Source organism: Vicugna pacos, chromosome 14 (assembly GCF_048564905.1).
Source record: "Vicugna pacos chromosome 14, VicPac4, whole genome shotgun sequence".
NCBI lineage: Eukaryota > Metazoa > Chordata > Mammalia > Artiodactyla > Camelidae > Vicugna > Vicugna pacos.
In genome coordinates, this window is record NC_133000.1 from 37,716,060 (window position 1) to 37,860,238 (window position 144,179).

A 144,179-nucleotide genomic window follows, 5' to 3' on the forward strand; every position below is an offset into this window, starting at 1 on the left:
TCATTTTTTATGAAATCCCAGTTTTTAATTTTTTCTTTATTTTTCATGTTTTAAATCTTATTTTAAAATTATTTGTGAAAGCCAAGGTTATCACAATTTTCTACCAAATCTTTGCCTAGATATTTCAAATTTTTATTCTTACATTTTTATCTATGATACTTTTATAGCTTAATTCTGAATATAGTGTAAAGTAAATGCAAAAGTCTTTTTTAAAAATATTGAATATGGCTATCCAGTTGTTCCAGGACAATTTGTTGAAAAAATTATTTCAAAATGAACTGTCATGGCATGTTTGTCCAAATTCAATTTGCTATATATATGCAAAACTATTATGTTCTGCTGACTTATGTGTCCATTTTTAGCGCAATATCAGATTTTATTACTGTAGCTGTATTATGAAGTGATGAGGTCAAAATTTAAGTTCTAAAACTTTATTGCTCTTCTCAACATTATTTTAACTATTCTTGGTACATAACATCAATATTTCTCTGATTTATCTCAGCAATGTTTTGTAGCAGTCAGTGTAAAAGTTTTCCATGACATTTGCCAAATACATAACATATTTGCTAAATATATGACTAAGAATTTCATATTTTTATACTATTGTATATAGTATCTTCTATTTCAAATTCCAATGCTTCATTCTCTGAGACACTTCATTTTTTTAGGATAAGAATATAGCTATTCCAACTTGCTTTTGATAAAAACATGATAGATTTTTTTTCCACTTATAAAATTATAACCTATCAGTATCTTTACATTTAAAGTGATTTTTTTGTTTGTTTGTTGTTACTTTGGTAGGTATCATATAATTGAGTCTTAAATTTTTATTGAATCTGACAATCTCTGCCTTTTACCTGGGGATTTGAGACCATTAACACTTGATTTAATTATTCATACAGATAGATTTAAATCTAATGTCTCATCATTTACTTTTTATTTGTCCCATCTGATCCTTTTTCTTTTTTCCAATTTCTTTTGGAGTAATTATGTACTTTTTCAAACCACCATTTTCTCTTCTCTGTTTACCATTTAGTTAAAATGGACCTTTTTAGTGACTCCTTAAATTTTAAAATATACTTATTTAAATTAATACATTCTAACACAGTAAATATGATACCATTTTACAAATAGTGTTGAAAACTTACAACAGAATATTTCCATCTTCTCATGGCCTTTGTACCACTTGTTCTCATTGTATTTTTTTAATTAGTCCCTCAATTTTTTTTCTGTGAGCAGTCAATTATATTTTAAAGAGATTTAAAAAATAATATTTTGTATGTATCCACAGAATTCCACTTCAGATGTTCTTTATTCCTTTCTGTAGACCCAGATTTCCATTTGTCTTAATTTGTCTTTTATCTGTGGCAATTTAACACTCTAACTTTGTAATAGAAAAGAACAAATCTGATTCCATATTGGATCTGTTCCTTTAACTTTAACCCTATGTTCTGTTTCTTATGCTTAGTCTTGGTGGTTCTGCATCTTTTGTAAAAGAATGTTGCCTATAGGCTGAAATATACCAAACAGTCTACTGTCAAGGCTCTAACTTTTAAGGATATTAACACTTTTCCATTCATATAAAGTTAACAAGTTGAAGAATAGAAAATAACATTTGTTTTGTTTGAGGTTTACAGGGACACCATGATCTTACGCATGTGGACAACTGCAAGAACAAAGGATTCAAAGAACAATGGATTCTTTTACCAAGAATTTTGCAACAACCAGCATACCCCATCTCCTTTTAAGTATAAAAGGAGACTGAATTCTGACCTGGGTAAGATGGTTCTCCAGGACATTTGTCTGCCATCTTTTTGATCTGCTGGCTTTCCAAATAAAGTCACTTTCCCTTACCCCAACACCTGGTCTCCTAATTTATTGGCCTGTCATGCAGCAAGTGGAATGAGTTTGGACTTGGTAACAAGTTCAGGTATGCAATAAATTATTTAAGCCTTTGTATTTCTCAAATTATATTGATTTCACCTTTGATTTTGAAAGATATTTTTTCTGAGTATAGAATTTTCAATTCAAATTTTTTACATTTTAATAACAGTAAAGATTTTGTTCCACTGTCTTTTGGGTTGTGACTTTTCCAAGAAGTCTCTTGTCAATTTTGCATTGGTCTGTGTTTTTAATTCTTCTCTTGATGCTTTTAATTTTTTTTCTTTGCCACTGGTTTTAACAGTTGTATTATAATATATTTTGATATAGTTTTACCCTATTTTTTCTTAATTATGTTTTATTACATTTCTTCAATATACAGATTTTTAATTTTCAATAAAATTTTAAAAGGCAATTATAAATTTAAATATTTACTCTTCTTTTCATATTTTTCTCCTCCCAAATATATGGTAGGCTTCTTTAAATTTTCCCCAAACTCACAGAATGCATTTCTTTAATTTTTAGTTATTTTATTCTGTATGTTTCATTTTGGATATCATTGACATGCATTGAAATTTACTAATCTTTTTTCTTTACTGTCTAATATAGCAATAACTCTACTAGTTTTTGTTTGCTTATTTTAGGCATTGTATTTCTATTCTGAAAATTTTTGTATTCTTCTAAACATGCATATTCTTTTTCCTCCACTTTCTTGGCCATACAGAATAGAGTTATAAATGCTATTTTAATGTCCTTAACTATTAATTCTACTTTTATATCATTTCTGATTTTGTTTCTAGTAATTGACTTTCTCATTATTATGACTGAAATGTACCTGCTTTATTGCATATTTATTAATTTTCGATTGGTTATCATACATTTTTTAAAATGTTTACCTTGTTGCCTATTGGATATTCTATTGCTATAAATCATCTTGAGTTTGTTTTAGAATATAGTTAAGTTTATTATAAATAATTTGATTATTTCGAGGCTTGCTTTTGAATTTTAGGTGAAACCTGAGGTTTTTCTACTCTAGAGCTATTTTTTTTCTTTGGCAATGCACGTTTGAGGTTACTACCTCATGCTTTATGAATTATGAATTTTTCTATTCAGGTTGAAATAAGTATAACCTATATTGATCACTTTTAAGCTCCTTTTAGGCAGTTCTTTATTTGACTTGGGGTAACTTCCTTGCATGCATGAACTGATCAAGACTCAGTTGGAGATTGAAAAGTGTCCACCAAAGTTGACAAAGGTCTTATTCTTTTTGTTGCTCTTTTCCAATTGGTACTCTGCCATCTGGGAATATTGGACTCCACAGACTCATATTTTCATCTCCTTAATTCAAGAATACTTCCAGGCTATATCTGAGTTCCTCTTTCTTGTGTCATAGCCTGGAAACTCTTAGTAAGACAGCAAAATTAAAGGACTCATCTTTTTTATTTCTTCTTTCTAAAGAATCAGTGTTTCATGATGTCTAATGTTCAATGTCTGAAAATCATTTATTCATATATTTAGTCCACAATCTAGCTGTGGAAAGGTAAATCTGTTTTCTGTTACCCCATCTTGTTCAGAAATACATGTAAGATTATTATTCTCTACATTTAATTTTATGATTTCTCTTTCAGAGATATATAGTCTGTTTAAAATAAATATTATCTATTATTCAGGTAAATAATAAGGAAAAGTAAAGATTAAAATTTTAAGCTTTATCTTTTTTTTTATTTTTCCATCCAAATATCAGAGTATTTATGAATTCAGCAACAGTACATGTTTAACTTTAAGAATCATTCTGGATATTGACTGGATAAAGGAGATGTGGTATATTTATACAATGTAATACTATTCAGCCACAAAAACTGACAACATAATGCCATTTGCAACAACATGGATGTTACTGGAGAATGTCATTTCTAAGTGAAGCAAGCCAGAAAGAGAAAGGAAAATACCATATGAGATCGCTTATATGTGGAATTAAAAAAAAAACAAATACAAAACAGAAACAGACTCATAGACATAGAATACAAACTTGTGGTTGCCAAGGGGGCAGGGGATGGGAAGGGACAGACTGTGATTTCAAAATTTGTAGATACTGACAGGCATATATAGAATAGATAAACAAGATTATACTGTATAGCACAGGAAAATATATACAAGATCTTGTGGTAGCTCACAGTGAAAAAAAATGTGGCAATGAATATATGTATGTTCATGTATAACTGAAAAATTGTGCTTTACACTGGAATTTGACACAACGTTGTAAAATGACTATAACTCAATAAAAAAATTAAAAAAGAATCATTCTGGGTATAATAAAGTTGAAATATTTTCTATTTCAAATTTTCAGTTTCAAATATTTTGTGTGTTTTAAGTAAAAAAGCCATGATATCAAATTTCTACAAATTGATAGATCATTACATAGAAGAGCAAACAAAATTCTATTAGGGTATGTGTACGTTTAAGGGGGTCCTGCAGCATATGTGAGATAAATAAATCTTCATCAGAATCCTGAGTTCTGAGTGTCTACGAAGCACCTAGGTAAAAAGCTCAGTAGGAATGTTTATGTATTTGTCTGGAGTTTACAGAATTTTAGTAGCATTAATAAAAAACTAGTTAATTTCTTCAGTATGATGAAACCCTCAAAAAGATATAAGAAGAAATTAAAGATTAAATATGATGATATGATCCTGGAAAGTTCAAGTACACTGGCGTCAATTAAAAACATGAATTATACAAGAAGACACAATAAGACAATGTTCCTAAAGTTTCATTGCATTGTTGAATTACATAAAAATAATAATCTTCCCTAAATAAGAAGAGAGCTTGTAATTTTTTAGTCTAAAACTCAAAGTGGTATATTTTTTATTTTTAGATTTTTACATAGAGAGCAAAGTCAAACTGTTTCAATTATGTTACAGTTATCTACACTATTATTTTGAGGAAGAGAAAGTCATATTCTTAAAATGGGCCTAGGAATGGTGAAGATGCAGAGGAATTAGCACATCATTATGTAGTTTTAACTGAGCTTCAAGTGTACAGTTTTGTTTAACAGATACTTAATGAATACCTACTATAATTTAGCCACTGTTTTAGGGGCCAAGGTATATCAATGAGTAAAGAAAAAAATTCTGAACGGATAATCAGTACAGATTGCATACTTTGCAGATCTCAATGCAAGATAAAAATGTATTGTTTCTTAGTAAAAAAAATCAAGATAATTAAAAACAGAGCACTAAACCAAACACAGCTCCCTGCTTGACATAGGGCTCTGTGTAATTTCACAGGTCACCATAAAGTCAACCCAACATGAAGTTAAATCCTGTGGGAAGAAATATGTGATGTGTAGATTTTTAAATATATTCCCAACTGTTCCTAAAAATATGCTCCCTTATATCTTTTGATGAGAGGAATTAAAGAAACAAAATGTATTTTTCTCTTAATGTACCTGGAAAATATACTCTACTAGGACATTAATTTGAATATTTTAATAAAATTTTAATAACACTAACAAAGAATAAACACATATATCAATATTTAAAATGAACTGCAAAAGGTCCTGTTTAGGACACACAGTAAATAAAAATATAGTTCAAAAGTCTTCAACAACTCGGTATCACTTCATTTATTATATTTGTCATCCCAACACTTAGGTTCATATTTAGTGTATATGTGCATAAAATTTTTTAGAATATATTCTTTGATGATATATTATAATTCCAAGATTTTTAAAGTAAGAAGTCTCTCTCTCTCTTTCACATCCACACCCAGCTTATCTGCACATCCCAGCCTGAAACTTAATTAATGAAGTGTGGCACTGTAAGTACTTAATAAATATCAGCTTTTAAATTTGGGGTGGCGTTTTGTGAATTGGATATCTAATAACTAAAACAATGCTCAATCATTTCTTGAATATGCAGTATCACTTTGTCAAGTATCAGCAAACATTCTAACTATAGATTCTGGAAACCTATCATAGTGTCCTGTCAATTTGATCTATGTACTGCCTGTTATTCATGTAGAATTATTATTAATCATGATTCCAATATTGCCATTATTTTTTCTACGATGGTGACATCAGAATATGTGTATATTTTAGCATTATCTTCCCCATCCGCATGGGAAGATACTCAATTTAGCCTTATCAGATGAAAAACTTGTTCTATATTTATGTATAAATTATTTTCCTATAAAAATTCCAAAATAGTTATATGCAATAGAGATATGTCATTTGTGGATTCAGAATGGTTTTAGACATTTAATTATATTTTTAATTCAATTTTCTTCTTTTAAAGTACTTTCTAAATTCATATATTTAACTTAAATAAAATATTGATTATTCTAAAATTTTTAATGTTGAAATTCTATTTGCTGCCATCTGTGCAGTAAATTGTGTTTATTAAACATAGAACTCTGAAGATGATTTTTTTTAATTTGATAAAGGGCCTATATGTGAGGTGTGTCAGATACTCTCAATCTGTGTTATTTTATAATAAATCATTTGGCTAAATTTTCTAAGTTTAATATCTGTTTCTGAATTACAATGTTCAGTGATGAAAAATCATATGGATATGTTTATTTTGCACAAATAACATTTATCGAATATACCTTATGTGTTCAAATCTTCTCATTTCATCTCTAAAGTTTATTTTAGCAAACAAAAAAAGGAAAACTTGGTGGAATTACTTAGAAAGTGATGTTAGTGAGCTGCTAATAGACATTGAAGTTAATTTTCCTCATGATAAATTTATGAATATCAAAAAGTTAAGAAAGCTTTCATGTTTTGTCTGTATATAATTTGTTGGGGAAATTCATCTCTCTGATTCTCATATTTAAGGTTTTTGCCTTGTACTACTCTGAGAATTAATATATGAATATTCTTGTTACTACTTAAGTTTCAGACTCCAGTTCTTTCATAAGGATGTTGAATGCATGCACAGGCTCTAGCTTCTCAATTTCACAGGGACAAAAAGATTTTCCAGAAATTTTAATTCAGGACTACAAATATCAAGATTCAGCTACTTGAAAGGTCACAAAATATAGATATTTAAGTAGATATTTTCTCCCAAGGGTTTGAACTGAAGCAATGGAAAACCTTGAAACCAACAGATTTCTGAAGAGATTCTAATGCCATCCTAATTTCTGGATCTAGTGTTCTAGAGGTCATGCTTTATTTTTGTTTTGGTCCACTTGAAAAAATTATTTATTTATTCAATTGTTGATTTGTGTTTTTATTCTATATGTTGTGTCTGTGTGTGTGCAACTAGGACCTCACTTGAAGAACAAAATTGAAACAAAAATAAAAGGAGTACACAAATTTGTGCTGGGTATAGAGAAATAGCAATAGGTAGAACAGTATACTTGGGGAGCTAGAAAGATTGGGACGGTTTTATCTACATCTAGATTAAAAAATGATAAGTGTGAGTAATTACCTGAGCCTGAAGAGAGTATATATGTGATAATCAGCTTCCCAGAGAAGCTTTGTCTTTTGGTAAAGATAGGAAACACAGGACAGAGAAAGCTGGAGTAAATACTCCAACTTCATTGTCTTGAAGTTTTCTTGCCAGTTTTTTCTGTTAGCTGAACTCAACTAGAAATTAAAGGACAGGAAGGGTATACAAGATGGCAGAATAGAAAGACATGCAGCAACCCTCTCCCATGAATACATTAAACCACATCTACATGTAGAACAATTCTCACAGACTACATACTGAACTTTGACAAAAGATCTTGTATAACTAGAGCTACAAAGAAAATCTTCAAGAAACTGGATAGGAGAAAAAATGAAATTGGGGCAGGACCTATACCTCAGGGAAGGAACAATGAAGGAGGAAAAGTACATTCTCACCATGGGAAGCCCTCTCTCCAGCAGTAAGGTCAGCTGGGACACAGGGATCTTCAGAGGCTCAGAGGAGAAAGCAGCAGCTGCTTGGCAGACAGAACAGAGAGAAACTGGCAGAGAGGGTCTGTGTGATTCCTAGCCTGAGATATGAGCCAGCTGTTGTAGGGCAGGACTAGGTACTGGAATTCAGTCCATCAGAGGATGGACCCAGGGAGAGCCCTGGGGTTGACTGCACAGAGGCAGCTTCAGGGGATTGGAATGCAGTGAAGGCTAAGGCTGGGAGTGTATGCAAAAGAGCCTGGGTCCACCATAAAAAACCCCACTCCTGGTGCACACAGAAAGGGATGCAATGCAGCCATAGCAGCCTTTTCCACTAGCCCCAGAAGACATTACTTGACACCATTGTTAACCTGCCTCCCTAGAGGGAGAGGGAGAGGGAGAATTCAGATGTAACAGTCTTCTCTGCTTACTCAGAAAAGGCACTATCACTGGTGAGTGGCTTGCAGGTAGAGGCAGGTCTGAAACTGAACCCATTCCCAGGGGTGGTACAACTTTGCAGGCAGGATTGAGATTTGACTTGAGCCCCAAGTGGCTATGTTGGATGTGCTCCACTGGTGCATTTGTGGACTTGGTATTTTTGGGACATCTGATCTGACTTCTGGTGCCCAGCAGAGTCAGGTCTGGTTGTTACCAGTAGGTGAGTGTATGCAGAGGCAGGGCTATAATCCATGATGGATCTGGGTGCAAAAATGCACACACACTATGGTGGGCCCTGGTGCCCAACATTGGTGGATCTGCACTGGAGGCTTTGTGGACATGAAGCCTGGGAGACAACAGGGTGGTTTTCTGGAACTCCTGTGACTGAGACAGGGACAGGTGCAGCACCAACAAAGTATACTTTATAAGCACACATATGAGTGACAGTTGACCCCACTTCCTAGTGGACATTTCCTGCAGAGGAATACTCAGTGGCTCTTTTCTCAGCAGAAGTTCTACAATTCTGCCTACCACAAACTGCAGTTCAGAAGTGAATCCAGGGTCCTCTATTCCAGCAAGGGAGAAGACCCAGCCCCTGATAGGACTGTGAAACAACAGATCAAAGGGGAAGTCCCACTCAAGATCCAGTGCAGTCTCCAGTCACCACAACACCTATCACAACCCCAATTAAGGGAAAACAGAACACATGGAGGAAAGACATTGCATCCATCCATACTAAAACAGCGCTTGAACAAAAATATGAGATGTGCACAGTCTACGTAGTAACACTCTTACATAAAAACAGCCCTTCAAGATAGCAGTAGATAACTGATACGCCTTAATTCAGAATCAGAGAAATGTAAGTAAAATGAAGAAGCTGAGGAACCAATCCCAGTTAGAAGAACAAGAGAAATTCCCTAAAAGAACAACAACAAAAAAAAAAGACCTCTGCAGTCTACCAAAAAGGAGATTATAAAAGCACTGAAGAAAATAAGAGAATCTATTGACAAAAATGCAGAATACTATAAAAAGGAAATAGAAACTATAGAGAGGAGCTAATTAAAATCAGGAAATTAAATTGCCAGGATAAAAGCTAAAGGAAATCAAGGGCAGAATAAATAATACAGAGTAACAAATAAGTGATTTAGAATATGGAATAATGGAAATCACCTAATCAGAACAACAGACAGAAAAACAAAACAAACAAACAGAAAAAGTGAAACCAGTATAAGAGACCTATAGGACAATATAAAGCATGTCAATCTACATATAATAGTGATTCCAGAAAGAGAAGAAAGAGAAAAAGAGGATGAAAATGTATTTGAAGAAATAATGACTGAAAACTTCCCAAACCTAAAGAAGGAAACAGATATCTAAGTAGAGTAAGCACAGAGGGTCCCAAACATGATGAACTTAATAGACCCCCATGAAGACATATTATGGTTAAGATGGCCAAAATTAAAGATAAAGAAAAGACTCTAAAGCCAGAAAGAAAAAAATAATAAAGAATTAGTTACAAGGGAACCCCCCGAAGTCTATCAGTTGATTTCTCTACAGAAATCTTGGTGGCCAAAAGGGAGTGTCAAGATAAATTTTAAAAGTCCTGAAAGAGGAAAACCTGCAACCTAGGACATGCTACCCAACAAGACTATCTTAGAATAGAAAGAGAGACAAAGAATTTTTCAGACAAACAAAACCTATTTAACGAAATCTCTATCAAATTATCCAAGACATTACTCTCAGTACGAGAAAAAACTAATCCTAAAATTTATATGGAACCACAGATTACCCACAATTGCCAATGATGTCCTGAAGAAAAAGAATCAGTAATCAAAACAGTGTAGTGTTGCACAAAAGCAGATATATCGGTCAATAGAACAAGAAAGAGAGCCCAGAAATAAACCCACACACCTATGGTCAATTAATCTTTGACAAAGAAGGCAAGAATATACAATGGAGAAAAGACAGTCTATTCAGCAAGTGGTGTTGTGAAGGTTAGACAGCTGCATTATAAATCAATAAAGTTAAAACACACCCTCACACCAAACACAAAAATTAACTCAAAATGGCTTAAAGACTTAAACATAAGTCAGGGCACCATAAATCAGTTGATGAATTTATTCACTACTCAATTTAAGAGGCCAAAAAGCCAAGAAGCAGAGTCAAGTACTTACCATTTAGACAGTCAATGAAAACTTTAAATTCCATTTTGGTTTAGGAAAAGGAAAATGCTGGATTTGTGTTGTGATTAAGTATTTATTCTTTGAAAATCAGAGCTTATTATCCCAAACATTATTCTAGATCCATATTGTTGCTTTATTTTTATTTTTACTTTTTTGTGGTACATCTGTATATATTGCTTTTTCTTTAGTAATTAATCTATTTTAATTTTTCTTAATTAAAAAAACTCCTAGAAATAACTTAGGTATTTTAGTCATATATCTATCTAGCAGATATACAAGCTATCTTGACATTCAATATTATAACAATATTTTTGTTAGGTGTTTTGTACATGGAAATTGCAAGAAAATTAGCTCAAGAGTTTATGGTAGAAGCTTACCAATAAAAATAGATGACAACTTACAGACATAGTAAGCATAGTAAACAGTTACCTGAGAAAGAGGGTGAGAAGGGATAGATTTTGGAGTTTGAGATTTACAAATGTTAGACACTATATATAAAAATACATTTTAAAAAGTTTCTTCTGTATAGTACAGGGAACCATGCCTAAATGAATGAATACATCAATGAATCAATTAATCAAAAAAATAGATGACAAATGTATTTTGTCATTATGCCTCACTTGGAGACTATTATATTGTCAACAATCAAGAAATGCGGGATTATTAGAGATAAAATAAAACTACTGATAACATATTACACACATTTTCTTTCTTATTTCACAAAGCAGAAATTATATAGTCTGAGTAATAACAAACTACATTTGTTCATTTGCTTAACAGTCTTAGTTTACCAAATAGTAGAGTGTTGTAAAGAATAGTTACTTCACTAAAAAAAAAAGAAAACTCTAATCAAAGTTCAAGAAACATCGACCAAATCTTTCTAAAATCTTTGTTTTTCAAATAAAGTTTATTTTTTCTTTTTTAAACTTACTTGACCTTGCTTGTGAAACTAGAATAATACATATAATTTTGTTATAATTTGTTACAGTAAATGTTATGTTAATACTTCATATTAAATAAAAATGATACTATTTTTAGGATATAAATTAAAATGGAACCTTAATATACCAAGTGTACAAAATTGATCAAATTAATAAATACTGTATGTAATGAATTACAGTTTTTCACAATTCTAGTCATTGAAATACTAATTTTGAGAAAGAAAATTCCCTGTTCATGATTTTATTGCTAGCTATGCTTACACAGGCAGTGTTTTTTTCCCTTTATTGGAGGTGCTGTGAACTGAACCCAGAACCTCGTGCATGCCAAGTATATGGTCTACCACTGAGCTATACACTCCCCTCTATATGCTTGTGAATGTTTATTTTACTCATATCAAAATAATGCCATAGAAGAACCATGGACTCCAAGTCAAGAGACTTATTTCTGTACCCAGCATTGCCATCATAAGCATTTTAATACTACAGAATTAAATGTAATCTTTCTGAATGTACTTATCTGGAAAAGAAGAGTCTGGCCAATTCCAAAACTTCATAATACTCAAAGAATTTGTACTTGTATTTCCCAAGGCCATCATATTCAATTAAGCATAATTATGTTTGCTCAACAATGAAAGTTGATACTCAAATATTAAATTAAATTTAACCTAAAGAAATATCACAAAGATTAAAAATAGACAGACTTGCAAAAGGAATTTGAAACCTAAAGGTGAAAACAAAAACTTTTGATAATTTGAAACTTATTTTAGTTTGTATTCAACCACTAAGAGTGCATTATCTCTTTTAAAATGTTTTAAACATAGTGTATGTCCTTCATATTTTAAATTAAACATAATTATTAATTTGTATGTTGTGAAAATGTGGAGGAAAAATTACAAAATTTCATATTTAGCTTTATTTTTCACTTTAATAGATAATTAAATACATAAAGATGCATAAAATATACATGTCCAATATATACTGTATCACAGATAAACATGCATATATATAATACATAAAATGTACATACTATTCTATTTTCTACACTGAAGTATAGCTTCACTATAAAAAATTAAGAGGAAAATATTATTTTAAGAAATATTTTATTATTTAGTTCTAAAGGAGAAATGAAAATTCAATTTTCTCAAGGAAGTGGAAATTAAAAAAAATTTTAGAAAATTTTGTGTGTGCCAGTTGGGGCATATATTGATGAAAGAGTTATCTATTATCCCACTTTTTCTCTTAATTGAAGTATACATAATTGACAATATTGTGTTAATTTCAGATGTGCAGAAAAGTGACTCAGTTATATATGTACATATATAAGTATATATTGTTTTCTTTTTTATAGTCTTTTCTATTATAGGTTATTATTAGATTCTGAATATAGTTCACTGTGCTTTACAGTAGAACCTTGTTGTTTATCTATTTTTTAAACAGTAGTCTGTATCTCTTATTTCCATGCTCCTAATTTATCACATACTCACTTTCCCCTTTGGTATCCATAAGTTTGTTTTCTATATCTGTGAGCCCATTTCTGTTTTTAAAATAAGTTTATTTCTATTATTTTTTAAATTCACATATATGTAATATCATATATTATTTGTCTTTGACTGACATTCTTCACTTACTGTGATAACCTCTAGGTCCAATCATGTTGCTGCAAATGGCATTATTTCATTTTTTATGGCACATTAATAATCCATTACACACACACACACACAAACACACCACTTTTTCTTTATCCATTCATTCGTTGATGAAAATGAAGAAACAGTATAGGAGGGTTCCCTTTTATCCACAACCTTTACAGCATTTATCGTTTGTGAACTTTTTGATGTTGGCCATTCTGGTTGGTGTGAGGTGATACCTCACTGTAATTTTGACTTACATTTATCTGATAATTTGTGATGTTGAACACCTTTTCATGTGCCTACTGGCCATCTGTGTGTCTTCTTTGTAGAAATGCCTCTTTAAGTTCTTCTGCCTTTTTTTGGATAGGGTTCTTTTTTTTTTAATATTGAGTTTTATGAGTTGTTTGAGGAAATTAACTCCTCATTGATTGCATCATTTGCAAATATTTTCTACCAGTCTGTACATTGTCTTTTTGTTTTGTTATGGTTTCTTTTGCTATGCAAAAGCTCAGAGGTTTGATTAGGTCCCATTTATTTTTTTCTCCTTTTATATCTTTTGCCTTGGAAGAGAGATCTGAGAATTTATGCCAGAAAGTGTTTGCCTATGTTCTTTCCTAGGAGATTTATGATGTCGTGCCTTATATTTAAGTCTTTAAGCCATTTTGAGTTAATTTGTTTGTATAGTGTGATGGTGTGTTCTAACTTTATTGATTTGTATGTGGCTTTCCAGCTTTCCCAATATTACTTGCTGAAAAGACTATCTTTTCTCCATTGTATATTCTTGCCTCCACTGTCAAAGATTAATTGATCATAGGTGTGTAGGTTTATTTCTGGGCTCTCTATTCTGTTCTATTGGTCCATATATCTGTGTTTCGGTATCACACAGTTCTAATCACTGTAGCTTTGTGGTATTAGCTAAAGTCTGGGAGGGTTATGCATCCAGCTTTGTTCTTTTCCCACAGGATAGAATTGGCAATTGTGGGTCATCTGTAGTTCCATATAAATTTTAGATTATTTTTCTAGTTCTGAGAAAAGTGTCTTGGATAATTTGATAGAAATTGCATTAAATTTATAGATTGATTTGGGTAGTATGGCCATTTTAACTATGTTAATATTTCAAATCAAAGAGTATAGGGTATCTTTCCATTTCTTTAAATCATCTTTTATTTACTTTATCAATGTTTTATAGTTCTAAGCATATAAGCCTTTCATCTCCTTGATGAGGTTTAATCCTAATTATTTTATTTTTTGATATGGTTTTAAAAGGAATTAAAATTTTTCCTTTTCTGATATTTCATTGTTAGTGTAAAGACAAGCAACAGATTTCTGTGTATTAATCTTATATTCTGCTACCTTGTTGAATTCACTTGTTAATTCTAATAGTTTTTGTGTGGAGTCTTTAGGGTTTTCTATGCAGAGTGTTACTGAGTTCAAACTCATTCTGCTCACTGAATGACAGGCCAATAAATTGGGAGACGAGGTGTTGGGGCAAGAAATAGTGACTTTATTTGGAAAGCTGGAAGACTGAGAGGATGGCAGACTAATGTCTTGGATAACCATCCTGTTCCAGTCAGAATATAGGCTTCTTTTATACAAAAACAAAAACAAAAAACAGGGGAGGGGGTGTGGTTGGTTATTGCAAACTTCTTGGTGTAGAAATTCTTTGTTCCTGTTGCTGCCCATGTGGGCCAGGTCATGTTGCTCCTGCAAAATCTCCAACAAAACAAATGTTATTCTCTATTCTGCAACTTTCTTATCTTTACATGAGTGCAGAGCTAGCAAGACTAAGCCTAGAAAACAGGGCACAGTGGTTAAAGTTAAGGGAAAAGTTCTAATATAGAGTCAGATTTGTTCTTTTCTATTACAAGAGTATTGTGTTATCCACATATAATGACAGTGTTACCTCTTCCCTTCCAATTTGGTTACTTGTATTTATTTTAATTATCCAATTGCTGTGGCTACGACTTACAATATTGTGTTGAATAGAGGTGGTAGTCGTGGATATCCTTGCCTTTTTCTGGAATTTAGCAAGAAGTCTTTCAGTCTTAACCATTTAGTATTATATTGGCTGAGGGTCTGTCATAAATGGCTTTTAGTATATTGAGATAATCCATTTTGGTAAGAATTTTTATCATCAGTGGATGTTGAATTTTATCAAATGCTTTTTCTGCTTGTATTGAGGTGATCACACTTATTGAGATTTTCACTTTTCTTTTATTGATATGGTGTATTGATTGATTGATTGATGTTGAGATATCCTGGCAACCCTGGAATGAATCCAATTTGATCATAGATTTTTATGTGTTGTTGGGTTCAGTTTGCTAGTATTTTGTTGACAATTTTTGCATCTATATTCATGAAATATATTGCCTTATAGTTTTTTTGATTTGTTTGACTAGTTTAGTATCAGGGTGGTGGTGACTTCAAACAATAAGTTTGGGATTGTTCCATCATCTTCAATCTTTTAGAAGTTTGAGAAGAATAAGTATAAATTCTTCTTTATATGTTTGTTATAATTTCCCAGTGAAGTCATCTAATCCTGGACTTCTGTATGCAGGGATTTTATTATTTTAAATTTTATTTCACTTCTAGTAACTGACTGTTCAAATTATGTATTTCTTCTTGATTCAGCTTTGGAAAGCTGCATATTTCTAGAAACTAGTCCATTTCTTCTGTTACTCATTTTCTTGACATATAATTGTTCACATATTCTTTTATAGTTTTTGATATTTCTGTATTATTGGTTATTATTTCTCCTCTATTTTTTTCTTTTGTTTATTTGGTTCCTCTCCCTTTTTTTCTTGAGAAGCTTGACTAGATTTTTGTGGATTTTGTTTATCCTTTCAAAAAACCAAGGTCTTGTTTTCTTTTTCTATTACTTTTTAATCTCTATTTTGTTTATTTCCTTTTTTGCCTTTACTATTTCCTTCTGCTGACTTTAGATTTTGGTTGTTTTTCTTACTCTAAGTCTTTTAGGAAGTAGTTTAGGTTGTTTATTTGATATTTTTCTTGTTTTTTGAGGAATACCTGTATTGCTATCAAGTTCCCTCTTAGGAATTATTTTACTTCATCTCATAAATTTTGTTGTGTTTTCATTGTCATTTTTTATTTTTCTCTTTGATTTCATCAGTGTCCCACTGTGTGTGTGTGTGTGTGTGTGTGTGTGTGTTAGTTGCATGGTGTTTAGACTCTATATAATTATTTTTGACTTTTTAAAATTTCTGTGGTTGATTTCTAGTTTTATACCATTGTGATCAGAAAGGATGATTGAAATAAAATCCATTCTCTTAAAAGTGTAAGGATTGTTTTGTGTCCTAGTATGTGGTCTATCCTAAAGAATGTTCCATGCACTCTTGAAAATAATGTGTATTATGGGTTTTTGTTTTTGTTTTTTTTTGATGTAATGTCCTGAAAATATCAATTAAGTCTATATGCCTTTTTGTGTTATTTAGGATTTCTGTGGCCTGACTGATTTCCTGTCTGGAAGATCTGATCATTGATGTCAGTAGGGGGTTTATGTCTCCTACTATTATCACATTCCCATGAATTTCTTCCTTTATGTCCATTAGTACTTTTAAATGTATTTACATTCTCCTATATTGGGTAAATATATGTCAATGAGTGTAAAATATGTTTCTTATATTGATTCTTTTATCATCATATAGTGTCCTTTTTGTCTTTCTTTATGACTTTTGTTTTAAAGTGTATTTCATCTGATATGAGTATTTCTACCTCCACTTTCTTGTTGTTTCCATTTGCATGAAATACCTTTTTCCATCCTCTCACTTTTAATCTATATGTCTTTCACCCTAAACTGAGTCTTTTGTAGGCAACATGTTGTATGTTTTTGTTTTACTATCCAAGTTCTCACTCTATGTCTTTTGATTAGAGCATTTTGCCCACTGCCATTAAAGTAATTATTGATTAGTATGTACTTATTGCAATTATATCCTTGTTTTCCAGTATATTTTGCAGATAGATTTGGTCCTTTTCTTCTTCTTCCTCTTCTCCCTTTCCTCCTCCTCCTCTTCCTCCTCCTCCTTTTCTCCTCCTCCTCCTTATTCTTCTCCTTCTTCCTCTTCCTATTCCTATTCTTCTTCTTTGTGTGTGTGTGTGTGTGTGTGTGGTTTCTTAATCTTCTTTTTAAAACTATGATTATGTTTCTTTTTATTTTTTGTGAATCTATTGTATGTTTTTGATTTGTGGTTACCCTGTTTTTTAAGTTTGTTAACCCATAATTCTATCTACTTGCTTTAGATTGAAAGTCATGTAAGTTTAAAGACTTTCTAAAAGATCTACATTCTCTTAATCCCTTGCCCCACATTTTATGATTTTGATTTTATGTTTATCCTTTTATTCTTCATGGTAGCTATAATCACTTTCACAAACATTTTTATTTTTTTAATTTATGAACTAGACGTGTAAGTGATTTTTAATCCTTCTATATGTTTGTCTTTCTTATCATTGTTTTTTCTATAGATTCTTGATTCTTTTCTATTTATAAAAGAACCTTCAATATTTTTTACATTAGGTTTATTAATGCTTTATTCTTTTAGTTTTTGCCTGTCTGAGAAATTCTTTATCTTTCTTTCTATTCTAAATTATAATCTTGCTCTGTATCCTAGGTTTCAGTTTTTTTTTTTTTCTTTCAGGACATTGAATAAATCTTGTCACTCCCTTTTGGCCTGCAAAGCTTCTTTAGAGAAGTCAGCTTTATGGGAGTTCCTTTGTAACTGACACTTTGTTTTTCTTCTTACTGCCTTTAGAATCGTCTCTTAATCTTTCATCTTGCCATTTTAATTATGATATGTCTAGATGTAATTCTGTTTGGTTTCACCTTATTTATCATTATCTGTGCTTCTATACCTGGATATATTTTTCCTTTTTTAGGTTTGAGAAGTTTTCAACCATAGTATCTTCAAATATATCTTTGATCCCTTTTTTTCTTTCTTCTCTTTCTGAGATCCCTATTATTTGTAGGTTAGTAGTTTTTATATTATTCCATAGATCTCCTATGTTGCTTTCTTTCCTTTTTTTTTTGTCTGTTTGTTTTTCTGATTGAGTGAGTTCCATTATTCTATTTTCCAGGTCACTTATTTGTTCTTATAAATTATTTAGTCTCCTATTCTTTGCCTTTATCTTGGTTTTTACCTCAGCAATTGAGTTGTCTAATTTTTATTGGTTCCTTTTTGTAGTTTCTAGTTCATTTTTACAGTGATCTGCATTTCTATCAGTAGTTTTTCTTAATTACTTTATTCAGGATCTGGAAGACTGGGGAGATCCATTCACTGTTCTTTCAGGGAACTTCTCTTGTTCTTTGACTTGGGAGTAGTTGCTCTGTTTTTTTTTCATTTAAATTTCTCTGACTCTATGAGTTTAAGAGAAACAAGTTATCTACGTGATCTTGAAGGGCTTTTTTATATTCAGTTTCAACTTTTATTAGCTTAGTATATTTTTAGATATGTATAGATACATAAACATATTCATGTATAAAATATTTTGTATTGTATCTCAGATCACACAATTGTATCACTTCATTATATAAATGCTAAGATGAAATAGTAATTTATGAAATATTTTATTAATATGCTTTTTAAAGTGGATTAAAAACTCAATTTTCTCAAGAAACTGGAAATATTAAAGGCTTTTTAAAAGAGTTTGTGAGTGCCATATAGAACATATATTTATGGGAGAGTTACTTGTTATCATATTTCTCATTTCTTTTTCCTATAGGATCTGTCCTTAATTGAGATATACAAGTGGTCCAACACAAAGAGTTGAAATGTTTAAATTATGAATTGTTTTTGTTTGTATAATACACATCACCTAATATATTAAGGATTTTGTTATTTACATGCTGTTAATTGTACCATAGAACTATGATTTTTAAAAAAGTTTTATTGATTTATAATCATTTTACAATGTTGTGTCAAATTCCAGTGTAAAGCACACTTCTTCAGTCATACATGAACATATATATATTCATTGTCACATTTTTTCTCTGTGAGCTACCATAAAATCTTGTGTATATTTCCCTGTGCTATACAGTATAATCTTGTGTATCGATTCTACAATTTTGAAATCCCAGTCTATCACTTCACACCCTCCGCCCCCTTGGCAACCACAAGTTTGTATTCTATGTTTATAAGTCTATTTCTGTTTTGTATTTATGCTTTGTTTGCCTGGATAAAGAAGATGTAGTATATTTATACAAGGGAATACTACTCAGCCATAAAAACCAACAATATAACGCCATTTGCAGCAACATGGATGCTCCTGGAGAATGTCATTCTAAGTGAAGTAAGCCAGAAGGAGAAAGAAAAATACCATATGAGAGCACTTATATGTGATATCTAAGAAAAAAAAGCAAAAAACATAAAACTATGATTTTTGACAGGATCACAACCTTGACTTTACATAATATATATCAACTACTTATTCATTAAAAATAAACTGACATATAACATTTTTTAAGTTATAAAAATAAAATCATGATTCAAATGATGTGACAATATCATATCAAGTACTTTTTTATGTATTGAAAGAGAATGGTATCAAAAGATATGATCAATATCAATTTAAAAATATCTTAAGGCTCTTATTGTAAGACGTTGAAAAGCATTCTAGAGTAATCAAAGACAATAGAATAATAATTATAAAATAATTCTGTTTTTAAAATGTTGGAGATAAGAGATAATGCTATGTAGCCATTATATTTTATACTTGAACTTAGAATTAATGTTTATATTTTATTCATAAAAATGAGATCACTTTCATCTATGGATATAAGAAATATCTTGCAAAAAAGCAACATTTATGCTACATTTTGAGGATTAGTTAGACATTTGAGAGGTGAAGAAAAAAGAAGAGCACATTATTTATCACTCTTGTCATGACTGATGATAAATGGTAAAGTTGTTCAGTATACACTGATTCATATCTTTATCTGATTATCTTGATTCTTATCAGTTTCCTTGGAATAAACATATTTTGTAAGAAAATAATGGGTGATAAACCTAGAAAGCAGGATGCAAGTAGATTGTAAATACTTTAAAAATCATGTTTCCTTCATTCTATTGAAAATACCTTCGCTGAGGTCACTTATTAATAAACTGCATAACCTTTTTCAATTCTTTTACTTATCTTCACAGTATCACTTGAGGTGGTTTATTGGTATGATTCTTTTTTGACTTCTGTCTTAATACGTTTGGGCTGATATAACAGAATACCATAGACTGGATCATTTATAAACAACAGAAATTTCTTAGATTTATAAACTATGAAGTCCAAGATCAAGGAACCAGCAGATTGGGTGTATGGAAAGGACACACTTCAAAGTTTGCAGATGGCCATTTTTTCTTCTTCACACAGCCGAAAGCAGAGAGAGCTCCTTAGGGTCTCTTTTATATGGCTCTAATCCCATTCATGAGGACTTCATACTCAGACTAATTACTTTTCAAATGCCCTAACTCCCAGTACCAACACACTGAAAGTCAAGATTGCAACATACGAATAATATGGGGACACAAATATTTAGTCTACAATAGATTCCATGACATTTTTTACCTCGTCTTGTTTTGATTATTTTCTTCCTAAATTTGTGTCTCATCCTTCTAGTTTCCTTTACAGTTACTTTTCTTTCTGAACTCAAATGTTGATGTTGTGTATATTGCTCTATGTCATTTTTCTTCATTTTGCACAATTCCCTAGACTGTATCAGTCTTTTCTGTAAGTTTATTTCTATGTTTGAACTCCCCTGGAGATTCAACAGTGCCTAGACAATTATGTCAATATTGTGAAGAAATGTATAATTCAGAATGTCTTAAACTCAATTAATTTTATTAACGCCAAAGTTAATATCTTTCAATTTGAACTCAGTGACTACCTCATCATCAGTCTGATTACTTAAGTCAGAAACACAAGTCATTATTGATGTCTACCTCATGCCTCACAGTAATATACAATGCATCACTATTATAGATTAAGATTTATACATTCTTTTAAACTATTGGTGATGTGACTTGCTACTCCTTACTGACTTTATTTTTATCATGTTTTGACTGGACAGATTCAGTTGTTAGTTTCTTAGAAATGAATATTCAAGCTTGTCTACATCTTTTTTTTAATTAACTTCCCTAATCCCAGTTTTTGTTTCAAGGGTATTTTTCTCTGTGTTTACAATCTTTTTAGAGTCTTGGAAATGCAGATGGTATACTGGCAAATTTGTTTCATCTATTCAAGATTTATTATTTGTAGAGAAAATATTTTCTGAGCTTTTCCAATGAACTCTAGAAATTTATTTATAAGCCATGACTCCTCCAAAGAATTTCAGTGAAGCTTCTTGGCTGGAACACACATACAGGAAGATGGTTGTATAAGCAATAAGCAGACATGCCTTGAAATCTGTCATAAACCCTATGATACATGGGTTATAATAGCATAGTCAGAGTAGTAAAATATTTTGGAATTTGTAACTATACTAAACAAAATTGGTCATATGTTTGAGAGAGCTGTCACTGTCTCACAGGACTCCCTCTGTGATATCTGTTTTGCTGTGTAATACATTATGAAGGAGAAAAGTAGTTTATATAGACCAGAAAAATTTCTTTTCTCACCCAGGATTTGCAATTCAACTTCCAGATAATTGGCAATTTTCCTTTGATCATTTCTTTGACTGCCTTGAGTTTTCTTTTTTGTTATATTACACTAATAAGATTTTTAACTTAACATCTTAAAATTAGCCCTGAATATGAAAGTCAGCTTGCCCTTGAATTTTTGAGACAAAACATTTCTTGTCTATGAGATAAATACACAGAGTTAATAGTATTTTCAAAATAAATCTATGTGTTCTATCTATCTATCTATCTATCATCTATCATCTATCTATCTATCTATCTAATATTTATTGATATGGTCCTATTTATCAATAAGGTTTTCTCAATAAGACAGTTGTATACAAGTGCATCAATGTGAACTATGTTGCCATTTTAATGTGATGAAGCATAAACCAACTCTTAAATCTGTTGAAGCATGTAAGTCTTGCTTTTAATATCAACTTGTATTCTGACTTACAATTCTTTTTCAACTTCTTTCATCATCTTCTCAAGCAAGGTCATTAATTTTAGCTAGATAACAAGTAAAGAGATGTTGTATTAATGAAAATTGGTGCAGCCACTATGGGGAACAATATGGAGATTCTTAAAACAGAGGTATCATATGATCTAGTAATCCCACTCCTGGGCATATATCTGAAGAAAACTCTAATTTGAAAAGGTACAAGGACCCCAATATGCATAGTGGCACTAAACTATTTACAATAGCCAAGGCCTGGAAGCAACCTTAACATACAGAGACAGATGAAAATCTGAGAGTAACCACTACTTTATTCTCTGTCTCTATATTTTATTGTTAGATCCCATGGGTGAGTGACATCATACAAAGGTTGTTGCCAAGGGCCGGGGTTTGAAGAAAATAAATAGATGCTGATAGAAGGGTATAAGTTTTCATTAATAAGGTGAATAAATTTGTGAGATCTAATGTACAGCATAATGACTGTAGTTAATAGTACTGTACTGAATATTGGAAAATTGCTAAGAGTGTAGGTATTAAGCATTTTTACCACAAATACATACACACACACACAAAGGTAACTATGTGAGGTGATGCACATGTTAACTAATACAACAATGGTAACACTTTCACAGGATATGTTTATCAAATCACCATTGTACATTTTAAATATCTTACAATTTTGTCAATTATACCTCAGTAAAGCTGAAAAAAACAAAGTTATAAAAGTTGTGGCAATAATTTTGCAATGTATATCAAATTATGTGATATGCATTAACAGTTTTATTTTTTAATTATACCTCAATAAACCTGGGGAAATAATAATTTGAAAAAAAGTGAGAAAGAGACTCTTAGGTCATGACTGTGGAACATTTTATAGCAGCAGAACAACATGAAATCCCTGGAGAAAATGTCCCAATAGAGATAGTTTGAATGCAATTTGGTTAATACAGCATAGAGCACATTAAGAAAAACAGTAGATGACATGTCTTAGTAAATTCTTATTAGTACTCAAAAGGTACTTGAAGTGAAAAGGAAGTTCATAATTTGGTGGGTAAAAGCTGAATGACAAAGAATACTAATGTGACTTAATGTGAATTTGTTTTATCCATCCAGGTATTCTGAGTCTGTCACAACTTGGAGAAATTTGGGGTTATCTTAAAACAGAAGATCCTTATAATGTTCTCTTTAGCACCCAGAATGGATACACAAACCCAATCTTATTTCCATATCCATTATGCCTTTTCATGATACTGTGGATATATCCCTAATTAAGACTACAGTCATGAAAAATATAAGTAAGGGAGTTAAAAACTCTCCTTTATTTTTATTATTATTATTATTATTATTGTTGTTGTTGTTATTATTTTATATTCCACATATGAGCGATCTCACATGGTATTTTTCTTTCTCTTTCTGGCTTACTTCACTTAGAATGACATTCTCCAGTAACATCCATGTTGCTGCAAATGACGTTACATTGTCAGTTTTTATGGCTGAATAGTATTCCATTGTATAAATATACCACCTCTTTTTTATCCAGTCATCTGTTGATGGACATTTAGGCTGTTTCCATGTCTTGGCTGTTGTAAATAATTCTGCTATTAACGTTGGGGTGCAGGTGTCTTTTTGAAGTAGGGTTCCTTCTGGATATATGCCCATAAGCAGGATTACTGGGTCTTATGGTAAATCTATTTCTAGTCTTTTGAGGAATCTCCATATTGTTTTCCACAGTGGCTGCACCAAACTGCATTCCCACCAGCAGTGTAGGAGGATACCCTTTTCTCCACAGCCTCTCCAGCATTTGTCATTTGTGGACTTTTAAAAGAACATGAACACAAAACAGAAACAGACCCATAGACATAGAATACAAACTTGTGGTTGACAAGGGGGAGTAGGGTGGGAAGGGATAGACTGGTAGTTCAAAATCTGTAGATACGGACAGGCATATGTAGAATAGATAAACAAGATTATAATGTATAGCACAGGGAAATATATACAAGATCTTGTGGTAGCTCGCAGTTAAAAGTGACAATGAATATATGTATGTTTATGCATAACTGAAAAATTGTGCTTTACACTGGAATTTGACACAACATTGTAAAATGACTATAACTCAATAAAAAGTGTTTAAAAAATAAAAATAAAAACTCTCCTTTATTTACAACAAAGTACTGAATATTTACTTCAGCTGGTAGACTCAAAAATTCTAATAGTTATAAGAAAGATGATGTGACAATATAGAGGTAGAACTGAAAAATCAGCATACTATGAAAAGTGAGTCAGTATTTCATCTTTAAATTTCAAGGACTGCACATCATTTTTGACATGCTCATTTGATGTATCTGTTTCAAACCACAAAGCACTTGATCCTTAAAAGATTACTGACCAGTTGTCCCTTCACTTTGAGAGCTGAATTGAGCCATTATGATGCACATCTAGCATCTAATGGACTCCAAAGAACATAATGACCAATTTATTGGGTTAATGATCTGTGAACAGAAAATTATCTATATAGACTTTGACAACATAGATTCAGTGAATTATTTCTCATTAAAAGTATATTTTTCTTTAAAAGATAAAGAACTGAAAAAAATCTTTTAAAAGTCTTGCTTACACTATAATTACTGGATAAGCAGTCAGAAATAAACAATGACTCACTGTACTAAAAGTCACTAGATGATAATAGTTTAATGATACACAAATTAATTTTAGGTATTGAAGTTCACCAAACTATGAATTTCCTAGGTTTTAAGAGGGGATATGAATATAATACATCTTACTACAAGTATAAAAAAGGATCTTGTACATAACATTGTAAATCAATTATACTTTAATAAAATTCAAAAGAAATCTAACAGAATCTGAAAGGAAAAAATTAGATTAAAAAGAAAAGGACCTTGTTTAAGGATTGATAAAATATCTAGTAAATTAATCATTCTGTTAATTATAGTCTTACTGGGGCTTTGCCTTTTTACTAAAACAGATTTTATATATATATATATATATATATATATATATATATATATATAAAATTCAAGGGCATTCAAGAATATGCTTGACAGTTTTCTTATTTTCCCTCAAAAGTTCATAAATATTAATGATTTGAAAGAAACACAAAAGTAAATTAACTTCTGATTGATAAAAGGTCATTTCTGATATAGATGTGGTGTTTAATCATAAGATTTTGAGGATTTCCAAAAATGGCAGAGTAGGAAAACCCTGAACTCACCTGCTCCTGTAGGCACACAAAAATTACAGCTACTTACAATTACAACTATCTATGAGAATGACATGAAAAGTAGCAGCAAATGTTTTTTATAACCAATTCTGTAAAGCAGACATCACAGTGAGACAGGTAGGAGGTGTGGAGATGTGGTATATTCAAGACTTTCACCCCTAGGTTGGAAATTCACAAACAGGAGAAATATCACAACTGCAGAAGTCTATACCAAGGAGAAAAGTGTCCAGGTCCACTTTGGCTCAGCAGCCTGGGTTTCCAGCAATGTGAAGCCAGACTCACAGAACACTTAACTTCAAAAATTCGCAGGGCTTATGTTCAGGACAGCCAAAGGCTGTAACATGCAGAGACTCTGTGTTAAAGAGTACCTGCAAAATCTCACCATGATGATAATAGCACTAGCAAGTGCCATTTCTGAATACTCCCTCTAGCCTATTAGCACTGGGACATTCCCTGTCCATCATAGGGTCACAAGAAGCTATAAGACACCAGACCACACAGCCAACCATAAGGGGACATAGTCCTACCCTCCAGTGGGCAAGCAGCAGCTGTGCAGAAAGCTGATCCTAAATGCCAGTGGCCCCACATTTACTGAACCACAAAATACTTCTCAGCCAGTGGGTTCAGGGGTCAGTTCTGCCTACCAGTGCACAGCCAATTTTTGGCCCTGCCACACAGAAAGGTAAACATAGCCCACATAGGGGTAACCCCTAGAGTATATAGTTCTGGTGACCAGAGGGGAGCATCCTCCTGGGCCCCACAGGACATCTCCAACATAAGCTTATTTCTCCAAGATCAAGACTTAAACAAGATCATAGACTTAATACACAGAAATCAACATGGAAAAGTAGGCAAATTGATAAGACAAAGAGATATGTTTGAAATGAAGGAAAAAGACATAATTTCAGAAAAAAAATGTTTAAACCAAGTGGAGGTAAGCAATTGGTGGGATAAGTAGTTCAAGGTAATGGTTATAATGATGCTCACTGAAATTGACAGAGTAAATTAACATAGTGAGAAATTCAGCAAGGGTTTGGATATATTAAAAGAATCAAGCAGAGCTGGAGAATACAAAAACTGAAATGAAATTAAAAATACACTAAAATAAATCCAACAATAGATTGGGTGATACAGAAGAATAGATTAGTCATCTGGAAGACAGCATACTATTAATCACTCAAGCAAAACGAAATGAAACAAAATTAATTTTTAAAAATGAGGGTAGCTTAAGAGGTCACTGGGAAAACAGTAAGTATACTAATATTTACATTATAAATGTCCCAGAGCTGAAGAAAGAAAAAGGGTCAGAGAACATATTTGAAAGAATAATACTTGAAAACTTCAATAATCTACAGAAAGAAACATATCCAGACAGAAAGCACAGAGTGTCCCAAACAAGATAAATCTGGAGAGGCCCACACAAAGATACATTATCATAAAGGCAAAACTTAAAAATAAGGACAGATTCTTTAAAACAGCAAGAGAAAACAAATATTTATGTAAAAGGGAACTCTCATAGTATTATCAGCTGACTTTTCAGCAGACACTTTGCAGGTCAGAAGGGAGTGGCATGACAAATTTAAATTGCAGAAAGGAAACTAAGCGAAAAGTAAGAAAACTTGGCAAGATTATCATTAATATTTGATGAAGTGATCAAGAGTTTCACAGATAAGGAAAAGATAAGGATTCAGGACAACTAAACCAGCTTTACAAAGAACATTAAAGAGACTTCTCCAAGAAAAAAAAAGGCAACACTAGAAATATAAAAGTTGTAAAGGAAAAATCTCATTAGTAAAGGCAAAGATATGGTAAAGATAGTGAAACAACAACATATAAAACTAGTATAAAAGTTAAAGAAAAAATAGTATACTCAAAATTACAAAAAAGTAGTTAAGGGATACACAGAATAAAAATATGTAAAATGTACTGTCAAAAACAAAATATGTAGTTATATATAAACTTAATACTAACCTCAAACCAACAACATATAACCCATACACAAAGAAAAATAAATGCAAACACAGGACTAAAGACATTCATCAAATCAAAGGAAGAAAACAAAAGGAACAAAAAGAATGAAAACACAATCAGAAAACAATAAACAAAATGATAATAAGCACATATCCATCAACAATTACTTTAAATGTAAATGAACTAAATACTCCAATAAAAGACATACAGGGGGTGAATGGATAAAAACATAAGACTCATATATATGCTACCTATAAGAGACTCAATTCAGATTTAAAGACAAACACAAACTGATAGTGAGAGGATGTTAAAAAAGATATTCCATGCAAATGGGGGGGGGGAGTTAGATGTAGGGAGGCAAAACTTTTATATCAGACAAAATAGACATTAAAACATAACTTGTAAAAAAATGTTTAAAAAAACCTGAATTATAAAACAAAGAAGTATATTATATGATGATAAAAGGATTAATCCAATAAGAAAATAGGAAAATTATAAATATATATGAACCCAACTAGGAGTACCTATATACATAAAATAAATATTAACAAACATAAAGGGAAAAATTGACAGTAGTACTTTAACAGTAAGGTACTATAACACTCACTTACAATAATAGACAGGTTAATCAGACAAAGCATGAATCAAAGAACACTGGCTTTAAATACCATATTAGAGTTGAACTGAATTAAGAGATAAGCAGAACATTCCATCCCAAAATAATAGAATTCATTCTTTAGGAAAGATAGTATACTAGGCCATTACATTTGAGAAGATTAAGATCATATCAAGTGTCTTTTCTGACCCCAACAATATAACACTAGAAATTAACTGCAAGAAAAAAAAAAGTCTACAAGAAAACAGAAGCAAGTGAAGGCTATATAATGTACTGCTAAATAACAAATGAGTCACTGAAAAAAAAAAAGAGGAAATCAAAAGTACCTGGAGACAAAAGAAAATAAAAACACAATGATCCAAAATATATGGGACTGGGCAAAAGCAGTTTAAAGAGGGAAGTTTATAGTGATCATGCAAACCTCAGGAAACAAAAAAACTCAAATAAACAACCTAATCTTACACCTACAGGAATTAGAAAAAGAACAAGAAAACCCAAAGTTAGTGATAGAAAATAAATACTAAAGAATAAAAAAGATCAGGTGGAAATAAAATAGAAGTAAAATACTCAGAATTAAGGTTACCAAGGAAATAAAAGACTTGTCTTTTGAGAGCTCTGAGAACCAAAGAAACTGAAGAGGACAAAAGCATATAGAAAAATATATCATGTTCACAGAATGGAAGAATTAATATTGCTGAAATGACCACACCACCCCGGCAATCTACAGTGTCAATGAAATTCCTATCAAGATACCAATGATATTTATCACAGAACTAAAGGAGATAATCCTAAAATTTATGTGGAATCACAAAAACCCTTCATAGCCAAATAATCTTGAGAAAGAAAAACAAAGTTAGGGGTATCATCATCTCGATTTTTTTTCAGACTATATTACAAAGCAATAATAATCAAAATAGTATGGTATTCACACAAAAACAGACATATAGATCAATGAAATAGATCAGAGAGCTCAAAAAGAAATCGAAATTTATACAGGCATTTAATATATGGCAAAGGAGTCAAGAATGCACAATGAAGAAAAGAAAGCCTCTTTAATAAATGGTGTTGGGAAACTGGACAGTTACATGCAAGAAAAAAAATCAAAATAGATTACTTTCTCGCAACATACACAACAAGAAACTCAAATATATTAGACTTAAATGTAAAACCTGGAACCATAAAACTTCTAGAAGGAAACATAAGCAGTACATTCTTTGACATCAGTCTTAGTAATATCTTTTAGATGCTTCCTCAGCCAAGAGAAATAAAGCAAAAATAAACAAATGGGACTACATCAATTCAAAAAGATTTTCCACAGTCAAGGAAACTATCAACAAAATTAAATGACCTCTTATTGAATGGGAGGAGACATTTGCAAATAATGTCTGATGGGGGTTTGTATCCAAGATATATATAGAACACATATATCTCAACATTGAAAATAAATAAATAAATAATTGAGCATAGAACCTAAATAGACATTTCCCCAAAGATATACAGATTGCCAACAGATGCATACAAAACATTCAGCATCACTTACCATCAGAGAAATGAAAATCACAACCACAATGAGATACCACCTCACACCTATCAGAATGGCTGTAATCAAAAAGAAAACAAATTACAACTGCTTGTGGGGATGTGGAGAAAAGGAAACCCTCATGCAACACTGGTGGAATTTTAAATTGGTGCAGCCACTATGGAAAAGAGTATGGAAGTTCCTCAAAAAACTAAAAAGTAGAATTAACATATGAACTAGAAATTTCATTTCTGAGTATTTACTCAAAGAAATCAAAAACATTAATTCAAAATGATATATGCACTCCAATGGTCATTTCAGAATTATTTATAATACCCTTGATATGGAAGCAACCTACATGCATGCACATTAATAGGTGAATGATTAAAGAAGGTATGTCATATACATACAATAAGAATATTACTAAGTCATTAAAAAGAATATAATGTTACTCTTGTGACAACATGGATAAACTTAGAGGGTATTATGCTAAGTGAAATAATTCAGACAGAGAAAGAAAAAACATATGATTTCACTTATATGTGAGATCTAAATACAAAACAAACAAATAATACAAAATAAAAACAGACTTACAAGTACATAGATACAGATTAAGTGTTGATAGAGGGGAAAAGGGTAGGTAAGTGAAACAGGCAAAGGGAACTAAAACGTGCAAATACCAGTTTTGAAATAAATAAGCCTTGGTAATATAATACACAGCATAATTGTATGGTTAGAAATATTTCAGTGACTTATAAGTATAAGGATAGATACTAGGTTTATCATTGTGATCATTTTTCAACTTATGTAGATGTCAAATCATTGTTTAGTAAAACTGAAATTACCATAGTATTATAGGTCAACTATATTTAAATTAAAAACGTATATTAAAGAAACACAAAAATATTTAAAATATGTTTTTAATCCAGTCATAAATATTTTAACAGTGAAGATGTGTAATTAAATAAGGTATATGAAAACATTAAATTATACACAAGACCATCATATAAAGACTAAGTGCTCATTATATAAATATATAGAAAAGTGATTTAACAAGAAGAATATTCTAATTGATTACTCAAAAATAATTAATTTTCAAGCAATAATAATACACTATACATTTTACAATAATAATAAATATTATAATATCATAAAGGTGATTTAAAGATAACTAGGCCTAGAAAATACTGAGTGCCTACCATTTGCAAGACACAGTATAGAGAGCTTTAAATATCACTTTTATTACCCCAATAAATGTTTACTATTATTATAATCATCATCTTCATCACTTTATTGTTATTGTGACAGATCGGAGGACAAGTGGCCAAATAAAAAAAACAATAAATACAAAAATAGTATTTAATGTATCTTAAACTCATAAATCCTAATCTCTGAAATAAGAAATATAAGATTTCATTTATCAATATAAGTTTCTTATGTGACAAGTTATATATTGGACAAAAGCAGGAGGAAATTACTGATAGGTCCTTTTCATTCATGTTTTTTCTGTGAATGTGTGTGTAATGCTAAGTTCAGAAACAGTGGGCTGTAACATATAGCAGATTTAGTGGCAAAAAGCAGATTTAGTGGCAAAACTATTGTTTATTTACATATTTAATATTTGATCTACTAAAATGTTTTACTGATCTGTTTTGATGAGTACCATACCCTACCTTACCAAAATGATCAAATTGGCTATTTTGGTAGTGTTTATGAGTGAAATGATTAAGTAGCAATCAATCTATATAATAACACACATAACAACAAAATAACTTTATCATTTGGATTTCACAAATGTCCTATAATTCGGGCTTCATAATTGCCCTATGGTCCATGCATTATTATATAATTTTACTAATGATAAAACTGATGTTAAGTAGCTGAATCCAAAGATGTAGAAAATTAGTGCTTGATGAAAGATAAAAATTGAGATTTGCTATACTACATAGCTCCTTTTTTTCCACTAAGATATTGTAACTCTGTGTTCTCTTAAGCAAACAATAGAAATTTAACTCATGCTTATTTAAGAAGAAAGAGGTTGTAAAATTTAAATTGACTTTCAGGGGCCAGTCTGATTATTTAGAAATGAAGAATATTTAGTAAAGCTCTCATGTGTTTACTCAGTCATTAAAGGCAGGAGAAAAAGATTTTGGTCAAAATTTGGAAGACTTTTCCCCAAACCAAACAATTACAGTGCCTCACCAGTGAATTAGCTACATTTTCCTCAACTAGCAATATTGAATATCAGAAAACGATCAATTTGACTGATAATTTTAAAATGCATTATTAGACTTCTGATACCAAACAAAATGGCATAAGCTGATAACAATCTATCTTTCTCACTGATTACAATTAAAATTCCTAGACCATTGCAAAAACAGAAGACTAAGGACTTTGAAAGGTTAAAAAAAAAGGATACATTTAATATATCCTGGGTATGGATCTAGAAGCTCAACAGATTCTGGAACTGATAGGAATTTATAGTAAAATATGAAAAATACTAGAACATAGTAAAACAAAATAGATCCTCACTATGTGTGAGTTTCTTTTTTGTACCTTTCTTTTAAAAATATGTTAATAATGTTAATATAATGATCATAAATTTGAACTTCTCTTCAATTATGAAAAGGCAGTTAGAGAGCAGCTAAGATAGTGGAGTAGAAAGACACTGAGCTCATTTCCTCTCATGAGCACACCAAAATCACAACTATGTGCAAAACAACCATGGATGAAAAAGACTAGAAACTACCAGAAAAATATTCTACAACTAAAGAAAGAATCACAATGAGACTAGTAGAAGGTACAGATTTGCAGTAAAATCAAATCCATACCCAGAGGTGGGCAACACACAAACTGGAGAATAATTATATTGCATAGTTCCTTTCATAGGAGTGAGAGTTCTGAGCCCCATGTTGGGCTCCCCAGCCCAAGGCTTCTACACAAAGAAGATGATTCCCCAGAGCATCTGACTTGAAGGCCAGCAGGACTTAATTTCAAGCATCCCAAAGGACTGAGGGAAATAGAGACTACACTTCAAGGGTGAACACAAAACCTCATGCACACCTGGACCCAGAACAAAAGCTGTAATATGATAGGAGATTAAGCCAGACTCACCTGCTGGTCTTGTAGAGTCTTTCAGAGAGGTAGGGAGGGGCTGAAGCTCACCCTGGGGATAAAGACATTGGTGGAACACATACTGAGGCACATTCTACTATATGAACACTGCTGCTGGCAACTGACATCTTGGGTCATTAGTGTCAAGACTTGGCCCCACCCAACAGCATGCAGCCTCCAGTGCTGGGATGCCTCAGGCCAACCAACTAACTGGGCAGATCACAGCTCAATCTATCAGAAGACAGACTGCCTAAAGGCTTCCTGAGCCCATAGGCACATGTCTGCCTACCAGAGGGTCAAGACTCAGCTCCACAGACCAATGGGCAGACACAAGCTCTTCCCTCCAGGATACCTGCACTAGCCTCAGACCAACCTCACCCTCCAGGAAGCAGATACCAGATGCAAGGAAACCATGATCTTACAGCCTGCAGACTCAGCACAGCCATAGCAGGCCAGATCCTACTCTGGAACCAGCTGGGCCCTGTCCTTGTCCACTAGTAGGACAATGCAACTTTCTGGAATGCCCATACCCAGCATTGTCAAGAACAAAATCCCCCACCCTCAACAACAATTTAAAATTAGTTCTGGCATCCCCGGACCCTGAAGCCAGAATTCAGGAATCAGCTTTGCTTAGAGTAATCTAAAACTAAACTCAGGACCTAGCCTTACCAACCAGAGGGTCGATAACAGTCCCAGACTCTACCCATCAGTTAGCCAGTACAAGCTCTTGGTCTCCCTAGGATTCCACAGTCAGACAAATCATGACCAGGCCCCACTAAACAGCAGCTACAAGCATATACACAAAGCAGGGCCTGGCAACAAACTGGAATAGCGTCCAACAAAACCTACCAGACCACCCACATAGTTAGCCTGTCAGAACAGAGTGACCCACATAGCCCTCTAAAGGAGAACCTCTATAGTGTACAGCTTGGATGATAAGAGAGTACACTGCTGGTATACACAGGCCATCTTCTACAGAAAGCCACTTTTCCAAGGTTGAGAAACGTAACTAACTTATCACATACATAAAAATACAAATAGGAATTTAGACAAAATGATGCAGCAGGGGAACATGTTTCAGATGAAGGAACAGAATAAAATCCTATAAAAAGAACTAAATAAAGTGGAGATAGACAATCTACCTGAGAAAGAGTTCAGAGTAACGATTGTAAAGATGATCAAAGAACTAGGGAGAAGAATGGATCTACAGAGTGAGAAGGTAGAAGTTTTCAATAAAGAGTTAATAAACAGAAAATATAAGGAACTGCCAAACAGATTTGAAGATCCAAACAGTGTTCAGTGTTGAAGAACTATTGAAATGAAAAATACACTAGAAGGAGTCAACAATAGACTAAATGATACAGAGGAACAGGTAAGCAAGCTAGATGAGAAAGTAGTGGAAATCACTGCTGTTGAACAGAAAAAAGTAAAAAAAAAATTAAGGAAGTTTAAGAGACCTCTGCACAGCATCAAGTGCATATATATATATATATGCACATATAAGGTCCCCAGAAGGGGAGAGAAAAAGAAAGGTCCTGATGGTGCATTTGAAGAGACAACACCTGAAAAATTCCCTAACCTGGAAAAGAAAATAGTCACCCAAGACCAGGAAGTACAGACAGTCCCATACAGTATAAACTCAAAGAGGAACACACCAAAAGACATAATTACAATGATGAAAATCAAAGATAAAGAGACAATATTAAAAGCAGCAAGGAAAAAACAACAAATAACATACAAGGGAACTCCCATATGGCTATCAGTTCATTTTTTTGCAGGTTCAACATTCATTTATGATAAAAACTCTCCAAAAAGCAGGCATAGGGGAACATACCTCAACATAATAAGGGCTATACATGACAAACCCACTGATAACGTCATACTTAACAGTAAAAACCTGAAAGCATATTCTAAGATCAAGAACAAGACAAGAATGCCCACTTTCACCACTTTTATTCAATATATTTTTCTAAGTTCTAGCCATAGAGAAGAAAAAGAAATGAAGTAAATCCAAATTGGAAAGGAAGAAGCAAAACTGTCACTGTTTGCAGATGACATGATACTACACATGGAAAATCCAAAAGATACCACAAGAAAACTGCTAGAGCTCATTAATGAAGTCAGTAAAGTAGCACTGAAAAGACTAAAACACATGGGGATGAATCTACCTATGGAGGAAGAAGACCTGTATTCTGAAAAATATGACAATGATGATAAAATTTGAAGACAGACAAAAAGATATACCATGTCCTTGGACTGGAAGAAACAACATTATTAAAATGACCATACTACCCAAGGCAAACTAAAGATTCAATGCAATCCCTATCAAAATACCAATGGCATTTTACACAGAATCAAAACAAATAATTTTAAAATTTGTATGGAAACACAAAAGACTCCAAATAGCCCAAATGATCCTGAGAAAGAACAGAGCTGGAGAATCACATCTCTGACTTCAGACTATACTACAAAGCTACAGTAATAAAAACAGATGATATTGGTACAAAAAACAGACATGCAGATCAATGGGAGAGGATAGAAAGTCCAGAAATAAACCCACTCACTTATGGTCAAGTAATCTATGACAAAGAAGACAAGAATATAGAATGGAGAAAAGACAGTGTCTTCAATAAGTAGTGCTGGGAAAACTGGAAAGCTACCTGTAAAAGAATATTAGAATATTCTCTAACACTATATGTAAAAATAATCTCAAAGCAAATTAAAGATGTAAATTAAAATCAGAGACTATAAATCACCTAAAGAAAAACAGAAACAGAACACTCTGACATAAATCACAGCAATATTTTTTTTGGATCCATCTCCTAGAGTAACAGAAATAAAAGCAAAAAGAAACAAATGGGACCCAATTAAACTTAAAAGACCTTGTACAAAGAGGGAAACCATAAACATGATGAATTGACAACCTACAGAATGGGAGAAAATATTTGCAAATGACGTGATCAACAAGGGACTAATTCCCAAAATATACAAACAGCCCACACAGCTTAATTTTAAATGAACAAACAATCCCATTAAAAATTGGTAGAGCAACTGAATAGACATTTTTCCAAAGAGGAAATTCAGATGGCCAACAGGAGGCACGTGAAAAGATGCTCAATATCACTAATCATCAGGGAAATGTAAATCAAAACCATGATGAGATATCACCTCACCTGGCAGAAGGGATATCACCTCATCTGGCAGAAGGGTTATCATCAAAAGAACACAAATAACAAATATTGGTAATGATGTGGAGAAAAGGGATCCCTTGTACACTGTTAGTGGGAGTGTAAATTGATGCAGCCATTGTGGAAAACAGTATAGAATCTTCTCAAAAAAATAAAAATAGAGCTACCATATGACCCAGCACTTCCACACTTGAGTATATAGGTGAAAAAAAAAAAAACAAAATCACTTTTTCAAAAAGATATATGCACCCCTACGTTTGTAGCAACATTACTTATAATTGCCAAGGCACGTAAGCAACCTAAGTGTCCATCAACAGATGAGTGGATAAAGAAGAAGTGGTGTCTATATATAGTGGAATACTATTCAGCCATAAAATAAGATAAAATTTTGCCACATGCAGCAACATGGATGGACTAGGAAGGCACTATGCTAAGTGAAATAAGTCAGACAGAGAAAGCCACATACTGTATGATATTGTGTATATGTCGAATCTAAGAAATAACAACAAACTAGTGAATATAACAAAAAGAAGTAGATTCAGATATATAGAAATAAAACTAGTGGTTACTAGTGGAGAGGGTAGGAAACATAGGTGTGGGAGAGTAAGAAGTACAAACTACTGCATGTTAGATAGGCTCAAGTACGTATTGTACAATGTAAGGACTATAGCCAATATTTTGTAATAACTGTAAATGGAAATTAACTTTTAAATTTGTATAAAAATTAAAAAGAAGAAAAATTTAAAGAAGTTTATAGTAATATAAGGCTAGAAAAATATTATGCCTTACATATGAAGTTATATATGTTATATTAATAAAAGGGCAGTAATATAAGTCTGCTAGAGATTCAACTCATCCTGGTACTGAGAAAGATTGGATCATTTGAATGATCCACAATTGTAGATCTGTTTTTTAGTATTTTTGTTGATGATGGATCTAGAATATGTGATTGCATTGCTTAGTTTCTTGTTCTGCATGAAACTTAAGACATTCTTGTCAAAGTAAAGAAGTCTTCATAGATAAACAGGCCTATGGAATCTAGAAAAATGCTGAAGGAGAAGAAAGCTTTATTGAAAAATAGAATTATATAAAGAGGCAAGCTGGGAGTCAGAAAGACTCAGGAGTTGGAAATTTCCTCATAAACAGGTAAGCAAAACTGGTTGAGTGATAATGTTATGTTTTGTGAAAAATTTCACCCTCTCTCATACATTCTTCTATTATATATATATGTACACATATATACCCACTATATGTACCCACTATTTATATCCATTATCTCTTTATCTATTATCTAGTAACATATCTATCGTCTACCTATATCTCTACAGTGATGAGTAGTAATTATTGATGACAAATATGTGTGTGATGATATTGATATTAAGATTAATTTAAACAACTCATCAGCACCATACAAGTTATCCAAATTGTATCAAAGTAGAGAAAATATTGCTCTTTACTTGTTCCAACTTAACTACACTTTTTTAAATGTTGTTAAATATTAGAAAAGCTGAGCTAATAAAATTATCCTATCTTAGAAAAAATAGAGATCTAATCTATTACCATATGGCATATATTTAAGGAGGTTTATTTAATAAGTTAAAGGAGTTAAATATTAATTTACTCATAAATGATTGAGTTTCATTATATAAAGTATATCAATTTTGTTACCATATAAATATTCCAAAAAGTAAGGCTATCTATTTAATCCTGTTCTTGGAAAGAAAAGTTTAAAGTATTTCAATTAGCAATCTCCTAGATAATCACCATTATAGTAAAATAAATACTAATTAACATGATAATTTTGGCAATTAATTGATATCCAATCCATTCCTGTAGTCATTTTGTTAAACACCAGTTAAATATTCAATTTCTTTGCAAGTTTAATGTATTAATTAGGGTGATAAAACACATTTAATGCTTTCCTTGTTGAGATAATTATATGGAAACTAAATTAACTTACTTATGTTCATTTAAGTTTATTACTATATCATGTGTTTAGTATACAATAAATATGTTATCTAATTTAAATACTGAGAATGTGCTAAGGTTTATGTAATTCTAGACTGTTCAAGGAAAATTCCATAAAGCTTTCCTAGGAAAAATGATGTAAACTGGTTTCTGTGAGTCTTTTTGTATATTTTTTTGTATATTTAAATTATAGTTCTTAATATTGTATCTCTCTATATAAATATAGTTATTTACAATAACTAATTTTAATATTCTCTAGCCTTTGAAATTATTTTTTCTTGCTCATGTCTAATTTTTTTAACAGTTCTTACATTCTTTATTTTTTTAACATTTTTTATTGATTTATAATCATTTTACAATGTTGTGTCAAATTCCAGTGTTCAGCACAATTTTTCAATCATTCATGGACATATACACACTCATTGTCACATTTTTTTCTCTGTGAGTTATCATAACATTTTGTGTATATTTCCCTGTGCTATACAGTGTAATCTTGTTTATCTATTCTACAAAATTACTTAAATCCCTTTTATTTATAACAGTAAAAAAATTCTTCTAATATGCCAGTATTTTTAGAAAGCCATCATAAACTACATAGATATCTTCAAATTATTTATGGTGATATTTTATTTATCTTCAATTATTCAGAAAGAAATCTGAGTAAGTGACATATCTTTCTAGGATTGCTAACCATGAAAGGCTTAATGAAAATGCAAACACATACATGTTAAAGTATGTTTTTCTTTTAATTTTAAAACTTTTACAACCTAAATTTAAAATAAGTAATAAAGCATTTTGCTATTATGCTTATTCCTCAAATAGTCATGTAGACATCTGTCTCTTACTCATATTAGAAATATTTTAAAAATAATATTTATTGTACAAAATGCTTATATTGACCATCTATTTTTTTCTGAACACAGTAAAACTGTACAGTAATGCTCACTTTGAAAGTGCAAGTTACTGGCTTCTATCCAGTCCATCCTCTACTTTCCAGTCAGGCCAACCTAATATTCTTCTTTTCCAGGGGCTATTGGGTGAGTATTAAATATTTCCACCTTAGAAGCATTTGGACTTTTTATTTTTATTTTTGGTCAACTGTGTAAAGCATATTTTACTTGTACTTTATGTGTACATGTATGTTTGTATGTGTCTGTGTTTGTGAATAAAACTGTCATTTATTTAGTAATAGTACAGAATTGCATTGATCCCTTTACTGTTACAGCATATGCTCTATTTATATAACATATGTTCACTTGATGTTAGTTTGAACTTTGTAACAAAAGTAACGATAAATTCTTCTCATTCCAATCTCTTACAGTCTGAGAGTTTTCCTGTGAGGAGAGACCATTATCCCTACACTTATTAATGTATTCAATCAGAAATATTTGTTAACTATCTCTACATGTATGAGCTAAGCCAAGCAGATGGGAACACAGAGATTTAGGTACCACTCAATCCTCAGTCTCTGCTTAGTTGCTGGGAATGAGTAGAGGCCCAAAATATATATACACACACACACACACACACATATATATATGTGTGTGTGTGTGTATATATATAGGCAGTTAGATTTGACCCCTGTTTGTTACAAGAAATAATAATAAAATGCAGTCACAGAAGTGCATAAAAAGCTCACATTCTGGAAGTTCAAAGTTAAGCACACTGGATATATATCTATGTATGGAATAATTCCTCCTGAAAAAGATCTGAGGTCCAATGGAACAGCTATTGCACATAGAAAGGCAGCATAGAAATAAATAGAAAAGATGGAGACACAGTATCAAAAAGAATCCCACCCTTGATGCAATATGCAATGATTTGTGTAGGGAGGAATATTGATGAGGGCCAAAGCACAGACTTAACTGCTGTGAGACACAGTGATATAACAGCAGTTTAAAAGACACCTAGACTGTGTGGGAAGGAAATTCATTCACTAACCCTGCAGCTTCTGCCAAACATGCAGGGAACTGCTGGAGCCCTCCCCAGGATCAGAGGTACTTGAAAAAGTTATTGCTTGAGTTCCCCCAAAGACTCTTCCCTGTCCATGCCCCCAAGCCAGCCTTGAATGCAATATGTTCTGGGACTGCTGTAGGCCCAGACCCAATTCAGCTCCAGCCTCCCAGCCAAGGTGACCTTGGGCAAGCACTACCCCAGGGATTGATCCAGCCTGGTCCCACACCAGGTCTAACTGTCCCAACAAGTGACCTCAGTGCAGCATTCTCTAGAAAGTCCCCATATCTTTTAGCTTCAGCAAGTCTGCCAAAGACATCAGGCACACTCCACACAGGGGTTACTCCCACACAAGGCCATGCCTGCAAAACTAAGAGGGTAGTTGCTTTGCTTAACTCATAGAAATCAAAAATGAAAGTAAAACAAAATGAGGAGATAAAGAAATATGTTTCAACTAAAGTAAAAAAAAAAAATCCCAGGGGGAAAACCCTAATTAAACAGAAATAAATAATTCTGAATCACAGAAGAAAGTGTTCAAAGAAATGATCGCAAGGATGCTTACAGAACTGTGGAGAAGAATGGAGGAACTTAGGGAGAACCTTAACAAACAGAAAATATAATAAAGAACTAATCATAGCTAGAATATAACTAAAATAAAATAAAAAAGTGCTAGACGGATTTGACAGTAAATTGGATGATACAGAAGAACAGATTAGTGAACCAGAAGATAGAGTAGTAGAAATCTCTCAAATATCTCTTTAAAGAAAAAAAAAATGTGAGGAGAGTTTAAGAAACTTTGGCACAAGATAAAGCATACCAATGTACACATTAAAGAGATCCCAAGAAGAGACTAATAAAGGAATAGAAAACTTATTTGAAGAAAAAAAATGCTTGAAAATTCCCTAACCTGGGGAAGGAACAGATATCTAGGTTCAGGAAGCATGGAGAAACCCAAACAAGATAAACTCAAAGAAATTCACACCAGGAAAATTATAATTAAAATGGCAAAAGATTCATAGTTTAAAATGAAAAGAGAAAGTTAAAGGCAGCAAGAGAAAAACAGCTAATCAAATACAAGGGAAACTCCATCAGATCATCAGGTGATTTGTTAGCAGAAACTTGGTAGATCAAAAAGGAGTGGCAGGATATATTTAAAGTGCTGAAAGAAAAAACAATATATCTGACAAGATAATCATTTAGATTGTAAGGTGAAATAAAAAGTCTCTCAGATAAGCAAAAACTAAAGGGGTTTATCATCATTAAATCAGCCTTACAAGAAATGCTAAAGTTTCCTCAAAGTGAAAAAGAAGGCCACAACACCCCCCAGAAAAAAAGTAGTAAAATTAACTATAACTACAATAAGCAGTTAAGGGAGAAACAAAATAAAAGTTATAAAAGATGGGATTTCAAAATTGTAGAATAGATAAACAAGATTATACTGTATAGCACAGGGAAATATACACAAAATCTTATGGTAGCTCACAGAGAAAAAAATGTGACAATGAGTGTGTATATGTCCATGTATGACTGAAAAAATTGTGCTGAACACTGGAATTTGACACAACATTGTAAAATAATTATAAATTAATAAAAAATGTTTAAATAAAAAATGCCATCAAAAACATGAATTGTGGGGATGGAATAAAAAAATAGTGTTCCTAAAATGTCTTTGAACTTATGCAATGAACAGCTTAAAAGAAATGGCTATATATAGAGAGATCAATAATATGAACATTATGATAACCAAAAACCTCAAAACCTAAAACGGATACACAAAACAGTAAAAATTAAAGAATCCATCAAACCACCAGGAAACCAAGAGAAGACAAAAACAGAGAATAACTACAAAAACACTCAGAAACCAGTTAACAAAATGGCAAAAAAATAGATACCTATCAATAACTACTTTAAATGTGAAAAGACCAAATCCAAAGACTCCAGTCAATCAAAAGACAAGGGGTTGATGAATGGATAAATTCAACAAGACCCATATACTATACCACTTACAAGAGGCTCACTTTAGATCTAAAGAGACACATAGAGTGAAAGTAAAAGGATAGAAAAAGATATTCCATGAAAATGGAAAGAAAGGAAAGCCAGGTAGCAATACACATAACACAAAAAATAGCATTTAAAGTGAAGATATGAAAGATAAATGAAAGATAAAGGATGTGGCATAATTATAAAGAGGTCAATACAACAAGAGGATATAAAATCTATAAACATTTATGCACCAAACATAGGAGTACTGAAATATCTAAAGCAAATATAAACAGAAATACAGAGAGAAATAGGCAGCAGTGCAATAATAGGAGGAAAATTTAAAATTCCACTTAACAACAGTGGATAGATCACCCAGACAGAAAATCAATAAGAAATCACTCACCTTAAATGACACATTAGCTCAGATGGTTTTATATATACTGAACATTCCATCCCAAAGCAGATTATACATTCTTTTCAAGTGCACATGAAACAGTCGCCAGGAGAAATTACATGCTGGGTCACAAAACAAGTCTCAATACATTTAGGAAGACTGAAATCATTTCAAGCATCATTTCTGACCATAAGGGCATGAAAATATATATTCACTAAAGGAAGAAAACTGGTAAAAACACAAACACATGGATACTGAAAAACATGCTACTAAACAACCAATGAGTCAAAATAGAAATAAAAAAGGAAATTAAAAAAAAAAATGGAGACAAATGAAAATGGAAATGCAACAACCCAAAATCTATAGGACTCAGTAAATGTACTTCTAAGAGGAAGTTGATAGTAATATAGGCCAAGTTTAAGAAAAAAGAAAAATCTCAAGTAAATAATCTAAACATGCACTTAATAGAACTAGGAAAAGAATAATAAGCAAAGCCCAAAAGTCATAGAAGGAAAGAAATAATAAAGATCAGAGAGGAAATAAATGATGTAGAGATTAAAAAGACAATGGAAAATATCAATGAAACTGAATTCATTCTTTGAAAAGATAAACATAATTGATGAATCTATAGCTAGACTTACCAAGAAGAATAGAAAGCCTAAATAAATGAAATCATAAATAAAAGAGAAATTGCAAGTAACAATACAGAAATACAAAGGATCATAAAACAATACTATGAAAAATTATATGCCAAAAAATAGACAACGTACAGGGAATTGACAAATTCCTAAAAACATAAAATCTCTTGAAATTAAATCATGAAGAAATAGAAAATTTGAATGATGAGGAGTAATAAAACTGAAATAGTCATTTAAAAACCCAAAACTAAGTCATCCACATCCTGATGATTTCACAGGTGAATTCTACCAAATATTTAGAGAAGAGCTAACACCTATCCTTCCCAAATTGTTTCAAATAATTGAAAAGATTGGAACATTGTCAAACTCATTTTACAAGGCCAGAATCTCCCCATACCTAGGCCAGAAAAAGACACCACACAATAAGGAAATTTCAGTCCAATATCACTAATGAACATTGATGCAAAAATCCTCAACATAATACTAGCAAATCAAGTTCAACAAACACTAAAAGGACCATACATTATGATCAAGTGGAATACATTCTAAGGATGCAAAGGTGGTTTTAGCATCTGTAAATCAATCAATGTGATAGATCACATGAACAAACTAAAAGAGAAAAATCATAAGATCTCTATAAATGTAGTAAAAGCATTTGACAAATATCAACTTCATTTATGATAAAAGCTCCCGAGAAAGTTAACAAAAAACATACCACAATATAATAAAAATCATATATGACAAACCCACAGCCAACATCATGTTCAGCAGTGAAAAGCTGAAAGCATTTCCTTTAAGATCAGGAACAAGACAAATATGCCCACTCTCAACACTTTTATTCAACATAGTATTGGAAGTCCCAGCCACAGAAACCAGACAAGAAAAATAAATTAAAAGAATTCAAATGGGAAAGGAAGAAATAAAACTGTCACTGTGCACATGACTTGATGGTATATGTAGGAAACCCTAAAGTCTCCACCAAAAAAGATTAGAACTATTATATGAATTCATTAAAATTTCAAGATACAAAATTAATATGTAGTAATATGTTATATTTCTATACACTAATAACAAACTATGAGAAAGAGAAATAAAGGAAATAATCTTATTCACAAATGCATGGAAAAGTTTAAAATATCTAGAAATAAATTTAACCAAGGAGGTAAATGATCTTTACTCTGAAAATTGTAAGATACTGAGGAAAGAAATTGAATATAGCACAAGTAAATGGAAAGTTATACCTTGCTGATGGAGTGAAGAATAAATATTGTTAAATTGACCATATTTCCTATGACAATCTACAGATTCAATTCAAACTCTATCAAAATAACCATGTCATTTTTCAAAGACTTCGGACAAGTAATCTTAAAATTTGTATGAAGCACAAAATAAAACCTTGCATAGCCAGAACAATCTTGAGAAGAAAGAATAAAGCTGGAAGTATAATGCTCCCTGACTTCAAACTATACTACAAAACTACAGTAATCAAAACATCATGGTACTGGCACAAAAACAGACACAGAGATTAATGAAATAGAATTGAGAGCCCAGAAATAAATAATTATGTGGTCAATTAATCTATGACAAATTAGGCAAGAATATACAATGGGGGAAAGGTGGTCTTTTTAATAAATGATGTTGGGAAGACTGAAAAGCAAAAGAATCAAATAGTATCACTCTTTACACCATATACAAAAATAAACTTAGATTAAAGACTTAATGTTAGTTTTGAAAACATAGGTCTCCTAGAAGAAAATGTAAGTGGTAACTTCCTTGACATTGGTCCCAGCAACATTTTTTTAGGGGGGGAGGTATTTCTCCTCAGAAAAAGAAAATAAAAGCAAAAATAAACAAATGGGAATACATCAAACTACAAAGTTTTATCACAGTGAAATGTATCATTAACAAAATAAAGAAGAACCCTACTGAATGGGAGAAGACATTAGCAAATGATATAATTGATAAGGAGTTAATATCCAAAGTATATACAGAACTCATGCAACTTAACATCAAAGAAACAAACAACCTGATTAAAAGCTGGGCAGAGGACCTGAATAAACATTTTTCCAAACAAAATATACAGAAGGCCAACAGACACATGAAAAAGTGTTCAACATCACTAAGCATCAGGGAAATGCAAATCAAAATCACAGTGATGTAAGTAACATCTCACATCTGTTATAACGGTTGTTATCAAAAGACAAGAAACAAGCGTGGTAAGATTGTGGAGAAAAGAGAACCCTTCTACACTGTTGGTGTAGCCACTATGGAAAACAGTATGGAGTTTTCTCAAAATACTAAAAATAGAACTACCTTACTATCCAGCAATTTTGCTTCTGGATATTTATCTGGAGAAAATTAAAATAGTAATTTGAAAAGAGATATATGTATATCCTTATGTTCATTGTAGTGTAATTGTATTTATTGTGGTAGTGATTTCTTAAGGATTAAAAATATCAAATCACGAGAGACGGAGAAGATGGCAGAGTAAAAGGACGCTCGTAAGTCACCCTCTCCCACAAATACACCAAGAACCACATCTACAGACCCACTCAGTCAACCAGAGCACCTGCGGAACTCTGACAGAACATCGCCCTCTTCAAAAGATAAAGACACCAAAAATCTGGTAGCAGAAAAGGAAAAAAGAAAGAACAAAAGGCAAAGCAGGGCAGGACAGATACCGCGGGGATGGAGCCACAAAGGAGGACTGGCGCTTACTCGCTGGGTATCCCCTCTCCAACTGAGAGGCCAGCGGGACAGAGGGGGGGCCTCCGAGGCTCGGATCTGTACAGAGAAGCCCTTGACTGACAGAACTAAGTTAAATGGGCACAGAGTTTGCCCCTGACACCCAGCATGAGACGCGGGCCAGCAGCAGCGGGCAGGGCCAGGTGGAGGACGGGGGCGGCTGCACGGAGGCAGCCCCGGGGGAACGCAAGGGGCTGCTCGCTGTGGCTGTGGGTGCACAGGGCAGAACAACCTGGGTCCTCCATAAAACAGCAAGGTTGATGTGCTCTGTGGGGGAAGGGTGCATACCCCCATATCTGGAAACCCACGGAAACTTTTCGGGGGAAGAGAGGAGGGGCTCAGGCACAGCCGCCATATCCTCCAGCGCTTAGCACCAGGCAGGGGCGGGGGCAGGGGCAAAACCTGCATCTGCACCAAAGGGCTTAACAGCCTCAAAGGCCAGACTGAGACAGGCCTACAGCCCGGGGCAGATAGGATCCTTCCATCCTGGTCCCTCAGAGAGCTTGCTCCACAAAGACAAACAAGGAGCTGGGTTTTGGCTCGGAGTAGGGACAAGGCTGTCCCTCCATCTTCCCTGAGCCCACCTGCGGAGCGCCAACCAGGGCGGAGAGCCGACCAGGGCAGAGAGCGCACCCACACAGAGCAGCGGAGCTACCGGCGGCTCAGGTAGAGGGAGAGCGGCCCCCCGCCTTTCGGGCAGGAACACAGCCCCTGACCGTGGTCCTGGGAGGGGGCACGACCCGCCCTCTTACCTGGCAGGTGCGGGGAGCCGCTCGTGACGGAGGGCTGCCGAGCACAAAACTTGGGCGTAAAACCCCAAAGTGCAGGGCGCCAGGCTCTGAGATTGAGGCTGCCGAGCACAAAGGTTGGGCCTAAACTCCCACAGTGCGGGGCGCCCGGCTCAAAGGTCAATTGACTCAGAACAATCTCTGTCCCGCCACACTTTTTACTAAAGAATGCACCAGGTGCGTCTATGCCTGAGGAAATATCCTTGAGCTACTAAGTCACAAAGGACCTTCAGAGGGAGAGATACAATCGGCACACAAATCAGTAATCTTTTTAGAGAACAATCACCTGAGCTAAATATACACAAGTCACGATGTTAGCCTAGAGGAACAATGTCTTAGCTTATCATCTTGGTTCCAGGAACTCTTAATCTTAGTTTTACAAGAACTGTAAACAATAATGATGTCTGTAACAATATACAAGTTAATGGTGTTAGTACACGCCTTAAAACAATACCTTTGCCTACAGGCAGGAATGTATGAGCTAATGGGTTAAAATCATATAAATTGACTGCAAGAAATAAACTCGTTGTCCACTATTGGCCTAGCGTCTTGCGGGCTACAGTGAGACCCTCTCAACCCCAACTTTTCTTGTCTTGTTGTCTCTTTGTTACGTCTTTCCTTTTCTCAGTCCTGCAGCACAGGTTTCTGGACCTGATCGATTGTCGGCTGGCTCCGACAGGCAGGTCTGCAACATCTGACTGCGGCATCTGGAGGGGCAGTGACCCGCCCGCCCACAGCAGAGGAGAGCTGCACATGACCCAGTGTTAGGAGGAGGCGCGATCGGCTTGCCAACAGGTACTGGGAGCAGCACAGAAGAGGGCGCCAACAGAGGGCCTCTGAAAAGAACAAGCTGAGATTCCAAAACAGGAGGAAGACAGAAAGAATTCACATTTAAAACACACAGACTCCAGAAGAACACCGACAACCCCCCCTTTTTTATTTTAAATCTGTTTTTACCTGTTCTATTTTCTATTACTCTCTTAAATTTTACTTCTTAATTCATTTCTAATTCTCTTGGGTTTGATGTCCTGTTATTGATTAGACACAGGTTTCAAATACATCTATTCATCTCCCCCACTTTTTTTTTAAAGGTTTTAAAAGGAAGTCTCAACTCGATTAATACTCTGCTTCAACTCGCTCTTCTATTATTCATTATACACTGTTTTCAAACCCTCTTTCTTCCCTCCTTTAAAATTCTTTCTCTCTCTCTCTTATTTTTTCTAAGTTCTATTCCTAAGTAGGCATTAGATAGATAAAATCCTTAAGATCCAAAATAGACAACTGATACTCCATAAACCACAGTGCCAGAGAGGTATGAGTAAGATGAAGAAGCAGAGAAACATTTCCCAATTAAAAGAACAAGAGGAATGCTCTGAAAGAAAGATCAATGAAATAGACATTGATAGCCTACCAGATCAAGATTTCAAAAAAGGAGTGATCAAATTGCTGAAGGAGTTAAAAGAGATAGTGTTTAGAGATATAAAATACGTCAAATGAAATTAAAGCTATAAAGAATAGCCAAGTAGAACGGGTGAACACATTGACAGAGAGGAGGAATGATCTAATAGCTGTGCAAAGCAGACTAGATAATGCAAAGGAAAGAATTAGTGACCTAGAAGACAGGACAATAGAAAGCACCCATTCAGAAGAACTATAAGAAAAACAAATAAAAAATAATGAAAATAACATAAGGGACCTATGGGATAATATACAGTGTCCCAATCTTCACATAATAGGGATCCCAGAAGTGGAAGAAGAATAAAAGGGGATTGAAAAGGTTTTTGAAGAAATCATAACTGAAAACTTCCCGAACTTAAAGAAGGAATCAGATATCCAAGTACAGGAAGTTCAGACGGTCCCAAACAGGAAGAATCCAAATAGACCCACACCAAGACATATCATAATCAAGATGGCCAGAGTCAAGGATAAAGAAATGATTCTAAAGGCAGCAAGAGAAAAGTAAAGAGTAAGTTACAAGGGAACCCCCATAAGGCTCTCAGCTGATTTCTCTACAGAAACACTACAGGCTAGAAGGGAGTGGCAAGATATGTTCAAAGCCCTGAATGAAAAAAAGATGCAGCCTAGGATACTTTATACAGCAAGGCTATCCTTTAGGATAGAAGGAGAAATTAAGAGTTTCACAGACAAAAAAAAAAAAAAAACTGCAGGAGTTTAGCAACACTAAACAGAAGCTAAAAGAAATATTGAAAGGGCTATTCTAAATAGAAAAGCAGCAGGATGCTACAGAAATGAGAAACTCAAAACTGGAAAGGTGATAACTCATGAACTACAAATAAAGAAAACACGAAATTATAAAAGAAGACATACAAATCACTGAGAGTGGGAGAGGGAGGCAGGTAAATATAGAAAATTTTTTTCTTTCTTTTTTAAATTTTTTTACCAGTAGGATTGGTTTGAGATCATGTTACTCCCAGTTTAATAAAAACAGTTACATTAATGGGATAATAGGTTTACAAAAAAGGGTTACCACAAGTCAAAAATTTACAAGAGAATCACAAAAATTAAATAAAATCCATGATAATACAAAGGAAAATAACTAAACCACAAAAGGAAGAAGAAAGGAACAAAGAGAATATACCAATTCAACTGCAAAGATAACTTCAAAATGGCAATAAACACACTTCTATCATTAATTACTGTAAATGTTATTGGACTAAATGCTCAAGTCAAAAGACATAGAGTGGCAGACTGGATAATAAAGCAAGTACCTTCAATATGCTGCATACAAGAAACCCACTTTAGGGAGAAGGACACAAATAGATTGAGAGTGAAAGAATGGAAAAGGATATTCTATGCAAATGGAAAAGCCAAAAAAGCAGGTGTTGCAGTACTGATTTCAGACAAAATAGACTTTAAAACAAAGGCCATAAAGAAAGATAAAGAAGGACATTTCATAATGATTAAAGGAGTGATACAAGATGAAGATATTACACTCATTAATATATATGCAACCAATATAGGAGCACCTAAGTACATACAAGAATTACTACAGAGATAAAGGGGGATATTGATGGGAATACAATCATAGTTGGAGATTTTAACACTGCATTAACATCACTAGACAGATCTTTCAGACAGAAAATAAACAAGGCAACAGAGAAATAAATACTACAATAGAAAAAGTAATTTGGTGTATATTTTCAGAGCATTACACCCCCCAAAAATAGGATATACTTTCTTTTCAAGTGCACATGGAACACTTTCCAGGATCAATAATGTACTTGGGCAGAAAAGAAACCTCAACAATTTTAAGAAGATAGAAATTATCTCAAGCAACTTTACTGACCACAATGCCATGAAAATAGAAATCAAGAACAGAGAAACAAGGAGAAAAAAAGGAAAGAATGGAGATTAAACACTATGTTATTGAAAAAACAATGGATCGATGAGGAAATCAAAGCTGAAATTTAAAAATACCTTGAGACAAATAATAATGAAAGCACAACCACTCAAAACCTATGGGACACAGCAAAGGCAGTGCTAAGAGGGAAGTTTATAGCGATACAGGCCTTCCTCAAAAAAGAAGAACAATCTCAGATAAACAAGTTAACCAACCACTTGAATGAATTAGAAAAAGAAGAACAAAAAGACCCAAAAAGCAGCAGAAGGAAGAAAATAATAAAGATCAGAGAGGAATTAAATACAATAGAGATTAACAAGACCATAGAAAAAATCAACCAAACCAAAAGCTGGTTTTTTGAAAAAGTAAATAAAATTGACAAGCCTCTGGTCAAACACACAAAGAAGAAAAAAGAGACCACAAACTAGCAAAATAAGAAAGGAAAATGGAGAAATTACAACAAACAAAATAGAAATACAGAATATCATATGAGAATATTATGAAAATCTATATGGAACCAAACTGGATAACCTAGAGGAGATGGACAAGTTCCTGGAAACAAACTGTCCACCAAAACTGAATAAAGAAGAAACTGAATACTTGAACAATCCGATCATTAGAAAGGAAATAGGTATAGCAATTAAAAACCTCCCTACAAATAAAAGTCCAGGACCAGACCGCTTCACCAGGGAATTCTACCAAACATACAAAGAAGAACTCATACCAGTCCTTCTCAAACTCTTCCAGAAGATTGAAAAGGAGGAGAAGATTGAAAACTCATTCTATGAAGCCACCATCACCCTGATACCAAAACCAGGCAAAGACACTACAAAAAAAATGATAATTATAGGCCAATATCACTGATGAACATAGACGCCAAAATCCTCACCAAAATTCTAGCAAATAGAATCCAACAACACATAAAAAATATTATACATCATGACAAAGTGTGGTTCATCCCAGGGACACAAGGCTGGTTCAACATACGCAAATCAATCAATGTAATACATCACATCAACAAGAGAAAGGACAAAAACCACATGATCATCTCAATCGAAGCAGAAAAAGCATTTGATAAAATTCAACACCCATTTATGATAAAAACTCTCTCCAAAGTGGGTATAGAGGGAACATATCTCAACATCATAAAAGCTATATATGACAAACCTACAGTCAGCATAGTACTCAATGGTGAAAAACTCAAAAGCTTCCCACTAAAATCTGGGAGAAGACAATGATGCCCACTATTACACTCCTATTCAACACAAACATGAAAGTCCTAGCTACAGCAGTCCGGAAAGAGAAGGAATTAAAAGGGACCCGAATTGGAAAAGAAGAGGTAAAACTGTCATTATATGCTGATGACATGTTACTATATATAGAAAACCCTAAAAGATCCACAAAAAAGCTACGAGAGCTGATTGAAGAATTCAGCAAGGTAGCAGGTTACAAAATTAACGTTCAAAAATCAGTTGCATTTCTTTACACTAACGATAAATCAACAGAAAAATAAAGTAAAGGAACAATCCCCTTTAAAATAGCACCCAAAGTAATAAAATATCTGGGAATAAATCTTACAAAGTAGGTGAAAGAATTATACACAGAAAACTATAAACCATTGATGAAGGAAATTAAACAAGACTTTAAAAAATGGAAAGATATTCCATGCTCTTGGATTGGAAGAATCAATATTGTTAAAAAGGTCACACTGCCCAAGGAAATCTACAGATTTGATGCAATCCCTATTCAATTACCCAGGACATATTTTCAGAACTAGAACAAATCATAATAAAATTTATATGGAACCATCAAAGACCTAGAATTGCCAAAGCATTACAGAAGAGAAAGATAGTGGCTGGAGGAATAACTCTCCCAGACTTCAGACAATACTATAGAGCTACAGTCATCAAGACAGCATGGTATTGGTACGAAAACAGACATATAGAGCAATGGAACAGAATGGAGAGCCCAGAAATGAACCCACAAACTTTTGGTCAACTCATCTTCAACAAAGGAGGCAAGAATATACAATGGAATCAACACAGTCTCTTCAGCAAATGGTGTCAGGAAAACAGGACAGCAGCGTGTAAAACAATGAAGCTAGAACACTCCCTTACACCATACACAAAAATCAACTGAAAATTGATCAAAGACTTAATCATAAGAGAAGATACAATAAACCTCCTAGAGGAAAACATAGGCAAAACATTATCTGACATACATTTCAAAAGTTTTCTCCTAGAAGAAATAAAAGCAAGAATAAACAAATGGGACCTAATGAAACTTACAAGCTTCTGCACAGCAAAGGAAACCAGAAATAAAACCTACGGAATAGGAGAAAATTTTTGCAAGTGAAACCGACAAAGGCTTGATCTCCAGAATATATAAGCAGCTCATAAGACTCAATAAGAAAAAGATAAACAACCCAATCCAAAAATGGGCAGAAGACCTAAACAAGCAATTCTCCAAGGATGACATACAAATGATTAATAGGCACATGAAATAATGCTCAATATCAGTAATTATCAGAGAAATGCAAATCAAAACTACAATGAGGTATCACCTCACACCAGTCAGAATGGCCGTCATTCAAAAATCCACAAATGACAAATGCTGGAGAGGCTGTGGAGTAAGGGGAACCCTCCTACACTTCTGGTGGGAATGCAGTTTGGTGCAGGCTCTATGGAAAACAGTGTGGCGATTCCTCAAACGACAAGGAATAGACTTACCTTATGACCCAGGAATCCCACTCCTGGGCTTGTATCCAGAAGGAACCCTACTTCAGGATGACACCTGCACCCTAATGTTCATAGCAGCACTATTTACAATAGCCAAAACATGGAAACAGCCTAAATGTCCATCAACAGGTGACTGGATAAAGAAGTGGTGGTATATTTATACAATGGAATTCTATACCGCCATAAAAACTGACAACATAATGCCATTTGCAGCAACATGGATGCCCCTGGAGAATGTCATTCTAAGTGAAGTAAGCCAGAAAGAGAAAGAAAAATACCATATGAGATTGCTCATATGTATAATCTAAAAAACAAAAACAAAAACAAACAAACAAAAAGAAAGCATAAATACAGGACAGAAATAGACTCACGGACAGAGAATACAGACTTGTGGTTACCAGGGTCGTGGAGGGTGGGAAGGGATAGACTGGGATTTTAAAATTGTAGAATAGATAAACCAGATTACACTGTATAGCACAGGGAAATATACACAAAATTTTATGATAACTCACAGAGAAAAAAATGTGACAATGAGTGTGTATATGTCCATGAATGACTGAAAAATTATGCTTGACACTGGAACTTGACACAACATTGTAAAATGATTATAAATCAATAAAAAATGTTAAAAAAATAAAAAAAATCAAATCACTATGTTTCACATGTGAATCTAATATATGTTAATTATAACTTAATAAAAAGAGTAAAAGTAATTCTGGACATAAAGGGAAGCAGAATCTCTTTTATACTGTGTATATTCAATACGTGTATGTTAAATTGCATTAAGCTTTTTTTATCACTCAGTAGATTTCTTAGCCTCTTCTAGCCTATTTAATTACTGAGGAATTACTTTTTTGTAGTTTGCAATTCATGGGACATCCAGCAAGTCCCCTGACGAAAATATTTTTCCCATGACAATTTATAAGTACTATAGGAATCATAGAACAAAGTACTGAAAATAATAAAGAAATGATAAATCAAAATATTGACAAATACGTATTTCATGAATTGCTAGTTGTATTCCTTCTATAATTTCTTTACACATCATTTTGAGAGAGTCTAATTATGCATTAAGGTAAAGAAGTACATCTTCCTTATATTGAATAATTTTATTTTACATAGAGTTTATGCCAGGGGCTGCCACACTTCCCATATAAGAATATTATGCTCCTGGGCTATGGTCACACATCCAGAGAAAGCTTTGAAAATTACAGACACAGACACACACACAGATACAACTGCACTACTGCACATATATACACAGCTTCTATCGCATCAAGGTGAATTTAATTCTTCCATCAGTCCTAATTTCCATCTCTTTTTCCATGTCTAATTTTTCATTTTTCATACTGGTTATTTGCATTTCCTAGCCTCATAATTTTCTTGGTTTGCTTTGTTAGGACTAGAAATGTGACTGTAGACAGCTTGCAGTGACATATGCACAGGCAGTGTCCAGTCCAAGCCAGTAGAAGGCTCTAGAGTTCTATTTTGTACTATGAATGAGATTAGATTATAATTGACTTAAAAATAGCTATTATTTATATATATATGTATATATTGATTATCCAGCATAAAATAAAGATGAATTCATTCTGAATAATTTTGACCTTTCATTTTATACTTTAATTGTTAAGCTACAGTAATAAGTCTAGAGAATCATGCATTTAAGTTATTCAATCCTTACTATAAGAGTTATAGTTACCTGAATATAAATGTAAAATATATGGTAAAGTAAAATATATGTAAGCGAAAATAACTTTTCCAACTGGATTGTAGGTGTAGCTTTGAAGCAAAAGAGATCATTCATCATATGCTTAACAGCTAACAGTGAAGAAAAACACAAAAATAGAAGTCATTAACTAAATCTCATTTTATATGCCCAAGCTCAAATTAATTAACAATGTGTTACCTTTAATTGGAGACCTTGAAAATGCATTTAGGTAAAAAAATACAACATTATAAAATAGAAATCAAAAGAAATTGATTTATACTTTAATATCCATGAAAACCTATAGTAGTCACATCCAAGCAACTTCCCCACTACCACAGAGAACTGTGCTATTTTAGACCTGGAGAAGATCTGAAGATATTCTTAAAAGAAAAAATCCCATCAACTGAAAAAAGGAAACTGAATTCTAGGAAAATCATGTGATTTATCCTGAAGGTAAACATTTGTTGACATTAGAATCGGGACCAAAACTCAGATCTCCTGACTCAATATATGTTAGATAAATACTTTAAATGGCACATAAAGTTCTGAATATAGATTTTCAGAATTGCATGTCATTTTTAATATAGACTTCAAGATTACATATATTGCTATATTTAACAACTATTCACATTTTCCCAAAAGTTGCACCTATTTTTGATAGTGCAATAAAATCTGGGCAGATATACAGCTTTAACAAAGCAGCATTTCTCCCATGTGACAATAAATACATTGTGTAAGACAATAAACAAGAGTAACCAACTGTTAAACTAAACTTACTAGCTGTTTATCTGAACTAAATGATTTTTTAACTGATATTTTAAATGATTCTACAAGAACTAATAAAATCCCAGGAGAGGGAGTGCAGTGGGGAAAGGATGAAAAAGGAATTATTAAATTATCATTCTAATGAATCTGTGTAAATTGTGCAATGAAAAAAAATTAATAAATAATGAGTCTGTAAACGTCTAAAATTACAAATGTAATATATTTTGATTTACCATTTTTCTTTGCACTGTTGCATTTAAATAGTAAATCTCCTCTCCCTCCAAAAAAAGAAAAGGAAATAAAAGGAAAAGAAAAAATAAAGAAGGAATGTATCTTCTGGTAAACAGACAGAAACAACCTTTTTTTTTCCTTTTCTCTTATTTCTGAAAGTTAAACAAGTAAATAAAACCCCAAATATCGTTGTATTCTCAAAATTACAGCAGGAATACAAGTATGAGTAATGTCAATACAAAGTCACACGTATTTATTCATGTTCAGTTTTGTCTTCTGAGTAATTCTCCTTTTCCTAATTCTTTGAGTAATAGGAAGAAAATCAGATTTTTGACTTTTTCTAATAATTTCTGCTTGGAACTGCAATAAACAAATGAATGTAGAGAAAGTGGACAATGAGTTGAATTAATACTAAAATTCTAAAAGTAAATTTTGATGTGTGAGTCACACATTTAGTTGTCAGTGGCCACTCTGTCAGGTAGTGCAAAATGTAGTGCAAATATAGTGTAAATAAAATACAGTTCCAGACTACAAAAAGATATACACTGGTAGGGAAGACAAGCAAATGGGAAAAATATTACATATTGGTAGCTGTAGTCACAGAGATATGAATCATTTCTCCATGAATATAGAAGAAGGGTACGTTAATCACAGAAAAGGACAAAATTAATGGCTACAATTAGTCATTTTTCAAGGGATGTGATACTTCAATTGAATTTTTAATAATAGTCAATGAAGAGAAGAGAGAATATATCCTTCAAAACAAGCAGAATGTGCAGACTCAAAGTCATTTAGATAGAAATCAAAACAGAAATATAACTTCCTAAATGGGAGAATATATTTGAAAATGATATGATCAATAAGGGATTAATATCCAACATATAAAAATGGCTCATACAACTCAACATCAACAAACAATCCTAGTAAAAAAAAAGGCAGAAAAACTGAAAAGACATTTTTCCAAAAAGGAAATGCAAATGCCCAACAGGCACATGAAAAGATGCTCAGCAGCATTAATCATCAGAAAAATGCAAATCAAAACCACAATGAGATATCACCTCACACCTGTCAGAATGGCTTTTTTCCAAAAGACAACAATGGAATATTACTCAGCCATAAAAAGAAATGTTGCCATTTGAGACAATATAGATGGACCTATAGGGTATTATGCTAAGTGAAATAAGTCAGACAGAGAAAAACACATACTGTATGATATCCCTGTTATCTGGAAACTAAAAATACAACAAAATAGTGAATATAACAAGAAAAAAGCAGACTCAGAGATAAAGAGAACAAACTAGTGGTTGAGAGTGGGAAGTACAGACTATTGCATCTAAGATAAGCTCAAGGATGTATTTTACAACATGAGGAATACAGCCAATATTTGTGAAAACTATAAATGGAAAGTAACTTTTAAAAATTGTAGAAAATATTTAAAAATGAAAAATAACCTGAGTCCAAATTAATTGTATAAATGTTGGACAAAATCTTGTACTACAGAAAATTCTATTCTGTTGTGCATATAAGCCTGGACTTGGATGTCTAATACACTTGGTTTCAAATGCCATTTCATCTTGCATGTTATTGAAAGCATCCATGGTAATGTTATTTAAAGCCTCAACACTCCAACAAAGCAAACATTAATTGTAACCATGATCTATGTATTCCCAAACACAAAGGATGTCATTAATACTATGATCCTTGATTTCTCAACAATATTCTACATATTTGACCCTCCCTCTTCCTGGAGAACAACTTAGAGAACTTCTGAGACTCTACTTTCAGTCCTTCATACTTCTCTGGCATCTTGCACATATCTTTGTTATTTCTTCCTCCTATTTGGTCTTTTTAGTTTTGGAATTTATGTTTGTCTTTCTGTGTTCTCTTCACCTCACTCCACTTGGAACTCTATATTCTCAGTTTTACAAATTTCTTTCTCTTGACTTCAAAAACCATTTATACATCTTAGAAGTATATACTCTGGAGCTCAGGTACCTCGTCTGAGCTCTAGGCCTGTATATCTAAAGGCTTACTGCGTATCTTTAGTTGAATCTTGCTGACATTTCAATTACGGTAAAAAGTATCTTGATTTTGACTGCAAAAATATATTTACCTAAAGAATGTTACTATTCAAGCTCTTAATTTCTCAATACTGAAATATGGAAACCAATATTGACAACTTCATCTTCCTTCATTTTACTCATTGTCAAATCTTGCTCATTATGAACATAGTATGTAAATTAAATTCCTCAGTTTATTACCATCTCTACATATAATCTTTTAGTGTTTAGGTTATTTCAATTATTTTGAACTAATTTCTTTCACTACTCCACAACCTTAGACACAATTCCAAACTATTCTTTCAGAGTATCTAGAATATTTTTTTAAATAGGCATTATCAAGTCCTTCAAATGCTTAATATTCTTTAGTGAATTGTCTTCATCCTTTTGATATGATCCTATTTTTTACCATAATTATAATGCATTGTGACTCTTTCTGAATATACCTTCTGCCCACTCTAGCTAGCTAATTCCTACCATGCTTACAGTTTTCAGTTTCCACAATAGACATTTAATAACCCAATCAAATTTGGCCCATCCTTCTTGTTCTTCACAATGTCTATTGCAGTCTTCAGTGCTCTTTGTATTTGTATAGTATTTTGTTTTATGTTTATCTCCACTACTAGCTTATGAGCTTCAAGATATCACAGATTGTATATGTGACAAAAAATATTACACTTTTGTTCTCTGGCACCTTGTAGGTGCTCAAAAAATAGTTATTGATTAAACATTTATATGAATAAATTAGTCCTCCTTTGTAGATATGAGTCAACATGATCACAAGCATAAAATAGACTAGACATATGAAAAGATACTTTTTTTTCTTCTTTTAGCAAAGCAAATAAATTGTAAACTAAATCTTATACACAGGAAGCAGTTTGGGTTAGATTATTCTATATAAATAATGCTGTACTATATAAATAGTGATTTTTTTAAAACAGGATCCTTTTCTGTTCAGAAGAAGAAAAACTACATTATTAATTTTAGCATTTTGTTTCTTTGTAGAAAAAAATAATAGTATTGAGTCATTTTTTTCAGTTTTCTCACCCTAAATTGCTACTATGGAACACTAAAAAAAAAGCCATTCTTTCCATTTTAGAAATTTAAGAAATCAATGTTGTTCTGCAGTTTACTTTTAATCAGTAGCAGTTTGAGATATTGTTTCATATAATATCAAATTGAAAGTAACAAATTGCTGTTCTTAACATACCTGTTCTTTGCAGTCTTCCTAGCATCAAACCTTCCCTGCATTGGATCAAAGAGAACCAGCTGTCAAAATAATAATAGCAAAAAGATATTTGTAGTGCTGGTTTATAAAGTTTGTTACTGAGATTTTCTCCATAAAAACAAAATATTTCTTTAAAATTAATTTGGCTTAGTTTCAACAGTTTCAATTTGGCTTAGTTTCAATACACACACACACACACACACACACACATACCGTAGTTAAATAAATTACGATAGAATTTCAATTGTTTTTCTCAGCAGATAAAAATAAATCTGAATTTTAATGTGATCTTCATTACATAAACTAGTTTCAAATTTAAATTCTTTGTCTTACTTAGTTTTTTAAATCTATGTTGAAGAAACGAAGAGGCCTAGGAGAGAGATGAAACTTTCTTGAACTTGCAGATAGAGAACTTCCAAAAGGCAGATATCTGATAATCTATGTCTAAATCTATATTTGCATCTAAATATCTAAATCTAGATCTATATATTTTCTCCCCTTTGAATAATCCTCAAACCTGGAGAAATGGAGGAAACTTTAAGTGATGGCAGCCATGGGGAAGTCTTAAGTTCTATACATTTAGGAGCTTCTAAAGAAAAAAGATGTTATTTTTTTAAATGTAGATAGTGGCAATGGAAGGCAGTAAATAAAGCTGGGCTCTTCTTTAATTACAAATGGAGTTAGTCCAAAGAGCTGCAGAAAGTCAAGCACAAGAGAAATAGAAAATCTGTGTATTTTTATGTGCTATCATTGAACTACTTGGCCTTTTTTTTTCCCCTGAGAAAATCAAAGGAAACAACAAAAACATTGAAATATTTATTGTGCTGAAATTATAGTTTTTAAAACATTTCTCCTTTTTTTATTTCAATTTTTCTATATTCTTGATTGTGTGAATACTTTCAATTATTTCAGATTGAAAAAGTATACTGAACTTGCTTACCTCTTTTTCTCTTTCTCTCTTGCCTCTAGGTTTTTCCATCTGAGTGTATCAAGGACTGCACAAATACAAAACACCATTAAACTTCCTATAAATATTAGTTTTGTCCTACAATCACTGTATTTATGAATTATAGCTCTATTTTCTGAGTCACTCAAGCAGAACTCTAGACGAGGTAGTTGACTTCTGTATTTACACTACCATCTTTTTATCCCAATGGTGAAACAATTTCTGCTGAAATGATCATCTTAATACTCCTCTAACCATTCCATCTTCTCTGTTTCTATATCACTACTTTAGTTAAATTATCATTATAAATTCTGACTGTTAAAATAGTCTCAATCTAACTTCCCAAGGTCCATTTTTACCCAGCCTAATCCAGTTATCACAATATAGCTAGAGTTAAATATGATCTATGTGGTTTCAAATTTTGGTGTCCAATCTGTTAACTGACTTAACTTGAATAAATTACTTAGCCTATTTAAGATTTAGATTCCTAATATGCAACATGAGAAAATGTAATAGCTTCCTGTTGACCATTAGGACTAAATGTAACTTATGCTTAAAATCATATACTTATTTTGCATCAGTCATGCAAAATGTGGTACAAATAAAATGGCTAAGAGTCTAAATATGGTTCATGTTTTCATGTGTAATCATTATAACAGAGCAAGGAAATAATAATTTCAATGAAATGTGAGGGATGCTCTAGAAGGAGAATACCCTACAAGAGGACAAAGGAATGCACCTAAGGTGATTTCAGTTGCAGGTTAGATAATGGAAGCAAAGACTTTTTCTAATGATAAGAGAATAAATTGACTGCTGAGAGTTAAAAAGAGAAATAGAAACATTTAGTGTCAGAGGTATAAGAGGGTATTCCCTTATCATGGACCTGAAAGAAGTTTCAAATGTCTGCATCACAAACAGTAAGGGTCACAGAGTGACCACAGACTAAGTCCAGATGCTAGCACAATGGCTAACACATATAGAAGTTCAATAAATTACAGCCTCTGTTTTGGTTTTCTCTCACACAAATCTTTTTCTTGTGCTCCCTTACTTTAATTCCTTTAGTATCTTCTTTTTTTTCAGAGGACTATGTTCCAAGATTTGACTATGTAATGAAAGGTGACATGGAACTTTAACTCAACCCCCATTACCTCATTCACGAATAGATTTCCAGCTTCACTTCTTAATCCATCTACTTCTCTTTTTTCTCTACAACAGTGGTGCTCTAGATCAACACCATACAACAGAAAGTTTTAAAATGTTCCACGTGTGACTACCCAAACTTGTAGTTACTAGCATGTGAAGCTATTGAACCATTGAGCTCTTGTGGCCAGTGCAACAGAGGAACTGAATCTTAGATTTAACTTGATTTAAATTTAAAAAAACCATATGAGGCTAGTTGCTATCATGTTAACAGCAGAGCTCTAGAACTTTTATCTAATAGAGGATTAATAATTGCAAATGGATTGGATATTTTTAAGGATGTTTAAGGTGTTTTAAGGTGTTTAAGTATTTGTAGTTTGCATAGTTAAGTGTTTTTTCTTGTATTTTATGTTTATTTGGTATGTCTCAGAAGGTGAAGATAAATACATTTATATATGAATTTCAGCCTTCCTCCCCTTTATTACTAAAGCTGCCCTAGTTTCTATTCCAAGTATAAAATACTGCTTGCAGCTCCTTGAACTCACTATGCTGTTTCACATCTCAAAGACTTTGCTAACACATATCCTCTAGAATGCCTTTCTATAATTGGCCAGCTATTAAACAATATTTATCTATTCAAAAATAGCTCCTTTATCATATTTTAAACATAGGTCCCCCAGAAACACCTAAAACACTAAAACAGATAAAATTTTCTCTAGAATTCCCTACCGACTTATGGTTTAAAGCACTTCATCCCACTATAACCACCATATATTTCTTTTCTGCTTTCATTATGTGGCTTCCTAGTCTGTCAAGCAGATTTTCTCCTTGACTTTATGTTTTTAGGAAATATATATGACAGTCCAGATGTTACAAATGATGATGCCATGATAGTCACATCAAATGCATACAATATGTACTTCATTTAAGGAAATAACAGATATTTGAACAATATACAACTTTCATGAGCACAGGTTCTTCTTTCAGTAATTTTGTTTAATTTATTTCATCTTTACATGACATCTTAGTCATTTTTAAAACTTACTCAAAAAACTTGAAACATTGTAATATTTTACATTTGAAAGTGTCCTATTACATAAGAAGTTTAATAATAAAAGGCATAAAATTTATCTTTATCCAATAAGTTTTATTTGTTTTATTTTGTTTTGTAAGTGTAGGTCATCTTCTTGTTTGAGAAAGGCTTGTATTAAAGGAGGACACTCTATATTTAAAATTATCTTTCTCCTTTTGCTGGCAAAACCTTTACTCTTTTATCTTCATCTTTTAAATCTGACAGTTTGAATTTAATCCTTTTCAGTTTTGTCATTCCCATTCTTTAAACTGTGTGAGAGCTGAATATATTTCTATGGTGTATTGATTTTTATCCTTATTTAAATATTGTAAAAATTACTATTGATTGTCTCAAGAATGATTCTGATGACTTCCCCACTCTAAGCCTCTTTTGTTACCAGCATCTTCATGCTAATGGTGAAAGGGTGACTTTGACTGGAAAAGATCTAAATTAAACCAGGGTCATGCTTACTGCTATGTCCTTGGAATACGTTTCTTCTGGCAGCAGCACTTCTTTTCTCCCCCCTGCTCTTTCCTGCAGTTTTGTACAACAACTTGTTCAGATATGCAACTATAGTAGTGAGTTCAGCTTTGTATCCATGGCAGCAATTTCTGCCCTAGTTTTATCTGACTTTTCATTGAATTCTTCTAAAAGGGCATTCATTCCTTTGTGGAGGAAGCAAATGAGACGCTGATACCAGAGCCCTGGTTCCTATGTGCCAAAAACAGCATCTTGCAAAGCAGCAAGACACATGACCTTGGGGAGTAAGTCTTATTGAGTAAATTTTGCATTTTAAATATCTTCAAATATTGTCCTAGAATATCAAACTTTTTCAAAAATCAGAAATATAACTGGATCAATAGATTTTCTTTGAAAATATTTTTCAGTATTAGGAGAAAAAAACTCTTTCTTTACCCAAACTGGTTGAGTTTTATCCAGGTTTTGAGAAATATAACATATTCAACTTCCACTGGACATAATTCCCCAATGATAATATGATAATAATGGTCAAGAAAATTTCTTGTGCTATTTTATAGATTATAATAGGATTTCATAGTCCATGATATATTTAAACTCTTCTAACTATAACTTGAAAAAAATAAACTCAAAAGAAAGCCAATATTTGAGAAAAGTATGGTTCAAAATAACAATTCATGTAGTAAAGTTATTAAATTTTTACCAAATGGTACAGAAATAGAAATGATTAAAAAATATCAGTGGTAAGTAATGTCTTTGCCACTGTCCCTCTCTTTTTTGCTAGTCAGCTCACATTTATATAATTGTGGGAAAAGAATAAGGTAACAGTTTAGATTCAATTTTACTTTTTAATTTATATTTTAATGCAAATTAGTAAAGCTAAGCTAAATAAAGTATCTTTTTGTCTCTGGATCAGAAATTCTAGGCACTGTATTTTAAAAGTTGTATTAAGCTAATAGAGTAATAAAAATTTTTGCCAATTATCAAATTTGCTCATCAGAAAAATTACAAATAATTTCATGCACTTCAGATGAGCACAAATTCAATTTTTCATAAAAAATAGAAATAGAGCACAAATCTTGTCTTTGTGATATTTTATTAGCATTTTTTACTATACTTCTAAAAATGCCATTACATTTAAGATGATCTTATTATCATTCTAACATTTAATTTTAAACACTGCAAAATAATACAACTTAAGTATACAAAAATTATTCAATAATATTTTCTTACTAGCGTTCAGTATCATATAAAATATGCATTTTTTTTTAATTTTTAAGAATGTAGTATAATTGTCATAGCAATATAATTATATAGTCTTAACTTTTTAAAAACAGCTCCTTGAAAATGAAAAAAAAGGTGTATAAAATATACATATCTATTTTACAGAAATTTGAGTTAGAATGCATAATACTATGCTTAATAATGTTTGTTCCTTGTTTAACCAATAAAAATAACATTAAAGCCAAGTTTTGTTTTGTTGGATAGTAACTTAAGATAATATGAGATAAGAAAATGTCAATAAAGTAATTTCCTGTTAAAAAAAAAGATTTTAATGAGAATAGAACATATTTTATTCCATTTTGATGTTCCTTTAAGAAACCAGTTACATCTTTTTATCAGATAACATGGAAGAGACAAGATTTGTGTGTTTAATAATAAGATTTGTCTTACATATAATGGATGGGTAATAAGTAGAATAAATTTAAAGAGTATTTTAAACTAATTATGAATTCATGCATTAATTCTAACTAGCACACGAAAAGGAGAAAAAGTAGTGATAAGAGGAGAAAAGTGAACATTCTGACAGAAAATGTATAAAGAATTAGGTTTCAAGGAGGTAATTGTCAGAGTATGAGAGAAAATACACAGAAAACTCTGGACAAGAGAGGTAAAAATTACAACTTTCAAGGTAAAGAATAAAAGTTATAATTGTTACACAAGATAGATTTTTAGAGAATGGATGTGACACATCAGAAATTGTCCTGAGTGATATCTCTGCTTATATTATCAGGTAGTTAAACCAAGGTAACTTTGTAGACACAGTTCACTTAAATTTTTACCCATTAAATTAATTTTCAAATGAAAATGCTTGTTTTAACATCTCATTTTTCAATTACATATATATCATTAAGATTCATTTATCCTCTTAGATTATCAAAGTCTTTCCATAGAAACCTCACTTAACACCACTAACCCAGTTAAGCTGGAGACTGTAATACACCCCTGATGTGAAACAGAACCTCTGTGGTAGTTCTCGAGTCATTCTCAATTTTGTTTTAACTCTGTTCCACCTTTATGTCTCTCATTTTTTGCATGTCAATGTATTCCATTTGTGTACAATTAAATGTTACTTGGTATTCTGATTATAGCAGTTATTTTTAAAAATAGCTGTTATTTTAAAATCAAGAAAAATTTAAAGCACCATATTGTCTCTTTCATTTTCTATAGACGGTTATAGAGAATACGAAAAATATGCTTAGTAAAATAATGTAATTAGATCTCACTATGTCCACACTTACCAAGTTTTTCTGTTGACTAGATATCCCAATTTATATTAAATAAATGTAGTTAAATCCCTGTTCATTTTGTTAAAATAATTTATACCTCGCATTAACTTTCTAATCACTCTTTAATACTCTCAAAGCTTAATTAGCCCTGTATATTCTTCATACATGCCTATACAACTTTTAACATATAGCTAATTTTAACTGCTTCTATTAAACACCATTAAAAGCAACATGCTTTTCTTCTGAAAGTTGTGTCTACATTTTCACTGTTTATATCATTTTATATGTGGAAATAATGTAAGCGGACATTTTTATGACTTTACAATAAATTGTCTTTATTTTCCAGCTCTGATTTTCCTGCTCCTTTTCTTAGATCTCTTCGACAAAATGAAATCACATGCAATTACAGACCAACGATGAAAAAATTCAAGTAAAATATATTAAGGGGAATTCTTAAAAAGAAATTCCAAAATTAGAACTCCTATAGAGAGTTCACTGGAATAACCTTAAGAGTAGCTAACAAAACACAAGATAATATATCAGAAAATTAATGATAAAATAATCTATCTGAAGAACTACACATAAAAATTTCTTGAAGCCAAGAGCAAAGATGTTTATCATGATGTACAATCTAGGATTTTATTGATTTTAAAATATTTCAACAATTCTACTTGTAATTTTGTTGCTTTAACTAAATTAAGTGTTTTCAGAAAATTTTCTATAATGATTAGGGCATTTTTTCTTAATACCTATACTTCAGTTCATCATAATCTCTCTCATTCTCTCATCACTCTCTCGCATTCTAACCTTAAGTTTTTCATAATATGATTTATTTTAGGATTTATCTTCTCTTTGAGTATTCTCTATATGTTTTCCCTACTGTGAATATGTTCTTTATAGAGAATGAGAGAACCATACCCAAGCTGTGGTTTAATCCTGCTTTATGAGGTGCAGGTGTCATCCTGAAGTAGGGTTCCTTCTGGATACAAGCCCAGGAGTGGGAACCCCAACGTACATAGCAGCACTATTTACAATAGCCAAAACATGGAAACAGCCTAAATGTCCATCAATAGGTGACTGGAAAAAGAAGATGTGGTATATTTATACAATGGAATACTACTCAACCATAAAAACCAACAACATAATGCCATTTGCAGCAACATGGATGCTCCTGGAGAATGTCATTCTAAGTGAAGTAAGCCAGAAAGAGAAAGAAAAATACCATATGAGATCGCTCATATGTGGAATCTAAAAAACAAAAACACAAACAAACAAGCAAACAAAAACAAAGCATAAATACAGGACAGAAATAGATTCATACACAGAGAATACAAACTTGTGGTTGCCAGGAGGCCAGAGGGTGGGAAGGGATAGACTGGGATTTCAAAATTGTAGAATAGATAAACAAGATTATACTGTATAGCACAGGGAAATATACACAAAATCTTATGGTAGCTCACAGAGAAAAAAACATGACAATGAGTGTGTATATGTCCATGTATGACTGAAAAATTGTGCTGAACACTGGAATTTGACACAACATTTTAAAATGATTATAGATCAATAAAAAATGTTAAAAACAAAACAAAAAAAAAATCCTGCTTTATGATTTAAGTTCATGCCTCTGGTTGTATGTCCAATTGTTAAATTTTAAATCAATTTATGATAAAATTTGCCTTTTGTGCATAGTTCTGTTTTGGCAACCATTATGGCATTTTATATGTGAATACTTGGTGCCTCTTTTTGGCACTGGTATATGCATGCTATCTTAAATAACAATGCTCAGAATTACATAATTTAATAATGTAAATGTTGAATATTGTTCAGGTAGAACACCTGAATGCAAATTTCTCTAATACAAAAGAGGAAGCTGTTTCAATTTCTAGTTTAAAATGTTTGCTTGTCCCTTTACTAATGTATGTGCTACAACTGATTTAGTACACCTTTGCACATTCTTTTTATCTCTTCAGATCTTATTGAATATTAAATCTTCAAGCACATTATTTGCTTTTCTTCTCCATTTTGAGTCATCTGCTTCTCAGCACTCTATCCAGATTGTTAATAAATATGTTAAATAGCTATGGGCCTCAAAGTAATCCTAGAGGGCCTTACTAGATGTTTTCAAAGCCAATATGGTTCTATTAATAATAATACTTATGCATTTTAATATGGTCCTCCTGTTACTATCCTCCATATTATGTTGTACTGGAATAAATTTTAATAAAATATGTTTGACAATAGTCTTCACAACTCTTCTATTTTGAAATTATTAAGTTGAAATTTAAAAGATAGTATTCTTCATATCCATATCAAATGTAACATGTGTATGTAAGTCTAAGTCCATTTTAAGCAAGTATAACGAAGGAAAACATTAAGGCAATACAGAATCACCCAGGAGAAAGCCTTTGGCCTATATGCAGTTAATTACATAGTTTTCTGAACCTTTCTTGGGGTAACCCAGTAAGAGTAATAAGGGCACTGGGCATTTGAATTGATTATCTTGAGATTTCCTCTTTGGTAACCTAAAAGTGTTGAACTTATATCAGAATGACTTACTTCTTCAAAAGCCATAGGGATTAACAAAAACAGTGCCAGAAAAGGCCCTTTCAGTAAAGACAGTCCCCTTGAAACTAAGCCTGCATATTGCTGCAGATTTTGGAAGTCTTGGAGACCTTAACTATCAGAAGTAATTTTGTACATTTAAGGATCTAGGGCTCACTGGAATTAAAGTCAACTGTAGCTGCAAACATCTGTCTATAAAAGTCTTATCTGGACCTTTACACATTCCTTACTTCTACTTCTTTCTTACAACACTTTTTTCATGCGTATGTTTTTAAAATAAATATACTTCACTTTTGTCTATTTAGCCTTTTATTTTACATTAGACAGAAGTAAAATTTATGGTTATTTCTTAATTATGTATTCTTTTGAGGAAGAAATATAAATAATCTGTAAAAACAAAAAATCTAAGACATTTGTGTTGGACTTTAAAAATCATTTTGTGTTTATATTTACACTAAATGTTTAGGAATATATGTACTTCAAACCAACTACATAGTCATAGCCAAGGTTAAACTTAAGAGGAGCCATAAGATTTCTTATCTATATGCCCTGATATTTAACTCTTTGCCATTGTCTACCACCCAATTAGAGGGAAGAAAGATAATTCAGTCATCACCCAACAACAGAATAAAACACCACTTTTATAATTCATATTTACTTTTAGAGAAAGGCATAGTGAGTTATTTCCACAAAAACCAGTCCACCTCCCCTCTAAGAAAGAATAGATAATAACAGATAAACCCAACTGGATAAGTCAAATTATAAAATAGAAATGTACTAGATGAGTTTATATATGCAAAACGGTCTCAGACATAAAATGTTTCCAGAGCAAGAAGATGGAAAAGAAGAGCTGAGTGTAACCTGAAAGAAAACTGCTAAAGAAACACAATGTCAGATGGGGGTAATGGATATTGCTTATCTTTTCCTGAGACAAGGAAAAACATTGTTAATTCAGGTGGATACGTCAGTCCTGTCACTAGAGAGAGATGCCTTATTATACAGCAGAGAATGCATTAGCTCAGAAAAAATAACTTTCAAGACACCAACTTCCCCTCTTTGCTCCATACAATGTTCTGAATGTTATCTGAGCCTCTTTGATAGTTCAACAGAAAAAGGTGTCCTATATGGGAGACTATATTGATATATCTGGCTTGTGCATATACTGTATTTGTATTCTATTTAATTTTACATTCAAAAAAACACTTTATCCTTGAAATGTACACCATGATTCTGTCCATTTTCAAGTAAGTGGGAAAGGTAAATGAACATCTTGAACAATAATGCTCAAATACTCTGAAAAATTTTCTTAGAGATAAACCACAAGGAATTACATGGTTAATTGTGAAAGTAAGTAGTTTAAAAAGTGCAAAAGTACTTATTCTGTGATCATATCTGTTTTGAGTATTAGAGGTCACACAAAAAGAACAAATGTTACACTTTTATAAGTAAAAAATAGAAATTTAGAGGAAAAGGCAAAAGGCTGAACTACCCAGGACATGTTTTATGGAAGACATGACATTTAAGTTGGACCTTGAAGGATGTTACCGTTTTTACATTATCAGTATAAGAAATGAGTGCAAGATCTGGCATGTTGAGTGTAACCTAACATGGTAAGGTACTACTATTATTCACCATTATAAATTACATTCTTTTATGTTTTCGTTATGGCTGGTTATTATGTAGTTAATGGAAGTTCAGAATGAGTGCTGAATCTAAATTACTAACACTGTAATTTAATAAACTGACATGTCACCCAAGGATATATTATTAAACTTTGTTATGCCAAAATTAATGTTGTCTTAAAAGCACTCCAGTAAAATAACCACATTATTTTTGGTGGTGGGAGAGGTGGGGAGACATGGGAAATATACTCATTTTAGTATAAAAATAAAATAAAATAATGTTGAAATTCCTTTCTCCAAGGGGATTCATGTTAACTATTTTGTGTGATCACATGTATAAAATTTATGTATTAGCAATTTTTCTTTCCTCCTAGAATCGATTGTTGAGAGTTAAAAGTATGCAGATTAACTTATTTAAAATATTTGAGAAGAGCTTACCAAGAAGAGATTTTAAATAATTCATTTATCCAGATAATTGATTTTTACCTTTTCAATGAAATGTTTGTACTTCTTAAAAAATTATGTATATACACATATGCATGTGTATGATATTGTTAAATATCTATTATATTTAGCATTCTAAAAAGATACTTATCTCTACTCCTAACTACTTTATTTAGGAGAAATTCAAAATTTACACATTCTTTAAATTTACACAAACTGTTTAACTTTATTTAAATTTAATGTTCCATTTAATTTTGGCTTTAACTATATCCAATATTTTATTACTGTATTATTAAAATAATAGATTTTAAATGCTATAAACAGATAACTTATCTTTATCTAACTATTACTATTCCTTCTCTTTTATCTTCTATGCCTACTTAGAACTAAGTTTTAGCAGCAGTACAATTTAATTATAAAACACATAGTAAGACAATCTAAGTTTGAAATTCTGCCCTAACATTTCATCTTGTAATTTCTAAGAAATTACTTATATCTCTGTCATTGTTCTTCATCTGTAAAATTGGATACAAAATTCAACTATCACCTGAAGATTTTGTAAGGTTGAATAAGATAATTTATGAAGTAAACTTGGCAGCTAATGAGTACTCAGTGAGTGTTAGTTGCTATTATCATGTCAGTTGCACTTAGACATCTTCCCTTCTTATCACCAAATTTAAATTCAGAATCTCATCATCACTTTGCTAGTATTTTTAATGTGGGTGTAACCCATTTATCAGCTGTGAAATCACTTGTTGGGTTATAATTGCATTATCTATTAAAAATAAAAATAGACTGGAATATAAAAATAGGTAATACCAAATATATCAAGATTAATAATTTTTCCTTGAGACTTTTATCTTACTCATATGTACGTGGGTATATGAAATATTTTTACACTGTAAGTCACATTAAAAGTTTAAAAAAAAAACCCACTATCTTAGAGTACTTATATCTTTCTCTGAGTATTTATGGAGTATTTGACCTATCCCTATAACTAAGAACTTACTACTCCCATTAAATTTTTCTTAAGACTGCCAGACTTAGTTCTCTGAAAGATGAGTCCTCATAATATAGCAATTTATGTTCATTTAAAAATGAAAAGTAAATACAAAAATCAGCAACATTTGGAGCTCTAAATTTAGTAGATCATATTAGACTCCTGGATAAATTAATTCCAACCTGTCTCTCCCAGGAAGTCTGTACCCCTGTCACACTAAGTTTCTCATAGTTTCTGAAACTCGCTGTATTTTCACAAATCTGAAATATCTTCACTTCCAATGTTTCTATTTGTTGTATCTCATGTCTCAGCTCAAATATCTCTGACTCAGGGAAGTCTTGGCTGACTGAAGCAGCACTTGATGTATCCTCCTTGGTTATCTGTCAACAGTCTGCTCTTTATTGTTATTATTTTTATATGCTTTTGTCTACTGAAAACAAATAATAAAATTAATACCAGTGAAATAAATATTACCAGTGTATTTCTTTCCATTTAAAATATTTAGCTTGTCTCAAATTTGGTAGGTGTTAGTAATAACTATAATTTTTGAGCTAGAAAATTTTGTTGTATTTATGACAACATGTTGTATTTTTTCTGTCTTGCAAGTTGAATACCTACACAATTAGACCACTAGGAAACTTGAATTTCTAAAAACCAGTGTCACATTGATCATATAATTTATATACCAATATAATACTATAAAAATATGGTCACTCTGACACATCCATACCACTTGAGAATTCAGTATCCTCAAAAGTCCATTTAACTAATTCATCTGCTTTGACAGTCTGTCAATTTCCTTCTGTAAATTCAACTGAGTAGTATCTATTTGATACTCTGTCCTATTTTATATTTATACAAATTTCATAATTAACATCATTTGAGAACATAGTATTATTTTTAACAGGCTTGTCTTTATGTCTGTACATGTAAGTTTTGGGGGTTTGGTTCATTTTGTATTGTTTTTGGTGTCAGTAACTGCTAAAATATGTTTAATGGGCATTCCTTTAGTTTCTAAGAGAAAATGGAAAAATAAATTTAACACGATAAAAGTAGATTCTCATCCTTGCAGGGACAAGTAAAGCAAATAAAGTAACCCTGAGCTGTAGAACAGCACTACATTCATATCTGACGGGTGGGAAGAAGGCAGAGAGGACTTGAGTGAAAGGGATACCATCTTATGCTTGTCATAAAATATTAAAAAGCCGATATTTTTGTGAGAAGATCTGAAAAGTACCTTCTTCACTGAGTTACGAAAAGCTTCTAAGTTATTCTGTATCTAGGAGCTTGGGGGATGCAGATAATAAAAATCAACATGTCAGAAACATACAGCAAAAAGGTATTATCGGTATGTGTATAAATGACCAAAACTGCAAGATTAATGTGTCTCTTAGCTTCTTATAATATAAACAAGAAAGAAAATTACATTGAAACAATGGGGGGATAATAGTAATAAATGAGATCCATTATTACCAATTAAAAGCTATATATAATCTAAATGCTATCTGATCAGTTTATATATTTATAAGACTTGTAAATTCACTTCTAATCTGAGTTGCAATTATAATTTTCAGAGAGTTTTTTTGCCATTCTTTTTTTTAATTGAAATACAATCAGTTACAATGTGTGTATTTCTGTTGTATAACAGAACGTCCCAGTCATGTATATACATACCTATATTCATTTTTACATTTTTTCATTAAAGGTTATTATAATATATTAAATATATTTCCTAGTGCTACACAAAAGAAACTTTTTTAAAAAATCTGTTTTTTATACAGTGGCTAACATTTGTACATCTCAAACTCCCAAATTTATCCCTTTCCACCCCTTTCCCCTGTAACCATAAGATTCTTTACTATTGTATGCAAGTCTGCTTTTGTTTTATAGATTAGTTTATAGTGTCCTTTATTTCTTTTCTTTTTTTTAAAGATTCCACATATGAGTGATAACATATGGTATTTTCTTTCTTTTTCTGGCTTACTTCACTTAGCATGACAATCTCCAGTTTCATCTATGTTATGGGAAATGGCATTACTTTATTCTTTTTCTGTGGCTGAGTAGTGTTCCATTGTATAAGTACATCAGAGCATTTTTATTTCGTCATCTGTCAATGGACATTTAGCTTGCTTCCATGTCTTAGCTATTGTAAATAGCGCTGCTATGAACATTAGGATGCATGCATCTTTTCAAATTAGAGTTCCCTCCAAGTACATACCCAGGAATGGGATTGCTGGATCATATGATAAGTCTATTTTTAGTTTTTTGAGGAATTTCCATATTGTTTTCCATAATGGCTGCACCAAATTACAGTCCCACCAGCAGTGTAGGAGGGTACCCTTTTTTCCACACCCTCTCCAGCATTTATCTTTCATGGACTTTTGAATGATAGCCATTCTGACTGGCATGAGGTGATACCTCATTTTAGTTTTCATTTGTATTTTTCTGATAATTAGAGATATTGATCATTTTTTCATGTACCTATTGGACCTTTATATGTCTTCATGGGAGAATTGCTTGTTCAGATCCTCTGCCCATTTTTGTTTTATTTTTGTGTGTGTGTGTGTTGTTGTTGTTGTTATTAAATTGTATGAGCTGTATATTTTCTGGAAGTTAAGCCTTTGTCAGTATCATTATTTGCAAATGTTTTCTCCCATTCCATAGGTTGTCATTTTGTTTTGCTTATGGTTTTCTTTGCTGCGCAAAAGCTTATAAGTTTAATTAGGTCCCATTTGTTTAGTTTTGCTCTTATTTATCTTGCCTAGGTAGACTGCCCTAGGAGAATATTGCTTAGATTTATGTTAGAGAATGTTTTGCCAGTGTTTTCCTCTAGGCGATTTATCATGTCTTGAATTATATTTAAGTCTTCAAACCATTTTGAGATTATTTTATTTATGGAGAGAGGGAGTGGTCTAACTTCATTGATTTACATGCTGCCAATCAGTTTTCCCAATATAACTTGCTGAAAAGACTGTGTTTCCTCCCTTGTATATTCTTGCCTTCTTTGTCAAATATTAATTGGCCATAGGCCTGTAGGGTTATTTCTGGGCTCTCTATTCTGTTCCATTGATCCATATTTCTGTTTTTATGCCAATACCACTCTATTTTGATTACTATAGCTCTGTAATATTTTCTGAAGTCTGGAAGGTTATTCTTCCAGTTTCATTCTTTTTGTCCAATATTGCTTTGGCAATTCTGGGTATTTTGTGATTCCATATAAATGTTAAAATTGTTTGTTCTAGTTCTGTGAAAAATGTCCTGGGTAATTTAATAGGGATCACATTAAATTTATAAATTGCCTTGGACATTATGGCCATTTTAATGATATTGATTCTTCTAATCTAAGAGCATGAGATATCTTTCCATTCCTTTAAGCCATCTTTAATTTTCTTAATCAATGTTTTGTAGTTCTCCATGTATAATTTTTTAATCTCCTTGATCAGATTTATTCCTAAGTATGTTATTGTTTTGGATGTGATTTTAAAAGAGATTGTTTCTTTCCTTTCTTTTCCTGCTATTTCATTGTTAGTGTAAAGAATTGCAGCTGAGTTTTGTATGTCAATCTTATGTCCTGATACCTTGCCAAATTTTTTCTCAGCTCTAGTAGTTTTTGTGTCAAGTTTTTAGGATTTTCTATATGTAGTATCATGTCATCCACATATAGCGATAATTTTACCTCTTTTCTTCCAATTTGTTCCAACGGCTTTCATTTATATTTCTTCCCTGATTGCAATGGCTAGGACTTCCAATACTATGTTGAGAGGAAGTGGTGAGAGTGGGTAACCTTGTCTTGCTCCAGATTTTAGTGAGAAGACATTTAGTTTTTCACCATTGAGTATTATGCTGGCTGTAGGTTTGTCATAAATAGCTTTTGTTATGTTGATATGTATTCCTTCTATACCTACTTTGGTAAGAGTTTTTATCATAAATGGATGTTGAATTTTATCAAATAATTTTTCTGCATCTGTTGAGATGATCATGTGGTTTTTGTCCTATCTTTTGTTGATGTGATGTATCACATTGATTGATTTGCATATGTTGAAACATTCTTGTTTCTCTGGGAGTAATCCAACTTGATTGTGGTGTATGATCTTTTTTATGTGCTGTTGGATTCTGTTTGCTAACATTTTGTTGAGGATTTTTGCATCTATGTTCATCAGTGATATTGGATATAATTGTCTTTGTCTAGTTTTGGTATCAGGGTTAGTACTTCCTCATTTTCAATATTTTGAAAGAATTTGAGAAGGATCAGTAAGAGTTATTTTTTGTATTTTTGGTAGAATTCCTCAGTGAAGCCATCTGGTCCTGGACTTTTGTTTGCACGGAAGTTTCTTATTGCTAATTCTATTTTATTTCTAATGATTGGTCTGTTCAAGTGGTCAATTTCTTCTTAATTTAGTCTTGGTGGACTGTATGTTTATAGAAACTTGTCCATTTCTTCTAGGTTTTCCAATTAATTTTCATATTGTTGTTCATAGTAGACTCATTTTATGTTTTTTTCCTGTGGCATTGATTGTAATTTCTCCATTTTCCTTTCTTATTATGTGTATTTATGACTTCTCTCTTGTGTTCTTTATGAGCTTGGCCAGAGGTTTGTCAATTTTGCTTACTCTTTCAAAAAACCATCTCTTGGTTTGATTGATTTTTTCTATTGTTTCTTTTTTACCTCCTTTTTATTCCTCCCTGGTCTTTCTTATTTCCATTCTCCTGCTGACTTTTGGTTTTGTTTGCTCTCTTTTTCTCATTTGTTTAAGTCAAAGTTTAGGTTGCTTACTTGAGATTGTTCTTGTTTTTTGAGGAAGGCCTGTATCACTATGAATTTCTGTCTTAGGACTGCTTTTGCTGCATCTCATAGATTTTCTGTGGTTGCATTTTCATTGTCATTTGCCTGAAAATATTTTTAATTTCTTCTTTGATTTCATCACTGACCCATTGTTTTATTAGTAGCATGTTTTTTAAACTCCATGCTGTCATTTTTTTCTCCCTTGTTTTTCTGAGGTTGATTTCTAGTTTCATAACATTGTGGTCAGAAAAGATGCTTGAAATAATTGCTATCTTTTTAAATCTTTTGAGGCTTCTTTTGTGCCTGAGTACATGAATTATCCTAGAGAATGTTCCATGTGCACTTGCAAAGAATGTACACTCTATTTGGGGGGGGGTGTAATGTCCTAAAAATATCAACCAAGTCTAACTGTTCTAATGTATTATTTAGTTTCTCCTTTTATTACTCAGTTTCTGTCTGGAAGATACTTCCAATGATGTTAATGGGGTGTTAAAGTCTTCTCCTATAACTGTTTTCCAATCAATTTCCTCCGTTATGTCTAATAGTATTTGCTTTATGTATTTAGGTGCTCCTATATTGGGTGCATATTTGTTAATGAATGTAATATTTTTATCTTCTATTGCTCCTTTAATCATTATATAGTGTTGTTCTTTATCTTTCTTTATGGACTTTGTTTTAAAGTCTATTTTGTCTGAAACCAGTATTGCTACTCCTGCTTTCTTATTGTTTCCTTTTGCATGAAATACCTTTTTCCACCCTCTAACTTTCAATTTATGTGTGTCCTTCTTCCTAAAGTGGGTCTCTTGTATGCAGCATATTTTAGGTTCTTATTTCATTATCCAATCTGCCACTCAGCATGTTTTGATTGGAATATTTAGTTCATTAACATTTATAGTAATTATTGATAGATACGTGTTTATTGCCAGTTTGAACTCTGTTTTCCATTTGGTTTGTTATTTACTCTTTGTTCCTTTTTCTTTTTCTGGTTTGATAATTTTATTTTGTATTATCTTGGTTTCTTTCTGGTTTTCCTGACACTATTGTATGCTTTTGACTTCTTGTTACCCTGTTTTTCAAGCATATTAGTCCATTACTATTTCTGTATGCTTTAAACTGATACTCATAACCTCAAACACATGATAAAAAGAATGAAAAAAGAAAAAACATCTGTATTTTCTTGCTCCCCTCTCACACCTTTAATTATTTTGTTGTCCTCTTTCACATCTTCATGTTTATTCTTTTGCAATTCATTGTAGTTATTGCCTTTCCAATTATGGTTTACTCCTTTCTGTAGTATTCTGCTTCTTTTCCTTTTTAGACCTTTCAATATTTCTTTTAGGAGAAGTTAATTATTGCTGAATTCTTTTAGTTTCTGCTTGTCTGTAAAATTCTTTATCTCTCCTTCTGTTCTAAAGGTTAGCCATGCTGGATAAAGTATCCTAGGTTGCAGCTATTTCTCATTCAAGAATTTGAATATATCTTGCCACTTTCTTCTCCCCTGCAGTTTTTGTGCAGAAAAATCAGCTAAAAGCCTTATGGAGGTTCCCTGGTAATTAACTCACATTTTTCTCTTGCTGCCTTTAGAATCATTTATCTTTAACCTTGGTCATCTTAATTATAACATGTCTTGGTGTAGGTCTATTTGGGTTCTTCCTGGAGATCTGTGCTTCCTGTACTTGGCTATCTTATTCCTTCTTTAGGTTTCAGAAGTTTTCAGTCATGATTTCTTCAAATGCCCGTTAAATCCCCTTTGTTCTTTCTTCTGTTTCTGGGACCCCTGTTATGTGTAGGTTAGCATGCTTAAATTATCATATAGATCGCTTATATTGCTTTCATTGGTTTTTACTTGCTTTTCTGACTGCTGTTCTGATTGGGTGATTTCTGTTATCCAGTCTTCTAAGTCATTTATTTGTTTCTCTGCATTGTCTTAGTCTGCTTTTGATTGCTTTTACCTCAGCTCTTATCTCAGCGATTGAGTTTTCTGTTTTTAACTGGTTTCTCTTTATAGTTTCAGTTTCCTTTTTAATGTATTCTCTGTCTCTGTTCACAGTCTCTTTAAGTTCTTTCAGTACTTTAATCATTCACTTCTTGAAGTCATGATCTAGTGGACTATTGAGATATGTTTCATTAATCATTCTTTCAGGGCATTTGTCTTATTCTTTTAATTGGGAGTAGTTCCTCTGCTTCTTCATTTTACTTATATCTCTCCTCCACTATGGATTATGGAATATCAATTATTTACTATGGTCTTGAAGATTTTTTTTTAAAGATGATGTGTTCATGTGTAGACTGTGTGCCCCTAATAATTTTGTCAGAAGGTCTGTTTTTAGTATGGACGTTTGAAACATCAATCTTCTGTGTATTTTGGCTGTTATCCCTTTTGTTTGGGGTTGTGGCCAGTGTTGTGGTGACCTGAGTGGGCCCTGGTTGCTGAGCAAGTCCTCCTTCTTGTTCTGTGGTTGTCACAGCCTTGACAGGGGCTTGGTCTGTTCCCCTTTTGTTGGGATGGAAGATTCCTAACCTGTTTATGAGCTGTGGTTCATAGTAGGTATGGCTAGAGTACTTTAAGTACTCTCTGTTTTCTTTGCTTTTAGGCCTGCTTTAGCAATGGGAATGTAAGTACACTACTCTGGCATCCCCTAGGTTCTCTGGCCTCAGAGCTACCAATGCAGTTCCTCTGACTGCTGGGTCATACACCTGGATTGTGGCATGCTATTGGGTCAGCACCGTTTCTGGAACCAAACACAGCTCCTGCAATTGCCCTACTGTGTGAACTCTGCTTCCTCATTCTAGAGTGGGTTGTGCCACTGAGTCAGCACTGACCCCACTGCTGCTTTCATGCATGATAGATGGGCATGCACAAAGTGGCCACAGCAAACTTACTCCCATCTCTGTGCCAGAACTCCACTCCTTGCTCTTTCATCTTATAGGCACAGGTCCACCAAGGCACCCATGCGGCAAAATGGTCTCCTCTGTCTGGGGCTGTAAAAAATCTCAGTCCTGCCTATGAAGTTGTGGAGCCCCTGAATATGGATTCAGATTTCAATCTCACTTCTGCCTGGGATCCAAGCACCAGTAAATATGGTTGTTATGGCTGAGCCCTGCCTTTCTTCTCCTGAGAGCACACCAGAGATAGTGCTGCAGGTCTGTGGAGACAAAGGGTGTGGTCTAGCCAAATTTCCTCCCTTCCCCGCAATTTGCACCAGAACTGTTGCTTTCTTTCTTTCTTTTTTTTTTTAATAGGGGATAGGCTAGTCTGTTCTGTATACACTCCTAGCCACAGTGCAGAGCAAACTCCAGTCCCCTGAGGAGGTTGGTTCTGTGCAGTCATCCCCAGTCCTCTGCTTGGCTCAAGCAGACTGTCCTACCCCATCCCCACAAGCTCATGTTTAGGGCTGTGGATTTCAGGTACTCTTTGTGCCCATTTCACATATTTCTGTTGGCCAAGGGCTGCTGTGCACAGATCTGAGCCTCAGAGGCTACCTCTCTGTTTCTGCTGACCTCTCCATTGGAGATGGGGGTGACCCAGTGTAAGCTCGCTGTTCCTCCTATGCAGTTCCCCCACCACAGGACAGGTATCAAACTAATTTTCTTCTCCTTCTTCTTCTTCTTTTCCTTCCCCTTCCTCTTCCTCTTCTTCCTCCTCCTCCTCTTCTTATTCATCTTCTTCCTCTTCCTCTTCTTCCTCCTCCTCCTCCCCCTCCTCCCTTCTTCTTCTTCTTCTTCTTCTTCTTCTTCTTCTTCTTCTTCTTCTTCTTCTTCTTCTTCTTCTTCTTCTTCTTCTTCTTCTTCTTCTTCTTCTTCTTCTTCTTCTTCTTCTTCTTCTTTTTTTTTTTACTTTCTCTTCAGAGAGTACTTTGCAGATTTCTTTTTTTTTAACATTTTTTATTGATTTATAATCATTTTACAATGTTGTGTCAAGTTCCAGTGTTCAGCACAATTTTTTCAGTCATTCATGGACATATACACACTCATTGTCACATTTATTTTTCTGTGAGTTATCATAACATTTTGTGTATATTTCCCTGTGCTATACAGTGTAATCTTGTTTATCTACTCTACAATTTTGAAATCCCAGTCTATCCATTCCCACCCTCCACCCTCCTGGTAACCACATGTCTGTATTCTCTGTCTGTGAATCTATTTCTGTCCTGTATTTACACTTTGTTTTTGTTTGTTTGTTTGTTTTCGTTTTTTAGATTCCACATATGAGCAATCTCATATGGTATTTTTCTTTCTCTTTCTGGCTTACTTCACTTAGAATGACATACTCCAGGAGCATTCATGATGCTGCAAATGGCAATATGTTGTCGGTTTTAATGGCTGAATAGTATTCCATTGTATAAATATACCACCACTTCTTTATCCAGTCACCTGTTGATGGACATTTAGGCTGTTTCCATGTTTTGGCTATTATAAATAGTGCTGTTATGAACATTGGGGTGAAGGTGTCATTCTGAAGTAGGGTTCCTTCTGGATACAAGCCCAGGAGTGGGATTCCTGGGTCATTTGGTAAGTCTATTCCTAGTCTTTTGAGGAATCACCACACTGTTTTCCATAGTGGCTGCACCAAACTGCATTCCCACCAGCAGTGTAGGAGGGTTCCCCTTACTCCACAGCCTCTCCAGCATTTGTCATTTGTGGATTTTTGAATGACGGCCATTCTGACTGGTGTGAGGTGATACCTCATTGAAGTTTTGATTTGCATTTCTCTGATAATTACTGATATTGAGCATTATTTCATGTGCCTATTAATCATTTGTATGTCATCCTTGGAGAATTGCTTGTTTAGGTCTTCTGCCCATTTTTGGATTGGGTTATTTATTTTTTTCTTATTGAGTCTTATGAGCTGCTTATATATTCTGGAGATCAAGCCTTTGTCGGTTTCACTTGCAAAAATTTTCTCCTATTCCGTAGGTTTTCTTCTGGTTTTATTTCTGGTTTCCTTTGCTGTGCAGAAGCTTGTAAGTTTCATTAGGCCCCATTTGTTTATTCTTGCTTTTATTTCTTCTAGGAGAAAACTTTTGAAATGTATGTCAGATAATGTTTTGCCTATGTTTTCCTCTAGGAGGTTTACTGTATCTTCTCTTATGATTAAGTCTTTGATCAATTTTCAGTTGATTTTTGTGTATGGTGTAAGGGAGTGTTCTAGCTTCATTGTTTTACACGCTGCTGTCCTGTTTTCCTGACACCATTTGCTGAAGAGACTGTGTTGATTCCATTGTATATTCTTGCCTCCTTTGTTGAAGATAAGTTGACCAAAAGTTTGTGGGTTCATTTCTGGGCTCTCTATTCTGTTCCATTGGTCTATATGTCTGTTTTCGTACCAATACCATGCTGTCTTGATGACTGTAGCTCTATAGTATTGTCTGAAGTCTGGGAGAGTTATTCCTCCAGCCACTATCTTTCTCTTCTGTAATGCTTTGGCAATTCTAGGTCTTTGATGGTTCCATATAAATTTTATTATGATTTGTTCTAGTTCTGAAAATATGTCCTGGGTAATTGGATAGGGATTGCATCAAATCTGTAGATTGCCTTGGGCAGTGTGACCATTTTAACAATATTGATTCTTCCAATCCAAGAGCATGGAATATCTTTCCATTTTTTAAAGTCTTGTTTAATTTCCTTCATCAATGGTTTATAGTTTTCTGTGTATAATTCTTTCACCTACTTTGTAAGATTTATTCCCAGATATTTTATTACTTTGGGTGCTATTTTAAAGGGGATTGTTCCTTTACTTTATTTTTCTGTTGATTTATCGTTAGTGTAAAGAAATGCAACTGATTTTTGAACGTTAATTTTGTAACCTGCTACCTTGCTGAATTCTTCAATCAGCTCTCGTAGCTTTTTTGTGGATCTTTTAGGGTTTTCTATATATAGTAACATGTCATCAGCATATAATGACAGTTTTACCTCTTCTTTTCCAATTCGGGTCCCTTTTAATTCCTTCTCTTTCCGGACTGCTGTAGCTAGGACTTTCATGTTTGTGTTGAATAGGAGTGTAATAGTGGGCATCATTGTCTTCTCCCAGATTTTAGTGGGAAGCTTTTGAGTTTTTCACCATTGAGTACTATGCTGACTGTAGGTTTGTCATATATAGCTTTTATGATGTTGAGATATGTTCCCTCTATACCCACTTTGGAGAGAGTTTTTATCATAAATGGGTGTTGAATTTTATCAAATGCTTTTTCTGCTTCGATTGAGATGATCATGTGGTTTTTGTCCTTTCTCTTGTTGATGTGATGTATTACATTGATTGATTTGTGTATGTTGAACCAGCCTTGTGTCCCTGGGATGAACCACACTTTGTCATGATGTATAATATTTTTTATGTGTTGTTGGATTCTATTTGCTAGAATTTTGGTGAGGATTTTGGCGTCTATGTTCATCAGTGATATTGGCCTATAATTATCATTTTTTTTGTGGTGTCTTTGCCTGGTTTTGGTATCAGGGTGATGGTGGCTTCATAGAATGAGTTTTCAATCTTCTCCTCCTTTTCAATCTTCTGGAAGAGTTTGAGAAGGACTGGTATGAGTTCTTCTTTGTATGTTTGGTAGAATTCCCTGGTGAAGCGGTCTGGTCCTGGACTTTTATTTGTAGGGAGGTTTTTAATTGCTATACCTATTTCCTTTCTAGTGATTGGATTGTTCAAGTATTCAGTTTCTTCTTTATTCAGTTTTGGTGGACAGTATGTTTCCAGGAACTTGTCCATCTCCTCTAGGTTATCCAGTTTGGTTCCATATAGATTTTCATAATATTCTCATATGATATTCTGTATTTCTATTTTGTTTGTTGTAATTTCTCCATTTTCCTTTCTTATTTTGTTAATTTGTGGTCTCTTTTTTCTTCTTTGTGTGTTTGACCAGAGGCTTGTCAATTTTATTTACTTTTTCAAAAAACCAGCTTTTGGTTTGGTTGATTTTTTCTATGGTCTTGTTAATCTGTATTGTATTTAATTCTTTTCTGATCTTTATTATTTCCTTCCTTCTGCTGCTTTTTGGGGCTTTTGTTCTTCTTTTTCTAATTGACTCAGGTGGTGGTTTAACTTGTTTATTTGAGATTGTTCTTCTTTTTTGAGGAAGGCCTGTATCGCTATAAACTTCCCTTAGCACTGCCTTTGCTGTGTCCCATAGGTTTTGAGTACCTGTGCTTTCATTATCATTTGTCTCAAGGTATTTTCTAATTTCAGCTTTGATTTTCTCATTGACTCATTGTTTTTTCAATAACATATTGTTTAATCTCCATTCTTTCCTTTTTTTCTCCTTTGTTTCTCTGTTGTTGATTTCCAGTTTCATGGCATTTTGGTCAGTAAAGATGCTTGAGATAATTTCTATCTTCTTAAATTTGTTGAGGTTTCTTTTGTGCCCAGGTGCATGACTGATACTGGAAAATGTTCCAATGCACTTGAAGTGAATATATATCCTATTTTTTGTTTGTGTAATGCTCTGAAAATATCCACCAAGTATAGTTTTTCTATTGTAGTATTTAATTTCTCTGTTGCCTTGTTTATTTTCTGTCTGGAAGATCTGTCTAATGATGTTAATGCAGTGTTAAAATCTCCAACTATGATTGTATTCCCATCAATATCCCCCTTTATCTCTGTTAGTAATTCTTGCACGTACTTAGGTGCTCCTATATTGGGTGCATATATATTAACGAGTGTAATATCTTCATCTTGTATCACTCCTTTAATCATTATGAAATGTCCTTCTTTATCTTTCTTTATGGCCTTTGTTTTAAAGTCTATTTTGTCTGAAATCAGTACTGCAACACCTGCTTTTTTGGTTTTTCCATTTGCATGGAACATCCTTTTCCATCCTTTCACTCTCAATATACATGTTTCCTTCTCCCTAAAGTGGGTCTCTTGTAGGCAGCATATTGAAGGTTTTTGCTTTATTATCCAGTCTGCCACTCTATGTCTTTTGACTTGAGCATTTAGTACATTAACATTTACAGTAATTAATGATAGATGTGTGTTTATTGCCATTTTGAAGTTATCTTTGCAGTTGAATTGGTATATCCTCTTTGTTCCTTTCTTCTTCCTTTTGTGGTTTGGTAATTTTTCTTTGTATTATTGTGGATTTTATTTAATTTTTGTGACTCCCTTGTAAGTTTTTGGCTTGTGGTTACCCTTTTTTGTAAATCTATTAACCCATTACTATAACTGTTTTTATTAAACTGATAGTAACATGATCTCAAACCCATCCTACTGAGAACAAAAGATTTAAAAAAGAAAGAAAACAATATTCTATATTTCCTGCCTCCCTCTCCCACTCTCAGTGATTTGTATGTCTTCTTTTATAATTTCGTGTTTTCTTTATTTGTAGTTCATGAGTTATCACCTTGCCAGTTGTGAGTTTGTCATTTCTGTAGCATCCTGGTGCTTTTCTATTTAGAATAGCCGTTTCAGTATTTCTTTTAGCTTCTGTTTAGTGTTGCTAAACTCCTGCAGTTTTTTTTGTTTGTTTGTTTGTTTTTGTTTTTGTCTGTGAAACTCTTTATTTCTCCTTCTATCCTAAAGGACAGCCTTGCTGGATAAAGTATCCTAGGCTGCATCTTTTTTCATTCAGGGCTTTGAATATATCTTGCCATTCCCTTCTGGCCTGTAGTGTTTCTGTAGAGAAATCAGCTGAGAGCCTTATGGGGGTTCCCTTGTAACTTACTCTTTACTTTTCTCTTGCTGCCTTTAGAATCATTTCTTTATCCTTGACTCTGGCCATCTTGATTATGATATGTCTTGGTGTGGGTCTATTTGGGTTCTTCCTGTTTGGGACCCTCTGAGCTTCCTGTACTTGGATATCTGACTCCTTCTTTAAGTTTGGGAAGTTTTCAGTCATGATTTCTTCAAAAACCTTTTCAATCCCCTTTTATCCTTCTTCCCCTTCTGGGACCCCTATTATGCGAAGATTGGGATGCTTTATATTATTCCCATTGGTCCCTTATGCTATTTGCATTATTTTTTATTTGCTTATCTTGTAGTTTTTCTGAATGGGTGCTTTCTATTGCCCTGTCTTCTAAATCACTAATCCGTTCCTCTGCATTATCTAGTCGGCTTTGCACAGCTATTAAATCATTCCTCATCTCTGTCAATGAGTTTACCCATTCTACTTGGCTCTTCTTTATAGCTTCAATTTCATTTTTGACATATTTTATATCTCTAAACAATATCCCTTTTAATTCCTTCAGCAATTTGATCACTCTTTTTTTGAAATATTGATCTAGTAGACTATCGATTTCTATTTCATTGATCTTTCTTTCTTAGGGGATTCCTCCTTTTCTTTTAATTGGGAAAGGTTTCTCTGCTTCTTCATCTTGCTCATACCTCTCTGGCACTGTGGTTTATGGAGTATCAGTTGTCTATTTTGGGTCTTAAGGATTTTATCTATCTAATGCCTATTTAGGACTAGATCTTAGGAAAAAAAGAAAAAATAAGAGAGGGAGAGAATGAATTTTAAAAGAAGGGAGAAAGAGGGTTTGAAAACAGTGTATAATGAATAATTGAAGAGCGAGTTGAAGCAGAGTATTAATCGAGTTCAGACATCCTTTTAAAACCTTTAAAAAAAAATAGAAGGGGGAAGATGAATAGATGTATTTGAAACCTATTTCTAATCAATAACAGGACATCAAAACCCAAGAGAAATAGAAATGAATTAAGAAGTAAAAATTAAGAGAATAATAGAAAATACAACAGGTAAAAACAGATTTAAAAAAAAGGGGGGGAAGGGGAGGCTGTCGGTGTTCTCCTGGAGTCTGTGTGCTTTTAATGTGAAGTCTTTCTGTCTTCGTCCTGTTTTGGAATCTCAGCTTGTTGTTTTCAAAGGCCCTCTGTTGGCGCCCTCTTCTGTGCTGCTCCCAGCACCTGTCAGCAAGCAGATCGCGCCTCCTCCTAACACGGGGTCAGGTGCAGCTCTCCTCTGCTGTGGGCGGGCGGGTCACAGCCCCTCCGGATGCCGCTGTCAGATGTTGCAGACTGGCCAGGCAGGAGGGCGGGTCATGCCCCCTCCCAGCACCTCGGTTAGGGACTGTGTTCCTGCCTGAAAGGCGGGGGGCCGCTCTCCCTCTACCTGTGACGCCCGTTGCTCCGCTGCGTGCTCCGCCCTGGTTGGCGCTCCGCAGGTGGGCTTGGGGAAGACCGAGGGACAGCCTTGTCCATGCTCGGAGCCAAAACACAGCTCCTTGTTTGTCTTTCTGGAGCAAGTTCTCTGAGCGACCAGGATGGAAGGATCCCATCTGCCTCAGGCTGTAGGCCTGTCTCAGTCTGGCCTTTGAGGCTGCTAAGCCCTTCGGTGCTGATACAGGTTTCACCAACCCCCTCTCCTCGCCTGGGTGCTCAGTGCTGGAGGATATGGCGGCTGTGCCTGAGCCCCGCCTCTCTTCCCCATAAAAGTTTCCGCGTGTTTTCAGAGATGGAGGTATGCACCCTGCCCCTGAGAGCACATCAACCTTGCTGTTTTATGGAGGGCCCAGGTTGTTCTGCCCTGTACACCCACAGCCACGGCGTACAGCACCTTGTAGTCCCCCAGGGCTGCCTCCGTGCAGCCGCCCCTCTCCTCCACCCAGCTTGTGCAGCCTGGCCCTGCCCGCCGCTGCCAGCCGGCGTCTCAGGCTGGGTGTCGGGGGGGGATGCTCTGTGTCTGTTTAACTTGGTTCTGTCAGCCAAGGGCTTCTCTGTACAGATCCGAGCCTCTGGAGGTTCTCCCTCCGTCCTGCTGGCCTCTCAGTTGGAGAGGGGAGTCCCAGGGAGCGAGCGCCAGTCCTCCTTTGCTGCTCCCTCCCTGTGGGACCCATCCCGCGCTGCTTTTCCTTTTGTTCTTTTTTTTTCCTTTTCTTCTACCAGATTTTTAGCGTCTTTATCTTTTGAAGAGGGCGATGTTTTGTCGGAGTTCCACAGGTGCTCTGTTTGGCTGAGTGAGTCTGTAGATGTGGTTCTTGGTGTATTTGTGGGAGAGTGTGACTTACGAGCGTCCTTCTACTCCGCCATCTTTTCCGTCTCTCTTCTTCTTTCTTCCTTCTTCTTCTTCTTCTTCTTCTTCTTCTTCTTCTTCTTCTTCTTCTTCTTTTCTTCTTCTTCTTCTCCTCCTCCTTCTATTTCTCCTTCTCCTTCTTCTTTCTTCTTCTTCCTTCTTTTCCTTCTCCTCCTTCCCCTTCCCCTCCTCCTTCTTCTTCTTTCTTTTCTCCTACCATATTTATGATGAATTTTGTCTTTTGAAGAAAGTGATGCTCTGTCAAATTTCAGTAGGTGTTCTGAGTAAATAGGTAGGTCTGTGGATGTCTCTGTTGGTGTATTCATGGGAGAGGGTGAGCTAAAAGTGTCCTTCTACTCCACAGTCTTGGCTGCTCCCCTATCCAGAGAGATTTTTAATTTCTCAATTTTAGCATATCATGGGTATTTTCATAAAGATAATCTTTGTACAAATTACAGGAAAAAATAGGATATACAAAATAAACAACATATACTAATTACAGTCATAGAACTCAAAATCATGTTGGAAACATTAGTGTTTATAAAGATACAGCCATTAGGTAGAGATAGATATTCAACAAAGTATATGTATATAAAACAGATGGCGATTCAAAGAGTATAATATTTAGGTTTTTTATGGGTATTTTAAAGATAATACAATTGAGAAAGTTTCCAAAAAGATTGATTTGAATAAGCAGACATGAATATATAGTGCATATGTATTGTAACTATTCACATGACCCTAGAAAATTCAATACTTTAAAGCTTTGCACCATTAAAATGAAAAACAACAGCTTAACAGTTGGCATCTTATTAAAATGCCTTGAGATATTGAATGTAATGATTTGACAACACAGATACAAAGTTATAAGAAAATAAATAAGACCAAATGTGTCATTCATAAGATTTGCTCAATTGAGAGAGGAATCATTTTGGGTGAAATACAGTAATCAGGGGTATCTTCATGGTTCTATAATTAATTAAATCAGTTATGGCTACGTAGATACAGCATGACCTGAGATTGTTCCATGTGAAGACAATAATTCAAATAATTTTAATAATGATTTATTTATAGGTAGTGTCAAGACTGGATTTTTCATAAGATATTTTTTCAGTCAATAACAAAAGATAAAGTTAGCCAAACTAAATAGAGGCAGATTGTTGAGGAATGCAAATTCCCATAAAACCAAATACAATAGTTCATGTTACTAGTTGGGTTTTATTACTGCTACTATGCCTGAAGTGTATGCAACTTTTCAATGACAAAATACTCTTATATATATTAGGTAATTTAGTTGCCAAAATAAATTTTTGTTCAAACTAAGCCTTAAAAGTGTTGAATTATTTTCTGTAAAGTCATAGATCTAGTAAGTTGAGAAGCCAGGACCAGAGTGCATGTATTTTTATAGCTAAGTCCAGTGCATTATTAGTCATATTCTTTGAGTGCATGTAAGAGGAATCAAAATTCAATCTGATTTAAACGGTAACAAAACTTACTAACTTTAAGAAGATAAAGTGAAGCAACAAACAGGGTTCATTGCTTTATTGCAAGAGTTACTAAAGACAGGTATTTTCTTCATGTCTTCTCATCTATTATTGTCTTTAAGTTCATCCTCAAAATGTTAGCATTTCCAGACATATGAAATTATGCAAGGATCAAAAGAGGAAAAGAGGAAGTCTTTCCTGTGGCTTTTTTAAGGAATCAAAGGAATATTTTATAGAAGTACATTTCCCTGAGCCCCATTGAATAACATGCACATTGTTGATATAGTAACTAAAATTGAAATAAAATTAGTTTTAAACCAATAATAACTATTCCTAGAGTTAATGGTAGGGAGTTCTTCTGTTTTATAAGTCTACATGAAGGAGACATGAATATCTGAATAAAATTAGGATTATTTTCAGAAAGAAGAAAGAAATATCTGTGCTGGATAGAAAACTCACAATGTCAGCTCCTTTTGGTGAGTTTTTCTCTGCCACTGTAAACATAATGTGATTATTAAATAAACACATGGCAAGTGAATCAGACAGGTAAATGTGTGTGATCCTCTTTAAATTGAATAGCATTTGATAATTGGAGTGCTTCAGTTTCCTATTGATATGGTAAATAATTATCAGATATTTAGCAGCTTAACACTAATTTATTAATCTTACAGTTTTATACTTTGTTTCATAATTTATCAATTACATTGAAATAATTATTTTAAATGATCTGAAATTTGTTTTGCTACTTTTGGTATTTGATGTGTAATTATAGTAAGGTTTAGTAGCCATTCATGTATTTACTGATGTAGTGAGAAAACAGCAGCCTTGATGGTGGGGATAAGTGGATTTTAATCCAGGTTATGCCATGAATATCTTTCTAATTATTTGCAAAACTATTAATTCCTATAAGACTCAGTTATCTTATGTGGTGGCCAGACAACATTAACACTTAAGGGCCCTTTCAGTTATACCACTTCTAAATATCAATCTAAAAATTATAAAATAATAAATCAAGTCTATAGGTATATAATAGTTAAACTATGGGTTGATTTTTTAAAATTAAAAGAATAAATTCAGAGCTGCAAAGAATAATATTCTCTTTTGGGTTTGATTTTGAGACATGTTATTAGCTGTGAAATAATCAACTTAATTTTGCCAATCCAGCTAATGCTTCTTGAGAATCAATTTTCTTAAATACCTAAAGTTCCTTAAAAATCACAATGGCCCTGTGGAAAAAATACCCTAGCAGGAACCATTACCATACCTGCTTGTTCCTTCTTAGACTAGATTTCAATGTGAAGAAACAATTTGAAAACAGGGGGAAAACATTTTTTAGGCAAGGGGGTTTAAGATCTAAACTTACAAAATGATACTGGAAATATGTGGAAAGAGCTAATTTTGAGAATGTAAAGGAGACTGATTTACAAAAGCAGTTTTTTATAAACGCACATTTACATGAACTATTTTTTTCCTGTCACGCTTGTCTTGGAATTTCAGTTTTACTTAGACATTTTATCTTGCTAGATAAAAATTATTTATTTAAGATGCATCATAAAATTAAATTTTATCAAATCAATAAGTAGCTGTAAGATGAGTAAGCTTGTAGAATTACAAAATGCTCTCAGTACCCTAATAACTATGGATCATAACTGGAGGAGTTTGTATTGTTTTTGGTCAATATTGGTTGAAGAATTTTTAGCAGATACATTGGAATCTTTACAATAAATTATAAAGTCCAAAAAAGAGTGAAGTTTGAGTAAGTTGATTCCTGGGATAAGGTAACATAACATTTTAGATTTGGCCACATAAAAAAATGCACCAGATGAATGTTACCATGTTATTTTCTTGTACTGTGTAAGGTATTTTTAACTTTTATTTTTGAAGTAGCTAGTACACCAAAATAAAATAAACAGAACAAAAAATCCCCCAAAACACCAAAAAACAAAACAAGATAAAAAACCCTTTTCTAAATAATTTTTGGCAGACAGTAACAAATGTGTCATTTCTGTCATTGTGCTAGTTTAAATTAACTCCATAGAGTTGCTTACTGAGTTGTTTGGTACTCGATATGGATTAAATAGTAATGTGAAATTTTTCTATTCCATAACTTTCGTGTATACCTAACCCAGGCTAGGTGGTACCTTAACATTTGTTTGATCAGTTGGCAGTTTTTTGGAAGTAGAATTCCATAAAAATATTTTCCTCTGTGTTAAAGGATCTATTTTGATCCGTTGTGATGGCTTTTATTAGTTGGGCACATTTTTATTGGAGAAACTATCTTCAAAGAAAGGCAAAGTTAATAATTTTTAGTGTATAGGTGAAAATGTTATTATTTGTGATCAAAATTCAGCAGAAGACTTAGGATAGCTTCATGTCTTTAGAGTTTAGTTGTCAAAGGACTTACCTAGTTTTATGGTTCTTCATATTTCCTCTGACAGAAAAAGTCTTCTGGTCTTTCAAGGCATCAATAACCTAATTATGATTATGATTTTAAAAAATAAGAAATATTTCTTTTTATGTGTCAGTCTCTTCAATAAGTATTTTGTATTTACTTCAAATGTTTTTCTTCTGTGTGAGAATGTTCTTGCAACTTCAGATAGACTAGTTCTTTCCCTCTGATAAATTACAGCTATTAATGCTCATTTCTACTACAATAGCACATCATTTTTCAATTATTAGATCATATGTCCTTCAATTATTAAATCATATGTCATGGGAAATTCTCTCAACTCTAAATAACTAAATTGTTTCTATAACATAAAAGATGCTAAATATTGATTAAATTAGCATAATTAAAGCAAAAGCATTTTATGAGAGGTTGAGAACTAGCTAATAGTGTTGTAACATTTTCATTACAATCAGACACATGTCTTCCAAGCTATTTAAATTGTTGCTCCAGACTTTAAGCAGCCATTGCAAGTATATACTTGTCATTCTGTATGTTTCTCTGTGTGTCAACATGTAACTTACCTTTTCTAGTATTGTTCTTGAATTGTTCTTAAAATTACCCTTTTTACATTATTTAGCAATTACCTGTATTAGGAGGAGATGTGAAGGGTTCTTTAATTTGGTTGCACTTTTGATATATATGTTCAGCTGGAGGACTTAGTGTCAACTTTCAGTCATGGTTTACAAGAAAATTTTCTCCAAAGCTTGTCTGAAATTTGCAAAGATAACAATTGATAAAGAACATGATATAACTATTATAATCATTTTTGTGTATTTTGTATTGCCTAAGAAGACTATGTCAAAAATTACTATTCTGTCAGACATTATGCATGAGAGGAAAATAGTTGTCTTGATTTGAGGCTGCTTAAACATGGTCTTTGAGCACACAAAGTTGGAATAGAACTGAGAGAATATATAGCAGAATAAATCCAGTCATCATTTTATATCTAGGCTTTGAATAACTTTAACAAATTTTTGTTAGAGGAAAATGTTAGAATTTAAGATGTTTTATTGTAGTCAGTTGTGAGTATGTTTAAAATGATTACAGCTTTTATTTAATTTAGACTTAACAATTACAACAGAAAGATATTTTAATATCATTTTGAAAAACTTTTTTGTATATTATTCAGAATTTGTGTATTGCTCTAGTAGTTTAAATGTACTTCAGTAAAAGCTGAATTATTGTTCCTGTGTGGGAAGGTTTTAAATAAATCTTTTAAGTCTTCTGCATTATGAGGACAGGAGTTCAGTAAAGCACAGTTAATTGAACTATCTGGATTTATGGTTTCCCTAAAAGCAGTTCATTAAAATGATCACCTTCATGTATAAATAGGAAGCACTGATTGATAGGTAAATTATTTACTGCATATCTAAAGAAACTGAATTATTTCTGCAAATCATCAATTGTTTTAAAATTATTTATATTTAAATATTTATTTTATAAAATTGTTATCATTAGGACAGCAGATTCACAGGATCCACATAATCACAGTAGCAGAAGTGGAGAAATTGTAAGTATCCAAACTCAAATTTAAAAAGCAATGTGGGCTTCTGGTTCTGTAAATAGTCATTTAAGTAGAATAACTGCATTGGAAAGAAGTGGGATGAAAAGATACTCTTAGTTTAATATGTTTAGGGAATGATAAAGAAATGTTTACAAAATCAAGTCAGGGTATTTCAACATTTAAAAATGTTTCTTTTAAAATTATAAGTTGCATTTTCATTAAACTCTTTTAAACCAGCTCTTCCTTCTGACTTCCAATTTCTATGTTTTATCCAGTGACCAAAAATAGAATCTTAGAGTCATTTTTAACTCCTTTTGTTCCCACTTTCCTATGTCCCTTTATTCCTTATATCTCAGTAATATCCAAGAAGGTTATGAAAACAGCAAAATAAAGCATCATAGGTCTGACAGAAAGACAGCCGGTAAATTTCCTGGAAGTGGATATTAAACACACTAGGTACACCGGGAAGATTCAGCTACCAGAGATGAGAGGATCCCAGCCAGTTGTACAGCATACAGTGTCAGTCAGGGTGGTGCAGGATATATCTGACAGTCCAGATGGGTTCCAGCAGGCAGTTGCATTCCAGCAGGCAGCTTCAGAGCAGGGAGTACCGAGGCCCAAATCAGAACAAAGACTTAGAGACAGTAGGCATCAAAAGAGATAAGGCAGCAGTTGTCAGAGTCCAGATTTTGGGCAGAGAAACAAGAGCAGGAGTCCAAAATCTGATGGGACTGATGACAGTTATCACAGCACTGAGGACGACATACCAAGTACTGGTGCACCAGAGGCTGGTGCTCTGAGCAAAGTCTGATTTAATGTGGGATAACTCAAGTATCTTCTGTAAAGATACTAGCTTGTCTCTAAGGATGAAATCTGAATCATTTCTTCTTGCAATGAAGAAATATTCAGGATCTTTTAAACTCTTACTCCTCCATATCTTCTGTTGAAAATTCTCAGTTCCCCTCCTGGTGCAAATGTCTTAATAAAAATTCTGTTTATCCTACAAACTATATTAATAATCTGGTCAGTGACTAATCTATTTTACTCCCTTTCTTTAATCCAAACAAGATAATGTTACTTGATTAATCTGCCTAATAAAAGCAAAATTCAGCAACTTTAAATGACTCAGATTTGTGTACCAAATTATGTTCAAATTTTTCTTCATGGTATTCAAGCTTCTTTACAATAGAAACTGAATTTACTGCTCAAGTCTTATATCTTATTATTCTAGTATCATGCCCTTCTTATCCTTTAATATGCAAGTTTCTTTCACCTATTCTGAAGAATTAGGATTTATCACCTTTTTAAACATAGTTTTTTTCAGACATTTTTGAGTTTGTTCTTTCTGCTGAAAATATAATCATAAAACTCTATTTAAATTTCCTTTCAATAAAAGTTTAATTCTCTCATAAATGATCACAACCCAAATTAACTTCTCCACGTGTCTTTTTCTTGTATTCTGTTCCAGTAAAAATTTACCTTTTGGACACTGGTGGTATGGGGTAAGAAATTACTTGCAGATTTATTTGCGTAAGAAAAATATGAGCTTGCTGCGGTTGTGGAGAGCACAAAGGAACAAATTCAATCTATACTCTTTCTTCTTGACACAAAGTGCTGAAGTTATTTTAATTATTCAGAGATCCAGGTCAACCAATGTGACCACCAACAAAAATCTTGTTTGCCTGATTTTGCTATGTATGCTTTTGTTTGAAAATACATGTATATTTTATATGTATATACATAGATCATATGTATATTCACATATTCACATAGACGCTAATTTGGAGCTGCCTTTGCTGATTCCTATAGCATTCCGTTGGATTTGTTTCTAGAATGGCATCTGTAGTCAGATTTCTCAAGTTCAGTTGCTTGCCCAGAACTACTTGTTTATTTAATTTCAAAATTTTACTCATACTGCTTTATACTTAGATTTCCATATGTTGTGCCATTCTGTCACTGAGTACAGTATGTTGAGTACAAGGTGTCATATATTTATTCATTTCTATAAATTTTGTTATACTTTATTGGTCTGTATGTCTAAAATTTAGAATTTCATATAATTAAAGCACTGTAATAATTTTTGCAAATTAGGAAATAAGATTAAGAACTCTGAAAAAGTATATCTACTTCTAATTTTTAAATAATTAAATATTTCAAAAGAAAGTTTTTTTGCAAAAATTAGAGTCTATGGTATTTTGATCAGGCAGTTTATATTAGTTAATATGTAATTCTCACTGAAAAAAAAATGTAACCTGGCCATAACCTTTTTTATGGAGGTCCAAGCCATAAATTCTAATTCATTAATATGTAGACTTTAGCCAACATTAAGTAAATAAAGGGAATAAAGGAAGTAAATGTTAAAATGCATGTGAAATGAAAGATTAATTTTACTAATTAACATTAACACATTTTGATCACATTTTTCTTTATACTTAACAATGTGCCATGTTGTGTGCTCTGCATATTTTAATTTTTGTTTTATGTTAACATTGTTCTTGACCTCAGGTTTAAATTTTAATACAATGCTTTGTTGTGCAAACAACTCCAAGAACTTCTAAAACACAAATTCAGGAAAACTTCTCTTTTAGCCTGCAAGTAAGAAAATGTTTTTAGGGAAAAAATGAAAATATAAGTATGATTATTCTATTAAAAAATGCACAAAATACTTTTTTTCATAATCAGGCAAAAGTATATTAAAACAAGGAAGCTACCTAGAGGTGGTCAACAAAAATATGATATAAAAAGCCAAAATGAATCATCATTTCTGTCAGTCAATAAAATCCACCAGAAGACTTTTAAACCAAGGAAGAAATTTTAAAATACATAGGAATGTTTATAACATTAGACATTTTGAAATTTATTTTACTACATTAAAAAAATCTTTATTTCCAAACTGTAAATAATGTCTTTGAATCACTACAATTCATTTTAATCAAGTTTGCCTGTATGTCACAAGAAAGACACAAATTTTTTCACTTAGCAACTCAAAAGAGACAAGAGACTGACTTAAAATAGTAAGAGATTGCTTTCACAATAAAAATATAAGCAGAACTTGAATACCTGAATCAAACACTAAAATGATGTATGCATAATGTGCACAATAGAAAGGGCTTTGTATTTCAAATCTATTTTAGAAATACTAGTTACACTTTAACTTTTAATTACAAGCATACATTATTTTCTTCATAAAAATATTTTGTATCCTTTCTTGCAAACTTTGGTTGGTTTGTCTTTAGTTTGATCATGGCATAATGGAAATGTGTAATATTACTGTGTTTTTGTGACTGATGAACTGTGGAAATTCCTTTTTTATGCCTCAGTAGTTTTTAATTTCACTATTTCAATGCCCTAAATCGTATTCAGTTTAGCAATACAGCATATTGTTTACTGTTCCTATGCCCTCTATTAGCTTTTTCAATGTTGTAACATTTGATTGTTTCCTCAACTCTCATTTTGCCAGTTTAATCCTTGAAAAAGGAATTGCAGTTCCTGCAAATATTATCTTAGAAACATCAAAAGATTGAACTGTTCACATAAATATCATATGTGGGGGCTATAATTAAGAAAATAATAAACCAGTATAACAGCCATATGAAGATTAACTTTACAGACCATAATTACATTTCTATTGTTTGTATGTACCTTCTTAAATTCTGCAAAACATAAGCATTGCTATTTAGTAATTTTTGCAGTCCATAATTAGTGACTACTTAACCAGTTGTGGGAAGCAAGAAAGGTGTTCCCTTAGACTTCTCTTAGATGTTTTCCAGATGTTCAAAATAACTTTAAAAGATAATGGGGTATTAGGCAGTGGGTGGCTTGAAACATTATAGGTAGGAAAGACAGCTTGAATGAAAACATAGAAATGGAAATTACAATGAATCTCAGTCTTTAAAAATAATCAAATGCATATAAAACATTAAAAAAAGAAACAATTTTATTCCTCAGTTTCCTCATCAATAAAATAATAATAATTATAGTACTTACTATGATCGCCACTTAAGCTATATAAGGTATTGTGTGTATATGTATATATATATATATATGTGTATGTGTGTGTGTATATATATATATTAGAACAGTGAGGGATACATAATAATTACTAAATAATCATGAGCTATTATGCTGTCAGATCATCTGTGTACAGATATTTCTATAAAATCTCACATTTTATAGCAAAATCAATTTTTTTTCTGAAGAAATATTAGTGCAAAATCACCTGCCAAAAATAACAGGGCTGAAAGGAAAAACAAGATTCTACATTGGTTACTGTAAAATCACCCAATACTATGAACTTAGTAAAAAAATACTATGCCAATGAAACAGCAGCAGAAGTTAAAATCTCCACTGGCATTTGCATCATACATCCCAATCTGTGGGGTTTTGCAAACTTGATAAAGAGAGAGTTTTGTTTCTCTCTTTAAAGATGGTCAGTGAATGCATTCACTTCTTATATAAAGACCAGTTTAAATCAAAGTAAAAATGTAATCTATCAACTTAGACATGCATGAAAAAAAAAGGAATATATATTTACCCAATGATAGAGCAGAGAACTTAAAGTAATGGAAACTGTAGCTCATCTTATAGTTACTAAATCAAATAGTACTATAAGATGACAGTTCTATGGGATTTTCATTTTTCTTTCAAAAGTTGTTATGTATTTGTAAAATATGCTCTTTAGTTGTAAGGAAATAATTGCCCCTAATCACTACGAAAGAGTAAATTCTGAGAAATTGCATATGAATCAACATGAGTTATGCATTTTATATATATTATTCCAGTTTTTGCCAAAAGTTTAAGTCAGTGTGCATTGAAGAAACACATATTGTAGGAGAAGAGACTGTACTTTCAAACTTAGATATATTATCAGCAGGTTTTCACTCCCTTGAGTATTTAAAAGAGTTGTCTATAATTATTTCTCCTACTTACTTTTCAGCTCTGTTCAAACTGAAATACAAGCCTGATTTGGTTAGTCACAGATAACCTCTATGCTCTTAAATCCAGTGGACCTACTTTACTCTTGCTCTTATGGATTATAGCAACTGACTATAGCTTACCTCTCCTTTTATGAAGATTTGTCTTTTCAAGGCATCCAGGATATAATACCTAATTTATTTTACTTCTACATGACTAATAACTCCTTCTTCATCTCCTTTGAAATTTCAAGCTACTTTTATAAATTTTTCTAATTTAGGAACTCTTCAAGGACATTCTCCTGTTGACCCCTTTTTCTTTTCATAAGCTATTTCATAGAAACCAAGTCTCCAAACTACCAAAGGTTACATACAAATGTTTCTCAAAAACTGTGTGTGTGTGTGTGCGCATGTGCGTGTGCATGTGTTTATGTATGTATTTCAATCTCATACCATGGAGGTTTGATAATTTAACCTTCAGTCTTTCTTTAAAAGTGGCTAAGGGCTAAGAGTTGTTCACTAGACCTCCATTAACCCTAACAGCATCTCGTCTTCCCTCTTTCACTCTACATTAGTCATCTATGTATTGTTTATACTCACTTTCTCAAGTCAAAGAATATTTATATGGGATATTCTCCTTCCCTATAAGTTAATTTTTGTCTTTTTCCATTAACTTCAACTCCTGCTCACAATTCTGAATTCAGTTCAAGCATCATTTCCTCAAGGACATTAATTTTACCTCAACATCTTGAACTCAAACTCCCACAATTAAAGATTCCTATTGCAATGTTTTTGTCATTGCACTTTGTTATATGTGCACTACTGCATTTGTTTCTGTGGTTATTTGATATTTTGTTCTCTTGGTGAGAATTTATATTCATATAGGTAGTCCATCTAAAATGTTCCAGGGCTATTCTTAGCCTTGTTAACTAATAGGTGCCTACTAAATGTTTGCTGAACGAATCAATTAATAATAGCCTAAAGAACTGTGTATGCATCTGTAGTCCTGTAATTTTTTTTTACAATCTTCCCTAAAATGCTATTAAAAATGGACTAGTTTCAATATCCCAGTAAATCTTCTAATTTTGGAAGGAAATCCAGGTGGTTGGATGGAGATGACTGAATGAAGAAGACTAATCTGCATTATGAGAATCTAGGTTGTCTTGGTTTGGTTGTATTTTTTTAAAACTAATTTTCTAGATCTAGGGAGTATTTTTTGGACGTAAGTCTTTCTTTTGTGATCTGCCTAACTCCCACCACTTTTTGCTTGTTCAAATGTTACTACTCAGTGACCTGACTACAGAGACTTGTCCTATTACCTGAAGTAATCTGACCTGGGCAGTAGTGGAGAAGATTTAGCAGTTGACTGATTACTCCCATTAGCATATTTATAGTACTCTATAAAACTGTATATGAAGTGTTCCTAGTACTTTTTTACATAAGGTTTTTCTGATGACTGTTGATAAAAAGAGTTTGAAATGTGTATAATTTTAGTATATTTCCTATTATCAACTTGGAAAATGTAAAACCAGCTCACCATTATATATAAGAAGAGGAGTTGGTATTCACTCTTGAATATGAATAAAAGAGCTTCCTGAGGCAATGAGGAGACAGCATAAAGAATACTGTGTCTGGATTCAGACATTCTGGGTTTAAAACTCCAGTTTTAACACTTATTCCTATGTTCTATGGGAAAATAATTTAACTTTTTGAGGCCTTAATTTGCTGTTCTGTCAAAAGAAGACTAAAAATGATATCTACCTACAGATGCTGTGAATATGAAATAGGAAATTTGACACAAGAATTATGTGGTTAATATATTTTATATTAAATTATGCAAGTTTCTGTTGTTGTTATTATAAATTTATCTCAAAGTTATATAGAAGAAATAATATATTTCTAATAACAAGTAATATTAAAATCTTTGAGGAGCCATATTAGCTTGAAAGAAGTTTAACAATTTTAAATTGTAAGTCTTCTACTGAAAGATTTGTGCCTCATATTGTATTCTACTTTAATCTTCTCTACACTATGCTATCCTATCCCACCTCACCCTAGTTTTAGTCCAGCCCAGTCCATTCCATCCCATCCTTTCCTCCAAAGATTTATTATCTCTGAATCTATTTTACCTTCTGTTTTATAGAGGATTTCTATACTTTAGTTTTCCTCCAAATCATGATTATTTCAGAAATGTTTTTCTGACTGCATGTCTTTGAAGAATGGATATAGGTATTATAGAATTATAGTTTATAAATTATTGAGTATGAAACCTGTTAAATTGAGAAAAGTTTTAAAATGCTAACTAAATTTGTTATATTTTTAAAATTTTTAAATATATTCAAAATCAGTTTACCTTTCCTCAACTGCCACCAAGGTGCTTGGTCCTTCCAAGGAAGCTAAGGTCGTGTTGGAGTGAGGTCCTAACTTCATTCAGCGACTAGCCCCACACCCGGCAGTGCCCACCTGGAGCTCTCCGGTGCCTTGGCCTCAGTCTCCTAGCTCACCTGCATCTACTCAGCCTACAGCGATGAGGTGATGGTCACAGAGGATAAGATCAATGCCCTCATTAAAGCAGCCAATGTAAATGTTGGACCTTTCTGGCCAGGCTTGTTTGCAAAGGCTCTGGCCAATGTCAACATCGGGAGCCTCATCTGCAATGTAGGGGTTAGTACACCTGTCCCAGCAGTTTGTGCTGCACCAGCAGGAGGTCCTGTCCCCTCTACCACTGCTGCCCAAGATGAGGAGAAGAAAGTGGAAGCAAAGAAAGAAGAGTCCAAGGAGTACGATGATGACATGGGTTTTGGTCTTTTTGACTAAACTTCTTTAGTAACACTTTCAATAAAAAGCTGAGCTCTTAAAAAAATCAGTTTGAGATAATCAATGGCATGCATGTTTTAACTGGCATGTATTTTTTGTCTTAGTGTATATAAACCATAAAGTATTTATAAAAGTTTTCTATGGTTAACAAAATTTGAGGAAATAAATTTTTGGTGTATCTCTTCTGTAGCCTCATTAAAACTCAAATTTCACAGCTAATTATTATTACTTTAGAAACAATTATACATAATTATTACTTTAGAGTCACAATATATGACCTCTATGCAACTAAATACATACAAAAAAAAATTAACATCCTTTGATTTCAATGTGGTGAATCAAATGGACTATATTCTCAGCATTTAATAATGATAGAATATATATCCAAATGATATTATAATAATTAGGTTAAAATTTGAAATTTATAAATTTGATTTTAAACAAATTAAATTGTAAAATGTTATAACTTTATAATTGCAATGGGCCTTAATTCTGAAACTAAAATCTCGGAGTGAAAGATTTAATCCAAATATGTTTTCAAGGTCAAAATTTCTCAAATGACTTTTACAGGTTTATTGAGATACATTTGGCATACCATACAATTAAATGCAATTCACATACAGCATCACTTTGACTATACAACTTAATGTTTCTTATACTTTATAGTGTTTACAAAATTCAATGATTATTAGTATATTTGCAGAGTTGTGCAACCATCATCACAATCAATTTTAGAACACTTTTATCACCCTAAATAGAAAACTTGTACCTATTAAAAGTCACTCCACATTCCAACTCCCTTCCCTCAGATCCCATTTTCCACTTTCTACTTTCTGCTAGTACAGATTTTTGATCATTTTTTATAGGTAAAACCACTTAATATATGGTCTTTTATAACTGGCTTCTTCCATTTATCAAAATGTTTTCAACATTTATCCATGCTGTATGATGTATCTGTTTTTATTTATTGGTAAATCATATCACATTATATGGATTTACTACATTTTTTTCATTATTAGTTGATGGGATTTTGCATTGTCCCCCTCTTTGCCTATTATGAATAAAGCTGCTGAGAGTGTTTTTGTACAAAGTTTTGCACAATGCATGTTTTCATTTCTCTTGGATTTATGCCTTAGTGTGAAATGTATTGGTCATATGGCAACACTATATTTAATCTTTTGAAGAACTGCCAGATGCTTTCAAAGCTGTGGCACAAAGGAGTGGCCAAGATGACAGAGTAAGAAGACTCTGAGATTACCTCCTCTCCCAGGCCATCAAAATTCAACTGGCTTTTCAGCAGAAATTTTGCAGGCCAAGAAGGGAGTGGCACAACATATTCAAAATGATGGGGGGGGGAACCTACAATCAAAAATATTTTAGTTGAAAAGGTTATCTTTCAGATTTAAAGGAGATATAAGAGTTTTACAGATGAGCAAAAGCTAATGGAGTTCATCACTAATACAGCTTTAAAAGAAATGTTGAAAGGATTTATTTAAGTGGAAAAATGATCATAACTATAAATATAAAAATTACAAAAGGAAAAATCACATTGATAAAGGCAAATGCATAGTAACAGTGGTAGATTGACTACATATAGCCCTAGTAGAAAGGTTAAAATAGATAAAAATGGTAAAATCATCTATACTCACAACAAGAAGATAAAGGATACACAAAACAAAAAAATGTGAAATATGATGTCAAAACATTAAATATCAGATGAGGTTAAAATGCAGAATTTTTAGAATGACAGAAGTTAAGAAATCATCCACTTTAAATAAATAAATAAATAAAAATATATATAATGACTATATATGAATGGTATGGAAATGACAAACCAAAAATCAATAATAAATACACACACACACACAAAGAGAAAGGAATTCAAACATATCAATAAAAATAATCATCAAATCACAAGGGAAGAGAGCAAAAGAGGAAGAAAAGATCAGAGAAAAACTCCAAAAATAAGCAGAAAAGATGTTTTAAATGACAATAAATACATATATCTCAATAATTACTTTAAATGTAAATGGACTAAATGCTCCAATCAAAAGGCACAGTGTGACTGAATGCATAAAAATACTACACCCATATATATGCTGTCTACAATAGCATCAGATCAGATCTAAAGACACATACAGACTGAAAGCAAGGGATGTAGAAGGGTATTCCATGTAAATGGAAACAAAAAGAAAGCTTGGATAGCAATACTTAGACAAAAAAGACTTTAAAATAAAGACTGTAACAAGAGACAAAGAACAATACATAATGATTAAGGGATCAATCGAACAAGAAGATATCACAATTGTAAATATATATGAACCCAATATAAGAGCACCTAAATATATACATCAAGTATTAACAAACATAAAGGAAGCAATTGACAGTAACATAGTAACAGTAAGAGACTTTAACACCCCATTTACATCAATAGACTGATCACCAAGACAGAAAATTGATAAGGAAACACTGGCCTTACAAGATACATTCGATTAAATAAATTTAATAGCTATATGTATATCTATATATCTCCACTATAGATCACAAGCTAGGCTACAAAACAAGTCTGAATAAATTTTATAAGATTTAAATCACATTGACCATCTTATCTGACCACAAAAGTAGAAGACTGTAAATCAACAAGGAAAAAAATAAAGAAAAAACTAGAAAAAATACAAACATGTGCAAGCTAAACAACAGAACTAAATCACATACATTGATTAATGGAAGAGAATAAGGAGCCCCAAGACAAACCCACACTTCTATGGTCAATTAGTCTATGACAAAGGAGCCTTATGTCAGTAACATACTGCCCAGATTACTATAGATTAGTTTTGAAATTAGGTAATGTGAGTCCTCCAATTTTGTCTTTTCTTTTAGATTTGATTGATTTGGCTGTTCTAGGTCTATATACATTTTCTTGTGAATTTTAGGATTAGATTTTCAGTTTCAGAAAAAGATTCCAGTGAAGAATTTTATAGGATCTGTACTTAAATTTTGAGAGTATTGCCATCTCAACAATATTAAGTTTTCTAATTCAGGAACTTGTCTTTCCATTTATTTAGGTCTTTATATTTTTAAAATAGTGTTTTACAGTTTTCAGTATATAAGCCTTATACTTATTTTATTTAATTTATTCCTAGGTGTTTTATTAATTTTGATACTGTATAAATAAAATTATTTTCTTAAATTAATTTTTGCATTGTTAATTGCTAGTGTATATGTATGCTGCTACTAGGTACAATAGGCTTTTTTATACTTGAAAAATTATGTGTAATAATGAAGTGGCATTTTATCTACAACCCACTGAATTTCAAATCTTATTTGAGGAGATACAGAGAAAGAAATAACAGTTTCTGATTTATCTAAGCTCTTCACATTTTCTTAAAATAGGTTTCCTTTTAAATCCTATAGAAAATACACACTCATATGCATGTATCATATTATTAGAATAACAAAAGTGGCAAAGTAAAGTTATTCCAAATAAATTCTTGGTTTCTTACATTTTCAGAAAAAAAATCCTTCTATGTATATTATTTGATATATTACATTTCAATATGCCTTTTATTTCTAAATATATCTGTTCAGTGTTAAATACAACTCTCATAGCAATATTGTTAAAATAATTTGTGTTATTTTCTGTATATTTAAATTTAAATATTAAACTTTGTTCTATAAAACTTCTGAACTGTTTTTAATACATTACAGACCAGACATGCTAAGATTAAGTTATTACTTGATAAACATTTATAGTTGTGCTTGTGTGTTTCTGTATATAATTTCATATACATAATATATGTATCTTTTCAAAGGGACATAGAATTCTCATCATCATTTGGCAGCTTTTATTTCCTAGGGATTTTTACTATAAATCTATGTATGATTTTTAATTATAATTTTACTATTCAATGAACCTCACAATGACAACATTTTAGCATCCATCCACCACGGCAGATGGCAAACTAATGAGGCCTGCTCTACTTGCATACTGATAGCTTTCCTATGCAACTCTTCTCTAATCCAAAGGGAGGTCAAACAGTAAATTTTTATTTTAATCTTCTTTATTTCATTTGGTCCTTAAAAATCATAAGGCTGATTATTAGAGAATGAATATTTTACATATCTCAATTGCATTTATTAGTATTTGTTTCATACATTTAACTGATACAATTGAAAAAAAATTTCTGTCACTGCCTGAAATTTATTTTAACAATTTGAAATTTAAATGCTGTATTGAGTTAACCCTAATCACTTTCACAACATTAATTAAGTAGGCCTTCTTCCAGAAGCAGAAAATATATTGTTTACCAAATATACAAATACACTTTTAAAATATACAAATATGTAATTTTATAGTTATTTATTTAAAGTATGTTTCATTAACAACTTGTAAGTGTCTAATCTTTTTCTTAGGCATTTGCAAGCTTTCAAATTTTAAAGACCAATCAAATAGATGTCATTTTAGTCTGAAGATAGCCTAAAATTTAACTCCATATTCAATGACTATTCTTAGAAGCAAAAACATTATTAACTAAAATGAGTTTCATGTAAGGAGGGGCCTTATCTAGCTTCTCCATCACTATCTTCTACATTCTTTTGTATAAAATAGGTATTCATTACAAAATGAAATAAACTAATCTCTTTAATATTCACTTTATCTTGATAGTTTTCCATCCTTGTCAAATGTTGGCCAAAAGGAATAACTTTCTACAAGGATAGGTCAAGAAAAGAGTACAAATTCATCTGAAATTTTTCACAGGTATTGAATGAACATAACTTAAATCATAATTACAGATTGTAGATATTTCCAAATAATATATAATAAAAATATTTTTGTGAAATGATAGTTTGAATCATAGAATAAAAAAGTATTCTGATTCATTTGTTGCTATTTCATGTCAATATTATACTTTTCCCTGTTAATCATGTATGATGTCAGGCTTAGAAACTATTTCTATTTTATTTATTCTCTTAAAATCTTTCTCTTTCACACATTTTTTTAATCATTTATTTAATTTTCATGTCTGTTTATTGCCTTTTCTCTCCTTTTACAGCTGAGCTTTGTGAAATAATTTTATACAGTTTCTCATCTTCTCTTTCTGCGAGTCCAAGCATATAGTAACTGTGTTCCCTGAAGTCACCAGGGGTCTTGTCAGTTACCATTCAGCAATAGAGTACACTGAATTATCCTAACTGACCTCTGTGGTGGATATTATGACTGTCTCTCTGATATTGCTTCTAATACTCCAGATTTGTGTGGAGTGTGGTCCCACACTCAGGTATTAAAAGGAACCATGGTTATGTAAGCCCAACAAAACTAATCTCACTCACTTTGTACCTAGGTCTGGCCAACTGTTGCATGGTATTTCACTTACAAAATTTCAGAAAGAAATGTCTCAAATTATAAAAACACCACATGAAGAGATTTGTTGGATATTCCTGAGAAAGAAGTCAACTCATTCTTCAGAGAGCACCAAGCTACACATTTCTTCTGGATGTGGTCTTGTGGAGATAAGCATTTTGGAAATGCCACATCCATGAAGGCAGCTATCATTAGGATAAATAAATAAATAAACAAACAAACAAACAAACACCTCCAAGAGGGTAAGTTGAGGGAGTGAGCAGATGAACAGCAAGCCATAAGGAGAAAATGGGTCATTAATTTGGGTGAAAGATTAAGAGAGGACATATGGACATATTTTGGTTGAAGAATGTTTAAAATAGAACTAAAAAATTATATTATGCCTCAGCTTGAATCAAACAGTATTCAGTCCTCTATTAACTTGTATTGAATCTCAAATAAAAAATAACTTATCTTTTACTCCTCTAAAACAACCCTGTAATATAAATACATATGATGATTTTCATACAGTGAAAACTAACAAACTTGTGTAATTGTACTTGCCATTGACTTAGTTATTACATGTTTCTTTTTCCTAGCAGGATCGGAACCTTTTAATATAGAGGCAATGGCTTATCCATCTGTGTATGTTCACATACGTGATATTCAATCATTATTTCCTGGAGGAACTAATGAATTGGAAAAAATGATAAATCAGTAAATGTTTTCATCAAAATATGATTAATCCCTTAGAAAATGTACAGTTCAATTCAGATTATTTATAAATTTACTCATCTGTGTATTTTCTAACTTATTTGGAATGTGAGACATGGGTTAAGTCTGTAAATATTGTGGATGAATAATGTGATTTCCTTGTGTCATGCTTTGAAAATACTCTCATAATTATTTTATAAAAGTGTATTGCTGCTACTTTTCTTAGTAATTATTAGTTATATAGTTATGTCAATATTAATATAAATAGGAATTTTTTCTATCTTGAGTCAAGCAGAAGAAATGAATAATGTTGAAAATGTAAAGAAAAATACATATGATGATTTTCATACAGTGAAAGCTAAAAACTTATCTATTTTTAATATTTTTAACATTTTTCAGAGGGGAGGTAATTAAGTTTATTTATTTATTTTAACAGAAGTAACGGGGATTGAACCCAGAACATCGTACATACTAAGCATGAACTCTACCACTGAGCTATACCTACCCCCCTATTTTTAATATTCTTTAAAAACCTAGTGGAATGTTTACTAAATGGTAATAATTTTGTACATAATACATCTTTGTTTCTTAATTTTGCCACAAATATATCAACTTAAATGTGTTGATACCGGAGAGAAAGAGACAGGGAGACAGAAAGATGTGATAGATGCACAGATAAATTAATAATAAATTATTAAATATAGTAGTAATAAATCCAGTTTCAAGTGGATGGAACAAAATCAATAAAATGATTTTTTGCTGGCAACTGTGAAATCACTACAAATTAAAAATGTTTTTCCAATAATAAATTTCTAATACTTAAATTACAGATTCAGAGAAATTTTATTTGGTCAGTCCACTTATTCATATTGCCAAAGCCAGTGGAAAAATTATTAAAGTAAGTAATTAATCTGGCAACAGAGATAAAACAAAGGTTGAAACCAGGCGCAACAAAAGAATCATTCCTATGATGTCAGGCATCTTTTGGATTTCAGCACAGTTTAAAACTGGCCTTAGTTTAAAGGCTAAGAAACCTACTTTGCCAGCAATTGGCCCTGGATTGTGAATCAGTCTTTGAGGGATGGATTCAGGTTAGCTAAATTCACGTAAAGGGAACTATTTCCTTTAGGGTGAGAAATATAGCTGACATCAGAGACAGAGAAATGTGCTATGACTAAGCTCATCTTTCCCTATGGAAATTCTATAGGGAAGTCAAATTACACCTAACATATAAGCACATTTATATGTAAAACATTGTCTTAAATGCTTTACGTGCGATATCTAATTTAACCCTCCCAGTACCTTTGACAAAGCCATTGCTGGTAAACTCATTTCACCAATGAGGAAGCAAATTCAGACAGAGAGTTAAGTGATTTTTAGTGAAATAGCTAGTAAATTGGAGGAGCCAGATTGAATTCAAGTAATCAGTTTCAGGAATCAGTATTTTTGTGCAAAATGCTACAGTGCTTTTCTTTAAAGCAAGTGTGATTTGAATGTTTTATTTTCAACTGTCTAATCTAGCTTGATATTAATTTCTCTTTAAAAGAATTATACTTGGAACCAGAAAGGTCCAAGCTTTGGATCAGAACCCCTTTATCCTTAGACAATTATCTGTAGGGATTGTAAACAAGTGTGATTGTTATTCTCCATTTTCTAAATATCCATCACAGGTGTATTATTTTTAGATATTTAAATACAGATGTATAAATATATTAAATCAAGTTATATTCAGTTCCAATTTTAAAGACTGAAGAGTCAATTTCTGGTGTCCTTGTGTATCTTTCTTTTTTTTTATTAATTGCACACTGGTTTTATATTTCAACTCTTAGAGTGTTCTACTAATTCTAAAGTATTAGAAGAATAAACTTTGTGGATTTCTCCTGGTAACTGCTAAGTCAAGATCTCTTTAACAGTTTGTACTTTGCAAAGAAAGATAGCTAAGTCATTTTTTATTTGCATTAGAGAGAAAGGAAGTTGTATAGAACATTTATTTCTTGTCAGTTTTCCCCTTTTTCATATTCTGTAAGTGATAGTTAAACTAAAGTGATAAACACATAAAGTTTCAGCCTTATTCATTATTATAACCCCTGAGGAATATTCTACTTGAGGTCTTTTAAGTTTGCAATTAACAAAGAAAAATTCCACTTTGTCTGATATTGGGTTGTATTGCTCAAAATTCTAATTTAAAACACAGTCTCTAAAGATTTGTACATCAGACCCCTCCCTTCTGCCCCTGATCTTTTACTGTTACTGAAACCTCAGAGTTCTACTCTATGTTGAAAGAGATTCAAGGTGAAATCTTAACTCTCCTGTTCACAGACAGTATCTCATTATTTCTTCCCTCTTCTATATCAGGAGATGTTGTTCTTAAATTAAGAGTGGAACAACCAAAGTATAGAGGAGTGAAAGGGTTTAAATAATAAGCAATACAGTTTTAGGCCTTAAAACATTACTACTTAATTTAATACTTAAATTGGTCTTCTAATTTGATATTAGAAATGTAAATAAATGAGCTATTTTATTCAAATTATAAGCACACAAGTTGAGTTTCAGGTATATTTTGATTGATTCAAAGCCATAAACCTCAAAAGTGAGAGATCAGGAATTTAAAACAATATCTTTCTGAACCCTCACTTCCTCTACCTCAAGACATCATACACTTCAATGTTATATCCAGCGATAGATTTGTCAGAAAAAAAAAATACTTTGAAATTTCTAACTCTGATATCTGATTATTTCTTCATTCAATTTTTTCATGTCATATATTTTGTAATTATGAAACAGTTTCTTAAATTAATTTTATATATGATACAGAAATTTGCTACAAAATATGAAACTTTTATGACATAAATATGTAAATATAAGAGTAAAATTACATAGAAATTTTTCAAGTATTTTTGGAGCTTAAAGGGGAATATGATACTATTCATGAGATCTACATAATTAGAAAAATATCTACAAACTAAGATGGTAAAATCTACTTCTGGAATGTGATTTTGTGGTTATGTAATAAGTCGGTCAGTTGTTATGTGGATTCTGCATTTAGTGACTGTGGTGGAAGAGCATAGAAGGACTGTTTAAAATGCTGAGTGAGATTTATTTATTTTATTTTTGTTTAATTTAATTTCTTCTATGAGTAAAACTGACTCCTAATAATATATTAGGTTTAAGTGTACAGCAGAGAGATTTGATAATTCTGTACATTACAAAATGATCACTGTGATAAGTTACTTACCATCTACTTCCATATAGAGTTATTATAATATTATTGACTATATTTACTGTACTGTAAATTTTATAGCCTTGGCTTATATCTTTATTTTATAAATGGCAGTTTTATTCTTAATCCACTTTATCTATTTTATTCATCACCCCAGCCCCTGCCATTCTGACAAGACCGATTTGTCTCTGTATCTGTGAGTCTTTTCTGTTATGTTATTTTTGTCTGCTTTGTTTTTTACATTCCACATGCAAGGGAAATCGTATAGTTTTTGTCTTTCTCTGTCTGAATTATTTCGCTCAGCATAATAACCTCTGAATCTGTGGTGTCACAAATGGCAAGATTTCTGTTTTTTATGGCTAATTCTCCACTATTTATGTGTATGTGTGTGTGTATATGTATGCACACACACATACATATATATATAAATGTATATATACCACTTCTTCTTTATCCACTAATCTATTAATGGACTTGGGTACTTCCACATCTTGACTATTTTCAGTAAAGTTGCAATGAACATAGGTTACATGTATCTTTTCAAATTGTTGTTTTTGTGCTTTTCCCAAAAAATACCCAGAAGTGGAATTGCTGAATCATAAGATAGTTCTATTTTTAATTTTTTGAGGGCTCTACACAATGTTTTGGATAGTGGCTGCACCAATTTACATTCCCACCAAAAATATATAAGGGTTTCCTTTTCTCCACAACCTTATCAATACTGGTTATGCCTTGTATTTTCAATAAGTCAATATGTGAGGTTATATCTCATTGTGGTTTTGAGTTACATTTCCCTGATAATTAATGATGTTGACATCTTTTCATATGGCTTTCAGACCAACTGCATGTCTTCTTGAGAAAAATGCTTGTTCAGGTCCTCTGACCATTTTTTTAAATCAAGTTGTTTGTGTTTTTTTTATATTGAATCATATAAGTTCTTTGTATTGTTTGAATATTAACCCCTTAACATATATATTGTCTGAAAATATCTTCTCCCATTCAGCAGGTGGCCTTTTTATTTGGTGATAGTTTCCTTCACTACACAAAATATTTTAGTTTGATGCAGTCTCATTTGTTTATTTCTTTTTCCCCTTTTTCTAAGGAGGCATATCCAAAAAAAAAATATATATGTTCTTAAGATCAATGTCAAAGAGATTACTGCCTAAGTCTTCTTCTAGGAGTTTTATAGTTTCAGATCTTACATTTAAGTTTTTAACCCACTTTGAGTCTATTTTTGTATATGATGTGAGAAAGTATTTCAGATTTATTCTTAGGTATGTAACTGTCCAGTTATCCCAGGACCATTTATTGAAGAAGCTGTCTTTCCCTAGTGTATATTTTTTTCTTTTTTGCCAGGAAAAATACTGACCATATAAATGTGTGTTAATTTCTACGCTCTATTCTGTTCCATTAGTGTATGTGCCTGTTTTAATGCCACTACCATACTGTTTTGATTACTGTAGCTTTGTAGTATAGTTTAAATCAAGGAATATTGTACCTCTAGCTTTGTTCTTCTTTCTCAAGATATTTTTTGACTATTGGAGGTCTTTGTGTTTCCATACAAATTTTAGAATTATTTGTTCTAGTTCAGTGAAAAATGCCATGGATATTTTGAAAGGAGTTGCCTGGAAACTGTAGATTGCCTTGGATAGTATGGCCATTTTAACAATATAACTCTTCCAATGCAGGAGCACAGGATATCTTTTCATTTGTTTTTGTTATCTTCAACTAATTTCATCAGTTTCTTAACAGTTTCACAGTACAGATCTTTTACCTCTTTGGTTACATTTATTCCTAGATATTTTATTCTTTTTAATATTATTGTAAATTGAATTTATTCTCCACTTTTTTTCCTGATAGTTTGTTGTTAGTTTATAGACATACAACAGATTTTTATATATTAATTTTGTATCCTGCAATTTTATTGAATTCATTTATTGGTTCTAATAGTATTTTGGTGGCATCTTTAGAATTTTCTGTGTGTAATATCATGTCATCTGCAAACAGTGACAGTTTAACTCTTTCTTTCTAATTTGGATTCCTTTTGAATGCATTCTAACAATCCTACATTTTAAGCACCCGTGCACATTCAATGATTTTTTAACATCATATTTTACATCTTTCTCTTTTGTGTACCATTTAATTGCTTTTTATGCATATAAGTTGATTTTACTACTTTTGTCTTTTAACATTTTTCAAAGCTTTGTAAGCGATTTATCTATTACCTTTACTGTTTGCCTTTACCAATGAGGTTTTTTCTTTTGTAATTTTTATGTTCTAGTTGTTATCTTTTTTCTGCTTGGAGAAATACCTTTAACATTTCTTGTAAAGCCATTTTCATGTGCTGAACTCTTTGGGATTTGCTTGTCTGTGAAGCACTTTATCTTTCCTTCAAACTTGAATAGTAACCTTAACAGATAGATTATTCTTTTTTTTTAATTGAAGTTTAGTCAGTTGAATTGAAGTTTTAATTGAAGTATAGTCAATTGATGCAGTCTCAAAGCTCTTTTAAACTATCTTTATTTTTAAAGATTTTTTTTTTCAGCTTGGGCCACTTCCACTACTCTGTGTTCCAGTTTGTTGATCCACTTGCCTGTATCATCTAATCTACTGTTGATTCCTTTTAACATATTTTTTTATTTCAATTATTATGTTCTTCAGATCTATTTGTTTCTCCTTATATTTTCTCTTTGTTAAAATTCTCAGTATGTTCATTCATTCTTCTCTTGAGTTTGTTGAGCATCCTGATGACCATTACCTTGAACTCTTTACTGGTGAGATTGCTTTTCTCCCCTTCATTTACCTCTTCTTCTGGGATTTTATCTTATTCTTTTATTTGGAATATATTCCTCTGTTTATTCATGTTGCCTAATACTCTGTTTGTATTTGTATGTATTAGGTCAGTTGGTTATGTTTCCCAATCCTGGAGAAGTGACATTACATAAGTGAGATCCTGTCTGGCATAGCAGCTCCTTCCCTGTGGTCACCTGAGCTATATGCCCCAAGGTTGCCCTCTTGTGGGTTGTATAGGTCTTTCTGTTCTCCCAAGGTTGAGTACAGTGGGAATACTGGTAGGCAGGGCTAGCCCTGGCCTGGATGTCTTCCAGCTCCTGCCTTTTGCTGAGGACTTTCTAGTGTGTTGGGTCTTGTCCCAGCATGGTAGGCTGTGCAGCCTGAGGGACCTGGACCTGGTTCCTGTCTGCTGGTAGTCCAGTAAGTCTCTGGTACAAGTCAGCTAGAAGGAGAAATCCAAAATGACACTTGTCAGCACCAGTGTCCTCATGATCAAATATGGCAGCACCATGTCCCCAAAATGGCTACTATTAGCATGTATGTACCTGGTAAATACCAGTTGTCTTATGCCTCTCTGGGAGGCTGTCCTTGATCAGCAAGTGGGTATGACCAGACTCATTTCTAATTACTGCCTGTGTGCTAAGATTTGGACCTTGTGAGATTTTTGTCAGCGCTCTTTCACAGTGGAGTCTATTTCCTAAACATTTTAGCTCTCCTGTACATAAGGCCCACTGTCCTTCAAAGCTGGATATTCTGGGGTTCATCATTTCAGTGAAGGATTTCCAGGCTGGGGAGGCCAGTGTGGATTTGGAACCCCTACTCCTTGAGGAGAACCTCTGCAATTATTATTATCTTCCCATCTTTGGTATGCTACCTTGGGGGTTTGGGTCTTGAATAAACCTCAGCTTTGCCCTTCCTACCCATCTCATTGTGGTTCCTTCTTTATATCTTTAGTTATGGAAAATATTTTCCACTAGCCTCGGGTCATTCTCATATATAGTTGCCCTGCAAATAGTTGTAGTGGTGTACCCATGAGACAAGGTGATCACAGAGTCTTTCTACTCTGCCATCTTGGCCACATCTTATCACTAGATCAAGTTTTAAAAGTCTTCAAGTGATAGCACAGTTACAGTACATTTTAGATATTAAAAAAGTAAAAAAATACTGTATTCTGGACTTGAGAAAAGTATGCATTTTGTCTGTATTTACACTAAATTATTTTAGGTTAAAAAGAAGAGCTTGGTGAAAATGAAGAAAACTTAATGGTATGTCAAATTAGAAATATACATCTCACTCCAGCCACTTGAGAAGATTTTAAAAAGCTGCCTCCTCACTTTAGACATCAGTTTTTAATCATGACAGGAGTCAGTAATGTGGGAAATTCAACAACCTCTCCCTTCTTTGAATTGCTTTTTCCCTCTTTTTTTTTTAAATCAACTACCATATAGTCAAATAATGTCTATCAATCCTAGACTTAATTACCCAGATAATTATGTCACCCTTGCTCTGCTTTATTTCCCACAGTAGTAATTCAGATTATTTTAATATTGTTCTAGTACAAGGCATTATACTAAATATTTTACATGATTTTTTCCTACAATTATTAAAAGAGTATGTGATTGATGTACAATTGCTATCCCCATTTTATAGAGGAGTAATATATGTTTTAAAAAGTTTAGCAACTTTTCTAAACTTATTTTGCTGATTGTAAGAATCTCCTGGACTTTTATCCATAGAAGTCTGACTCCCAACTTTTCTGGTGAACCACTTAGAGTCAGCTTATTTTCTATACATTCAGTGGGACTCTGATCTCACCTCAGCAGAGCCAGAACTGAAAATTGGAAGAGAATTTGGTTCAAAGCTAGACACACCTGTGTCTGAATTACATGTCTGTTATTTACATAACTTCAATAACTTATTTTTATACTTATGAGATAAAAAGTTACATTCTACCTAGCAGTGTTTCTTGGGGGCCAGCTAGGGAATTCATGATATAGTATATAAAATTTTAGGGATAATAAATAAAGCAAAATAGACACACTGTATACTGGTGACAAAGAGAGAGTGTTTATACTGTCACCTGTGTTCCTAAAAATGACTTATCAGTACCTTAACAATTTTGTAGGACACAGATGTTTTTCCGAAGACACAATGAAATTGAAATGTCAAAATTAGGGTGATACCATTTTTCTTGACTCACTGTAATCTAATACATTATAAATGTTATTTTAAAATATCAATATTCATTTTGTCAGTTAGCTACTTAATTGAGAAACTAGGCCCAGTTCCTTCACTTTCACATTAATCAGTAAAACAATAACTGTATTATTGATTAATTATGAATCAAAATGTTTATATAATAGGAAAATAACACTAAACTTCTTAAACTGCAAACTTTTCATTATCTACCGCAAACTGAGAAACAGAAGTGCTGTTTATATTCATAAACTTAGAAAATACTTCTTATTTTATGTAAAAAATATATATTGGTGATAATGAAAAATATATATACTGGTGATAATGAATAAATTGGTTTGAGCTTAAGGGAAGAGATTCTTTATGACAATTTTGATTGCTCTGTATTTTTATGTTTAAATGCAAGGTATTTAGGAAATTTTTTAATGTACCTACAAAACATAAGTTTTTATGAATATAATTAAATACACAGTAATCTATTCATTATCTTAATTATTTGCATGGAATGCAAGTTATAGTCTGAAGCAGTTCAATCAATGTATTTTTGGCAAAGTCATGCAGAGAATCAACATTAAACAGTATTTGCTTTCAAATAGGAATGTGTGACTTTCTTAGAGTTGATCATTTGAAAATATAATTTGCATGCTAATTATAAATTGCAAAGTCATCTTCCAGTTACACTGATTCTTAGTCCTTAATTTTTTTTGTGAATTTTAACTTTTCATCTCTAGATGGTGCTCTAAGTACCTGCATTGCAGCCAGGTTTGCCAACATCAGTATAAAAAGCAAAAGAAACAAAAGCTGAAAAATAAAAAGTGATCTTATAACCAAATATATTAACTTAGAAAAATTCTTGGAACTTTTACTTTAAGCCAGAAAAGCATAAGTTGCCAGGTGGTTAAGCTCATGAAAAAGATGCTTGAGTGCTGTCCTTTTTAGGATTAGGAAAATAGTAACTGTAGAGAAATATTTTAAATCTAGTTAGCAAATTCAGAATTGATATTTCTCCAACTAACTTGTATTTCTTTTTTAACACCAACACACTGCAGTGCTAAATACTTGGTAGAAGAGGAAACAGTTATACCCAAACAGATTATGTAACCATGAATCAACTTATTCAAGTCTTTTATAATATTTTGAGATTAAAGCCATATCTAAATCAATAGATGAAAACAGCTAATCAAGGTTTTATTTAAGTATCAGTGATTGGCAAACAGTGGCCTGAAAGCCATATCTAGCCTGCTGCCTGTTTTTGTGTGTTTCATGAGCTAAAAGTGGTTTTGACATGTTTAATTTTGATTTTAAGTTTTAAAAATATATATTTTGAGATATGTGAAAATGTTACCATGAGGAGGGGAATAAAAGTTACTTAGGTTGTTAGTGTGAATGAAAAATACTGCAAACCATATCATTAAACAAAGAATGCTGAAACCATCAAGTCACCAGCCACTACTGCCATCCCCCCAGTGAAGACAAGCCTGCAACCCAGCATCTGCAGCCACTCACAATGGTGCCCTTCGAGGGGACTCAGAACAAGGAAGGACAGGATATTGGCCCTAGAGAGCAAGGTGCTTGTCAAAGGAATTAATTCAATGAACCCAAATGTTTGCTCCCTCTCATCATAGGAAAGCACTAAATTCTTTAACTTGAGATGTCTGAGTTTCTTTGGTTAACAAGTAATCTTTTAAAGTTCCAACTACCTGTTTGTTGTAAAATTCCTGTGTATCCTAGCTCCTCCCCTACGTCTTCAGAGCAGTCCCTCAGAGTGATCTGAGAGGCTATCATCTTGGCTCAAGTCCTCCTACCAAACAAAACACAGCTGTCAACTTTTAGGCTGTACATTTATTTCAGTTGACATTAGTAACCTGAAAAAAAGAATATCTATCATGAGACAAGAATGTGATACAAAAAGAAGATTTTATTAGTGAAGTAAAAAGGTAGTAAAATATAGTACACCCCCAAGAATTGGGGGCAGGCCAATCCAAGAGAGGAAAAATGATGTAGCCCCTTTGTTTTTCTTCTTTTTATATCCTGGTTTAGGGGACATATTCATATTGATTATTGATGGCTTCCATTCTTTCAGTGCTCAGGCTGAATGACAGCTCATGTTCCTTGTGCTCAGGCACGCCCATCTCTTTTACTCATGTTCTTACCCATGATGCACACAGAGAAACCTATGGGAGGGGGCTCAAACCACAATGTTAATTACATTATAATGAGCATTGGGTCAAGTTAAGCCAGGTCCTTCTGCCTATTGAGCAGCTACAGCATTCCATTCTAGCCAGCCTTACTGGCCTTCATTTAGAGAAAGTAAACATTGTTGGAGTCCCCTTTCCTGCTTGGAGATGTACGGTTATTTTCTGGGTTGCTCCCTCTCCCTTCCTCTGTCCTTGCCTAGTGTTCATGTCTATCTAACTGCCTAACAGAAATTCACAAGAAATTTGAGTTGGTAAAATTGCCATTGGGGAGACAGCCAAAATAAACAGATAAATTGAACCTTAAAGTTAAAAATGACACAGTCAAGCCAATAGAAAATTTTAATAAATTTTAAATTTAGTATTTTAGAGATTCCCTCACTTAAGGAAATTCTGAATCTTATATCTACCTAGGGAAAAAATGCTATATTTAAAGATTAAAATTTCAACTAAGGTCATCATTTGGTAACATGTAGTCAAGAAACTCTAATGCAAACCTGATAGAATTCTAACTGATTTAAATAGATTATAAATCTGCTATCTGAACTATGTATTATGCTACAGTTCTTCTCAATGTGATGCTTGCATATTAATGAGGATTTTGGTTCTTTTAAGTTGGTTAGTTTTCATAAGTTGTTCCAATCAAGTATTTCTTTTGAAAGACTTAAAGGAACGTTGTTTCTGCTGTGACAAGTCAGTGCTGTAACATCCCATCTTTTAAAATCCCTGTAGCCTATTAAAAAAATATAATTTGTTGGAAGGACACTCAGTCATTTCATGTAACAGAAATGGAAATGAGTGAAAAGATCAGCACTATTTCCCCAATGCCACTGTCTGTACTATTGAGCTCTTTCAATGTTAATAAACAAAATTTAAGTGTGATTAAACGTTAGAAACTAAGAAGAAAAAAGTAATATTGAAAGAAAAAATACTCTATCCCCAACCTCTCCTTGGTAAAATAAGGTCTATGTAGTACAGTGAATGGTGAAGCACTCATGGGAATAACGGAGATATTCTATTTGCTGTTGTCTCAATTCTCCACTCCACTTTGTTAAAATAGATTGCTATATTGAGGCTGGAATCATCTAAATTACAGAATCGTAAACTAAAAAGTATCCCAATAGATATTAAACTATTGAGACTCTTTTGATTTGTTCATCTCTTCAACATCCAGTGTTTTTTTTTTCTTTTGAAACAGATTTTGGAAGCTATATCTAGTGCCATTTGATTTTTGGTAGGATTCTATATATAGATATAGAAATTATACTCCTATTACCAAGGTGACATTTAGAGTAACATAGAAAAATAATAAATAGAAATGATTCATTTAGCCCACTTCTGGATTATGTAAATAATCATAATGCAAGGCTTTTATTTAAGATATTTCCTTTGGCTAAATGGCCAAATTAGGTTGTCACATGGTCAATGTGATCGACTAGGTAGTAATTAATTGGCAATTAACATAGCCCTAACACAGATAACCATGAACTCATTTGATGAGTGAGTACAGAAATGACCACAAATCTGAACAACATGTTATCAAATAGAAATATATGATTACCCTTTTGTAAGCGTTCTATTAATCTATACTCATAAAAAAGGTTTTCTGTAATATTTAAATGCAATTTTTTTCATGCATTTTTTTACTGTGTAGTTCTGATTCAACTCCTTGACATTATGAAAAATAAAGCCCAATTCTTTTTTCGTATAACAGCATTTCTAGCAGACACACCTAAGGTATTACATTGTTTTCTGATTACCCTCTTTCCTGGAGTAAAAACCTCAAACTCTAGGCCAATTCCTATTATAATATGATTTCTTTTACCATTCGTATTATCTGCTGTAAAAATTCTAGTTTATCTATATCTCTTTTAATATGTTGTGCTTAGGAATTAAAGTACAGATGAGCTATCAACATCTCATTTTAGATACTATAATTCTATTAGTACTGTATTTTTGACAACTACATTACACTTTGTCTACAATTTGTCTATTCTTAGTGCCAACTAAATTCCCAAACTATGTTTTAAATTATCTTCAACTAAATCCTGAATTTATCTTCTTCATTTCTGCATTATTCTCACTATAAAAGTGACTATACTAAGAAAAGAACATAACCTCTATCAGAGTATGTTGCAGACATTTTATGTACTCTTTGCACATGTTTCTATGTGCCTTTATCTTGTAGTGCACTAAGTAAAAGCCCTCCTAAAAGCATTCTGTACTTAACTTTAACAACCCCAAACTATATAGCAGCTATTGTATTCATTTAAGGTGTATAACATGGTCAAAATGCACACTCAAAGAGAGAAATTGGACCCTTACCTATACCATGTATAAAAATTAGCTCAAATTGGTTAAAGGTATATATGTAACACCTGAAACTATAAAAATTTTAGAGGAAAAAAATGGGAAGAAAACTTCATAACATTGGTTTTGTCCATAATTTCTTGGATATGACACCAAAAACACATGAAACAGAAGCAAAAATAGACAAGTGGGACTCATAAAACAGAAAGTTCTGTGCAGCAAAGGAAGCACTCAACAGAGTGAAAAGGCAACCTACAGAATGAGAGAAAATATTTTTAAGCCATGTATTTGATAAGGAGATAACATCCAAAATATATTTTTAAAAAATTCTTAGAAACTCAATAGTTAAAAAGTCCTAAATAGCCTGATTTTTTAAAATACAAAGAACTTGAAAAGACATTTCTCCAATGAAGACATACAAATGACTAACAAGTATATAAAACGATGCTCAACATCTCTAGTAATCAAGGAAATGAAAATCAAAACCACAATGAGATATCACCTCACACCTGTTGGGATGGCCACTAAAGCAAAACAAAACACCAGAAAGTAAACAAACACTGGTGAGGATATAGAGAAATTGGGACTGTTGGTGAGAATATAAAATGTTGCAGTGGCTACTAAAAACAGTGTGGAGTTTCCTTAAATGATTAAAAATAGAACTACCATGTGATCCTGAAATCCAATTTCAGTTACATAAAGACAAATAAAACATATTTCCACTTTTACTGAGATATTTAAAACAGTCAAACTCTTAGAAACAGAGTAGAAATTGAAATGGCAGTTGCTGGGGTTAGGGAAAAGAGGAAATAAGAAGTAGTGTTTTATGGGCATAAAGTTACACTTGTGCAGCATGAAATGTTTTTAGAGATCTGCTGTGCAATAATGTGCATATGGTTTACAATTCTGTACAGCACAGGTAAAAATTTTTGTTAAGAGGATAGATCTCACGTTATGTATTTTTACATACATACATACATACATACATACATACATACATGCATACATACATACATACATAAATGCCCCACCAAAATAAACAAACACAAAACAGTTGGAGAAACTAAAGAAAGAAGAGATTTTTGTTTTAAAAAATTTGAAAAATAAATCCTAATTTAAAAGGTCGACAAGAGCATGCCTTTAAATTTCTTTAAAATTATACTCAAATGAGTTGATACAGTTTTTTTTTGTTTTACTACTATTTTTATTTCCATGCATTTATTTAGATGTACATTTTAATTTACAGCATTGTTAGTGTTACCTAGAGTTTTTACTCTAGAAAGCTTAATTTTACAGAACTTTTATAGTTTTGTTTTGTTTTTTTTGACCTCCCCTACCAACATCTCACATCAGAGTAGTATCTGTGTTATAATCTCCACTGACACATCCTCTCCACCCGGAGTCTGTCGTTTACATGAGGGCTCATTCTTGATGTTGTACATTCTGCGGTTTGGGCAAATGTTTAATGACATATATACACCGTTATAAAATCATACAGAATAGTTTTTCTGCCCTAAAAATTCTCCATTCTCTGTCCATTTATCCCTTCCTAGCCTCCCCCATAAGCACTCATCTTTTTACTGTCACTGTGGTTTTGCCTTTTCCAGAATGTCATGTCATGTAGTTGGGATCATACAGTATGCTGCCTTGACAGGTTGGTTTCTTTCTCTTAGTGATATGCACGTAAGTTTTTTATGGCCTGATAGCTCTTTTTTTTTTTACATTTTTTATTGATTCATAATCATTTTACAGTGTTGTGTCAAATTCCAGTGTTCAGCACAAATTTTCAGTCATTCATGGACATATACACACTCCTTGTCACATTTTTTTCTCTGTGATTTATCATAACATTTTGTGTGTATTTCCCTGCGCTATACAGTGTAATCTTGTTTATCTATTCTACAAATTTGAAATCCCAGTCTATCCCTTCCCACCCTCTACCCCGCCCCGCCCCGGTAACCACAAGTCTGTATTCTCTGTCCATGAGTCTATTTCTGTCCTGTATTTATGCTTTGTTTTTGTTTGTTTGTTTGTTTTTGTTTTTTAGAGTCCACATATGAGCGATCTCATATGGTATTTTTCTTTCTCTTTCTGGCTTACTTCACTTAGAATGACATTCTCTAGGAGCATCCATGTTTTTGATAGACCATCTTGGAGTGTGAAATGGTTCAACAGACTAGGCACGATATTAGGAAACAAGTTTCAGTCTTAACTTGTCATATAACTACCTGTGAAGCAGTGGGTACATTAACTTCTAGCTTTATTATGTCAAATAAGTGAGAAGAATACTGCCTTACCTGCCATTTCCCAGATAGTCATGTCCTCCTACCGTCCCTAGAATTTCTCACACTGCCCTTTTTGCCTGAACTCTTACTAATGACTCTGCTTAAAATATTTCATCTTATCCTTCAAGTACCACCATAGTAATTTCCACATGTGTCCTCTATAACGTACACAAGTGTAATCATTCTATGATGCCTATGATGCCATTTTCAAAGACAAGTGAACTCTGAGAAGGGGAAGGAAGAAAATATGAAATACATGCTGGTTGATAGATGTTGGTATCTGTACCTTACAGAGGAGCCTATTTAAACCTTGTGTTGGTGGCCAAATGGGCAGTGGGAAGCAACATCAAGAAAGCCCTTTGGGGATTGTTTATACATATTAAAAATAAGTCACTACAATTGTTTTCAGTAACATCAGTTCAAATAATTGTCACTTTTAATAAGAGATTACCTGAAAATGTGCTGTTTCCAAGAGATCTCACAGGTGTCTGTAAGGTGTTTCTTTTCAGAGTGAAGTGTAGCTGCAATCTTCACAGTTAAGCTCTCCAGAGCAAACATTTATAAAATATTTTACTACTGTTCTACATATAGAAGTTTCCAGGTAATTATCATTTGCATAAAATGTATGCTTTATTATATGTCTTAGGAATTCTTAACCCCAAGTCAACCAGATATTAGATGTAGAATTATATGATGGGCAATAAAATTCATTAGTCTTGCCTCGCTTAAATGTGCCTTTAATATTCCATTTTAGAGGTCATTTCGTACACCCCAAGTGAACTCATATAGTATGTGGATTATAAGTTTATTAATTCAAGTTGATTAAATACATCACACTCTTGTTTTGGTTTTATTTTATTTTGATTTTCAAAATATTTTATGACTTTGTGTGTGTCAGCTGTGTACTATTGACTGAGAGAAAAAGCACTGTGCTTATTGCCAACAGTCTGGTCTCTAGATCTAGATCAGCTGATCATTAGCTGAATAATCTTAATAAAAATTACTCAAATATCTTTATTCTGAATGAAGGGCCCATACCCCTCTTTGATAATTCTATACCTTAGTTTCATTATCAGCAAAATAAGTTTATTGAATTAGACCATTCTTAAAATATAGTGAGTTTACCTGGGAGTGATTATGAATTTTATTCAGTATTCCCCATAGGTAGTTTTGATTTGGTCACTTAAAATTAAATATAAAAATGCAAACAGAATAAGTAAAAACATTAAAACTATTCAAATATGCACAAATGTTGATGGCTAAAAGCAAAAATGGCTTCTGTAGTAGAAAAAGAAAATCTGTTTGTTTTTAATTTAATAAAAGTAATGGGATATTTTTAAAATCCTGTGCTTATAAATTGAAAATTAATTCTGTGTCTCTCATGGGTATAATGTTATTTAGTGTTAAAATTTGGATTGAATGAAGTTTCTTTAATTTGCATAGCACCTAATAGTATAAAACTCTCTTGCCTGAATATAATTCCATTAGATCTGCACAATTACACTGAGGGGCATAGAGGAGATGGAAGGGGGTTAAGGAGCTACTGTTGACTGACGAGTGAGTGCTCGTTCATTGCTTGACACTTTAGCAGTAGGTGTGGTTTTAGCTCTCTCTGCCCAAGAAAAAAAAAAAAATACAGCTCTGAAAGCCTAAGACTTCTCCAAGGACACACATTAAATAATTGGCAGAATTTGCTTTGATTAGAATTAGGCATTCAGACCCTACTACCCTATATTGTTTCTTCCCCTAAAAATATTGGATGTTAGATGCATATGTAATTCTAATCCCATTCCTGTAGCTCAAATAATTGGAAATTATTTTGAAACAAGAGCAAAAAAATTGTATTCTTTATCAATAATATACCAAGATCTTATTTTAAATAATTTACAATATAGGAACAAATGGCCAAAATCTACTTCCATTTAAAACATTAAAAAGTTATTTTAAATGAAGTAATAGGGACATATCACATGTAAAATGATTACTTAATGGAGTTCTTAAAATGTAATTCCTGATGCATTTCAGAACAGAGCCTGATTTCATTTGCTAAAAAACAGTGGTTTTACCAACAGTTATTCTGATGAAAGAGGAATATAAATGTATCACTGAGGAGCATGACCAAAAACTTGAAATACGGTCAAGGACCATCATTTTCACCTCAAATAGGAGCAGTTTCTCCAGTGATTTTGATTGGCATTTTGAAATGTGCTTGTGAATAAAATAGAAAGGAAATGGCATACCTCACATTCAAATACCCACACAGAGATAATAATGGAAGCAATGTTTTATGGGTCATTGGGGAAGGCAATCCCAACCAAATGTTTGTTCCTGGGGATGGTAAGAGTAGAGTGGAATATTCTTCTGCATCATATAACCCAAAAGAGTAAGAACTGATGGATAATGATTGATTTAATACAAAAAGCCTGAGCAGCAAAGAATGAAAGACTTGGGGGGGGGGGCTGTATAGGAGTTATTCCAGATTCTTGGGTATTATGATAAATTTGAAGTCCCAGAATCCTGAACTCAGTGTTGAAACTACATCTATAACTTTGTCCCATATTGTGCACTTAGGCATAAAAGGATAATAGAAATAAAAAGTCAAGGCAGATAAAATTTTAAGAGAGACAGGATTTTTTCATCACCCATGAGTAGAATAAGTGCTTCTCTTAAACGTTCTAAAACCAATGGTTGTCTGTTCTAGGATGAAAGATTAGTAGTAGTGAAGGAAATTTTCCAACCTTGCTTAAAAGCCACAGCCTGTGCTGGCAGGCAGTAATGAAAAACAGAAATGACCTTTTGAAAGCAGTGTTTTCCAGAAAACTTGAATTTGAGAAGTAAAGTGGCAGATAAGATTATTCTCTTTCTCACAGTTCTCCCACCCTCTGGAAACTGTCTTGCAACACCTTCTTCATCAGTAGTGGGCCAAATTTACATAGAAATTCTTTTACATCTCAGGGATCACCTGGAAAAATAGTTCCTTTCAATTTTCATGTACAGAGTGTGAAAAAAGATAAGCCAATTTGTGTGCATAGTACTTATGCATAATAATTGTACATTAAAGTTAACTGTTAGCTCTGTGTTTACTAAGAAGTAGTGAAGGAGTTATAGCTAAACTTATATAAACATATAATTAACAATTGCCTAAGGTTTATAAATATTTCATGTTTATCACCAGGAGGAAATAAGTATTTAGCATAATGATTTTTTAGAGCATAGGAAGGAATTTGTTGGATGACACTTTCTCCATCAGTAAACATACATAAGCAAAAACAAACATACATGTGATTTTATGAGTAAAATAGTTTGACAAGATTTAAAAATTTCATGGTATGGTGTGTTCATCCAGCTCAAGAGTTATAGTCCCCTGATTGTATTACACTTCTGAGTCAACTTTAATACATGTGGCTTCCAAATGAAGAATTAAAGCATTAACAGTCACTTTTAAGTATATATTTAATGCTTTTAATAACCACGTGTTGGCAATGCAATTTTTAATGCCTTTTAACAGAATTTCTGGGAAGGGAGGGATCCTCAAATACAACAATATTTTGTATTATGCATGGGTTTAAAAAGGGAATTTTTCTAGGTTTTATGGTATAAGGAAAGATGAATCAAGATATGAAAACTTGGTCAAATAAAAAAGCAAACCAAAATTATTTCTTGTACCAAACTATAGTTCATTTTATATTCTTATATTTTGTGTCTAGTAAAGATGTTGTATCAACATGGTAAGATGAGTTTGACTTAGGTTCATGATGTATGGAAACTTAGGATGGGCTGAAAGGAAAGCAGAAAAATAGATGTTTGAATGGACAGCATAAAATTCAGGATTGTATTTTTTTCTTGGTTGCAGAAGATGTGGTTTTCACTGTCACATCAGGGTGTGCCTGAAAATCAGTTCTGACAATATTGGGTCATCTGTGCCATTCTGTTTTATTTTATCTCCCTTGTTTGTCTGTTTTTGTATTCAGAAAATTAGGCTAATCACTTTGAGAATCAGCAGTATGACAGTAATATCAGCATGACCCCTCTAAATGTTTCACTGTGGTTTTGAAATGCCATATTTTTACTTTACTTCTCCTGATGTAGTATTTTTTTACCTTTTATTTTAAATTGAACTATAGTTGGTTTATAATGTTGTGTCCTGATACAGTATTAATCCTACATTCAATTAAGTGAGACATAAGCTGAGAGTAACTTTATAAGTATTTTTAAAATACTGAGTTTTACTTTTATTTATCCTTACCCTGGTCTTCTCTACTCTAGATGAAACAGTTGAGAACTCTGCTATTCTTTGACAAACATTACATTTCCTGGTTTATAATTTGTTTCTAATACTTATACAACTTTGCCACAACCTCGTTAAAGAAGTAAAAAGATTTTGTTCAAAGATAAATTGTGCATAATTCTAAATTCTATGCTACACTCTAATGAGACCTAAGAAAACTGAGAGCAACTTGACAAGACTAGGGATTTTGTTTTTGACATTTATTTAGAGTAACTGCTGCATTAAATACTTTTCAATTAGTGGACAAATTATTTTCTTCCTTTTTTATTTTTTGAGTTGAGTTATTTTGTCAGAGACAAAGGTAACCTCTTGATCATACATGGCTACATACTACTCTTTAGCATAACTACAAGAAAAAAGTAAGATATAATTACTTAAGAACTGTGGCTTTTGAAATGTCATGATTACGTTGCAAAAGACAAAACAAAATTCCAGAGACTTCAAAGTTAAGAAGTCAGGAAGAAAATAAAACTAAGTGTACAAAACATAGAGGACTGGCAAAAGTCAATGTTTTTTTTTTTTTTAATTGAAAACCCCCTAATTTGGGAAACTTGCTGGCTAGGCTTTTATTTTTTATATTCAGTTTCTTTAGTTGTTTATTTATAGCTTTCACGTGATACAGAAGGTGCAAGTTTGTAACAGTCTTACCTTGCACCTGCACAAATGGAAATTACTGACCAAATGCAATTCCCTATTTTGCATCCTTAAGTGGCCTTCATTCTTCTTTAACAGGACAAGTGTGAAATGCCATTTCACTTTTTTATATAATTTCAACCAAACACAATGAATAAAAATAAAGAATCTTTACATTTTAAAGTTTCACATCCAAGGGAGGCATATAGATAAAATAATAACAACAATAATATTTATACATAACACAATAATTAAAAAGCTATAGAGCATTACATTGTCCTTGAACCTAGAGCAAGACCAAAGAGCTCAGTGATTTCCCTAATTTTTATGAATCACTAGAGGAACAACCTCACTTTCATAAAGTATGCCCACCTGGTGGACACATGGTGAGTATATTTTATAGAAAATAACTAGGAGAATAACAGGCTTCATTTGGGGGAAAAATCAGTTAATTTAGAGATGAGTGTTTATAGATGATTAAGGAGAAAAGTTTATAATAGACATTTATAATTGACTCAAGTTTGTTTAATTATTATTGTTTCTGAATAACAGAGAGTTAAATATTTCTGGATTCCTACTGCTAGCAGGTGTTTTTAAAGGTTAATATTTAATTTGATTCCTTCCTCTCTATTATACCTATTTCAGGATTGTTTGTGTAAAATAAAACCTCCTATTCCACCTGCCATTCTAAACCTTGGCCTTGACACTGTTCCCATCGAGCGTGTGTGTTTGTGTGGTGGGGAAGAGTGTTATAGGTACCTCTTCTTGAATCTGGACAAGTCTGTGACTCATTTGCATTTGACTGAATACAGCAGACGTCATGCTGTACGACTTCTGAGGTGAGGCCATTTAAGGTGGTGCACCATCCCTCTAGATATTTGGATATCTAAACTTGGAGCTCTAAGTAAAAGAGCTACTGTTGTGAAGATTATTCTAGGAGGAAGCTACCACAAGTCAAGCTGAGAGAACACATGGAGAGGCCTTGAGACCACATAAAGGAGGAGAGATACCCTCGCTACTGGCAAACTACTCCAGCCCCCTTTTCTTTCAGCTCTGTCCATAGCCTGACTGCAACCTCCAGAGACACCTGGGAACAATACCCTTGATCTGAATCTTTCCAAATTTCTGACTCACAGATTGTTGCTATTTTAAGTCCTTACATTTGGGTATGATTTGTAATACAGAAATAGCTCCCCATAACAGATTTAATTTTTACACATGGGATTTTAGCAAAATGGAGAGGTCTGTGCCAAGATAATGATGAAATGAGTTTGTATTTTTAATTTTTCACCATTTTAACTTTTTTCTTTTAATACTTTAAATGTTTAGTTACTTTCTTTGTTAATAGCTTTGTTTCCTGATGAAATTTAAACTATTCAACAGTTAGATTTCATTTGATTTTAAAGTATGACTTAAAATATGTCATGTACTGACTTTACATTTGTCTTTATTTTATAGATGATTACAGAGTCAGGACTGAGAATGCATAAAGTGAAGTATGATACTCTTATAGCATACTACCAAAATATTACTAAGATATTGATTTATCAAAAAGGAAAATAAATATATTTACTATAAGCCATAATAACTGTTTTTATACTAAGATACAAGAAGAAAATGACAAGATAATGATATTATGGGCCTTCATGGGTCTCAATGGTCAATTCTAAAAACAACACCCATTATATATAATGTATATAACATATATAAATGTTATATTACATATGCAATATGTTAACAACTATATATTATAAATTAACAATATATCATATATACAGTATATATGAGATATATATGTTATAAATTATTAACATGTAGCATGCTACTATATATCATTGTATCCTATATATAATATGTATATATTAGTATTATATATGTTATGTACACATATATGTTTTATATAAATTCAAGTAAACTTTAACATAGCAAAGAAATACAGAGGATTCCCAGAGCAGGGGAGATTTGTGGGGAAGGTTGTCAGTGTTAGGAAATTTGTAGATCCACAGGGAAAGAAAGCTTGACTTTTTAAATATCTGAGACTCACTAGAATAAGAAAATAATTCAGAAAGAGTTGTCAGGACTTTGAGGACAAACTTTATCTCATTTACAAATTGTTCTAGAGCTGGTTCCTCATATCTTGATGGTCTTGACTTTGAATGTTATTGAAGTTAATAACATATAGTGTCCAATTTACATGAATTTGAATTAATTTATTTGATTTAACTTTACCATTTTAAGCCGAGCATATTTACCTTGATAGTTCATGTTCAGCCATGTCCAAGTGAGCTTCCAACTGATGAGCTTCAGGCAACTCTTCTGGGTTTATCAGATTTTGACAAGTATTATCATATTTTCAAAGAAACCTGGTGATTAACTCAAAAGGAATCATAAAACTGTATGAATTCTCAAGAATTTGCTGTAAAAACTGGGTAGCTAATCTAAATTAAAGTAGTGAACCTTGGCCTCAGCTAATCCAGGAGCAATGCAATATGTCATTTAGAAACCTAAACAGGGTCTAGACAAACTTGACTATTTTTCTAAAACTGAACTTCCAAATAGCTGAGTTTGCATGCTTTGAGTTTGAAATGAAATCTTATTTTGATAGTAGCACTATTTATCATAACCAAGAAATGGAAACAAACTCAATGCCATCAGCAGATGACTGGATAAAGTTGCGGTATATTTATACAATGGAATACTACTTAGTCATAAAAAGAGAATAAAATCATACCATTTGCGGCAACATAGATGAACCTAAAGATCATCATTCTAAGTAAAGCATGCCAGAAAGAGAAAGGAAAACACCATATGATATCACTTATATGTGGAATCTAAAAAAAAAGAAAACACACATACACAAACTTATTTACAAAACAGAAACAGACTCACAGATAGAAGACAAATAAACGAATTTATGGTCACCAGAGGAGAAAGAGGGTGGGAAGGGATAAACTGGAAGTTTAGGATTCACAGATACTAACTACTATATACAAAATAGATTAACATGTCACTATTGTATAGTATAAGGAACTATATACAATATCATATAGTAACCTATGATGAAAAAATATGAAAAGGAATATATGTATGTATATATATGAAATATTATGTTGCACATCAGACATTAATGCAACATTGTAAACTAACTACACTTCAAGAAAAAAAATCTCATTTTGACTTTTGCTGAGACTAAAAGTATGAATTTTTAAAAGTCATAAGAAGAGAAAAAAGATATTTCTTAATTGTCTGAATAAATATGAAACAGAACTTCAAGAACATTTGTATAAGGGATTAAAACTCAGTTCACTATTGGAGTAAAGTTAGCCAAATATTTTTTGATACTTTTCTCTTCAAAACTGGATTCAGTTTCTTCTTCCATTAAAAAATGGCTGGCTGATAATCTACCAATAGTGTACCATGGAAGTAATACTATATCAGTTCTTGTAGGTCTAGACTTTACAATAACTAGCAGGTCCTGTGACTTATATTTTGGAGGATTTATTTGTAGACCCTTGAGCTGTTATGAAAGCATTACTGTTAGGGACCACTAGGGAAGTCTTAAAAGAGGATTGTACTTAACCTAGTCTTCTAAGGCACTTGATATGAATGTTCTTATGTCTCCAGATAAGCCCAGAAACCAGATGAATAGTTTGAGTAACCACAGGCACTGCCACATGGAGAAGTACTTCTTTTTACACCCTGCCTAAATTCCTGACCCCAGATTTAGACCACAAAATTTTGAAATGTTCTGTTATGTGGCATAGATAGGATAGATTACATTATTAAAACAACCTCCTTACTTACTCCCTATGAGGTCATTGAAATATCTTGATTTCTTGTAATAGCCATTTTAATAACATGGCCCCAAAGTAAAATGATCAGTTTTATAAAGTTTTCACTGAAAATATGAATTTTTTCAAGGAATCAGTGATTCTGCTAACTAATCATTTTTAAACTGAATCACCTCTCAATAGTAGTTCTGACATATAGCATCCAAAATATAAGCCCAGAATGTAAAATCAACTTACATCCAAAACAAACAAAATTTGTATGAAACAATGATAAAAGTACAACAGTATTACATGTGTAAATTATTGTTTAGAGTTCCATCCAGAGGTTATAAAATCAGAGGACCTTATTCTGCTATGTGTTCTCATACAAGACTAACATTCATAGAGTCAGCTGTTTTTCAACTGATTCTGATTTTTGCAATATAAATGAACAATTTCTGCACCATTGATTCAACTGGTCATGCAGTCAATAGCATAATAAACAACATGAAGAGCAGACTGTTTTTTAAGGTTTTAATGCAAAAACTTGGCAATGATTTTTAAGAACATAAACTATACTGATGTTTACTCTTTGTAAAATAATCATCCAAGTCTTTGAGAATAATACTATAAGAATAACTTTAATGTCCTAACAGAAAAATTAGTTTAAAACTTCTTACTTATTTATAAAATAAAATAATTTAATAAACTACAAAAAATGTGTTAATTCAAAGTAATATATTACAAAGAAATTATAAAAACACAGAGGAAACAAATTTAACTAAAATAATGAATAAACTTATTTTTATATAACATGTATTTATAGAGTTGGAAGGATTATAACAAAATGTCTGAATCATTCTGCTAAATATTATGCTGTAATTTATCTAATACTACAAATAATAATTTAAACAATGAATTTATTGATATTCTACAAGATCAAATCATGAAACTTAGAAATCAACCTTTTATCTTTCAGTTCAAAAACATTACCTCTGTAGATTCTACCCCTGTCAATATTTTAAAATTTATTTTTCATAGAATTTTCATGGAGTCCAGATTGAACGCTCTTGTGTCTTCCAGTCTAATTTCTAATTCACGTTTAATCACTGCTATAACACTCCTGGGAAGAGGTGGTGCAGATTACACTTAAATTACCACCTCCTTAACATGAGACAGCTCGTTCTCTTTTTGGACATCTCTGAATATTTAAAGGTTCCTCAATATATTCGGTGAAAGTGTAACCATTTGTTTTACTTTTATTTTGTTCCTAAACCCTTGGGGTGTGGAATATTTTATCTATCTTCATGGCTATTTGAGGATATCTACCATATGCTTAGCACTAAATTATTTCTCCAATAAAGATAATAAAATGCTTCAGACTTTCTTCACATAACATAAGACACTTCACTGTTCTGATATGGCTATTTTGAATATAATTTTCTTGAAACACAGAGCTCAGAATTAAGAATAATATATTAACTGTTACCTGAATAGCATAGGGGAGAACAGAACTGTACCACTTAATTTTAGGACTCTACTCTAATTAACTAATATACACAATAAACATTTTTGAGCAGTGATTCATATCTTTAGTATCTTGAGACTAGCAGTTTAAAGTAAAAGAGAAGTTATCAAAAGTTCTGCTCTTATGAAAGATATATTTAGTATGTAAGTGTGAATGTGTGTTGTTATTGTGGAGATAATACAATAAAAGGAAAACTGAATGAACCATATCTATGTCAGAAAATGAAAAGTGCTACAGAAAAAAAATTGAGAAAGTTAAGTAGGGTAGAGAATGGTGGAGGTGGTGAAGACAAAGCTATTATAGAAAGGGTGAACACTGATATGATAAGAAGTTATTTAAGCAATGACCTCAAGAGAATGAGAAAATCATGTAGAGATTTGGGGTATGGTGTTCAGGCAAGGAAGCAAGTATGAAGGCAATGAAGAGGAAGCAAGTTTAGTATGTTGGAAAAATAGTAGGTTGTCTGGTAAGTGCAATAAGCCTGGAGAAGGGGATTCTACTGTATAGTTTTTAATACTTTTTCTCTTTATTCCTTTCTTTCCCCTTGCTAGATTTGGTTATTCACTGCAAATATTGCCCAATATATTTATTATTTCTCTCAGAATTTTATCATTTGTAAATTTGATATTTTCTATGATGTGATTCACATCATTGATTATGTTTAAACATAGCACAGCCCAGGTCAGACTTCTGAATTATGGCACTAAAAAATCCTTTCTGATTATTAAGAGTTATAATTATTGCATGATGATCATGGAAACAGTTGCATTTTCAAGAGCATTAGAAATTTTTAATTAAATAGATTTTTAATTTTTGTTTTATATTTATAAATAGTCATACCTGTCTATACAAAATTGAATATTAAAAGAGAAATCTATAAAATATTTGCATACATTATATATAATATTCATAGTATATACAATTTCATATTTAAAATAGATACATATTACAAAGCAGGGTGAAATCACTTCTAGTTCAGATCATTAAGTAGAAACTTTATGAAGATTACACACTTCATGGATTATGAACAATAACTGAAAATATAAGAAGGACAGCAATGACTATAAATGGAAGATAGAACAAGACTCAAAGACTCAAAGATGGGAAAAAAATGTATTTTCAGTGGTTGGAAAGCAGAGCAGTTTGAAGCAAAAATGTTATATAGGCAGCTCAGAGGCTGGAAGATATTTTAAGGCCATGCTGTCCTTGAAAACAACTATAAAGTATCATAACCTAAAAAAACAATTAGAAGGTTTCCTGCTGGATTCTGACACTAGCCATTAATTTTTCTAGAATTAAGGATATGAAGAAGAGTTCAGAAGGTATAGATACAAAAATTATAATTATGGGAAATATCTACTGCCAACCTCAATCAAAGGGGAAGACAAATGTCACAATTTGGGAGGGTGAAAAAGTTATCATCTCAAAACACCACTGTCAATAACTGTTCTTTGGTATTAGCAAATGTTTATGGAAAAAATATTGAATAAATTAATCGATCTGACTTATATAGTCTTGGTTAAAATGAGAATCAAAAGATGAAATATGAGGATAAAATTAAATTTCTATGCAAATAAATCAAAATTACAAAGGTACATGGTGATAAAAATGATCAGATTTAAAAATAAGAAATACTCAGGATCTTATTTCCTCTGTGTTCTGCGTCAGCCAAGTATGTGACATGCCAGCCTGGACAACTAATGCTCTTTTAGACTTCATTATTTTAAACATAGCACACAGATCAAAAAGGTTACCATTTCTCTGGGTATTGGTCAGAGTCATTTGATACACCAGACATATTTTTTCCTCCTAAAGATGTTTCGCTACTTCTTGTAGGATAAAATCCATAGGCATGTTTAAAGCTTAATTTAACTCTGTTTTTCAGAGCTTCATCTTTAGCTACTACCTGCCCTCCATTTATTTATTGCAAATATCCTCAGAACTTTCTTACTCGAGCCCCTGGGGTCAAGATGCAAAGGTGAAAAAGGAGACTTCTGATGAACAGGAGTGAAGTCTCCATCTAACAACAGTTGTTTTCACTGGGTGAACCAGAGGCTACCTGCCCATTTACTTTGCCAAGGAACTACTTAGCAGTATTCAGCATTCCAGAATTTTTTCTGTCTCTGATTTTGTTTATAGTTTTCTCTTACCTATATATTAATTATTTTCTCATTATTCAAATTCTGGTGAAAATTGCAGCTATTCTGTGAAAGTTTCCCCTAGTGTGCCAATCTAGAAATGTAACCTCCTGCATATTATGTTACTATAGCAATTCATAGATATGTTTGCCTGAAGGATCGTATTATGTTGTAGTAGTTTTCTGAGTGAAAAAAAAAACTATATGGGGTTTATGAAAAAAATAGAAGGACTTTGGTAACATGAATGTCAGACAGATGTAGTGGAAGTGAAGTAAAGGTCAGCTGAAAAAACAGGAGTTAATGACTATAAAAAGAAATGTTAGCAGTAAATTAAATTTTGACTAACACAGAGCAGTTGCAGATAGTGAGAAAATCTAAGATCATGACTTGGCTACAGAAAGCTCCCAAGAAACATAGAGAAAGACATAGGGATTTAAGATCATTAAAAATTATGAGAGTCTGCTGTTGTATTGGTCAATCATAAGCAATGACATCAACAAAGAGAATGGCATAACTTTAAGTAAAGCAGAAATAATGAGCTAGGTGCCAAAGAGTCCAGTTAATTCTGGCAAGTGCTGATAAGAATCAATAGGTTACATCAATGAAAATAGGCAGTGAGTACTTGAGTCAGTTATCATGAACCTTAAATGAAGGTGTTATTTATACAAATATGGGGGATAAACAGTTTAAAAGTTTTAATATAGAGTCAGATGAACACTGAATCACATATACATGAGACTTGGGAAAATGAGCAAACTTATTTGAGTGGTAACAGTATCTAGAAACTGAGCAAACTTGTTTCAGTGAAGACAAGAATCAGAAGAGTCAGGATTTTAAAAGCTTTAAGTTGTAAGCAAATTGTTTAATATGGAATGATAGTCCACAATGTACCGTGTTGCCATTTGATATAAAAATAAACAGAGTAATTACAATTATCATAATAAAATAAACACAAGACATTTTAACCGATAAAAGTAATAAAAATGAGAGAGGACTAAGGGCCTTCCATTCATAATAGTAGTACAAAAGGAATGCATACTTGTATGTTGGCATTAAACTGCCCTTAAATTCCAAAAGAAAGATGGAAAATTATGATGAAATCTGGAAAAGATCACTTACATCTAGATAGGAAGAGGGTTAGAATTCTGTGAGTTTTAACAGACTCTGAATAGAAATAATTTATTAAATATTCTTCACATTAGTTAAGACATTTTTAGTAAATGATTTCACACTTACAGTATTTTTATGCTTTTTCTGATGCATGAATATAGCAAGATAATTTCTTTAAACACTTGTCTTCTCTAAAAGTCCCTTTAGAGGCAATTTACCTATTTATTCAGAGACATACTAATGATCTTGGGATAAAATATTTTCCTTATAATAAGAATGAAAAGAAAAAACAAGTGTCCAGTTTTGTACTTCCAAATTAGACATTTGCTGCTCATGTCAAATCCAACAAAAGTATCTCACAACATCTTTATTTTGCAAACATAAACACAGGGAAAGGAAGCAAAGATACACAAGCCATCTGTTGTCACACAGCCAGTGATGAGAAGCAACATTACCTGCTTTTTTTTTTTTGATTCCCCTCCCCTCATCTATCTTTATATACTTGAACCATGGTCCAAGACCATCTGAACCCAAACTACTCTAGTTTGTAGGGAAATCGTCCTTTTCAATGTTCTGGGATGCTAATATTTATGATGATTATTACATTCACAATCTCAGTTTCCACCAGTTTTGTTGGTTATCTTGCACTCTCATGGGGGACCTAGTTTAAACAATAAATTTTAAATCAGCCTACTCATGAAAATTTCACTCTATCTTCAAATGAGAATCAAATTCTTTTTTTTATTGAGTTATAGTCATTTTACAATACTGTGTCAAATTGTGTAGAGCACAATTTTTCAGTTATACATGAACATACATATATTCATTGTCACATATTTTTTTACTGTGAGCTACCACAAGATCTTGTATATATTTCCCTGTGCTATACAGTATAATCTTGTTTATCTATTCTGCATATGCCTGTCAGTCCACAAATTTTGAACTCCCAGTCTGTCCCTTCCCATCCCCATCTCCCTCCCCCATGGCAACCACAAGTTTCTATTCTATGTCTATGAGTCTGTTTCTGTTTTGTATTTATGTTCTCTTTTTTTTTCTTAATTCCACATATGAGTGATCTTATATGGTATTTCTCCTTCTCTTTCTGGCTTACTTCACTTAGAATGAGATTCACCAGGAGCATCCATGTTGCTGCAAATGGCTTTATATTGTCATTCTTGACACCTGAGGAGTAATGATGAGGAAAGAGTGGGAGTAGATAATGATAAGGCCTGCCTTACATCTAAGGGAACGGCCTAATAAAAAATACCTTTTTCTTTGTTGAAATCTGAGAGATTATATTTCTTCATGGCTGTTCTTTCTTATTATTTCTTCCATCCCCCCTCTGTCTCTTCTTCTCTTTCTCCTTTTCTTTGTTTCTTCTAATGACTGATACATATTTCATTGTGCGTGAGTACTAAAATTTATATGTGAGCTCATGGTAATGGACATTTTGTATAGTTATTGCAAACAATGTCACAATGAATATTATTGACCATATGCTACTTCACAAAATTTAGTACATCTGTAATTAAACTACCAAAATTACTTTCAAGGAAAAATACACGTTTACATTTGTATTGATATTTTCTACACAGAGTGCTGTTTGTACTAATTCACTTCTACTAGTTTCCCCCAAGTATTTGCCAGTGTAGTCTTTAACGAAATATTTTGCTTTTGCCAATTTGATGGAGAAAAATTCATTTTGATTTTTATCATTCATTATAATTTAGATCGCCATGAATGAAATTTACCATCTTTGCATATGTTTAAGATTCACTCATTATTTTCTTACATATTCCTAATTATGTCTTCTGCTAAATTTTTGAATGGGTTTTAGAATATTTCTTACTCAGTTTTACAAGTTCTTTATATAGTAAATTCAGTTGATAATTTTTTTATTTTATTTTGTAAGTATTTTTAAAAGTTTTTGTTCATCAGTAGTTTCAAGGATTCAGAGTTTTAAGTCATACTAATAAAAACATTATTTTATAAATAACAAACATTATTATGTCACATTTTCTAATGCTCTTATTATGTCACATATTTTCTTTTTAATTAGACTCTTGACCCATTTGGGATCTGTTTTCGTGTGAAGTGTGACTTTGAGATTAAACTTTGTTTCTGTTCCCCCCCCCCATCTGGTTACCCAAATGCCTGAAAACCATTTCTGCAGTGATCTATTGTTTCCTTAATGGTTCTCCTTAATTAAATAGTTCCTCCTAATCAGCAGGGTTTTTTTTTTCTTCATTTTCAGTGAAAAGTAAGGAAAGTGGGAAAGAGAGAACAAAAATTTTAAAAATTCAAATAATGGCAACATTTTATATTCTGTTTAATCATGATCAAATTAATTACACTCTTCCAACATCAGTTTTCTCTCCTTAAAATGTGGATAATACTGATTATTATTACTTTTTAACATTGTGAAGACTAAGTTAGATACCATTATTATAAGCTCTATTATACTTTGCATGTCATAACCTTTTTATAAGAACCAAGTCCTTCTGTTTCACTAATTACAAACTGATATACTCCCCAGGGTGCTCCCACACAAGCAACCTCTTCATCACCTGAAATCTATGGTGTGAGACAGTGCTTAGCTTCATATTTTTTCATGTGACTATGCAGTTTTCTACCACCATTTATTGAAGAGACTATAATTTCTCTATTGTACGTTATTCACTCTTTTGTCATAAATTAATTGTCCATGTATGTGTGGGCTTATTTTGGGGCTCCAAATTCAGTTCCTTAAACTATGTAGCTGTTTTTCTGCCAATATTGTACTGTTTTGATTATTATAGCTTTGTAACATAGTTTGAAACCAGGGAATGTTATACCTCCAGCTTTGCTCTTTGTTTCCTCAGGTTTGTTTTGCCTATTCAGAGTCTTTTGTAGCTCCATACAAATTTTAGGATTATTTGTTCTATGAAACATGCCATTGGAATTTTTATAGAGATTGCATTGAATTTGTAGATTGCTGTAGGTAGTGCGGACACTTTGACAATACTAATTCCTCCAAGTCATGAGCATGAATTATCTCTCATTATCTTTGTCGTCTTTAATTTCTTTCTTTAATATCTTGCAGTTCTCAGTATACAAATCTTTCACCTCCTTGATTAAATTTATTCCTAGGTGTTTTATTCATTTTGTTACACTTGTCTCACACCATACACAAAAATCAATTCAAAATCGCTTAAAGACTTAAATGTAAGAAATGAATCCACAAAACCTCTAGAATTCTTAGAAGAAAACATGAGCAGTGTGCTCCTTGACACTGGCCTTAGCAATATCTTTCTAGATATGCTACCTTAGGCAAAGAAAAGCGAAAATAAACAAATGGAACTACATTAAAAAAAAAAAAGCTTCACAGCAAAGGAAATCATCAATAAAATGAAAATGCAAGCTACTAAATGGAAGAAGATATTTGCAAATCATATATCCAAAATGGGGTTAATATCCAAAATATATAGAGAACTCACACAATTCAACAACAGCAGCAAAAAAAAAAAAACAACCCCATTAAAAATGTGCATAGGATCTAAATAGACATTTTTCTGAAGAATACATAGAGATGGCCAACAGTCACTTGAAAAGATATTCAACATCACTAATTATTAGGAAAGTGCAAATCGAAACCACAATGAGTTATCATCTCATTATTGTCACAGTGGCTATTATTAAAGGGCAAAAAATAACAAGTGTTGCTGAGGATATGGAGAAAAGGGAATCTGCATACACCGTTGGCATGAATGTATATTGATGCAGCCACCTTGGGAAAAATTAGGACTAGAACTACCATGTGATCTAGCTATCCCACTTCTGAGTATTTATCCAAAGAATATGAAAACATTCATTTTCAAAGATATACACACCCCAACATTCATTGCAGCAGTATTTACAATAGCCAAATTATGGAAACAATCCAAGTGCCATCAGTGGGTAAATGGATACAAAAATATCTCACACACACACACAATGGAATACTACTTAGCATTAAAACAATCTTGCCAAATTTTCAACAATATGGATGGACTTACAGGGTCCCAGAGAGGAAGGGGTGGAGGGAAGAGTGAAATGGGTTAAGGAGATTAACTGTATGGTGACAAATGGAAACTAAATTTTTGGTGATGGGCATGCTTTTGTGTATACAGAAATAGAAATATAATGTATACATAAAACATATAATGTTATAAACTCAAAAATAAGTAAGTAAATAAATAGATAGATATATAAATAAATAACTGTAAATACAGTGGCCTTAATCCAAACCAATGCAAGTAAAATTTGAGAACTACTGTTCTATACCATTAAATTTAGTTAATTGATCGCAAAGAAAAGGAGCCTGTTTAGAGAAGAAAGGTAAATGTGATTCAAGAAGACTGTTAACAAGCTGTACCCAAGTCAGTAAAATGCTTTACCTGCTTCATATAAAGCTACTGTGTTTTAAATTTTACATAGCGCTACTGTGTTTAAATCAAAGTTTTGACAATAAGGAATTTTTCAGTATGATGGAAAGTGATCACATAGATTGTATAGGAGTTGCAAAAGGTGAAACAGGTCTATCTTTCCAGCAGTGTTAATAGCCAGACACAAATGGGCCTTTGCATTAGCTACTAATCTCAGCTAACCTAATGGGGTTATATATTATTAGTCTCTTCTTATTTGCATGTCTAAATTTGTTCTTGGATTAAATCTATTTTTTTCTGCTTGATTCCTGCTGTCTTCTTAACATTTTAGAGTTTTGCATTTTAATTGCTTAAACTCATAAATTTATGAAATTCAAAATACAGTCACTGTAGAGGTAAAAACATATTAAAAAAAGGAATTTTAAACAATATAAATTGACAATACCCACTCACTTTCTACCTTATTACTGTAACACAGTGTCCTTTAAATTAAGGATTTGGAGTTATGACAATATAGATGATAGTGTCAGTGATACAATTCTCAGAAGGTTTAGTGTCCGTTCTCCCCCTCAAGGAGTAAACTCAGTATTGGGAAATGACTATGAAGTTAAAAATAGAGGTAAAAACATAAGTATACCAGTTCAGTCATGTCTATAAATTCATACAGTCTGATACAGGCTGATAGGTAATAGGCAGGTAAAACTGGAGAAACTTAAACCTTCAATTTTGGGACTGAAGTACCCTCTCAGGTCCCTAGTTTGACTGCTTCTTGAAAATCTGTATCTGTACTAATTAAAAATTACATATATATATATATATAGTACTTATTCTTGTACAAGCCTATACTAGAAATATGTTAATATCTGTTAAGTCTGAAATATAGATTCAACTATTTACAAGACTTTATAGTCTTAAAAGTACTTGAGAGTTTGTTTTGTCTGAAAATATTTTAAAAAAGCTATTAATCGTAAGAATCTGATGGAAAAATACATGTGAAAAAAATTCACATATTCAGATAATGTTGTATCCTACACTTAGTGAATTATGTAGATTATAGAAGACATGAACTAAACAATATGTTAATTATCAATAATTTTCTGTATTTATATTTATTGATATAATTTTAAATGCTACTATAAATAAAGAGTAGAAAAAGGATAGTGGTTAACACTGGTGTGCACTTAAATAAATAACCATGGCAGTGATAGCAATAAGAAATGATGGTACAGAGAAAAAAAATTAAAAAGCGAGAAACATAAATGGAGTATTTATTTTTCTGAAAAGCTCCACATCATCTTGTAACTTAAAAACTGTCTTTAACTTGGAAATACTTAGAGTGAGACAAAACTGACTTACAAAGATGAGTTTCTGGAAACTGTCAACAACAACAAATTAAAATGGAAGCTATTCAATGGACCAGAAATTACCAAGTCAAGTAAGACAAACTGAGCTAGGACAGCAATTGTTGCATTTGCTTTTGAGGATACAAGATGAGGAAATTTTACTCCAAATTAATATAATGACTGCTTTGGAAAAATAGAAGTAGAAGTTTGGAAAATTAGAAGTAGAAGTCTGAGAAACTCCCTAGAAGATGAGGTCAGTTGCTGAGACAGAAAGAAAATGAAAGTAGACTTACATACAAACTGAAATTGTAGCATAAGACCAGATTTATTGGTCAATTTTAAGTTTAAAAAATTCTTCCAAAAATATTTAATTAATGCTTAGTCTTTTCATATGGATAGAATACCTTTCTGGAGCCTAGCTGGAAGTAATTGATATACCATATTCTATTGACTAGAATATTATAAGATAGAAACATCTCATGAAAGTAAAGATATTTCAATGATTTTTGTCAACCTTTTGCATCAAGCTCAACCTAAAATGTAGGAGATTTTTATTCTTAAATACCATTCTGCCCTTAAATAAGAAGTGATTTATATACATAATTTAATGCATCCGAGTGCTAGATCCTTGGAAACAGTGTCAATAAAATTCATTACCTAAATGTTCATTAGTCTTGGCCATAGAATTGAAAGTAATTTGCTCCACATACAAGATATCATCTTTACATATTACTTCATGTAATTGTCTTAGAATATAATAATCTTTTCAGATTCATAGAAGTAAGATGAAAACATGTCTTTATTCTGTTTAATAGTAAAACTCAAACACGAGTGTGCTTGATGTGCAATTGAATTGCATTAAACTAAACATAGATAAGATTTCCATTTGATTTTAAAGCCAAGAAATTTCAGTTTAAAAATATCCAAACAGAATAAATTGTAAATATTTTAGAATCTTTTTGTTTTCTTTTGTTTCTTTTGTGATATTTTGGTTGCATAAAAATATAAGCAGCTGACTTAGGGTCACCTTCTCCTGAAATAAATCTTTCCATGTTGCAAATAAAAGTCAAACAAATAGAAAACAATAGAAACCCTGCAATATTTATGTCATTTAATATTTTTAAATTCAGATTTTAGGTCCCAAAGGAAAGAGAACATTGGTTTATGGTATATTATTATAAATATGATTACTTAATCACTATAGTTATTCTCATGATACACTTTCTAATTAAAATTAGCAAATATTGAGGATTAAATGACTAAACTTGCCTTTTGGAGATAAATACTGTTTGATCAAGTAATTTTCGGCAATTTGGATTAGAGGGAAACTTACTACCAAAAAAATTTACATGTTGTTTTATGTTTTTCTTATTTCCAGTTTTTCTGTATTAGTAGCTGCAGTCATGAAAGTATTCCATTTCTGAAGTGTTTTCATCTACTGGTTACTCATATACTTTACATGAAAAACACAAAATAACTCCATGTAGAATATACAGTACTTTTTCACATTTATCCTGGCATTTCTATTAAAGTTAAATGGAAAAAAAAAACAGTTTGATCAGATGGTATTTTATTTCTTATAGTAGCCTTTCTAGCACCTCTATTAAAAATAGTTCTTTTCTCAAGATGTTTAAAACTGTCCTCTTTGACTCAAAATTTTTGTGTAGAAAGATCTCCTAACTTATGTTTGTCATAGAAATGAAGTCTGGTTGCTACAATGAAGAACTGACAATTTCCTTAGCAACATTGTTAGTACCTGGAGTAGTCACTAGGTTGGTTTTACTATATGTAATCAGTAGTCAAATGTGAAAATATTCATTCACTGTGAGATCTTTTAATTTTTAATTTTTTTTAGTTTAGTTTGGGTAGATTTAGCCCAAACTAGTTCTTGGCAGTGATATCATAAACTGAAGAATGGAAGCTAATCGGACTGAGGATCAGGTGACATAGAAGTCATTTCTATTGACACTAGCTTGACTACATAACAACATCACTACTGTTTTTAAGAATACAAGTGAGGCAGAAGAATGGTTCAGTGAGCTAGAAAACAGATTAGTGGAAATTTCTACTTCAGAACAGAAAAAAGAAAAAAAAAAAAAAGTAATGAGGATAGTTTAAGGGAACTCTGGGATAACATGAAGTACTCTAATATTCACATTATAGGGGTCCCAGAAAGAGAAGATAGAGAGAAAGGACCTGAGAAAATTTTGGTAGAAATAATAACCGAATACTCCCCCAACTTGGAAAAGGAAACAATCACCCAAGTCCTAGAAACACAGAGAGTACCACAGAGAATCAACCCAAAGAGGAACACACCAAGGCACATAGTCATCAAATTGACAAAAATTAAGGATAAGGAGAAAATATTAAAATTAGCAAGAGAAAAGCAACAAATAACATAAAAGGGAACTCCCATAAAGTTATCAGCTGATTTTTTAGCAGAAACTCTACAAGCCGGAAGGGAGTGGCATGATATATTTAAAGTGATGAAAGGGGAAAACTTAAAACCAAGAATACTCTAACAAGCAAGGATCTTGTTCAGACTTGATGGAGAAATAAAAAACTGCACAGATAAACAAAAACTAAAAGATTTCAGCACCACCAAACCAGCTTTACAACAAATGTTAAAGGACCTTCTCTAGTCATCAAACCATAAGAAAAAAGAACAAATAGAAGAAAGAAAGAAAAAAAAAAGAGAGAGAGAGAGAGACCTACAAAAGATTGCTTTGGCTGTTCAGGGTATTTTGTGATTCCTTGTAAATTTTGGAATTGTCTGTTCTAGTTCTGTGAGGAATGTTGTGAGTATTTTGATGGGGGTTGCATTGGATCTGTGGATTGCTTTGGGTACTGGAGTCATTTTGATAGTGTTGATTGGGAAGGGATAGACTGGGATTTCAAAGTCGTAGAATAGATAAACAAGATTATACTGTATAGCACAGGGAAACATATACAAGATCTTATGGCTGCTCACAGAGGAAAAAAATGTGACAATGAATATATATATGTTCACATATAACTGAAAAATTGTGCTGTACACTGGAATTTGACACACTGAAAAATGATTATAAATCAATAAAAAAGTTAAAAAATACTTTGTAATAGCCTATAATGAAAAAGAATACAAATAAATCAAAAGGAATATATGTAAAAAAATATAAAGCTAAAGCTCTAAACATTCTTAGAAGCAATGAATAGTACATATATGTAAATTAAAGAATATATGAAGTTAAAAAAAATCTATCAAGCCATGAAATTCATAGAAGAAATTTAAAAGGCATATTACTAAATGAAAGAAGCCAGTCTGAAAAGGCTGCAAACTGTACAATTCCAACCGTGTGACATTCTAGAAAAGGCAAAGCTACAGAAACAATAAAAAGATCATGGTTTCCAGGGGTTTGGGAAGAGCGAGGGTGGAATGAATAGATGGAGCATAAGGGATTTCTAGGGCAATGAAATTATTCTGTTTGATACTAGAGTGGTGGCTCCATGTCATTATGCATTTGTCAAAACCTATAGAATGTACAACATCAAGATTGAACCCTGATGTAAACTATGGACTTTGGTTGATAATAATGTGCCCATATTAGTTCATTGATTGTACAAAATATGCCACACTGATGAGGGATGTAGGTAGGGGAGTATATATGTGTGGGTGGGGAGGACTATATGTGAACTCTATATTTTCTGTTCAATCCTGTTGTGAACCTGAAACTTCTCTAAAAGAATAAAGTCTATTAAAAATTTTAAAAATAGAATACAGGAAGTGTGTCTGCAGGAACAGATACTCCCTGCACACAGAGTTCAGACCACTTCCACTCTCCATAAAAACCCAAAAATATGCCAAAATCCATTCACTTTTGATGCCTCTACTGCCGTAATACTGAGCTATCACACAGTGTATTGTGAAAAAATCCAGAAAGACTTCTGAGAGGATATGCTATTTGAATCATAAGCGAAGAAAAATTAGTCACATAAAATTGAGAGTTCCTGAATGAGGAAATAGCCTTAACAAAGACTCACAGATTAAAAAATTTGTATAAGTATTGTCATGAGAGTCAAGTAGGCTTCAAGGTATGAGTGGTGACATGACATTGATAATGTGCAGAGGTGAAGGAATGCAAAACTTGAAGAAAAGTCTCAGAAAGTTTAAGGGACTAAGATTTTACATTAGATAAGACAAGAAAAGATTGCATAATTGAAATTTGCCAGAATCAGCTTTGTTTTTGAGGTGGTTAACTCAGGGGTTCTGAAGAAAATCTATGTGATTAAAAACAATAATGAAGGATACAAAGAAAATTAAGAGACTTTTGTAGTCATCCTTAAATTAAGAGAAACAAATATCCTGGTCTAGGACATCGATAGAGGTAACAACGTTTTGTGAGTTTGGAAGATTTTTGAGACTGATTCAATGCTGTGAGTAAAAGTGTAGGAAGAGCCAATGAATGTCAGTTTTCTCACTTGGGTAACTGGATTGTTGGAAATGTCTCCAGCCAAGATGCAGAATAGGAATAAGTTAAGAAAATACGATGAAAATGAAGTTTATTAATGTTGACAGTAAGATGCCCATGGAAAATCCACTTATAGCTATCCAGAAACCAAACAAATAAATGTGTCTGTGGCTCAGGAAATAATTAAGGTTGTGAAGTACTAAAGTGAGATATTAGTAGAGTATAGGTGGTGATTGAAAGAAATGAGAATAGATGAGATCACCTGAGAAAAATATATTGCATAAGAAGAATAGTGGAGTAAAATAAAATGGTGCATAATAACATTATTTAGTTGGTCATAAGAGAAAAGAATTCCATCAAAATAAAATGATGGATTAACTTTGATTTGAGATCCAAGGAGTAAGGATAATATGACAACATAACTGTCATGGGAGTACAGATTTTAAGTGAGCATTCACTTGTACAGCAGAACACACAAGAAGAAAAAAACTGACAAATAACATGTGATTCACAATTTTAGGATGTAACTGATAAACATTTAAAT

General features: G+C 32.5%; 1 pseudogene; it reads left to right on the forward strand.

Annotated features, from left to right (window-relative positions):
- Window positions 1-50,770: 50,770 nt before the first annotated feature.
- Window positions 50,771-98,920, forward strand: LOC102534926 (large ribosomal subunit protein P1 pseudogene; annotated as a pseudogene).
- Window positions 98,921-144,179: the final 45,259 nt, after the last annotated feature.